Source organism: Lactuca sativa, chromosome 3, assembly GCF_002870075.4.
Source record: "Lactuca sativa cultivar Salinas chromosome 3, Lsat_Salinas_v11, whole genome shotgun sequence".
Taxonomy (NCBI): Eukaryota; Viridiplantae; Streptophyta; class Magnoliopsida; order Asterales; family Asteraceae; genus Lactuca; species Lactuca sativa.
Genome location: NC_056625.2, coordinates 199,628,941 through 199,773,119, shown reverse-complemented (window position 1 = coordinate 199,773,119; position 144,179 = coordinate 199,628,941).

Genomic DNA, 144,179 nt, shown 5'->3' with positions numbered 1-144,179 from the left:
GAAAACACTCTTTTACAAAAACATGACTTTTCATTATTTTTCTTTATGAAGTTTGTGCCATATGCTCAAAAAGGCTTTGGATGGCAGAGGGATAAAGCTCTTAAACGGGGTGATGGTGGTTTATGAAGTAGAAATTTAGAAATCTGCAACATATTTTTCATGGCAAAAATAACGAATTATGTGTCATTTTAATGACAAGGTAGAAAACTAAAAAAAATAGCATGGCACTTTCATGTAACTTATTTTTTATGGAATAAGTAGCAGAATTTCATTTTATTTTACCATTTGTGTGATGTGGGATTGATTGGTAGAAAGTTCAAAAAATATCATAGTGCTTTCGTCTTTCCCTATATGTAACTTGCTTTATATGACATAAATAACAATATACTTTTCATTTTTTTGACCATGTGTGTGTCACTGGAAGAAAGTTCAAAAATAGTACCGTACTTTCGTTTATTTGAGATATGAACTTACTTTTCATGGCTGAAATAACAACTTATTTTTCATATTTCAAACCAGATGTGGATAATTGGCTGAGAGCTCAAAATTTAGCAAGTTAATTCTTTAGCATCACGAGTTAAAAAAAAACAAATTAAGCTACGTGATGTTAGTACATTATTATCATCACTTGGTGTAAAATCTGTGTAATATACGGGTTGATTAAAAAAATTATATATCAAAGCGTAAATAATAAATGTTTATTAAAATAAAATTTTGAAATAATGAATGAAAAACATATTAATTGCAATTTATTATTATATTTATTAAATTTAATAGTTTACATATAGGAGTATACGTCTTATGTGGCTTTAATTTTAAAAATTGAAAAAATCTAGAAATTGACATGCGGATATTTTTTTATTTTAAAAATATTAGTAAATGACAAATATCAAAATTTATGAGAGATCGACATGTGACAAATTGATCTTTATTTATTATAGTAGATAAGTTTTGATATTTAACAAACGGTTTCTATCATATATGGTAGATTTTTTTTTACCAAAATGAAATCATTTTATTTAAGAGACATATATTCTAATCAATGAATATTTTTTTTTTCAACTTGTCACTTTTTCATTTAATTTGCCAAACATTATTTTATAGTTATTTTTCATTAATTTTTTTTCCAAATGTTATTTGATGAGTTTTTTTTTTATTTTATTAAATTCAGCATAATGTTTTAATGTAATAATTGCAATAAATGGATATCAATTTCACTAATAAACTTACCTTTTAATTTCAAAAATTCCAAAATTAAAGCTTTTTAGTTTCTTTTGTTTGTTTATTTAAATTATTTGTTTAAATTTAAAAGATAAAAGAACATTTATGTTATAATAACTCATTATTTTTCCTGTTTTCTTATTAATTCAAACTTCTCAAATATTTAGACTTTTATATTTAACTTTTTCTTTTTAAATTAACCTATTTAATACATGAGACTCACAACTAGTGTAATTATATTTTAAGATCAAATGTAACCTCTAAGTAAAATATTTAGTGATTTACGACGACTAACTTATATGGTAGTTTTATTTACCTAGTTTATTGCACTACATATTACCAAATATATTGCATTAATATGGAAAAAATAAACTACAATATATGCTAATGCACATCAGCAATCATATTTTTAATACTTAAAATACATGACGGATTAATATAATTTTAAAACACAAATAACATAGATATGATAGGTATATATAAGAACGTTTAGTAGTTTTTTTTTTCCATAAATTAATGAAAATTGATCAATCAAATACAAATATAAGCAACTTAGAGTAAATTTTGTTTACAAAAAGTTTTATATATATATATATATATATATATATATATATATATATATATATATATATATATATATATATATATATATATATATATATATATATGCATGATAATGAAAAAAGAGTTAGGGACTTTAGTATATATATATATATATATATATGCAAGATAATGAAAAAAGAGTTAGGGACTTTAGAAGATTTTTTAGCCCATTTTATCCTCATAATTAATGTGTTTTATGGTCTGATCTTATAAACGTAAGAATAGTATTTACCGAAATTAATTAATCATCGTTTAAAAATTATTCATCGTCGCCGCTTTGTGCAGACAAACGACTAGTGTGTGTGTGTGTGTATATATATATATATATATATATATGTATATATATATATATATATATATATATATATATATATAATTTAAGAGTAGGAAACCCTAATTGCTTTGCTTAAGGACGAAGCAAACCCCTAAACCTCCCATCCTTAAGCCCTTGGGCAAAAATTATAGGGCTTCTATAGAAGATTTTTGTCCAAGCCTCTTTAGGAGGGTTCTAGAGCTTCTTTCTTCAATTATCAATAAATTACAGAACAGTCCCTATACTTTTAATTAATTCAATTAATCCCAAAATTAATTCCAATTAATTTCTAATTAAATATTAATTAAGTAATATGATTTCCAATTAATATATTATTTACATAATACATTAATGAATCATTCATTTCAATATATTAAGCAAATCAATAAATTCTTGCTCTTTCTCAATTAATCATCATGTTTAGTTGCTAGTATGAAGGCAACCCAAAACAAATGTGAAATCCACATCCTATATCAAGGACCCAAGAACGAGAATATGATGAGTTTTTTAGATAAGATAGTGTATATACATATAGAAGTTTGCTTCACTTTGCCGTCTTTGATATTTTGCATGTATTTTGGGCAGTTTCATTTCCAATGCCATTTGTCATTGAAGTAGAAGCAAGTGGCCTCTTTGGGATCAGAGACAAGGGGAGCATCAAAACAAGATTTTCCTTTTGGTCCTTTGCTTGACGTCCCAACTTGAGACTTTCCCTTCCAGTTTTTCTTGAGAAGACCTTTCCTCTTTTTCTCTTTCCCTTGACCAATGGCTAGAACGGGAGCGCTAGCAGGAGTGGAGGCAACAATTTTTCGATTCATTCCTACCTCAACTGTTTGCAGGAGGTTATGCAATTGAGACAAAGTAGTTTCATTGTTGTTCAAATGATAGGTTAATATGAACTAATCATATCAACTTGTCAAGGAGTTCAACATTATGTCGATTGCCAACTCTTCATCAAAAATCACATTCAACTTGACAAGCTTGTCTACATTTCGTTGCATTCTCTGAACATCGCTGCTAACAGATTCTTCCTCTTTCATCTTGCTAACTATGATGGAATTTACCGCCTTATACTTTTCCTGACGAGCTCGCTTATGGTACTTCTCCATAAGGTCCTTCTTCATCTCGTACGACTAGTAATCCTCATAGTATCTATGCAATTCAGGAGTCATTGTGGCTACCATGATGCAAGTAACTTTTTTCGCATCATTATAGTGTTTTTTGTAGCCGACTATTTCTTCAGGAGTGGCCTTCTCTTCGTTGATCTCATCCAATGGTCTTTCAAGGACATACTCTTTGTCTTCGAAATGAAGGGCCATTTTTATGTTGCGCATCCAGTCATTGTAGTTTATTCCACCCAATTGCACCTTTGAGCAAATATTCAACAAGGAAAAGTTATGGTTGGAGGAGGAAGAACCAGAAGAATCATTTGGAGTAGACATTTGTAAAAGAAAGATGTTTTAGTTAGATAAGAATAATCCTCATTTTATCACCCAAAATGAAATATCAAGGCTAGGATCCAACTAAATCATTTACAATATAGAAAATGGATGTCATAATCTAATTGTAAATTATATAAAGGTAGGTAAATGACGATTTACCAATTTGACCATTGAAAAACAAATTTTGAGGAAAAGTAAGTTAAGTGAAATTCCTAGATCTTTTGAGACTCACTGAAGCTATTCAATGGCATGTTTAATCTCAGATTATGCTTTTCCATTTGTGACAGGGATACTGAGGATCACAAAAAAGGTGTGAATAACCATGCAAATTAGCTTGTCACTCTCGATGTCATTTATCATCTCATTTTAATGTCTTGTTAACCAAACACACTCCATTAAACAACGATAATTTTTGAGATGCTCGTTATTACTCTTTATAGTCATTATTGGTGTGTCGGTTAACCACACGCACTCTACTAACAACTATAAAGTATAATGTGCAATTTCATGAGTTAGCATACAAATTCACATTTTCCTAAAGTAACTAAGAGTGAGAGTTAAAATAAAACGTTTAGTTACTTTTAATAACATTATACTTCTTAATGAGAATTAATTGTCCTATCAAACCCGTTCAGTTAACGACCCTCCACCAATCAAGGAAGCGGTGGGTGAGAGTGGACACTCATTCAACTACCATTTTATAAGCAGTTTCCTTATACCCCCTTATAGACTGACTTTGTGAATGAGGTGTACTAGTGGTTCAACTTACTTAGTCTTACACGTATAGTAATAATTAAATGTTTAATTCTACATATAGTATAAGGTGTATTTTTTAAAACTTTTTCAAAAATACTAGTTTATATTTAAAATTTCGAAAATTAAACAATTAATTTAAAGTAAAAAAATATATTTGACATTAATTATTAAGTTCAATTATTATCCAAATTAATTACTTATACACTTAAAAATCAATCATATTAATCAACAAATAATTAATTTTTTAAGAGTTATCTCCTAACTTCTAGGCTTTTATTTTATCATGATATATTTAGTAAAATCGGATTTGGCAAAAAAAATATAGCAGATAAATATCACATATAAGCAGATTAGGCAGATAAGTTTCAAATAAACGCATCTGCACCGAGCTCACGTCGTGACCATCAATGCTAACGTCGTGAGTAATGACTTTTCAAAAAAATTAGTTTCTTTTGTTTTAATCAATTCACCAATGTGAAAATACATGAAAGAAAGTCATAGGCTTTGATACCGCTTATGGAAAACATACCTTACAAAACATTGCACTAATCGGAAACACAGTTAACAATTAAATGATTAGGGAACTTGCAACCTACAGATGATCAATGTCTTTCATGTAAAGGACACATACTATGAACTGTCATCCTACAAAACTTTTTGTATATGAAACCTAATTCATAAGGATGAAAACTTACCTTGATGATTGTTGTAGCAAACAATCTTGAATTCCTTCTTCATAGCTTTTGGTAACAAGCACCACAAATGGCGTGTCTTTGATGGTTCACACCTAACACAAGCTAGGAGGATATTTAGGATTGAGGGGAAAGAGGATTAGAATTTTGGCCTAACTCTTCTAAGGTATGAGTGGCCGAAAATCACAGCCCTAGGGGCCTTTATATAGTGCAGTCAGGAAATCTTAGATAAGCCCAAACCCAATATAATAATATTATCTTGAACAGGGTAATTATCGAGCTTCCTAATTATCCACAAAGGCTAATTCTAGAAACCCTAAAGGCTTATTAAAACCATCCATAATCTCAACAAGGGTTTTAGAGTGCCTCTATTTCAACTACTGAACAATTGCACTTCAGTCCCAACACTTATAATTAATTCTTTTAATCACTAAATTAATTCCAATTAATTTCTGATTAGATATTAATTAACTATTACTATTTATAATTAATATATTATTTCCACAATATATCAAAAAACTATTTATTTCAATTTATTAATCAAATAATAAATTATTCTCTCTCTCCAAAAATATCGTGTCCATTTCTAGGTTTGAGGGCAACCCAAAAGGATTGTGCTACTATCAATTCAAGTTTATACCAATTATAGTTTTGGGTTTAGACACTTAATCCAACAAAAAATATAGCTGCTAACTCTAAATCATGTGTAGGGTAGTTCGCGTAATGAGGATTCAACTACCTTGAAGCGTAAGCAATAATGTGACCCATCTACATGAGCACTGCTTCGAATAGTGAAATTGATGCATCACAATAAACAACACAATCCTCCATACCCTCAGGAAGAGTGAGAATCGGAGCCTCACACAATCTTTTCTTCAGAGTCTGATAAGCTGCATCGTGATAAGGCCCCCAATGAAAAGTAACATTCTTTGTCGTCAAGCGGGTCAATGACACAACAATCTTGGTGAAATCTTGAATGAACCTCTAATGTCCCAAATTTCGAGGCCAAAAATTTCATTTTAAAATTTAACATGTAATAAAGTGTGTTACTAAAACATTGTCATAGTACATTAATTATAAAACATAAGGTTATGTCTCAAAACAATATCATCGGAAACAAACAAAATCAGAGTACGATCCCAGAAAAATCCAGTGCGGAAACCATGTGTGTGATGCGCTGCTACACTGTTGACTCCTTCCCCTAGGACGAAGAGGTACCTGAAACCACAACTAAAACTGTAAGCACGAAGCTTAGTGAGTTCCCCCATCATACTACATAACATATAATATCATCAGTATCTTTCAACCGGTAACAGCCATCGGTATCTTTCAATCGGTAACAGCCATCAGTATCTTTCTACCGGTAATCATCATCGGTATCTTTCAATCGGTAATCCTCATTGGTATCTTTCAACCGGTACTGGGGACTATTTCACCCCCTACCGCTAGCATACAATAACAAGATATGAACATATAGTCAGGCATAACTGGGTACTGACCTACACTACGGTCCTAGAGACCGATGTCAGAGAAAATTAACTCCTACTACACACAACATATCATACATGCATATCTCATAACCAAGGAACATAACCAAGCCAAGATAATTATCACGAAGACAATAATCTACTAGATACTCCTTTTTGGTGGGCCGACATTGTGGCCTTAGACCCACCCCTACTGGAAGGTAACTCACCTTGAAAGGCTGGCTGCTGAAAAGCTGATCCGCAAATGTTTGACTGCTGCTCCGGTAATCCTCCGGCTATATTTCCATAAAACATTTAATCAGAAATTGATACTATTCCCAGGGTAAAATGACTATTTTACCCCTGACCGATTCCAAACCAAAGTCAAGTCAAAGTCAAAGTAAACTTCCAGTTGACCCGGCTCGCCGAGTTGGATTGCCAACTCGTCGAGTCCATATCCAGTTGATTGTCCTTACTCCCGTCTCTACTCGTCGAGTTAGGCATTGACTCGTCGAGTTCTCTTCCTAACTGATACTCAATGTTCCTTCATCCGACTCGCTGAGTTGTATGAACAACTCGTCGAGTTGATCTTCATCCGATGAACACTCTAGACTGTGACTCGTCGAGTTGTATGAACAACTCGTCGAGTTTGTTCTTGAGGCAAGAAGATTGCCTTGGACCCACCGAGTCAGGGAATTGACTCGCTGAGTCCCTCCATTGTTGAGTCTGGCTTTCGACTCACTGAGTCCACCTATGGCTCACTGCTCTACTCACATACTCGAATGGGGGAAAATCGGGGACTCGCGGCTCGACTTGCCGAGTCCGAAGAACAACTCACCGAGCCGTGCACATGTAACCTCTATACACTCGATTCTGATTAAATCCAGTGCTTTCCATTCATAGATCTGGGTTCCTAGGGCTCGATTAACACATAAAGTTTCCAACTTTATGTGTATATAATCATCAATGGGGATTTTAAGGCTCAAAGCACACTAAAAGCGATAGATTTAGGGCTTTCATGCAATATGGCCACATAAAGGTATTAGATCTAGGCTCCTGGAACTCGAACATAGCCAGATCTAGTGGCTATTCAACCCAATATGATCCCTATACTACTATCAAGCTTGGAAATGGTTCAGGGATAGCTTTAAATGGTGTTCTAATGGGGATCAAAGCATAGAAACAGAATAGATCTGAATTGTACCTCAATGAACTCTGGATTAGGTCCTAGATCCTTGCCCTTCACTTTCTCTTTTGATCTTTCCTTCCTTCTCTTCTTCAATCTTCAAGAAACAAGCACAAAACACTTCAAATCACAAGGAGAGGGTTAGGGCTCAGTATAGGATGCTCTGGGGGAGAAGGAGACTAGCTTAGGGTGCATAAGGGGGATTTAAATAGGGTGCAAACCCCTGAACTTAGGGTTTCCTCCAGTCTGGTGGACTCGCCGTGTCCAGAGTACGGACTCGCCGAGTCTCCAACTTAAACGTGCCCAATATCCCGTCCTTACTCGGCGAGTCTAGCCTACGACTCGTCGAGTCCAAGGATAAAAATGTAAATACTTAGATAAATCATACATACCAGGAACCAGGTGCTACAGAACCTCCGATAATAGCCCGCTAAAACAAGAAAACCCCGAATCTCAGAGGGCGTCCTCGGAACCTCCCACCGCATCACCGCCTCAATCTTGGTTGGGTCGACCCATATAGCATTTTGGTTGACCATGTTTCCCAAAAACTGCACCTCGTGCAACCAAAACTCACAATTGGAGAATTTGGAATAAAGCCTCTCCCTCCTCAAGGGCCTCCACCTTGCCCTGACGGTCATTGATGACCCTCAAAATGGATGGTGCGGGAACCACCACTGTGCTCCTATCAATCTAGGGCACTTAGCCTTCTTGTGGCCCTTCTGATTACAATGAAAGCAAATCAGTCCCGATACATGGGTACAATCCCTTCTCATTTGAACCATCTTTCCGCACCTATAGCATCCCGAACAACTAACTCGACATGCCCCATCATGTGCTTTCTCGCACTTGTTGCATTGGCTTCGGTCATGTTGGCCTCTAGATTGCGAGTCAAACACCTTGGGCTTCTTCTAGGAGCCCTCCACTAACTGAACATAAACTGACTTCTGCTTCTTAATAAGCTCCAAACAATTTCCCATTTCGGGGCCCTAGGAATCACTTCCTCAAATTTCTTGCAACTGGAGATACTCACAAACTCCTAGATGTTATCCCTCAACATGTCATGATATCTCGTCTTCTTAATCTCCTCGTCCGACACATACGATGGAACCAACAAAGCACTTTCTTGGAACTTGGTCATGATCTAAGCCACAGTCTCAACAGTCTGGCGAAGGTCCTGGAACTCCCTCGTTATTTGCTGCACCTCAATCGCCAGTGTAAACTTAACTCGAAACCACGACACAAAATCCTCCTTAGTCATGGTTGCCATGGCCGCATATCCTACATCATGACCAACCTTCTCCTACTAGTCATGAGCTCGGTCCCTCAAAGGCAAGATACGAACCCCACCTTCGACCCCTCGAGGCAGAAGCTCATTTGCTGAGCATTCTCCATGTTAGGTATCCATCGATAGCTAGCAATGAGGTCATTAACCCTAAAGAACTCTGAGCTCCACAAGCCTTGATCTCCCAAAAGGAGAGAGTTCCTGCCCATGACTGTTCCTCCACGATCTCGACTCGTAAGTCCTCCAAGCGCTCGTCCAGAAGTACAATTGCCAAACATCATGGGAGTAGCATCCTAGATACTATGAGTGATGTTAGTCATGATGAACTCATGCACTTGTTCGCCATTTGGTTCGACACCAGAGCCAAAACCAGAACCCGATCCAGAACCTCCTCCTCAAGTGGCCACCATACTAAAATACAAATATAAAATGGTTAGAAAAACATATACCCAAGGGATCTCTCTCACCACAAGCTCTTTAGAATTTTCAAGACAATCCTTGACTTGAGTGCAAATCTTATGCTTCTAGTAGTACGAGCCCAATACTACCTTCCACACTTGTCGGTACTTTCCTCATGGATCGTGCCAAATCCTCTAAGTCACTCTAGTAAGGAAAATCACACCACTCTATGATAACCAACATACTCAACCTGCTACAATGTTTCATAAGCTCTCATAGGAATCTTCATCTCACCAACTCCTACACTACAAGGAACTTCTACCAACACTATTGGTTGTCTTATGCATGTAAATTGTACAAAATACGGGATTAGATAGATAGTCGAACAATGATTCTACCCTAATCCCATGACCAAACAAGTAATAGGAAATAAGGTTCAATCAGTCATTATAAGGCTATATGATCCTAACCATATACAATTTTTAAATATACACTTAGCAATTAACTCTGTCAATATAGATTCCAACTAATTCATATATTCCAAGCCCTCCTAGGCTACACAATATCTTGCAAATTAGGTAATTCTATCATACGATCCCTAAAGGTATCCTTATCCCTACTCTAGCATGCAATTCACCTAACAACATATTAATCATAATACCTAGGTATGGGTATTTTGGGAGTCACTTACTTGAGCTCGTTTGATTGCACGCATCACACCCTGTTCTTTAAAAAAAAAAATATAATTTTAGAAAACATATTTTTTTTCAAAAGATTATAAATTCCTCAGCTTGAGTTCAAACACACCCGAGAGTATGCCCTAATCCCTCAAACCAAGGCTCTGATACCAACTTGTAATGTCCCAAAAATAGTGATAAAATTTTTCATTTTAATAATCATCAAAACCATACATCATGTGTCTCAAAACCATCATAATACAAATGTATCAAAAACATCAGAGTAAAGGGAAATCATTAGAGGATGATGTGCGATAACATGAGGCTCTTCCCTTTCGAACTGGAAATACCTTAAAATGTTAAACCATAAAACCGTAAGCATAAAGCTTAGTGAGTTTCCCAAATTACCACATACAATACATACATTACCATAGGCTACCTCCATGGTATTTCATACTATTACCATGGGCTACCCCCATGGTCTTCCCTTGCAGTGCCTTGGATACCCTAAGGTCTTACACACAAGTGTCATGGGTTACCCCATGGTCTTTCATATAAATTCCACGGGCTACCCCCGGGTTCTTCCATGAAGATATCAAAAATACAACTAGCATACTACAAAACACAATCCAGTGGGCTGGTATTTATGCCTTTGACCCACAAGTACAATGAGAAGACTCACCTCCTAGACGATAATCAACTGCAACTGCTCTAACTTCCGAAAATACAGAAGCCCTACACCACATATACAGTCACATAAGGTAAACCCTTAGCCAACCTTCCAAAACTAGGAGTTTGACCAAAAGTTAACTCAAGTAAAAAGTCAACGGTCAAAGTTAATTTCAAAAGATTGCCATATCGTGGTTACCTATGACCATGTTATATCCCACAAACGACAAAACATACGATAATTCCGCAGTCGCCATACTGTGTGTACTGGGTTCTTAACAGCTTAATGGGTTAAGCCATTTCCATTGATCCCAATAGCTCCAAAGCTCAGATCTGGTCCATCCTATGGTGTAGATGGATAAAGTTTCCAACTTTATCCCTTAAGACCCTCCAAGAGATCAAGATCTAAAACCCTAAGTCCAATAAAAGGAAAATCATGACATGGAATTAACCATTAAGCACTTAATCTCTAAAGTTCTTAGTCCATCAACTCTAGAAGAGTTTCTAACACCAAAACCAACCTAGAAGTTAGTGCTTTATAGGAATGCATGTCCAATGCATGTCATGAACTTATATTATGTCAAAATAAGAATTATGACCAAAAATATTTTGCATGGCTCAAAATCCAACCATACTTCAGATCCAAACCATCAACCACTCCAAATGTCCCAGAGATTCATAAAGTTGCAAACTTTATGGGATCTCACCATCCCAACTAACAAGAACAAGAAGAATATGGGACAAAATTAAAGATCTAGCGGCCTAACCACATAAAGGTGGAGTCTTGGACACTTATAGAGGTCTAGAAGTGTGCTAAGATGAGGAATAGAAACTTGCTTGTTGGATATTGGCTCACTTCTTCTTCTTTCTTCCTACATGGTCTTCCAAATGCATTAAAATAAGTTTCAATAATGGAGGAAAGGGATTAAGGTTTCTTCAAGGCTTAGGGGGGGTGATACATGCTGAAGATGGATAAACCCTAGCCTCCTCGTTCCTTTATATATGGTTCAGACTCGGAAAATCAGGGTTTAAGCCACCAGGTGGGGGCTACGCCGTGGCACCTAGACTACTGCACCATGGTGGATTAAATGAAGTCCGTATCCAAAAGTTCCTCACTACGTCGTGGTGGTGCCTCCACCATGTCATGGTAACTCTAAACATCCAAATTTAAATAAGTAAAATGTACCTCAGGATTCGGATGTGACACACCACTTTGTATTTTGTATACTTACCACACCACATTATTAAAATAATTTATTTTTATTTTTTTAGTCAAGTAAATAATTTTTTAATCAACTAAATTAAATAAAACTACAATGTATTCATTAAAATAAAAACATTACATAACTTAAAATAATAAAAACCCGCTAAAAACATACCTCAAAACAAAAATACCAAACATTAAAAAGTATTTATATTTTACTATATTCATTTTTTATGCTTTCTTCGACCACAATAATATCTCAAGATCCTTGTCCTTGTAATCTTCGACTTTCATTGTCAAAATTTCCAAATCATTATTTTTTTGTTTCACAAGTTGTGCTTGTTTGTAATTTTCTTTCGCTTGTTCCATGATCTTGATCTTCCATTCTTGGAGATTGACATATCGATAAAATTTGTTTAAAATGATCAATAGCAATACTCTCCAAATTCTTTGATGTAGAGTAGGAAGCCACTTTTTTCACTTTACTCATTCGAATGGGCTAACAAAGAGGTTTCGTCCGACTCATCGTTGATGTCAATAATTGTTCTTCTGTCTGATAGTTGTGATTGAGATTTTTTTAGTGCTTTGAGGCGGATGAAATCGATTCTTCATTGAGAAGCCATTACGACATTTTTTAAGGCATACCAAGCATTCACATACTGATATGTGTTGAATTATACATGCTTTTATAGTCATTTTATGGTATTTTTATAATTAAAATAGGAAAAAAGGTGTTTAATTCCTTTATATTTATATTTCTAGGTAAAAAGTTAATGTTGATGGAAACGAACGAAAATGGGCTAAAATGGAGCTAAATTGATGAGTTGGAGCACAATAGGAAAACTGCTTTGCTAGATTATAAATTGGATGATGGACTCCTCTGTAGTGTTTAGGCCTTATCTTTTAATTTTGAAACCCAATTGATGATTAAATATCTTCTAGAAAATAGATAAATTTTCCTACAACTCATGTGTGAGGGCCTTTTTGCTAATTCAAATTCTGTCTAGTCCAAAATTGGCCTTGAAGTCAGACCAATAAAGCTAGAGTTAAGAATGTAAAGGATTATGAAGATTCTAAATATTCTAAAGATATAAAGGCATATTTTAGAACAAAGTCATAGCTTTGAAGACTAAGAAAATATTTAATGAAGGATAACTCCAGAATTAATGAAGATTTCGAAGATATTTGTTGATATACGTAACTCGCACCACGCCAACTATTTCTCGCCGCAATTTGGGTCGGTTCTGAAAAACTATAAATTAATCACTAATTCTTTTTTTCTAAAGCAGATAATTATATAGTTGGGTAATTTCCAAATACCCTAGAGGAAAGAAAACAACCTAGAGAGGCAATTTTGAGAGTATAGAAAGCTATATCAGTCGGCAGGCCCGACAGGCTAATATAGATGTAAAAATCTAAAGATTAAGAGAAAAAATCATTAGGTTATTTGTCTGTTACTTTTATGTCTATAATTAGTCAACTGTTTGATTTCCTATATGTTCTATGATTTGGGATTAAACTCTTTACAATTATTTTTTATTTGTGAAAACCTAGTTTGTTTGATTGATTGATATTTGGTATATCGAAATTATTCAATTTATTATGTTTGCTCAATTAAAGATCCATGCATATTGATATTGATTTTGTTATATTTATGTAACTGAGTGTATGATTTATGATTATGTTCAGATTATGTCTCTTGAATCATATTGTTGATTAACTTGTCCAAGATGGAAAACTGAGTTAAGAGCATATGCAATGGTGACTAATGGAAAGCTATATCCCTAGGTTAAACATAATAAAGTTGATTAAATATTCATGATTGATCCAATAACTTGGACAATGTGAGAGGTTGCCACTAACCCTGTGACTGATCATACCTATTGAGTATTTCATAATATGAACGAATTGATCGAGTCTAGGGAACCTATCCTTGTTGATAGACAACTTAGAATCATATGAGTAATGACATCTTAATCAATTTAGGAATAGGTGGATAACTTACCAATATCAGTTAAAGGATATTAATTAATTGAAATATGAACGATTAAATACAAATATGATTACCTTCTGATTATTTTATCTATGCAGTTATCAATGGCTTTTATTTGATTAATTATTTATTTTCTTATTTTTTGCTAGTTTATTTTAGTGACTTTATTCCCCTTTTATTTCTTTCTTTTAAGATTGATTAATAAGAAGATACTGATGTATTAGTACACTATTATTCCCCATATGTTCGACACATTTACTTAATTAAGCTATACTATTACTAATTACTAATCAGACCCACTGCCTGGTGTAGATAGTTAGTTTGGTTTGTTAGAAATTATAAATATAAAACTAAATTTGTATTTCAATCCTATATCTTTTACACATTCAAAGTTTTTGGCGCCATTGTCCAAAGAATAGATTTTAAAGTATATTTTATAGACTATCATTTACACATCACATGTGGAAAAGGCTTTCTTGTTGATTACGACTCTTGGTATTGCTTACGCGTCGTAGAAAATACATTAAAATCATTTGCCGTACTTTTGTGCATATTATTCAAGTTGTTGTGAATTCCGTTGAATTTGGTAATTTTTAGTCTCATGTCGCGCCATTTGGAAGTTAGTTGGTCGATCATTCGATTTGATCGAGTCTTCGCTAGCCGTAATCTTAGCCTTAGCCAAAGTGGTTTCTTTTTTTTTTTCGGCCAATTTCACGCATCATTTGAAATGAGTTTTGATTTTTTGCCTATTCACTTAGCTTTTTGGGGTTTTTTGAATTGTGTTTCTAGTACTTCATCAGGAGAAGAAGGGTTAACTTATGGTTGAGATAGTGGTTACACGAAATAGGGTTGTTGCTAGATGAATGCATGTTGATGGAAATAATTTTGTGGTGGGAAAGGTTATTAGTAGAGTTGTAGTTTTGGTATAGGAGAGCCTTGGAGAAATTGTTTTTGTGGTATAGGATATCCTTGGAGTAAATTCTTGAAACTGCCTTTTGGTGAGTCAATGCTAGGAAATTGTCATGAGGTTGTGTCTAACATAAATGCCCTATTGAGATTTCGGGATCTGCCCTATTGAGATTTCGGGATCGGTATGTAGGTGGGATGTTTGTATTTTGTTCCATGGTCGGAAAGATGAAACAATATTTGAATATATGTTAGAAGAAGAAAAGAATGGTGTAAAAAATATGATACGAGTTAGTTAATTTAGAGGGTAAATTTTAATATTTTTTTTAATATACGCGTAGCCGTTGGATAACGGCTAGAAAGCCAAATGCATGTATCTCGATTTTCATTGGTCACTGCCCTCCGTCCTCAATACCACAAACTACCAGGGACCCGGGGTAGTGTGCACGAATTTGGCCACGATGTCATGTAAGCCATGAATTCGCTAGTAAGAGATATACCTATCTGTCTTAGGTGAGGAATACATTTTCAAACACTGAGGCTAACTAGCCTTCGGTGGTTGTTGAATTTTTTTATGATTTTTTTTGTCACATTTGGTTTTCTTATTTTTGGACCATTTTTGCCTTAAAGCTTACTAGAGTGGTGCCATGAATGTCTTCGTTTTTGGTTGTTACCTTTGTCATATTATCCTAATTTTCTCAACACAACAGAGTGGTGACAAACTCTAACCTTTTATTTTATTTAAAACATTTTTATTTATATTAAGAATATAAAATTTCATTAATTAAAATTCAAAATTACATAACTAGAAGTTTAGAAATTTTAAACATAACAATAAATGAATAGGAGTATAAATTACAATATATAATTTTCTCTAATTGTGGCTTATACTGAGAATCGCTTCAAGATCCTTCATAGATAGGTGACTCGTCCTGCATTAATATTTTCATTTCATTAATTCACTCCTTTTTACCTACACTTTCTTATTGGAAACACATATGGTTTTTCAAATTAGTATATAAGCCCGCAAATTCTAACCTTATATCTTTGTAAGACTTATGTATTACATGAAAAACTTATGTATTACATGAGTTTATTTAAAAGAAAAAGTAAATATAAAATTATAAACATTTGAGAAGTATAAATTTTTAAGAAAAGTAAGAAAATATTGAATTATAAAAATTAAAGTGTTTTTGTTTTCTCTTTTAAATTTAAACAAATACTCCCTCCGTCTCAATATTATTGTCCACAAACAAGAAACACACAGAATAAGAAAAATATTAATTACCATTAACTTTATATAATAAAATGACAATTTTGTCATTACTTTGCATTTAATGTTCCATTAAATGCTTATTTGGTTAAGTAATACTGATGAGTATTTTGGTAAAAATGTTATTTATTTTTAGAAGTGGACTATAATTTTGGGATAAACCAAAAATGAAAGATGGACTATAATTTTGGGACGAAGGGAGTAATTTAGATAAATAAATAAATAAAATTAATGCATATTTAATTTATTAGTTTTGAAATTAGAAGGAAACATCATTAATGAAATTGATATGCATTTATTATTGCATTTAAGCACTATTTAAAATTTAATAAAATGAGAAAACCATAAAATGACATGTGGAATAAAACTTAATTTAAAATAACCACAAATTACATGTGGCATAATAAATGAGAATGTGTCATGTGGAAAAAAGATCTTTATTTATTAGGGATGATTTCAAAAAAAGGATAGCAACTGACTAACTTTATGATATAGTTTTTTTTCTTTTGGATTTCTCCCTTCCCATTGGGGGAGTAGGTTGTAGAATTTTGAGTGTCTTATCATCTTTGTTGAGATCGAATCCAAAACGAGCATCCAATGTTGTTGTGTGGTTAGAGTTTTAGTTCTTTTTGAATAGTTTCCGTTATTTTCAACCATTACAAGAAGTTTACATTTCGAGCTATCTTTTACAATCTTCAAAAAATCTACAAACATGAAACTCTTCCCTTCCATTTTCCTTCTGGAATATGACATGTATATGGATAAAATGGTTGCCACGTTTTCACCACTTTCACTACTAGAAAATTGGGGCAATACCTACGGTACAATCCATAGGTATTTGGTAGGTATAGGACAATACCTACGGAATTGCTACGGAAAAGGCCTGCAACATAAATGCACATGGGAAATTTATACCTACGGATTTGCTACGGACTAGCTACGAAATTTTCCGTAGGTACTGTAACGACCCAATTTCAAGTCCCAAAAATTTCATTTTTAATTAATTGATATATAAAAACATTTATAAGAAAACACCAGCTAGTAATAACTTTTCATAAATCCACAACTCATGTCTGAAAACCATTCAAAAAATAAAACAATGTCAGAGTACAATCCCAAGAAACTCTATGCGGAAAATCAACATGTATGTATGTGTATGATGTGCCGCTACTACGCCAGCTCCTTCCCCTTCGCTGAAGAGGTACCTGAAATCAAAACTGTAAACTGTAAGCATGAAGCTTAGTGAGTTCCCCCATCGTACCACATACCATACAATCACATAACATACATACTGTTGGGCAATTTTGGGGTGCCCGACCTACCCGGTACGACCATTCTGGGGTGCCGACCTACCCGTACGACCATTCTGGGGTGCCGAACTACCCGTGTCAAGCCATTCTGGGGTGCTGACCTACCCGTCGGTCCTAACATCTGAACCTCGGGGACTATTCCACCCCCTACTGCTACTGTCACATATATCATAACATAAATATGCTATCAGACATATCCGGGGTGTCCGAACTACCCTTCGGTCGTAACAACTGAAGTTGGGGACTATTCCCTCCTACTACTGCTATCACATTTAGCATATCATCTCTGCATATAAACATATCAGGTAGTAGCAAACCTAGATGATATCACAAAGACAATCATCTAACATACAACTCCTACTGGTGGGCCGGCATTGTGGCCGTAGACCCACCTGGAAGGTAACTCACCTCGATCAAGTAGCTGCTGTCAAACTGTGTGGGAAGTCTCTGCCTGCTGCCGCTCCGAAAATCCTCCGGCTACATCCCCACAAAATACTCAATCAGAACTGATATCTACTCTTAGGGTAAAATGACTATTTTACCCTTAACCAAGTCCAAGTCAAAGACAACGTCGGTCAAAGTCAACATTCAGTTGAGCTGACTCGCCGTGTTGCCCTAGCAACTCGTCGAGTCCATGCTCCTCTAATCCGACCTAAACCCCGACTCCACTCGTCGAGTCTAGCAAGAACTCGACGAGTTCTCCTTCAATCATAACATCGGGACCATCTTCATCCGGCTCGTCGAGTTCCTTCATGAACTCGCCGAGTTCATCTCCAACAGAAGCACTCGTCCAGTCTATGACTCGCCGAGTTGTATGAACAACTCGTCGAGTCCATCTTCAGAGATTGGGAGATTGCTATGGACTCGCCGAGCCTGCTCATACCACTCGTCGAATCCCATGACTACCAGGTCCCTTTTCGTGTCTAACCCACTAAGGGACTTTTCTTCCTAACACTTACCCATTCACATAAAGGGTTTGGTGCACAATGGTCACCGATTCGTCGAGTGCCAAGAACAACTTGCCGAGTCCAATCTTGACCAATTCCATACAGTCGATTTAAATGAGATCTAACACACCAAAACCATAGATCTGGCCTCCTAATGTCCATTTTATACGTAAAGTTCCAAAGTTGATGCACATGCATGGGGTTTTTAGCTCAAAAATCTATATAAAGTGTCCTACAATGTGCATGGGGCTCTCATGGCCCTAAAGTTGGCACCTTTATTCCATGAGACCCCTCTTAAGGTCCAGATATGAAGTCAAAACCCACTCAACACTTCCAAATCCGAAATATGACTTAGAAATCGAAAGAGATCCCAAGTTAAAGATGAATAAACACATAAATGAGTCAAGACAGGGGCATTATACCTTAAAGCTGCTGAAAATGAAGTAAGATCCCTGGATCTACAGGCCCCAAGTCAAGTTCCAAGCTCCTTCCTTCCTTCCAAGCTTTACAACCACACAAGAACACCAAAAATGGCCTCAACAAAGCACAAACGGCTAGGGTTTCAATGAGAAGTGTTTTGGGGAGCATAAGGGACAATATGGCCGTCATAACATTGCTTAAATAGGGTGCAAACCCTTGGATTAGGGTTTTAGTCCGAACAGTACCTACTCGCCGAGTCCATCACTTAAGTCCTGCGTCCCCTACCGCTTTTACTCGCCGAGTCCCATACCGCTTCTACTCAGCGAGTTGGTCCTTCAACTCGCCGAGTCCAAGGCCAAAATGCAAAATATAAATAGCTAATGAAAGAAATACGTACCAAGAACCAGGTGCTACAAATCTCCCCCACTTATTTTAGACTTTGTCCTCGAAGTCTGCTGCTCGTTCCTGAAACAGCTCGGGGTAATGCTCCATCATCTCGTCCACCGGCTCCCTAGTCTATTCCGAGCCCTTTCGGTGCTGCCATTGCACCTTCACGAGCTCCACCCTCTTGTTCCTCAAATCCTTCGACTTTCGGTCGAGGATTGCCATAGGTCGCTCGATGTAATTCAGGCTGCAATGAACCTGAATGACCTCCAAGGGCACCACTGCCGAGTCGTCCGCCAGGCACTTTCGTAGTTGAGAAACATGGAAAATGCTGTGTATCTGACTGAGTTTGGCTGGAAAATCTAGCCTATACGCCACCTTGCCCACCCGGGCTATAACCCTGAACGGTCCAATGTACCTAGGGCCCAACTTGCCCCGTTTCCTAAATCAGATAATGCCTTTTCCATGGCGACACCTTCAGGAGAACCATATCCCCGACCTGGAACTCCAGGTTTGATCGGCGCTTATCGGCATAGGTTTTCTGCCAACTCTGAGCAGTTTGAAGCCTGCTCCGGACTTGCTGAATCTTCTCTGTCGTCTTGAGGACTACCTCAGTGCTCCCCGTTACCCTCTGGCCAACCTCGCCCCAACATATCGGGGTCCTGCACTTCCTCCCATATAGCATCTCGAAAGGGGGATGATCAATACTCGCATGATAATTATTATTATAGGAGAACTCTTCCAATGGAAGGTAGGTGTCCCAACTACCTCATAAGTCTAATACGCATGCTCGCAGCATATCCTCCAGGGATTGGATGGTCTGCTCGCTCTGAGCATCCGTCTGCGGGTGAAAGGCGGTGCTAAAATGCAGATGAGTACCCAGCTCGTCATGAAACTTCTTCTAAAACCTGGAAGTGAACCGAACATCCCTGTCTGAAATCACATAAACTGGCACATCGTGCCGTGCCACCACCTCCTGGTTATAAATGTCGACCAAATTCTCGGTCGAGATGCTCTCCTGGATCGGGATAAAATGGGCACTCTTGGTCAATCGATCGACGATGACCCAGATCGAATCCACTCCCGTGCGGTCCTGGGAAGCTTTGTGATAAAATCCATCGTGATGTCTTCCCATTTCCGCAGTGGAATATCCAACGGCTGCATCTTGCCGTGAGGTCTCTGATGCTCAGCCTTGACCTTCCTGCAGGTCAAGCACCTCTCCACGAACCATGACACATCCCGCTTCATGTAGGGACACCAATAATCCAGATGAAGATCGCTATACATCTTCGTCGCCCCGGGATGAATGGAGAACCGAGATTTGTGCGCCTCCTCCATCAAAACCTGGCGCACACCCCCGTTGTATGGCAGCCACACCCTACGGTCTAGTGTCAGTAATCCTCGATTGTCATAGTCAAAGGAGGAAACCTGCTGCACGATCCGCTCGCTCTTCCGATGTTCCTCCTTCATGGCCTCCTGTTGGGCCTCCCAAATCTGCTCCAACAGTGGAGTCACCACTTTCATCCTCAGGCAGATATCTCTGATCGGCGCTGCCTTGCGGCTAAGCGTGTCGGCCACCACATTGTCCTTACCCGGGTGTTAAAGGATCTCGCAATCGTAATCGTTTACCACGTCCATCCACCGACGCTACCTCATGTTTAGATTCGGTTGATCCATGAGGTACCTCAAACTCTTATGGTTCGTGTTGATGGTACAGCGAGCCCCATAGAGGTAATGATGCCAAATATTGAGGGCGAATACAACAGCCCCCAGCTCCAAATCATGCGTCGGGTAGTTCGCCTCGTGAGGCTTCAACTACCTCGACGAGTAGGCGATGACATGCCCTCTCTGCATCAATATTGCGCCCAAACCAAAGATGGACGCATCGCAGTACACAACAAAATCCTCCATGCTCTCTAGTAGGGCTAAGGTTGGTGCCTTGCACAATCTTTGCTCAATGTCTCAAACGCGGCTTGCTACTCAGGCCCCCAACGAAAGACCACGGCCTTCCTTGTTATCCTGGTCAGGGGTACAACTATCTTGGAGAAATTGTGGATGAATCTCCGATAGTAGCCAGCCAATCCTAGGAAACTCCGAATCTAAGATGGAGACCTCGGAACCTCCCACCTCATCACGACCTCCACTTTGGCCGGGTCCACCGAAATCCCGTTGTGGTTGACGAGATGCCCAAGGAACTGCACTTCGTGCAACCAGAACTCACACTTAGAGAACTTAGCATACAAGTTCTCCCTGCTCAAAGTCTCTAGAACCTCTTGCAGATGCTCCTCGTGCTCCTCCTGCGTCTTGGAGTAAACCAAGATGTCATCAAAAAACACTATCACAGACCGGTCTAACATCGGTCTACACACATGGTTCATGAGGTCCATGAACGCGGCAGGAGCATTGGTGAGCCCGAAGGGCATCACCACAAACTCGTAGTGGTCATAGCGCGTCCGAAACGCAGTCTTCTATACATCCTCCTCTCTGACCCTCATCTGATGGTATCCTGAACGTAGATCAATCTTGGAGAACCAAGATGCTCCCTGTAGCTGGTCAAAGAGGTCATCAATCATCGGGAGTGGGAAATGGTTCTTTACAGTTACCTTGTTTAACCGCCGATAATCTATACACATCCGATGCGACCTGTCCTTCTTCCTCACAAACAGAATCAGGGCTCCCCAGGGAGAACTACTCGGTCTAATGAATCCCTTGTCTAACAGCTCCTGCAGCTGTGTAGACAACTCCTGCATCTCAAAAGGAGCTAACCGATACGGTGGCTTGGCCATCGGAGCTGCACCAGGGACTAGGTCGATCTTGAACTCCACCTACCTCTCCAGAGGTATCCCAGGCAACTCCTCGGGGAATACATCCGTAAACTCTCGTACCACGGGCACATCGCCCACTGTCGCCTTACCCGCCTCCAGGGTGTCCATGACATAAGCGACATATCCTGCGCAACCCCGCTGAAGGTAACGCCTAGCTCTCACTGCTGAACATACCGCTGGTCCTTGCTGTGGCCTTTCGCCCTGAACTACCAACTCTCCCCCACTTGGGGTCCTGATCTGAACCAGCTGCTGTGAGCAATCTATCACTGCCCCATTGAGGCTCAACCAATCCATTCCTATAATCACCTTGTTCCCTCTCAACGGAATAGGAACCAGGGCTACCAGATAATGCTCCTCGAATAATCTCAACACGCAGTCTCGGAATACCATCGACACTTGCACCGATCGGTCGTCTGCAATCTCTACCTCTAAGGGGCAATCCAACATGCCCAAAGACTCAGGAAACTTCTTGCTAAGTGCAAGAGAGACAAATGATCGGGTAGCCTCCGAATCAAATAATAGTTGAACTAGGATACCGTTCACATGGAACGATCCTAAACAGAGCACATACATAACATATCAAAATCACAGCAGCGTATCATAAAGGCATAAAGATAAGAAATCATACCCGTCACCACATCGGGTGCAGTGCGTGCCTCCTCGATAGTCAATTAGAATGCCCGGATCCTCACCACTGGAGCCTCTGCCTTGCCTTGCTGGCCATCAGTGATCTGCAGGGTTGATGGAGCTGGCGCCTTCACTGGCGTTGATGCTGCTGTCAACTGGAGGCAGTTGGCCTTCTTGTGGCCCCTCTGGTTGCATTGGAAACATAGCAACTCAGACGTCTGAATAACCGGTGCAGGGGCAGTACAATCCTTGCTGAAGTGTCCTGTCTTGCCGCACTTGTAGCAGCCCGACGATCCTAGTCTACATGCCCCCTCATGTGGCCTGCCGCAATTCCTGCAGCGGCCCGGTCCTGACTGGCCTTTCGGCCTACCATCTGATCCCTTGGGTTTTTTCCCCGAAGCCCCAGTCGTCTGACCGTCCTCTATCTTCCTCTTCCGGACATGCTCCAGATTGAACTCGCTCTCCTTTGCCCTGGCAATCATGGAATCCAGGGTAGGGCACGCTGAAAAACTAACATGCTCTCGAATGTCGGCCCGCAGCATGTCGTGATAACAGGTCCTCCTCATATCCTCATCCCCTGCATACTGGGGCACCAACAATGCCCTCTCTCGGAACTTGGCGGTAATTTCCGCCACAGTCTCCGTAGTCTGTCTCATGTCCAAAAACTCCCTGGCCAGCTGTTGAAGCTCTACAACTGGCGCAAACTCTGCTCGGAACCGGGTCACAAAATCCAACCATGTCATATCCTCAACAGCTGAGGCTCCCAGGGGGTCACCAACCGACTTCCAATAATCCCTAGCCCTGTCCCTTAAACACCCTGCTACAAATCGTACCTTCGACCCCTCGGGGCAGAAGCTAGTCAGCTGCGCGGACTCAATGTCTGCAATCCATCGTCTGGTAGCAATGGGGTCCTTCACCCCATGGAAATCTGGTGTACCACTGCCCCTGAAGTCCTTAAAGGATAGCGTGCGGGATCCTGACTGGCCAGATGCCATGTCACTCCGGAACGCCCTAAGGCAATCCTCCATCAGCTCCACAATCCCTTCATTGATCGACCCAAAGATGACCGGGGTCGCATCAAGGATGCCTCTAGTGATCTCAGATGCGATGAACTTACGTAGTCTCTCATCCACTGGTTCGGAGCCTGAACTCAAACCCGGTCCCTCTCCTAAGCTGCCCACAACTGGCCTCTGTCGTAGTACCACCATTCTTCGTAACGTAATACCAACCATTAGTGATACTGATACATCTAGAGGGATTACACCCACTATAAGTTCCCTGGTCATGCCTCAACCTTCCTTAATTCGGGTACGGATCCTCTTCTTTCAGTAGTACGGGCCCATACTACCTTCCACATCTATCCGTACCTTCCTCAAGGACTGCCTTGACTCCACCAAGTCCCCTTTTATCACTGGTGATTCTCTACTATTCCCATTCTAGGCTTACCCTAGGGAAAATCTCTGACTCCACCTAAACCGATCCTCAGCTTCTGAAGGCCTCCTTGTAATGCCAATTAGCCATTACCTGACTACCAACACATGTGATGAGGCTCAGATAATCCTTCAAGTAAAAGACTCGTCCCTACAATGGTTAGACTCAAACGAGAGCTGCGCAATAGGGCCAAATCCAGAACTCTGAGATTATTCAACCCTGATCACATGTGACGTGACGTATTTACCTAATGGCTAACTCCCATCGCTTAGAGTCCCACAAAGCACAAAGCAAGCACCATTCGGACGCAGGAAAACTACTCAAGCAAATCTGTTCTCATAATGAGAAGCTGAACTAGCATATAATGCTGAGCTCATACTACTAGGTATAACCTAAACAGACTATCCTATTACTGTCTACTCAATACTAGCATGCAATTCTCATAAGCTGAAGCACATAAATCAGGCACATAAGGCATCATTCCTAGATCCTTAGTCCTATTCTAGCATGTTGTTCTACTAAAACTCATAAACATAAGATAACTTGTATGGGTACTATGGGGAATTACTTACATGAGCTTGGCCGGTTGCGCACATCACACACTTGTTCCTTCTCAAAACTCCTTTATCTTAGCTTTTAGAAAGTCATTTTTTTTGTAAAAATCTTTTAATCCCTTGGTTTGAGTCCAGACACCCCCGAAGGTGTGTCTGAATCCCTGAAACCAGGGCTCTGATACCAACTTGTAACGACCCAATTTTCAAGTCCCAAAATTTTATTTTTAATTAATTGATTTATAAAAACATTTATAAGAAAACACCAGCTAGTAATAACTTTTCATAAATCCACAACTCATGTCTGAAAACCATTCAAAAAATAAAACAATGTCATAGTACAATCCCAAGAAACTCTATGCGGAAAACCAACATGTGTGTGTGTATGATGTGCCGCTACCGCGCCAGCTCCTTCCCCTTCACTGAAGAGGTACCTGAAACCAAAACTGTAAACTGTAAGCACGAAGCTTAGTGAGTTCCCCTATCGTACCACATACCATACAATCACATAACATACATACTACCGGGTAATTCTAGGGTGCCCGACATACCCGGTATGTCCATTCTGGGGTGCCGACCTACCCGTACGACCATTTTGGGATGCCGACCTACCCGTGTCAAGCCATTCTTGGGTGCTGACCTACCCATGTCAACCCATTCTGGGGTGCTGACCTACCTATCGATCCTAACAACCGACCCTCGTGGACTATTCCACCCCTACTGCTATTGTCACATATATCATCACATAAACATACTATCAGACATATCTGGGGTGTCCGAACTACCCTTCGGTCCTAAGAACCGAACTTGGGGACTATTCCCCTCCTACTACTGCTATCACATTTAACATATCATGTCAACATATAAACATATCAGGTAGTAGCAAACCTAGATGATATCACAAAGACAATCATCTAACATATAACTCCTACTGGTGGGCCGACATTGTGCCCGTAGACCCACCGCTACTGGAAGGTAACTCACCTCGATCAAGTAGCTGCTGTCAAACTGTTTTGGAGGTCTCTGCCTGCTGCCGCTCCGGAAATCCTCCGGCTACAATCCCCACAAAATACTCAGTCAGAACTGATATCTACTCTTTGGGTAAAATGACTATTTTACCCTCAACCAAGTCCAAGTCAAAGACAATATCGGTCAAAGTCAACATTCAGTTGACCTGACTCGCCGAGTTGGCCTACCAACTCGTCGAGTCCATGCTCCTCTAATCTGACCCAAACCTCGACTCCACTCGATGAGTCTAGCAAGAACTCGACGTGTTCTCCTTCAATCATAACATCGAGACCATCTTCATCCGACTCGCTGAGTTCCTTCATGAACTCGCCAAGTTCATTTCCAACATAAGAACTTGTCCAGTCTACGACTCGCCGAGTTGTATGAACAACTCGTCGAGTCCATCTTCAGAGATTAGGAGATTGATATGGACTCGCTGAGGCTGCTCATACCACTCGTCGAGTCCCATGACTACCAGGTCCCTTTTCGTGTCTAACCCACTAAGGGACTTTTCTTCTTAACACTTACCCATTCACAGAAAGGGTTTGGTGCACATTGGTCACCCACTCGTCGAGTGCCAAGAGCAACTCACCGAGTCTAATCTTGACCAATTCCATACAGTCGATTTAAATGAGATTTAACACACCAAAACCATAGATCTGGCCTCCTAATGTCCATTTTGTACGTAAAGTTACAAACGTGATGCACATGCATGGGGTTTTTAGCTCAAAAATCCATATAAAGTGTCCTACAAATATGCATAGGGCTCTCATGGCCCTAAAATTGGCACCTTTATGCCATGAGACCCCTCTTAAGGTCCATATCTGAAGTCAAAACCCACTCAACACTTCCAAATCCGAAATATGACTTAGAAATCCAAAGAGATCCCAAGTTAAAGATGAATAAACACATAGATGAGTCAAGACAGGGGAATTATACCTTAAAGCTACTGAAAATGAAGTAAGATCCCTGGATCTACAGGCCCTAAGTCAAGTTCCAAGCTCCTTCCTTCCTTCCAAGCTTTACAACCACACAAGAACACCAAAAATGGCCTCACCAAAGCACAAACGACTAGGGTTTCAATGAGAAGTGTTTTGGGGAGCATAAGGGACAATATGGCCGTCATAACATTGCTTAAATAGCATGCAAACCCTCGGATTAGGGTTTTCGTCCGAACAGTACCTACTCGCCGAGTCCAGGACCCAACTCGCCGAGTCCATCACTTATGTCCCGTGTCCCATCCCGCTTCTACTCGGCGAGTTGGTCCTTCAACTCGCCGAGTCCAAGGCCAAAATGCAAAATATAAATAGCTAATGAAAGAAATACGTACCAAGAACCAGGTGTTACTGGTACAATACCTACGGAAAAGCTGCGGAAACAAATAGCTACAGAATACCTACGCGGCTTTTCTGTAGGTACAATACCTACAGAATACCTACAGAAACAAATAGCTACATAAAAGTTATGAAAACAAATAGCTACAGATTTCCTATGGATTACTGATGGGGTCCACTTTCACTAATATTGACATTATCACCTACATATTTCTTACGGTCCACATCACCGACGGATTTTCCGTAGGAATTCCGTCACTAATTACTTTTTAATTTTATTTTTTAAAAAACAGCAAAAAATTGTATTCCAATTTTGTATGTCCAATATATTGAAAAAACCATTACATGAAACTTATAATAATATTCAAATTCAACCACAAAACTAATAATGTTAGAATAAAACTAACAAACATCATCTAATATGTTAAAAACGTATCAAATACAAATACATTACTAAGAACATCGTCTAATAATACATTAAATGTGCCTAATAATACACATAATTTGGTGGATTACTTGGAAAATTACCGGGTAAGTTGAATCAATAAAGGCCGACAAGTGTTCGTTAAATTGAGTTTTGAATCAATGGCCGCCAACTGTTCCTGTTTCTACACGCCAAAATCAATGATCACAAAAATTACAAAATATAGCAATGTTGTAACATCCCGAATCCCAGGTATAATATTTAATTAATTTATATTAATGTTGTCAGAGCAACTCAACGAGTTGGAGTCCCTAACTCGTCGAGTAGAGGATTAAAAGGCCGCGTGATTTCTAGAGTCTACTCGACGAGTTGGAAGACCCCAACTCGATGAGTAGGAGCTGAGTGTGAAAACCCTAATTTTCAGGTTTGTGTCCTATTTAAAGGACCTTAAGCCTTCATTTCCGCCTCTTTTATCATCTTGAAACAATAAGAGAAACCCTAAACGAGTTGTAGTCATTGTGTGTGTGTATGAGAGAGAGAGAGAGAAAGACTAAGATTTTTGTGTTCTAGTGCATTTTTAAAAGGGATTGAAGAGAAAAAAGGCTTGGAACGAGAAGAAGCCTCTGGATCCGGTGTTCTTTTAGTGCTAGCAGCTTTTTGGAGGTAAAAAGCTATCACCTTGATTATTTTTTGGTTAGATCTCATCACTAGGTAGTTTATGGCCATTTACATCCTTTTCTTTGGGTCCTTAAGTTGTTTGAGCTTGCCATGGAGTTGAGACTTCAGATCTAGACAATATAAGGTCCCTTGGGCCTAAAGATTCAAGCTTTATCAAGCTATTGGACAACTTTCATACATTAAACCCTCTATAGAGCTTGTTTTGGTATTTTGAGCCCTAGATGCCATGCATGGACGTAAAGCTTGCAGCTTTACGTGATACTTCAACCTTAGAAGGCTAGATCTAGAGTATGAGGCTGTAGTTCTGTTTAAGAACGTCTGAATGAGAGAGTGGACTGAAGGGACTTGACGAGTTGGCTAGGGTTTTCCCCGATAGTCTGGACGCGTTGCAACTCGGCGAGCTGGTGAGACAACTTGGCTAGTTGAGTTGGACTTTCCTGATTTTTCAGAGAAATGAAGGAACTCGACAAGTTGCATAGATGCACTCGACGAGTTGGGTCAACATGGATTGTTGACTCGAGCGTTGACTTTCGTTGAATTTTAGGGTTTGTTCAAGACATGAGTTATGGAGACCATGGATGGGTAAAATAGTCTTTCACCCTTTCAGATAGTGAGAAAAGGGGTTAGCCTAACTTTCTAGAGTTTTAGTTATAAAGTGTTAATTAGATATGATTATATTATGTAGGCGGAGTCGAGACTGTTCGTGGGGTACTAGATCTACTTGCTTACTTACGAAGTAAGTTTCTCACTATACTTACCTGAGTGGTAATACTTTGTGACCGGAGGGTCTTATTTGAGTTATCGACCGGAGGGTCCTATGTGCTTATAATGAGTTATGTGATATTATGCATTTTGTCCTTGTGATATATGTTGTATTATATAGTGCCCTGCTGAGTTAGGACCGGAGGGTCCAAACCGAGTTGTGAGACTGAAGGGTCTTCACTGAGATACGACTAGAGGGTCGAACCCGAGTTGTGAGACCGGAGGGTCTTTACTGAGACACATGACCAAAGGGTCCACACCGAGCATGAGACCGGAGGGTCCTCACCGAGACGCATGACCGGAGGGTGCATGCTGAGCTATAGCCATGAGAGGCTTATTATTTGTGTATGTGGCATTTTTGGGGAACTCACTAAGCTTCGTGCTTATCGTGTTGTGTGATATGTGTTTCGGGTACTTCTCAGGATCACGAGAATGTGCTGTCTTGATTATACACACCTGTTCAAGATTATGTTTGAGGATTCTTGGATATTATCATTCATTTTGTTAATTTGAGTTTTTGACAACTGATACATTTGTGGTTTTTGAGAAATGTGATATTGAGTTTTATGTGATTTAAAAATGAAAATTTTGTTTGAAAATAGTGTTACAAGGGTACTTTCATTTATTTGTTTATTATAGCCATAATTAGAAACATTTTTGAAAGTCAGACGCTATAAGCAAGACAAAATGAAAGTAGGATGTTATAATAAGCGTGTTTATGAAAAGCTTGTTGTATCTTGCATTTAACCCAACAAATTATGAATCCATATATGGTAACAAGTAGATTTTATATGAAAAAATTATACAAAAGTACATTTTCTATATCTAGCATTAAACCTAACAGATAAATAACCATTTAGTAAAAAATGGCATACCTGCATGGTAACCAAGACATCCAACGACTCATTATCTTCAAAAACAGTACCGAAACGAAGCCATAACTATGAGGATACACTACCAATTTTTTGCACTTTTAATCTGCCCATGGATAATATTTTCACTCAGGTTCCTGTATAATGGAAATGATTCTCTTAATACCTAATGATTAGAACAATACATATCATAATCAAACACTAAAAAGATTGATTTAAGGTTTTTGTTTACTTGTTTCTTTTTTCAATATATATTGAATTGATCACTTGACACTCTAATAATCAGTTATCAAAATTCTCATTCATAGGCTAGACCAAGTTACACTTTACACCTTCCCATCATCAGTTAACATAGTGTTTACATGTGTGTTTTCAAAATGATTATAGAAACACAATTAATCACAACCAAATATCAAATGAGAATCCAAAGTATTTAAGATCTACACTTAAATCCTCATCAGTTTTACATATTTAATCTCCAAAAATGGAAATTACTTTCTAATTTAAGTAATAATTGACTGCTCAAACCTACTAAGAGTAACCAATTGTATATTTGATTATATGACTCTATTTAGGCAGATAATATGTAACATGAAAGGGAGAATGTGAGGTCTCATTTTCACAACCAAAAATTTTCATTTTTATTAAGATAAAACTTTCCAATTATTAATCCATTAAATAAGAAAACCATTTATTCTAAATTACATTTATTAAAAATCAGAGTATTCTAGAAACATGGAATCTTCAATGTTGCTGATGAGTGTGTACAGTCCCGCCTTCACCTTCCAACAATAATTGATGATACCTGAAACCATAAATAACCAGGTAAGCATAAATCTTAGTGAGTTCCCCCCAAAATACCACCATATAAACAGATCATATATACAATCAAACATGTCGGGTCCAGTCAAGCATCAGGTTGGAATACCCCAAGCCCAGGCAACCTCTGGGTCCAGTCATCCTCAGGATGGAATACCCCAGGTTGGAATGTCAATATACAACATGTCTAATCAGCCATCGGGTTGGAATACCCACGGTTTGTTGGCCTACCGCCTCAAGCCCACCATTCTTCCCGAGCCTCCGTGCCTACGTCTTACAGTCGGCCCGCACCAGGTATCTTGACCTACCGCATAAAGCAGGACCGCTTCAACCCAACCAAACATAATATGTCGACATATAAACAATCATGATCAAGTAGGCACATAATATAGGCAAAAAAAAAACAATACAAGTCACTACTACCTACTAATCCTCTCACAACATACAGTCCCACTACCAGCTAACCCCATAGAATGCGTAACCATAAGTAACCAGAAGTGAGATAGCCACCTGAACAAATGGTCATACTCTAGAGCCACAACCAAACAAGGAACAGGCAAGAGAGCCTAGACCAAGAGTTCTCAAGCTATCCTACATGACTACCGACAAGCCCTAAGGGAAATCCATAGATTGATAACAAGCAAGCACAAATAACATACAGTTCTGTAGGCTATTACCACAAAGCAACATACTCAATACCAGGAGACATATCTAACTGATCACTACATCATATCAACATACTCGATACTAGAACACAAATCTAATGGTTCACTACAGTATAACATCATACTCAATACTAGAACACAAGTCTAACAGATCACTACAGCATAACAACATACAAAATATCAACAATCCAAGGAATGCATGGACGTATATACTAAGAGGCGAGATAGTCACTCGGACAGGTGATCCTACTCTAGATCCACGACTAAACAAGGAAGAGGTAAGAGAGCTTAAATCAATACTCCCCAGTCTATCCTACATGAGTATATACAGTCCCTAGGGCATCCCTCTACTAGCAGATAACGAAAACTACTGGGCCGCCATTGTTGGTGGGTTTTGAGCACTATAACAATCCTATGGTGCACATACAACCCTGATGCTTTGGATCTAAGTTTTCTCAATTTATACATGCTATTTTCATATTATCCAAAGCATGAACCCTAACTAGCATACAATTTTGATATTTAGAACATTAAACAAGTTAGATGGATACCTCTTTGTTGTATCTTGTAGAACTTGGCCTCTCAAGAGCTTAGTAACTCAAATGTGATACCTCAAATAAGTCACAAACACCAAAAGCAAGATGAGGCTTATGAGAGAGAGGTTAGGAAGCACCAAAATAGGCTAGGGTTTCACCTTGGAAAATGATTGACCGATTTTAAGAAGGCTAGGGTTCAATTTATAGTGTGTAATGTTGGATTAGTGTCTAAGTCCATAACTATTTTGGTATGTACTTGACCCGATTGTGCATGGTCCTTTTGGGTTGCCTTCACCAAAGCAACTTGATTGGAGAAATAAATTGAGAAAGAGGTTATTATGATTTATTAATATGTTATAAGAATAATATATTAAAGGAGAAATCATATTTGTTTAATTAATATTGGTCAATAATTAATTAAGAATTAATTTTGTGATCAAGTGTAATTAATTAAACTAGAGGGGCTAAATTGTAATTATGTGATAGTTACAAAATATGGTAATGGTTCTCCTAAATATGGGTTGAACGAATTCAAGGAGATAAGGATCCTTGAAATCATCCAAAGGATAAAGGATAAGGGTTTTCAAGGCTTATCTTATGGTTACTTGGTGGGCAAGCAACTAGATAAGGATAAGGACTAAAACCCTAATCTCTACACCTATATAAAGACCCCTAAGGCTCATGAATTCGTCCATGCCTTCCCAAGACGTCCTAGAGACAAATTCAATACCTCCCCTCTCTCCTTATACCTTCTCCATTTGCTCTTGGTGTTTGTAAGCCATTAGAGGAGTGACACTTGTGACTCTAAGCCTTCCAAAGTCAATTCAAGGAGGAATTGGGATTGTTATTGCTACATAACAATCAAGGTAATACCTTAAACCCATTTATATGTTAATATCGATTTCCATATGCTAGAATTAGGGTTTATAGCCTTGGATAACTTGCATGTACAATTGAAAAACCTAGATCCAAGCATTAGGGTTTGTATGAGCACATAGTATGTCTTTTGACCAAAACCCATAAGTGGTATCAGAGCCTTGATTGGTTTCTATTGTATTGATGCTTGATGTAACTGAAAAACGTGTTTTGGCCTCATTGTTCGACCTGACTCGGCGAGTCACTCTTGGACTCGGCGAGTTCCAGAGGGTGACTCGGCGAGTCGGTGCGTCAGACAGAGGTATATCCGGGATTTCTTGTTGTTTTTGCTTATGGATAGTTACCTTATCATATAAGATCAATATAAATCCGATTTTATGATATATTTGACTATATTCTTGCTCTAATTGAAGATATTTATCAATTAATAAAATATTTGTTTCCTTATGTGATAATTGATTATTTAATTGGTAAATTGTTTTGCAAGAAATCATTAAATAAATCAAATATGGATAATTATGTGATTAATTGTTAATTTAGATTATTTGTTATTTTACCCTTACGTTATGAAATGTTTCATATTTTTCCCCTTTAGGTTTTATAGTTTAAATTTGAACCCAAAAGTTTTGTTGTTTTGAAATTTAAATAGTTAAAACCCTAATGTCTTGAAATGTTTCAAAACTTGCCCTCAAGTTTTGGAATTTAAAAGTTGATTAAAAGTTTAATTAGGAATGTTAAATTCTAAAACTCTAGTATTGTTTTTGTCACACCCCCGAACCAGACGGCGGAAACGTCCGAGGGCTGTTGTTACTTAATTGAATACCATAACATTGAATATATATGAAACATAACATCATTCGTCACCATGCATTAATATAGTACAACTGATAAAGTTTACACTGAGTACATTGTTTTAACATTACATTCCCAAAAATAAATTGTTCGATTCATAGATAAACAAACGGCAAGCCATCACTGAGTACATTTTCCTTTGGTTCACTTGTTACCTGAGAATACAAGTATTTTGAAAAACGTCAACATATGAAATGTTGGTGAGTTCATAAGCGGTATTTGAAAAGCAACGTTTTGTATTATTTTGAAAACCACCAGAAAATCCGATATTTTCTGAAAAGAGTTTCGGAAAAAGTTTGTGAAGATCCATAAGTATGCTTGTTTGTTTCTATAGTTGTAAAAAGTGTTCATTAAACTTGTGTACATTTCGAAACTGTATGTATTGTAAAACCCTAGGAAAACCCGATGTTTTCCTAACACTTTGAATTCCATGTAGTTGGTGTACCATCGCGGCGTGTGAAGTCATTGATTCCAGGCGACGTCGGATTATTGCGCATGGTGAATTGCTATAAACACGCGTTACACAAACGACCAGTTTACAACTATACTAACGATCCCGTAGGCGTCGTCCGTACTATTCACATAATCCAACCGCCCTGACTTCATGTAGTCCCACATCCAAAGAGAAGAGGGCACGAAGACCTCGATAACTCCGTTAGTCGGTTGGGGTTAAAAAAAAGAGTACAAAGGGCCCTTGACCCGATTCGCATTAGCATAACTGACTTTACTAGCAGTACCAAAGGACCCTTGGGGACCAATAGTATAATAGCCATTGAAAGTCCTTTTACGTTGTGTTGGATCATGTAAGACTCAACAACTTGTAAGGTTGAAGTCTTCGGGCCTAAAGATCAGGTCATTGGGCTAGCCAGGCCCAACAAACAAGATTTTACACTTTGGGGCCCAAAGATGGTGCATCGACGTCTGTGCACTCTCACGTGTGTATTGAATTCCCAAATGTTACTTGCATGAATCGAGTTATCGTCGTGTTAGTAGTTTCGGGTTGTTATTGATTCGAGACCGAATCAATTCGTTTAACAACGATTTTTGGTATTGTTATGTATTGTATTTCGTCGGTAGTCGCGGTGCCAATATTTGATCACGATGGGTGTATTGAATTAGCATTGAAAATTTTCTGTTTACAGCCCCTCTTTAATTTGTAAATTTACCTTTATCGACCCTTTAAATAAATAAATTTCCGGTTTAGTCCTTAAACCATTTTTCTTGTCATTTTAACACCAAAACTTATCGAAATTGATATTTTTCAGCATATTCTTAGTTGAAAACAGTTTTGTTCCCTGAAAATACAGTTTTCTCGGTTGTAACCCTTCTTTTTCGCAGTTTTTACAATTTTGGCCCAAATTGGAAATTTTTTGCAACTTTGGTCCTTTTTAATTTTGAAAAGCATTTTAAACCTTAGAAAAGGACTTGGAACACTAGTAGTCCACTGTTTTACAGAAAAACACATTTTTAGCCCTTCAAAACAGAAAATTTCGCATATTGGGCCCTATTGGGCCAAAAATGCCATTTTTAGCCCATTAAGCTTGAAATTTATATTTTTAAATACTCCAAAAGAATGTATTTCCAGAAAACACTTTATTGAAACTGTTTTGACTCATTTCACCCATCAAAATTTGTAATATGTCAGTTTGGGCCCTTTAACTTTATATTTTTAACATTTGATGTCCAAAAATTGAGTTTTTAGCCCAAAGAAGATGTTATTAAGCCACTTAGCTATTTTTCTTGGAATACTTTGTATGTAGAAATTTATTTGATGCTAGTATCATTTAACATAAAGTATATCTCGATTTTTAGGGGCTTATGACTAGATCTAACATCATGATCACACAAAAACACACATATAAGCATATAAATCATACAAGGCATACAAATACATATAGATCTACACATTTGCTTGTATTCCCCCCCACAAAACATATAAAACAGAAAAATAGGGAGTATGAAGCTCACCTTAGGGTGTAGTTTCGGTTTTTGAAGAAAAGATGGAAGAAAGCTTGGTGATTTTTGGCCTTAGCTCCCCTTGATGAAGATCTCGAGTTTATGGAGTTTTCTAGGACACAAGATTGTGATTTCATATGAGTTAAGAAGAGATTTTTGGATATAAGAAGAAGTCTAAGGTGTGGATCCAAGTTTCAACTTACCTAGATGATGATTTTTGGGAAGAATTCTCCTTGTAATGCTCTTGAATCTTCAAAATTTAGGAGAGGAATGGAGAGAGTTTCTTGAGAGAAAAGATTAGTGAAATGTTTGTGTGTGTGTGTGTTTGGGATTCAGCCGAGAGGGAGAGAGGGAAAAGAAGAGAGTGACTTTGACAAGATAGATGCTTGGAAGTATGAGTTGCACGCATGGAGACCCAACAAATAAAGGTGAGGTGGCAAGCCAAAGTCAACTCTTCCTTTTCCTTGGGCTTGGGCCGAGAATGGAGAGGGAAGAAAGGATTTTTGGGCTTTTTGCCCCTAAGCCCAATATTAGAGTTAGTTTGGGTGATTTTTGATCCCAAAAAAATATAATATGATTTTTTTTACACTTTGTTGGGCTAGTGTGAGTTATTCATGGTTCAAAACTCTTAATTTATTTCATTCTAGGCCCAATATGGCCCATAATGTAGAAATAAATTAATGTGGGTCCAATTGGAGCCCATTTAAGGGTTCTAAGCCCATGATAGTCAAATTGGAAGCTTATTGGGCCATTGAGTCCAATAAGGAAGTCCTAGTCCAAAAATGGACCTAAACAAGAGCTTCTAGGGTTTCCATTTGTTTATTGACTATTAGTAGTATTTGTATGGTGCACTTGTTTGAAAATTAGATGTCATGGAGTAAGCATCATACATGCTCTTTGAATTTTTGATTTCCACATTTAACTTGAGTGTATAGATTACATGACACAAAATTTCTAGTTGTGACAGTTTTGAAAAAGTTCAAATCACACCCTTATGGTTTTATTAATTAATTAAGGTGTATAATTAAAAGAAGTTTAATAAATCCATAAAAGTTTAGGTTTACAATTTAATTGAATTAAAAGTATAATTGTTAAATTGGACCACCTAGTATTTTGAAAGTATAAAATACACCCTATACTATATATAACATTAAAAGTCTAACATTATATATGTATGAGTAAAAGTCAGTCTTACCGTTAGTAGGCCTCATTCACGAAGCTGGTCTATAAGGGGTGTTTAAGGAAATTGCCTATAAAATGGCGATTGAATGGGTATCCACTCTTACCCACCGCACTCTTGACTAGTGGAGGGTCGTTAGCCGAACGGGTAGGATAGGACGAAAACCTTCCATTATAAGTATAATGAAGTATAAAAGTAACTTAATGTTTTTCATAAAATTCCCAATCATAGTTACTTAGGCAAAAGTGAATTGATGCAATTCCATGAAATTACACTTTGTGCCCTTGCGAAGACGTTAGTGGAGCGTGTGTGGTTTACCGGCACACTAAATGGTTCTAAGCAAAGGTAGCAAAGGGTGACTCAATGTTTGTCATAGTTCGGTGGAGCGTGTGTGGTTTATCGGAACATCAAATAGGTGACTGTAACATGTGAGGGCACCATGTAGTTTGCATGGTTATTCACACCCGCTTTGTGATCCTCAGCATCCCATTCACAAACAAGAGGGGCATATCAAGATTTAAACATGCCATTGAAAGTTCAATGAATCTCAAAGGATCTAGTAGTTTTCATAGATTTAAAACTTAAATTTCTTTTTCGTTTTTCGTGGTGGAAAATAGTGAATCGTCATTCACTTACCTTCAAATATTCTTCAATTAGGGTTACGGCATCCCTCTCCCGAGTTGTAGAATATTGTGTTGGGTCCTAGCCTTAGTATCTCATTTGGGTGATTTACTAAGGACTCAATCAATCAACTAACTTGAATTTGTTTTTCTCCCATTTTGTAGATGTCAAAGTTCGACAACTATGGTCTTCCCAAATTCCGTGGAACAAGCATTCCACATGAAGATGGTATTCCACAATTCAATCGAGGAACGAGAAATCATGCTTCACTTCCTCCTCCTCCTCCTATTGTTCTCCCCAACCCACAAGATCGAAGAATTGAAAGGTTCAATATCACTAAAGCCCTATTGGAAATGAAGCATGAAGATGGTAAACCCGTGTGTACCCACGTTCTAGGAATGAAATCACACATTGATAGGTTGATAATGTTGGGTGTGTCATTCCCAGATGAGTTGGCTATAAATTGGGTTTTGCAGTCACTTCCTGAATCATATAATGTGTTCAAAAGAAAGTATTATATGATGGATCATGACGACAACCTCATTGACCTAACTTACATGCTCATTGCTGCTAAATCAGAAATGATTTGGCGAAGCAATGGAGTGTATTTGTTGGGAAAGTCAACCAACCATGCTTCCGAGGACATTCTAGGAGAACCGACCTGCGTTTGCTGCCAAAAGAAAGGGCATTGGATACAAGTCTGCCCAAAGAGCCTGAAGAGTCCAGAAGATGGGAGAGTCAAAGAGTATGGCTGCGCTTCAGGTAAAATCCACTATCTAACTCCATTAAGTTCCTATTCATTAATTCTTAATACATAATGTGATAAGATTGCATTTGATTGTTTTACAGGATCGGTGAAAAGAAAGGAAGCTTGGTGAAAGAGCAAGATGAATCTAATCACAAGGAATGGATGTTCATCGCATGGACTTGAAGATTAGATTTTGAGCTTAGAAAGTTATGATAGAGTTGTTAGAAATTTTTTTCTTTTGAAATACATAGTTTTCAATGGATTTTGCATTGTAAGGACAAATGTTTTCCGCTGCTTTTATAAATAAAATAAATTTTCGTTTGACTTATTTATTTATTTGTTTATTTCCTTGCGATGAAATCATTATGAAAATTGTTGTTTGCATATTTCTACAACAAATGGATATGATTCTTATTTATGGTGTTTATGGAAAAGTCGAGAATTTACCAAATAGGGAGAGTTTCTCATCGCCCAAGTTTCAATTGAACAGAAACTTGGAATCATGCAACGTGGATGCACGATGAATGAGAAATTTCGTATTTGGAAAGTAGACTAATTCATTGACAAAGTGTCAAGTGAAGGACTAGATTCATGAAAATGATTGTGAGGAAATGCTTTCACTAAGAAAGATTTTAAGAAGATAGTGATTGTAAAATTGCATTCTCGAATTCAATTATGGTTACGGTATCCCTTTCCATAATTTGAATTGTGAGGTTTGGCAGTTGTTTAGACACACATATGAACTATCTAAGGCAAAGGTGTATATGTTCAAGAAGCCTTGATAAAAGATTATCAAAGCATTAATTATTAGAAACATGAACTTAAGAAATTCAATAAGTATTGATTTTTTTAGTTAAGATGATTATGAACACATGTCGAAGCTAGTGGGAGCATAAGTGTTATGTTTTATAATAATCATCATGATAGTGGGAGCATAAATGTTATGATTGTATGATTATTAAGGAACGTATTGCAAAGTTGGCAATATTAATTATAGAAAACAAGAGTTATACCTTGCAAAGTAGTAAGGGTTATAAAGTTGTTTTGCTATAATTAAGGGAGAGAATATTATGCTTCATTTCAAATCTAAAGGCTTAGGTTGAGAAATGTTAATAAATTTAGTCAAAGGTACATAGTGTGTTCTTAAAATTTCGATTATGATTACGACATTCCTCTTCACAATTCAAATTTTGAGAACATAGCAAATAAAACATTATGCGTCGTGTCCCATACGCTTCAGGTATAGGATCGGTTGCAAATGCTTTAATGTTTGAACATTCTAAAATTTCCAAATGTCTAGCGCATTTAGAGGGAAAAAGGACTAGAATCGGTTTTGACTAAAATGATTAAACAACTATCAAAGGACAATCCAAAGTTCGACGAGGATTGGTCGCTTGTGAGTAGTTGGAAGTATAGTATTGGAAAATATGGAAATGTTTCCATATTGGATGGATCATATCGACATCATTACGAATAGATAAGATTCTATTAAGAATGAGTTGTCATATGGAAAATATGGAAGCGTGTCCATATTGGGAATTGAATATTGAAAAATCTGTGACTAGATTAGAAACCTTTATGCAAAAGGATGTTTGAAAGAATCTACTTTGAGTGAGAAACATCATATCTAAGGAATTGTCTTGCAACAATCTCCGATAGAAGACTTTGTAATATCATTGGCAATAGTCTTTGTGACTTTGGTGCAATGACATTACGAAAGGATAAGTTGCATAGAACGTTAGAATCTAGCATATTCTATAAGTAGCAAGAATTTGATATTCTTTAACTTATGAAAAATGGATTTGGAGTTGTGAAATGAGAATGATTGGAAATGTGTTCAATTTGATCTATTTCACAAAGTGAGAACCATAGGTAAACATTGTGTGCATGCTAAGAGCATGGGACAAGTGTAATAATTCAAGTAAGAAGTTGATTACCCGAAACGACAAATAATGAGTAATCGATATGGTGATAAATAAAAGGGGTTTTATTTATACTCAAAGTTTTGAGGCCATATGGGATTAGTATTATTCTTGTGTTTCACTTTGCATGTTTTGACTTCCAGAATAATTGCGTTTATTAAGAATAATCGAATTATTCAAACGGGCCACAGTCGTTCATATGTTGGAAGTAGATATGAATGAAGACTATCGTGAATCGGTGTGTGGATTGTCTAAAGAGCATTAGACACAAGAAAATGTTTGCTGCAACGTTCATGAGTGCTTATGAATATGATTTGAGCATTGGATTAAACCCACGCTCACTTGGATCACTCCATGAGTTGTATCACGAGTGATTGGTGAGACAATAACATCTTATATTCTTGAAACCGAGATGTGTGAGTTGTATCTTGCGAATCGGTTGCACATTGATAATATGTAAACGCACTAGTAACTTGGTGTTATAAAACATATTGTTGTGTGTGATTTGGTTAGTGAGTGCAAGCAAGCATTGTATCAAAGTTTATCCGTTCCTTTTATTCAAAGTAGAATAAAAACGATATCTTTGGGCCCCTCGATGATTTAGTGATGACAAACGTAAATGCTCAGCCGGGCTAGGGCTAATTTGATTGGTTCAATTAGTCAGTCGTCATAAATCGGGAATCAAGATATAGTACAAAGAGAATAATTTGAAATCATATCTCATATGATATCTAGAATGGAGGAATATATGATCCCTTATCTAAGGACATGCGTATATGATATGATCAGAGTTGACAGCGGCTTTGGAAAGCTACGATTGCAGATCAGGATCTGAAGTCATACGCAGAATAGTTGTTAGACTTATCCAAGTAGGAGACTGTTGGATTAGTGTCTAAGTCCATAACTATTTTGGTATGTACTTGACTCGATTGTGCATGGTCCTTTTGGGTTGCCTTCACCAAAGCAACTTGATTGGAAAAATAAATTGAGAAAGAGGTTATTATGATTTATTAATATGTTATAATAATAATATATTAAAGGAGAAATCATATTTGTTTAATTAATATTGGTCAATAATTAATTAAGAATTAATTTTGTGATCAAGTGTAATTAATTAAACTAGAGGGGCTAAATTGTAATTATGTGATAGTTACAAAATATGATAATGGTTCTCCTAAATATGGGTTGAACGAATTCAAGGAGATAAGGATCCTTGAAATTGTCCAAAGGATAAAGGATAAGGGTTTTCAAGGCTTATCTTATGGTTACTTGGTGGGCAAGCAACTAGATAAGGATAAGGACTAAAACCCTAATCTCTACACCTATATAAAGACCCCTAAGGCTCATAAATTCATCCATACCTTCCCAAGAGGTCCTAGAGACGAATTCAATACCTCCCATCTCTCCTTATACCTTCTCCATTTGCTCTTGGTGTTTGTAAGCCATTAGAGGAGTGACACTTGTGACTCTAAGCCTTCCAAAGTCAATTCAAGGAGGAATTGGGATTGTTATTGCTACATAACAATCAAGGTAATACCTTAAACCCATTTATATGTTAATATCGATTTCCATATGCTAGAATTAGGGTTTATAGCCTTAGATAACTTGCATGTACAATTGAGAAACCTAGATCCAAGCATTAGGGTTTGTATGAGCACATAGGATGTCTTTTGACCAAAACCCATCATGTAATCCTTAGGGTTTCTTACATAAAATCCTAATTTACTTAAGCCTTTAAGTATTACAATAATCCATATGATAGGCTCTTTAGACTAACTCTTCATGGACTCTCACATAGATTTAGTCCATCCCTAGTCAACATAGATCATTAGCCCAAACTATAAGTATTACTGATTTACCTAATAAGTCCCTATAAATTTAATCAGTCTCTTTTGATCACTAAATTAATTCTTGATCAATACCAATTAAATAATATGATTTCACAATTAATATATTATTCTTATAATATATTAATAATTCAAAAATAACCTCTTTCTCGAATATCCATCCTATCAAATTGCTCCGATGAAGGCGACCCAAAAGGACCATGCTACTATCGGGTCAAGTACATACCAATTATAGTAATGGTCTTAGACACCTAATCCAACAGTCTCCCAATTGGATAAGTCTAATAACTATAATTGCCAGTGTAACTTCAAAATCCGATTAGCAATCGTAGCTCACAAAAGCCGCTGTCAAACTCTGACCTAGTCAATATTGCGTCCCTTAGATAAGGGATCATATATTCCTCCATTCTACAAGATATCGTATGGACTGAGACATGGATTATAATCATCCTCTCTGTCCATGTGTTGTTTCTTGATTTCCGACTTATGACGATTGACAATCAGACTACAGTTGAAACACATCAACTTAGTCCAGGCTTGGCCAAGCGCTTAAGGTGTCATCATTAAATCATTGAGGGGCCCATAGATATCGCTTTTATCCCACTTTGGGTAAAAGGAACGGATAAACTTCTACTCATGTGCTTGTACTATCTACTCACCAAATCACACACAACAAAGCGTTTTATAACATCAAGTTACTGATGCGTTTATGTACTATCAATACATAACTAATTTTTAAACAACAACTCATATGTCTCTATTTCAAAAATATAAGATATTATTATCTCACAATCACCCGTGATAAAATCCATGAAGTGATTCAAGTGAGCCTGGGTTTAATCCAATACTCAAATCTTATTTCAGGAGTACTCATGAACACTGCAGCAAACTTGTGCTACATCTAAACACTTAGACAATCTACAGTCAGATTCATGACAGTCTTTCCTTATTACTTACTTCCAACGTATAATTGACTGTGGATATTTGAATAACCTAGTTATCCGGGAAGTAAAACATGCAAAGTGAAACACAAGAATAATCTAGTTTAACATGGTCTTAAAACTTTTGAATATAAATAAAACACTTATTATTTAATCACCATATTGATTAGACCTTACTCATTGTATAATGTTACGAACAATCAACTTAATACTTGAATTAAAACAATAACCATCCCATACTCCAAGCATGCATCTTATATTTATCTATAGTCCTTCTATTGTGAAATAGATTAACTGAATACATTTTCAATGATGCTCATTTCACAATTTCAAATCCTTATCATAAGTGTAAGAATACCAAATTCTTACCACTACTAGAATGGGTTAGAGTCAAAACTTATATGCAATGATCCCTTTTGTAATGTCAATGTAGCAAAGTCACAAATACTTAGCTAATTGATAATACAAAGTATTCCAGTGGACATGAAGTCTTACTATGAAGCCCCAATTCTCAGGTATTGATTTATGTATGAATCTTTTTGGGTATTGGGTCTACTCGACGAGTTGGCCGCCCTACTCATCGAGTAGTAACGGGTTAGTTCGCATGTTTTAGCGATCTACTCGCCGAGTCCAAGAGCAGACTCAACGAGTAGGAGCTGGCAAAGGAAACCCTAGAGTTTGGGGCATTACACACTATTTAAAGGATCATTGGCCTCCCCCAGCCTCCCCTTTACTGCTTCTTGTCCCTCTCAAACCCTAAATCGAGTGTGTGTGTGTGTGTTATTTTGGTGTGTTCAAGCTTGGAGGAGGAGGTTTGGAGGAGGAAACACTTGGGGAAGCATGGAAATGAAGGCTAGGAACCTCGTGGGGAGCTAAGAGATTCATCAGTTGTCACTCTCTGGAAGGTATTAAGCTGCTTCTTTGGCTCATCTCTCTTTTAACATATTTTGGATGGGTTTTATGAAAGGCTTCTTATGTTGAGCTAAGATCTGAAGTTGTAACTTCAGATCTGGACTCCCTTTGGCCTTTAGATCCATAAAGTTTGCAGCCTTGCCTAGTATGATCCTTTCCTCAAGCCCGAGACTTCATTGCAAGCTTATTTTTGTCATTTAAGGGCCTTAAAGCTTTAAATGCACATAAAGTTTGCAACTTTACGTGATAATAAGGCCTGGGAAGGGTGGATCTGTAATCTAGAGCCTTTGCATGGCTTAAAAAGCATCTGTATGGATGAAGGATTGAAGGGACTCAACGAGTTGCATAGTCGACTCGACGAGTCATATGAAGATGGTCATGAACTCGACGAGTTGTATGAACAACCCGATGAGTCGGATAGGGTTTTCCCAGCCTTTGGACACGTATGAGCGCGACGAGTTGTAAGGTGGAAAACTCGCCGAGTTGGCCAAGGAGTTACGACCACTGACACTAGGAACTCGATGAGTCACTGAAGTGACTCGACGAAAGGACGAGTATTACAAGGAACTCGGCGAGTAGCTCAGGGTACTTGACGAGTTGAGGTTAACATGGACTGTTGACCTTGACAGTTGACTTTGACTTTGACCGTGAGTTAACTAGTTGAATTTTGGACGTGATTTTGGAAAGATTGGAAATTTACAAGTATGTTTTACAATGAATATAGGGGTTGGGGTTCGTGGCAGTAATCTAAGAGCTTGAGTTTATCTTCGAGTCAACAGTACGAGGTGAGTTAGCCTCACTATATCAACAAGGTCTAAGGCACCAAGGCCGGACCTTTATGGATTGTATTTGGATTATGGCATGTGATGCTTACTGATTTACATCCTAGTAGTTAGGATGGTGATATGCTATGCTTTAGCGACCTCTTAGGTCAATATCCTGGGTATAGGATTGTTGTTATGCTTTGCGATCTGTTAGATCGGTTCAACTGTTATTTACATACATGCTAGTATTATATGATATCTATGATGTTATGTTAGTGACCAGTTAGGTCTGTATCCCGGTTATTAGGATGTTGCTATGATTGGTGATTTGTAAGATTGGTTTGACTGTTATATGATATGAGCTAGCATATGATATTTATGTGCACATGTTTGTTTTATTGGGGGTTGGGTTTAGGCAGTCTTCCTTTGTTATTTAGGCCAACATACCCGGTGAGCGGTCCAGATAGGCTGTAGGCCCTACGAGGTGGTCCAGTCATGTCGAAGGCTCGGGAGTGGTCCAGATAGGCTGCATGCCCTGCGAGGCGGTCCAGTCAGGCTGAAGGCTCATTATGCATGTTGTTCTGTATTTTTTATTTGTTGTGGTTATAATTCTATGGCGTTTGTATTTTGGGGGAAACTCACTAGGCTTTCGAGCTTACAGTTTTAGTTAGTTGTTTCAGGTATATCAGGGGATCGCGGCAAGGCGAATGCATGATTGTACAACTCCTCATGATTTGTTTATGTTTCTGGGAAAAACTCTGATATTAGATATTTTGAAAACAAACTTTGTAATGATGAATGGTTTTTAAATGTTTGAAAAACTTTTAAATTGGCATGAAATTTTGGGTGTTACAAGTTGGTATCAAAGCCTTGGTTTGAGTGAATTAGAGTAACATTCGTGTGAATCCAATCTCAAATCAAGGAAAGGTTTTCAAAACGACTTCTAAAATACTTTTCAAAATAAGTAAAGGAGGATGCAGGGTGTATGAGCAGCCGGAGCCAGCAAGTGGGCCCCAGAATACCATACAGTTATTTGATTATGTGATATGTTAGAACAATATGCTAATACTAGGCTAGGGATCTTCAGGGATTGCATGATAGAATTTGTAACAGCCTGGAATTCCAGGTATCTTTATTGTTTTGATTTTTTTTGTGTTTTGAGAGGGGACTCGGCGAGTTGGAGCTCAGACTCGCCGAGTAGGGTCGCGATTCTGGACGCGGGATTCGTCTGGACTCGGCGAGTCCAGGATATGGACTCGGCGAGTCTGCGCTGTTTAATGAAACCCTAATTTCTCAGGTTTGGGACCTATTTAAAGGGCCTTATGGCCGTCATTTGTGCTCACCAGTCCCTTGAGTGAAACCCTAATCGAGTGTGAGCGTTTGGAGCATAGAAGGAGGCTATTATTGATCTTGGAGGTGTCATTTTGCAAGGAAAGAGGAAATCAGCTAAGGGGAAAGCAAGAGGAGCCATCTTCTGAGGATTTGGAGTCCAGAGCATCTCTATTGGGGTAATCTTTCGAGCTATTCTCTTCTATGTTGGTGTTTACATTGATTTAGGGTTTATTGAACCCTTTTGTGGCTAGATCTTGTGCTCCCTTGGACCCCTAAGAGATTTAGACCATAGATCTGGACCCCTAAAGGTCCAGAGTGTCCCTTTGCCCAAGCTCTTTGGGAATCAATGGAAGTTTTGGGTTGGAACCTTTATGCTTTAGATCAAAATGTTCATTATAAGCCATGGGGTGTGTTATGGACACCAAGATAGGGACTTTACGTGGTGAATCAGTCTTGAAAGGCTAGATCTATGAATTGATGGAACAGATCTGACCTTAGAAGCGAGTTTGAGTAATTGCATGGCATGGACTCGCCGAGTCCGATGAGCAGACTCGGCGAGTAGCTCGAAGATTGCCTTGGATCGGCCAGTGAGTGATCCAGTCGAGTCACGGGTTGACTCAGTGAGTCAGGACGAGTTAGAGAGGGTCGACAGGTGGTCTGAGTCGAGTTGGGACTCGCCGAGTTGTTCTTGAGACTCGGCGAGTTGAGTCGGGGTGGCCCCGCGACTCTCCCAGGTGGAACTCGTCGAGTCAGGGGAAGTACTCGACGAGTGAGAAGGGAATCCTATGGAGTTGGCGGATACGTCTAGACTCGCCGAGTTGCCCTTGTGCACTCGCCGAGTCCGGTCAAGTTGACCGTTGACCGTTGACCAGAGTTGACCTATGTTTGACTTCTTAGGGATAGTCAAACTTAGAAGATAAAATTGTTAATAAGAGATGTATGATGTTATAGGGAGATTGTAGCTCGGCGGATCGAGCACGAGTGACTTCGGGATTTGCTAGCTTTCGATATTTACGAGGTGAGTCTTCTCACTATACTATACCCGGAAGGGTTTGACTGTGTGACCGGAAGGTCGGATATGATATGTGATATATGTGCTATATGTGATAAGTTAATTGTTATACGTGCTATGTATGTCATGTGGGCCGGAAGGCATTATGTTATGGGTTGGAAGGCGTGTAATGTGGACCGTAAGGTTGGCGTGGGTAGGACCGGAAGGTTTACCCAGCAGGGACGGAAATCCCCTGAGACACATGGACCGGAAGGTCAGGGCCTGGAAAGGCGTATGTGCGTAAGTTGTATTTTGGGGAACTCACTAAGCATTTATGCTTACAGTTGTTGTGTGTGTGTTTCAGGTACTAGCGAGGACCGTGGGAAGGCGCCGGCGTGATCTGTACACACTGATAGATGTTTTGTGATCTTGGGATTCATATGATTTGTATTCTGACATGACACTTGGAATGTTATGCCTTGTTTTGAATGAAAACACTTTATTTTGAAATGAAAAATTTGTTTGAAAATTTACGTTGTTACAGAATTGCCTGAATACATGATGCCGTCTAGCCTAGGGTTTTTCCTTATATAATATTGACATCATTACTATAGTTACTTGTGTATGCATCACGACTGTACATAATTAAGATCTTATAGCTTGAGAATGTTTGATTTGGACGTTATGTTCTGCTCTTATAAATTATGGCTTGTGGTAGGGTCGGATGTTCGAAAGCCTATAGGGTCCAACGTTATGTATGCTAACCATACACTAATGCTGCAGGGTTGGTGGAAGTTTCATGAATGGGTGTGTTGTGTGAGGCCGGTAGGCGGGTTGTGATTCAGTTAGCCTTCCTCTAGGGGTGAGGATTGAGCGCTCGCTATGCTTATGTATATTGTTAGGGTGTTTTGGTGATACTTGAGACAAATATGGGTAGGTGTGGAAGGTAGTATGGGCCCATACTACTGAAAGCACAAGTCCCATACGCGTATCAAGGAAGTCACAACCCCTAGGGTTTAGTCTAGAGTTGGTTGCCAGTTATTATGTGGATTATCGGATATCTTGTACTGTGTTTCAGAATGGTGATGACGAGATGCTTCGAGACTGGATCCGGTTCAAGATCAAGATGAGGAGACGGAGTCCAGGAGGGGCCAACAACACCTGAGCCCGTGGTACAGATGGGTACAGAGGAGTTGGATTCCAGGATTCGAGAGATCCTACATGATGAGGTTGCTGCTGGGTTTCAGGCACAACTATCGGAGATGTTTGGGTCTATCAAGACCACCATGGTCGAGTATTTTGACGAGCGATACGTAGCCCTTGCAGAGACGACTACCGTAGCAGCTGCATCAGCTGTATCCGCAACAAGGGGAGGAGCCAGTAGGAGCATCCAGTACTGGGACTTCGATATTACGAAGCCCCCTACTTTTTATCGGATGCAGGATCCCATCAAGGCTATGAGGTGGATCTTAGATGTGGAGGGGTGTTTCTTTACCTGCTCGTGCCCTAAGGACCAGAAGGTCAGGTGTTCTCTGAACCTACTAGGTGCGGGGCCAAGGACTGGTCCAGATTGGCGACTGCGTCGTACAGTGATGATCAGAGAGCTGCTATTACTTGCAAGCATTTCAGGGATATGTTCCGCGCCCGATACATTCCGCAACGTTTATCGCAGGAGTTTTTGAGTTTGAGACAGGAGGCGGAGTCGGTTACGGAGATCACCCGCATGTTCACAGAGAGGGCAATGTTCTGCCCAAAGTTTTCTTTTAAGCCGACTCAGATGACCCGTTATCTGAGCATGCTCAGGAATGAAATCCATCAGTTTGTGTCTACCCAGCGATGTGATACTCTTTTAGAGTTTGAGGAGGCCACTAGGCGGCGTGAGTTGGAGATTGAGCTGCAGATGAGGGAGCATCAGCAGGCCCCAGAGTAGTTGCAGCCAACGCCTAAGCGGTCTAAGACCACTGATTGTATGCCTAGGGGTTAGTAGAGACGCACTTGTGGAAAGTGCGGCAAGAGTCATTCTGGAGGTTTTCGGATGGGTAGTGGATGCCACAAGTGTGCCAAGGAGGGGCACTATGCTAGGGATTGTCACCAGACAACCCCTGCATCGGATATGAGGATATGTTATCACTATCATCAGGTTGGTCACATGAAGACCAACTATCCACAGCTCGCCGCTAGGCCGGCGCAGGCTCTAGCATTGGCTGCATTGAGGATACCGGATGGGAGGCCAGTCAAGGCAGAGCCTCCGAAGGCTCAGGGGCGTGCCTTCCAGCTGACCGCAGAGGAGGCCAGGGCAGCACCAGATGTGGTTGTTGGTATGTTTCTCTCCTTTATGTCATTTATTATAATTGTATTATGCTTATCTGTTGTACATGTGATTAGCTACGTTCTTAGTAAACTTTTTTCCTGCTTTGGTTTTATTTGACTCGGGGGCGAGTCGGTCCTTCGTGTCTCAGTCGTTTAGTAGGGAGTTCAATATGTCAGTGGGAGAGTTAGAGTATCCGTTGTGAGTCTCTATCACCAATGAACATAGGGTTTCTGCTTCTTCAATCTACCGCGGGTATGAGTTGGAAATTTTCGGAGTGTCCTTTCCGAACCCCAAGTAGGGGAGGTGTGTGTGATTGTAGGCATGGATTGGATCGGTCGATTCGGTGCTATGATTGACTGTGAGGGCTAGCGAGTGGTAGATCGAACCCCAAGTGGGGGACCCCTAAAGGTCCAGAGTGTCCCTTGGACCCCTAAGAGATTTAGACCATAGATCTGGACCCCTAAAGGTCCAGAGTGTCCCTTTGCCCAAGCTCTTTGGGAATCAATGGAAGTTTTGGGTTGGAACCTTTATGCTTTAGATCAAAATGTTCATTATAAGCCATGGGGTGTGTTATGGACACCAAGATAGGGACTTTACGTGGTGAATCAGTCTTGAAAGGCTAGATCTATGAATTGATGGAACAGATCTGACCTTAGAAGCGAGTTTGAGTAATTGCATGGCATGGACTCGCCGAGTCCGATGAGCAGACTCGGCGAGTAGCTTGAAGATTGCCTTGGATCGGCCGGTGAGTGATCCAGTCGAGTCACGGGTTGACTCAGTGAGTCAGGACGAGTTAGAGAGGGTCGACAGGTGGTCTGAGTCGAGTTGGGACTCGCCGAGTTGTTCTTGAGACTCGGCGAGTTGAGTCGGGGTGGCCCCGCGACTCTCCCAGGTGGAACTCGTCGAGTCAGGGGAAGTACTCGACGAGTGAGAAGGGAATCCTATGGAGTTGGCGGATACGTCTAGACTCGCCGAGTTGCCCTTGTGCACTCGCCGAGTTCGGTCAAGTTGACCGTTGACCGTTGACCAGAGTTGACCTATGTTTGACTTCTTAGGGATAGTCAAACTTAGAAGATAAAAGTGTTAATAAGAGATGTATGATGTTATAGGGAGATTGTAGCTCGGCGGATCGAGCACGAGTGACTTCGGGATTTGCTATCTTTCGATATTTACGAGGTGAGTCTTCTCACTATACTATACCCGGAAGGGTTTGACTGTGTGACCGGAAGGTCGGATATGATATGTGATATATGTGCTATATATGATAAGTTAATTGTTATACGTGCTATGTATATCATGTGGGCCGGAAGGCATTATGTTATGGGCCGGAAGGCGTGTAATGTGGACCGTAAGGTTGGCGTGGGTAGGACCGGAAGGTTTACCCAGCAGGGATGGAAATCCCCTGAGACACATGGACCGGAAGGTCAGGGCCTGGAAAGGCGTATGTGCGTAAGTTGTATTTTGGGGAACTCACTAACCATTTATGCTTACAGTTGTTGTGTGTGTGTTTCAGGTACTAGCGAGGACCGTGGGAAGGCGCCGGCGTGATCTGTACACACTGATAGATGTTTTGTGATCTTGGGATTCATATGATTTGTATTCTGACATGACACTTGGAATGTTATGCCTTGTTTTGAATGAAAACACTTTATTTTGAAATGAAAAATTTGTTTGAAAATTTACGTTGTTACAAATTGGTATCAGAGCCTTGGTTTGAGGGATTCGGGTGCACCTTCGGGCGTAACTGAACTCAAACCGAGGATTTGAGGAAAACTTTTAAAATAAAGGCATAAACTTTTATAAATGATTTTGTGGTAAACAAGAAAGAAGCAGTGTGTACGATCAGTCAGCGCTCGAACGGTAAAGATCCCCAGAATACCTTACAATGTTATGTTAAGAGATAAGATATGATGTGAACTGTTATGCATGCTAGAAGACTAGGTATTCATGATAGGACTAGAGTGGCCTGATTTGTGATGCCTTAGTCTAGGGAAGTTTGCCGATATGAGATGCTTTGATAGCGTGCGGGTAGTTAGTGCATAACAAAAGTAGAGTACTCACTATCCGGGGTTTGGGGAGGAAGACTTGGGATGAATGTTGATGCGGTGTGGTCGGTAGTATTGGGCCCGTACTACCGAAGACACCGGGTCAGGGGGAAACCCAAGTAAGAATCCCTAGATATCGGAGACTGAGTAGGGTTGCGTTATCGAGTGCGATTATACTCGATGGAGTCTCTGATAGTTTTATGTTGTATTTCAGAGACATCATGGTTGGACCACGCCACAGACCGAGTACGAGCAGTGTGAGTGACGAGGAGATTCGTCAGATGATTCATGAGGAGGTGGCTGCAGCGATCCGGGCTGAAATTCCAGAGATGTTTGGGTCTATTAAGACCACCTTGATGGAGACTTTTGATGAGCGGTACGCCGCATTGACTGAGGCTGCAGCTACCGCAGCTGTGGCTGCTGCCAGGCCGCAGGGGGGTGACTCGTTGCTGTTTCGGGAGTTCAGCAACACGAAGCCACCTGAGTTTGATGGGATGCAGGATCTGATTGCTGCGATGAGGTGGATCGCTGATATTGAGGGGTGCTTCTACACTTGTTCATGTCCGGAGCATCTGAGGGTACGGTTCGCTTTGAACCAGCTCCGTCTGGGAGTGAAGGATTGGTGGAAGTTCGTGACGGCGAACTTCACTTTGGCAGAGATTTCAGCGGTGACATGGGAGAGGTTTACCTCTATGTTCAGAGACGAGTACGTTCCCCCGGTGGAGAGGGAACGATTGGTTCAGGAGTTCTTGACCCTCAAGCAGGGTACTGATTCGGTTACAGTGATCACGCGGAAGTTTCATGAGAGGGAGATGTTCTGCCCCGAGCAGGGGTCCACAGAGCAGGCTCGGATGAGCCGATACTTGGGTGTTTTGAGGAGGGATATCCGGGAGTTTGTGTCAAACTCCACCTATCATACCTTTGCTGAGCTTCAGGAGAATGCCAGGAAGCGCGAGATCGAGTTGGAGACCCAGGCCAGGGAGGAGGCCGAGTCTCAGCGGGTGGACCGGTGGCCGGCTCAGTCTCAGCCGACAGCCACGCGGACTAAGTCCGCCGATTCGAGGACGGGAGGTCCGAAGGGCCGCACTTGCGGAAAGTGCGGCAAGGGTCACGAGGGGACATGTCGATCTGGAGCTTGCTACAAGTGTGGCAAGGAGGGGCACATCGCTAGGGATTGCCCCAAGGGGTTTACGGTTTGCTTTCATTGCAACCAGACCGGCCATCGGAAGGCCGAGTGCCCTCATCTTCTTCAGGGATCTGCACCTACTGCCAGGGCTACTGAGACTCGACCGGTGACGGCCGAGGCCCCGAGGGCTCGTGGGAGAGCCTTTCAGCTAACTGCGGAGGAGGTCCGCCCTGCACCCGATGTTGTGGCAGGTATGCTTTATTTCATGTATTTATTTTGATGTCGAGATGTTATGCTTATGTTATGATATGCGTAGGTACTTTCCTTGTGAACTCTGTGCCTGCTTTAGTGCTATTTGACTCGGGTGCGAGTCGGTCTTTTGTATCTTTGGCCTTTAGTCAGCATATCAGCGTTGGTCGTGAGCCGTTGAGTTGGCCTCTGAGAGTTTCTATAGCTGACGAGAGGGTGATTTGTGCCATGGAGGTTCTCCAGGGATGTGTGTTAGAGATTTTCGGGGTCGAGTTTCCGATTGATCTGATTCCTATTGCGATGGGTGATGTCTGTGTCATTGTGGGCATGGACTGGTTGAGCCGATTCGACGCTGTCATCGACTGTGAGCATCAGCTGGTGACTATACGAGACCCTAGTGGGGGAGTTCTTTCAGTGTACGGCGAGGGTACCCGTTCAGGATCAGCTTTTTGTTCGGCCGCTAGGGCGAGGCAGTGTTTACAGCAGGGCTGTAAGGGTTTTGTGGTGTATGTGATGGATACACGGGAGGCTTCCGAGAGACCGAGATCAGTTGAGGAGGTCCCAGTGGTGCGTGAGTTCCTAGATGTTTTTCTCGAGGAACTGCCGGGAGTACCTCCTGTGAGGCAAGTGGAGTTTGGTATTGATTTGGTTCCGGGAGCCGCGCCTATTGCTAAGGTGCCTTATCATCTTGCACCTCTAGAGATGCAAGAGTTATCCTCACAGCTTCAGGAGTTGCTGGGGAAGGGATTCATTCGGCCGAGCAGCTCGCCGTGGGGAGCACCTATTATCTTCGTCAAGAAGAAGGATGGTTCACACCGGATGTGCATTGATTACCGGGAGTTGAACAAGTTGACGGTCAAGAACCGTTACCCGTTACCGAGGATCGACGATTTATTCGATCAGTTGCAGGGAGCATCTTGGTTTTCCAAGATCGATCTGAGGTCGGGGTATCATCAGGTGAGGGTACGGGATGAGGACGTCCAGAAGACAGCGTTTAGGACGCGATATGGGCATTATGAGTTTGTGGTGATGCCTTTTGGGCTCACCAATGCCCCGGCTGTGTTCATGGATCTCATGAACAGGGTATGCAAGCCGCTGCTGGATCGGTCGGTGATTGTATTCATCGATGATATTCTGGTGTATTCGAGATCTAGATAGCAGCATGAGGAGCATTTGAGGGAGGTCCTTGGGGTGTTGAGATCGGAGAAGCTTTATGCAAAGTTCTCCAAGTGTGATTTCTGGTTGCGGGAGGTCCAGTTCCTAGGACACCTCGTTAACCAGGAAGGGATTCTGGTCGATCCGGCCAAGGTTGAGGCGGTGATGAGTTGGGAAGTGCCGAAGTCACCATCTGAGATCAGGAGTTTCCTCGGGTTGGCAGGGTATTATCGGAGATTTATCAAGGATTTCTCCAAGATCACAGTACCGCTCACCAGTTTGACCCGGAAGGGTGTTGCATTCTCATGGGGTCCCGAGCAGCAGACCTCCTTTGAGACACTTCGCCAAAGGTTGTGCGAAGCCCCGATATTAGCTCTCCCGGAAGGGATGGAGGATTTTGTAGTGTATTGTGATGCATCGATTTTGGGGCTGGGTGCGGTGTTGATGCATAGGGGTCATGTGATAGCTTATGCGTCGAGGCAGCTGAAGCCTCATGAGACGAGATATCCCACGCATGATTTAGAGTTGGGGGCAGTAGTGTTCGCTCTCAAGATTTGGCGTCACTACTTGTATGGGGTTCGATGTACGATATACACGGACCATAAGAGCTTGAAGTATTTGATGGATCAGCCCAACCTAAATATGCGTCAGAGGAGGTGGTTGGATGTGGTCAAGGATTATGATTGTGAGATCCTGTACCACCCAGGCAAGGCTAATGTGGTAGCCGATGCGTTGAGCCGCAGGGTGGAGGGCACTCCACTGCGAGATGTATGTTTAAGATTGACCGTGATAGCTCCAGTATTGGATGCTATTCGTGGGGCACAGGCCGAGGTTTGGTTTCAGAGTTTGTTACGGATGGACGAGGGCTTATGACGTTTCAGGGTCGGATTTGGGTATCGTTTGTGGGTGGTACGCGTATTACTTTGATGGAAGAGGCTCATCGGTCGAAATTTTCGATCCATCCGGGGGCTACGAAGATGTATTTGGATTTGAGGAAAGAGTATTGGTGGCCCTGTATGAAAAGGGACGTCGCATGGTTCGTTGAGAGGTGCTTGACCTGCCGCAGGGTTAAGGCCGAGCACCAGAGACCGCATGGCAGGTTGCAGCCATTGGAGGTTCCCGAATGGAAGTGGGAACAGATCACTATGGATTTCATCACCAAATTGCCGAGGACTGCCAGAGGAGTTGATGCAATTTGGGTGATTGTGGATAGGTTGACGAAGAGCGCTCACTTCCTTGCCATCAGTGAGAGTTCTTCAGCGGAGAAGTTGGCGGAGTTATATGTGAGAGAAGTGGTATCTCGGCATGGGGTGCCGATCTCGATTTTTTCAGACCGTGATGTGCGCTTCACTTCCAGATTCTGGAAGAAATTTCATGAGGAGCTGGGTACTAAATTGCATTTTAGTACCGCATATCATCCCCAGACAGACGGCCAGAGCGAGCGGACGATTCAGACGCTGGAGGACATGCTTCGAGTGTGTGTGTTAGATTTCGGGGGTAGCTGGGATGCGTATTTACCCTTGGCAGAGTTTTCCTACAACAACAGCCATCATTCGAGCATTGGTATGCCACCCTTTGAGCTGTTGTATGGTAGGAGGTGTCGGACCCCCATTTGCTGGGGAGAGGTTGGGCAGAGAGTGATGGGCAGTACAGAGATCATGCTTCAGATGACCGAGCAGATTCAGCAGGTCAGACAAAGGTTATTGACCGCCCAGAGCCGACAGAAGAGTTATGCAGACAGACGCCGGTCCGAGCTTGAGTTTCAGGTCGGCGACTTCGTTCTCCTGAAGGTTTCTCCTTGGAAAGGAGTGATTCGATTCAGGAAGAGGGGCAAGTTGGGGCCCCAGTATATTGGGCCATTTCGTGTGATTGCAAGGGTAGGCCGGGTAGCCTATCGTTTGGAGTTGCCAGCCGAGTTGGGGCAGATCCACGACACTTTTCACGTGTCGTAGTTGAGGAAGTGTATAGCCGATGAGTCGGCAGTGGTTCCATTAGAGGATATTCATGTGGATGCGAGTCTGAATTATGCTGAGAGGCCTGTGGCCATCAGGGATCGGAAGATCAAGGTTCTGAGGAACAAGGAGGTACCTCTGGTGTTGGTTCAGTGGCAACACCGGAAGGGATCGGAGATGACCTGGGAGCCGGAGCGCGAGATGCGGGAGCAGCATCCGGAGCTATTTTCAGAGCGAGACTTTGAGGGCGAAGTCTAGTTCTAGTGGGGGAGAATTGTAACAGCCCGGAATTCCAGGTATCTTTATTGTTTTGATTTTTTTTTTTTTGTGTTTTGAGAGGGGACTCGGCGAGTTGGAGCTCAGACTCGCCGAGTAGGGTCGCGATTCTGGACGCGGGATTCGTCTGGACTCGGCGAGTCCAGGATATGGACTCGGGGAGTCTGCGCTGTTTAATGAAACCCTAATTTCTCAGGTTTGGGACCTATTTAAAGGGCCTTATGGCCGTCATTTGTGCTCACCAGTCCCTTGAGTGAAACCCTAATCGAGTGTGAGCGTTTGGAGCATAGAAGGAGGCTATTATTGATCTTGGAGGTGTCATTTTGCAAGGAAAGAGGAAATCAGCTAAGGGGAAAGCAAGAGGAGCCATCTTCTGAGGATTTGGAGTCCAGAGCATCTCTATTGGGGTAATCTTTCGAGCTATTCTCTTCTATGTTGGTGTTTACATTGATTTAGGGTTTATTGAACCCTTTTGTGGCTAGATCTTGTGCTCCCTTGGACCCCTAAGAGATTTAGACCATAGATCTGGACCCCTAAAGGTCCAGAGTGTCCCTTTGCCCAAGCTCTTTGGGAATCAATGGAAGTTTTGGGTTGGAACCTTTATGCTTTAGATCAAAATGTTCATTATAAGCCATGGGGTGTGTTATGGACACCAAGATAGGGACTTTACGTGGTGAATCAGTCTTGAAAGGCTAGATCTATGAATTGATGGAACAGATCTGACGTTAGAAGCGAGTTTGAGTAATTGCATGGCATGGACTCGCCGAGTCCGATGAGCAGACTCGGCGAGTAGCTTGAAGATTGCCTTGGATCGGCCAGTGAGTGATCCAGTCGAGTCACGGGTTGACTCAGTGAGTCAGGACGAGTTAGAGAGGGTCGACAGGTGGTCTGAGTCGAGTTGGGACTCGCCGAGTTGTTCTTGAGACTCGACGAGTTGAGTCGGGGTGGCCCCGCGACTCTCCCAGGTGGAACTCGTCGAGTCAGGGGAAGTACTCGACGAGTGAGAAGGGAATCCTATGGAGTTGGCGGATACGTCTAGACTTGCCGAGTTGCCCTTGTGCACTCGCCGAGTCCGGTCAAGTTGACCGTTGACCAGAGTTGACCTATGTTTGACTTCTTAGGGATAGTCAAACTTAGAAGATAAAATTGTTAATAAGAGATGTATGATGTTATAGGGAGATTGTAGCTCGGCGGATCGAGCACGAGTGACTTCGGGATTTGCTAGCTTTCGATATTTACGAGGTGAGTCTTCTCACTATACTATACCCGGAAGGGTTTGACTGTGTGACCGGAAGGTCGGATATGATATGTGATATATGTGCTATATGTGATAAGTTAATTGTTATACGTGCTATGTATGTCATGTGGGCCGGAAGGCATTATGTTATGGGTTGGAAGGCGTGTAATGTGGACCGTAAGGTTGGCGTGGGTAGGACCGGAAGGTTTACCCAGCAGGGACGGAAATCCCCTGAGACACATGGACCGGAAGGTCAGGGCCTGGAAAGGCGTATGTGCGTAAGTTGTATTTTGGGGAACTCACTAAGCATTTATGCTTACAGTTGTTGTGTGTGTGTTTCAGGTACTAGCGAGGACCGTGGGAAGGCGCCGGTGTGATCTGTACACACTGATAGATGTTTTGTGATCTTGGGATTCATATGATTTGTATTCTGACATGACACTTGGAATGTTATGCCTTGTTTTGAATGAAAACACTTTATTTTGAAATGAAAAATTTGTTTGAAAATTTACGTTGTTACAGAATTGCCTGAATACATGATGCCTGCTAGCCTAGGGTTTTTCCTTATATAATATTGACATCATTACTATAGTTACTTGTGTATGCATCACGACTGTACATAATTAAGATCTTATAGCTTGAGAATGTTTGATTTGGACGTTATGTTCTGCTCTTATAAATTATGGCTTGTGGTAGGGTCGGATGTTCGAAAGCCTATAGGGTCCAACGTTATGTATGCTAACCATACACTAATGCTGCAGGGTTGGTGGAAGTTTCATGAATGGGTGTGTTGTGTGAGGCCGGTAGGCGGGTTGTGATTCAGTTAGCCTTCCTCTAGGGGTGAGGATTGAGCGCTCGCTATGCTTATGTATATTGTTAGGGTGTTTTGGTGATACTTGAGACAAATATGGGTAGGTGTGGAAGGTAGTATGGGCCCATACTACTGAAAGCACAAGTCCCATACGCGTATCAAGGAAGTCACAACCCCTAGGGTTTAGTCTAGAGTTGGTTGCCAGTTATTATGTGGATTATCGGATATCTTGTACTGTGTTTCAGAATGGTGATGACGAGATGCTTCGAGACTGGATCCGGTTCAAGATCAAGATGAGGAGACGGAGTCCAGGAGGGGCCAACAACACCTGAGCCCGTGGTACAGATGGGTACAGAGGAGTTGGATTCCAGGATTCGAGAGATCCTACATGATGAGGTTGCTGCTGGGTTTCAGGCACAACTATCGGAGATGTTTGGGTCTATCAAGACCACCATGGTCGAGTATTTTGACGAGCGATACGTAGCCCTTGCAGAGACGACTACCGTAGCAGCTGCATCAGCTGTATCCGCAACAAGGGGAGGAGCCAGTAGGAGCATCCAGTACTGGGACTTCGATATTACGAAGCCCCCTACTTTTTATCGGATGCAGGATCCCATCAAGGCTATGAGGTGGATCTTAGATGTGGAGGGGTGTTTCTTTACCTGCTCGTGCCCTAAGGACCAGAAGGTCAGGTGTTCTCTGAACCTACTAGGTGCGGGGCCAAGGACTGGTCCAGATTGGCGACTGCGTCGTACAGTGATGATCAGAGAGCTGCTATTACTTGCAAGCATTTCAGGGATATGTTCCGCGCCCGATACATTCCGCAACGTTTATCGCAAGAGTTTTTGAGTTTGAGACAGGAGGCGGAGTCGGTTACGGAGATCACCCGCATGTTCACAGAGAGGGCAATGTTCTGCCCAAAGTTTTCTTTTAAGCCGACTCAGATGACCCGTTATCTGAGCATGCTCAGGAATGAAATCCATCAGTTTGTGTCTACCCAGCGATGTGATACTCTTTTAGAGCTTGAGGAGGCCACTAGGCGGCGTGAGTTGGAGATTGAGCTGCAGATGAGGGAGCATCAGCAGGCCCCAGAGTAGTTGCAGCCAACGCCTAAGCGGTCTAAGACCACTGATTGTATGCCTAGGGGTTAGTAGAGACGCACTTGTGGAAAGTGCGGCAAGAGTCATTCTGGAGGTTTTTGGATGGGTAGTGGATGCCACAAGTGTGCCAAGGAGGGGCACTATGCTAGGGATTGTCACCAGACAACCCCTGCATCGGATATGAGGATATGTTATCACTATCATCAGGTTGGTCACATGAAGACCAACTATCCACAGCTCGCCGCTAGGCCGGCGCAGGCTCTAGCATTGGCTGCATTGAGGATACCGGATGGGAGGCCAGTCAAGGCAGAGCCTCCGAAGGCTCAGGGGCGTGCCTTCCAGCTGACCGCAGAGGAGGCCAGGGCAGCACCAGATGTGGTTGTTGGTATGTTTCTCTCCTTTATGTCATTTATTATAATTGTATTATGCTTATCTGTTGTACATGTGATTAGCTACGTTCTTAGTAAACTTTTTTCCTGCTTTGGTTTTATTTGACTCGGGGGTGAGTCGGTCCTTCGTGTCTCAGTCGTTTAGTAGGGAGTTCAATATGTCAGTGGGAGAGTTAGAGTATCCGTTGTGAGTCTCTATCACCAATGAACATAGGGTTTCTGCTTCTTCAATCTACCGCGGGTATGAGTTGGAAATTTTCGGAGTGTCCTTTCCGAACCCCAAGTAGGGGAGGTGTGTGTGATTGTAGGCATGGATTGGATCGGTCGATTCGGTGCTATGATTGACTGTGAGGGCTAGCGAGTGGTAGATCGAACCCCAAGTGGGGGAGAACTGGTGGTATATTGTGAGGGAACCAGAGTGGGATCAGGTTTTTGTTCAGCTGCCCAGGCTGAGCAACTTATTCAGCACTGGTGTGTTGGTTATTTTGCGTATGTGGTGGATCCACAAGACAGGGATCAAACATCAGTTTCTGAGGTTCCGGTAGTAAGAGAGTTTGCAGACGTGTTTCCAGAGGATTTGCCAGGGATACCTCCGGAGAGGCAGGTTGAGTTTAGGATTGATTTGGTGCTTGGCGCGGCTCCTATCGCCAAGGCGTCATACAGGTTGGCACCACCAGAGATGCAGGATCTGTCGTCACAGCTACAGGAACTATTGGGCAAGCAATTCATACGACCTAGCAGTTCTCCATGGGGAGCACCGACCCTCTTCGTCAGGAAGAAGGACGGATTGTACCGGATGTGCATTGATTATAGGGAGTTGAACAAGTTGACGGTGAAGAACTGTTATCCACTCCCGAGGATAGATGATCTCTTTGATCAGTTACAGGGTGCATCTTGGTTCTCCAAGATTGATTTGCGGTCGGGGTATCATCAGGTCCGGGTTAGAGAGGGTGGACGTGGAGAAGACCGCGTTTCGAAATCGTTATGGTCATTACGAGTTCATGGTGATGTTGTTTGGGCTCACCAACGCGCCAGTAGTATTCATGGACCTGATGAATTGGGTCTGCAGACCGATGCTTGATCGCTCGGTCATTGTGTTCACAGATGACATCTTGGTGTATTCCTAGACCCAAGAGCAGCACGAGGAGCACCTCAGGGAGTTGTTAGGAGTTCTGACGCGAGAACGGTTTTTATGCCAAGTTCTCAAAGTGTGAGGTTTGGTTAAGAGAGGTCCAGTTCCTCGGACACCTCGTTAACCAGGTAGGGATTCTAGTCGACCCGGCTAAGATCGAGGTAGTCATGCAGTGGGAGGTGCCGAGATCTCCCTTGGAAATCAGGAGTTTTATGGGATTGGTAGGGTACTACCAGAGATTTATACGGGATTTCTCCAAGATTGCAGTACCCCTCACTTGTCTAATGAGGAAGGAGTGGATTTCCGGTGGGGCCCTGAGCAGCAGAGGGCGTTTGAAACCCTCCGTCAGCAGTTATGCAAGGCCCCAGTTTTGACACTCCTAGAGGGTGTAGAGGATTTTTTAGTATTCTGTGATGCATCCATCACAAGTTTGGGGGTAGTCCTCATGCAGAGAGGACGGGTGATAGCCTACGCATCGCTGCAGTTGAAGCCGCATGAGACGAGATACCCTACGCATGATTTAGAGTTAGGGGCGGTGGTTTTCGCTCTCAAGATATGGAGACATTACCTTTATGGGTTCTGTTGTACCATATACATGGATCACAAGAGCTTGAGACACATCATGGACCAGCCGAACCTGAACATGAGGCAGTGCAGGTGGCTGGATCTAGTCAAGGACTACGACAGCGAGATCCTTTACCATCCCGGTAAATTAATCGAATGTAGTGGCGGATGCTTTGAGCCGCAAGGCAGCTGGGTCTTCCACCCCACAGTGTGTATGAGAATATCGGTGGATTCTCCGCTTATGAGCTTGATCAGGGATGCTCAGGTTGAGGGCATACGACCGGAGAACTGGAAGTTGGAGAGGATCAAGGGTGACAACACTCGGATTGTGCATGATAGCTGGGGATTATTGACCCGATGTGGTCGGGTATGGGTTCCGATGTCTGGTGGGGTCAGAGAGACAGTCATGGAGGAGGCTCATAAGTCTCACTTCTCTATTCACCCAGGGGCCACCAAGATGTACCGAGACCTGAGTTTGAATTATTGGTGGACATGTATGAAGCGAGAAATCGCTTGGTATGTTAAGAGGTGTTTAACCTACTAGATGGGAAGGCCGAGCATCACAGGCCGCATGGTATGCTGTAACCTCTGGAGATTCCCATGTGGAAATGGGAGGAGATCACGATGGATTTCATTACAAACTACCGAGGACGGCAAAGGGGTTTGATGCTACATGGGTCATCGTAGATCGATTGACCAAGAGTGCCCATTTCTTGGCTATACGGAAGAGTTCCTTGGCTAAAAATTTGGCCGACATGTATGTTCGCGAGATTGCCGCTCGCCATGAGGTTCCGGTCTCTATTGTTTCTGACCTGGATGTTAGATTTACTTTTCATTTCTGGCAGAAGTTCCACGAGGAACTGGGTACACGGTTGCATTTTAGTAAATCATTCCATTTGCAGACCAACGGTCAAAGCAATCATACCATTCAGACCCTCGAGGATATGTTGAGTGCATGTGTCATTGACTTCTGTGGGAGTTGGGATTCCCTCCTGTCACTTGCATAGTTTGCCTACAACAACAGCTATCGATCCAACATTGGCACCCCACCTTTTGAGTTGTTGTATGGGCGGAGATGTCGCACCCCGGTTTGTTGGGGTGAGGTTGGACATAGGGTGCTGGGGCGGACGAAAATACTCTTGCAGATTACCGAGAAAATTCAGCAGATCAGGCAGCGATTGTAGACCGCCCAGAGTCGGCAGAATAGTTACACCGACAGACGATGATCTGAGTTAGAATTTCAGGTGAGTGATATGGTACTCCTGAAGGTCTCACCCTAGAAGGGTGTGATTCGCTTCAGGACGAGGGGGAAATTGGGTCCCCGTTACAATGGGTTGTTCAGGATCATCGCTAGGGTAGGCAAGGTGGCTTACAGGTTCGAGCTACCGGAGGAGCTTGGTCGGATCCACAACACTTTCCATGTTTCGCAGTTGCAAAAGTGCATTGTGGATCAGGAGGCAGTGGTGCCATTGGATGATATTCAGGTTGATGAGCGCCTAAATTATTTAGAGAGGCCTGTTGCCATTCTGGAGAGGAAGATTAAAGTTATGCGGAACAAGGAAATACCTTTGGTGAAGGTGCAGTGGGAGCATCGGAGGGGATCCGAGTGCACATGGGAGTCGGAAGCAGAGATGCGAGAGCATTACCCAGCGTATTTTACCCCAGCAGACTTCGAGGACGAAGTCTAGTTCAGGTGGGGGAGAATTGTGACTCCCCGATTATCAGGTATTGATTTATGTATGAATCTTTTTGGTTTTTGGTTCTACTCGATGAGTTGGTCTCCCTACTAGTCGAGTAGTAACGAGTTGGTTTACGTGTTTTAGTGATCTACTCACCGAGTCCAAGAGCGGACTCGACGAGTAGGAGCTGGCAGAGGAAACCCTAGATTCAGGGCATTTCACCCTATTTAAAGGATCATTGGCCTCCCCCAGCCTCCCCTTTACTGCTTCTTATCCCTCTCAAAACCTAAATCAAGTGTGTGTGTTCTTTTGGTGTGTTCAAGCTTGGGGGAGGAATTTTGGAGGAGGAAACACTTGGGGAAGCAAGGAAATCAAGGCTAGGAACCTCGTGGGGAGCTAAGAGATTCATCAGTTGTCACTTTATGGAAGGTATTAAGCTGCGTCTTTGGCTCATCACTCTTTTAACCTCTTCTGGATGGGTTTTATCAAAAGGCTTCTTATGTTGAGCTAAGATCTGAAGTTGTAACTTCTGATCTGGACTCCTTTTGGCCTCTAGATCCATAAGGTTATCAGCCTTGCCTAGTATGAGTCTTCCCTCAAGTGTGAGACTTCATTGCAAGCTTAGTTTTGTCATTTAAGGGCCTTAAAGCTTTACATGCACATAAAGTTTGCAACTTTACGTGATAATCAGGTATTGGAAGGTTGGATCTGTAATCTAGAGCCTTTGCATGGTTTAAAAACCATCTGTATAAATGAAGGATTGAAGGGACTCAGCGAGTCGCATAGTCGACTCGGCAAGTCATATGAAGATGGTCATGAACTCGACGAGTTGTATGAACAACCCGGCAAGTCCAATGAAGATATGCCTTGGGCTCGGTGAGTCCGTCGATGACTCGACGAGTTGGATAGGGTTTTCCCAACCTTTGGACACGTATGAGCGCGACGAGTTGTAAGGGGGAAAACTCGCCAAGTTGGCCAAGGAGTTACGACCACTGACACTAGGAACTCAACGAGTCACTCAAGTGACTCAATGAGCGGGCGAGTATTACAAGAAACTCGGCGAGTAGTTGAGGGTACTCGACGAGTTGAGGTCAACATGGACTGTTAACCTTGACAGTTGACTTTGACTTTGACCGTGAGTTAACCAGTTGACTTTTGGATGAGATTTATGAAAGATTGGAAATTTACAAGTATGGTTTACAATGAATATAGGGGTTCGGGTTCGTGGCAGTCATCCAAGAGCTTGAGTTTATCTTCGAGTCGACAGTACGAGGTGAGTTAGCCTCACTATATCAACAAGGTCTAAGGCACCAAGGCCGACCCTTTATGGATTGTATTTGGATTATTGCATGTTATGCTTACTGATTTACATCCTGGTAGTTAGGATGGTGATATCCTATGATTTAGTGACTTGTTAGGTCGATATCTTGCGTATAGGATTATTGTTATGCTTTGCGACCTGTTAGATCGGTTCAACTGTTATATACATACATGCTAGTGTTATATGATATCTATGTGCACATGATTGTCCTGGTTATATGATGATGTTATGTTAGTGACCAGTTAGGTCTGTATCCCGGTTATTAGGATGTTGCTATGATTGGTGATCTGTTAGATCGGTTTGAATGTTATATCTTATGAGCTAGCATCTGATATTTATGTGCACATATTTGTTTGATTGGGGGTTGGGTTGAGGCGGTCTTGATTGATGATGTAGGCCAATATACCCGGTGAGCGGTCTGGATAGGTTGTAGGCCCTGTGAGGCGGTCCGGTCATGCCAAAAGCTCCCAGGGTCCAGATAGGATGTAGGCCCTGCGAGGCGGTCCAGTCTGGCTGAAGGCTCATTATACATGTTGTTTTGTATTTGTTATATGTTGTGGTTATAATTGTATGGCATTGGTATTTTGGGGGAAACTCACTAGACTTTCGGGCTTACAATTTCAGTTTTTTGTTTCAGGTATATCAGGGGATCGCGACATGGCGAAGGCATAATCATACAACTCCTCATGATTTGTTTATGTTTCTGGGAAAAACTCTGATATTAGATATTTTGAAAACAAACTTTGTAATGATGAATGGTTTTGAAATGTTTGAAAAAGTTTTAAATTGGCATGAAATTTTGGGTGTTACACTCACATTCAAAGTACATTCCTTTTAACATCGTTCTTGCAAAAAAGTTTCTTATCTAACACATAGATTTTTAATATCCAAATCACATAATAGAAATAATTCTATAATTGCCATATGACTATCCATTCTAAATAGATTCCTATATGTTCAGAATTATATCAATATGGTCCATCCATTACTATATACTTCAACCTATTCACAAGAGACCAATCCTTAGCGAGCCTTCGATCGTCATTGACAGTTGTTTCACTAATTTAGTGATATCAAGTCCTATTCCTTTTTCCCTCTTAATGCCCTATGCATTTGGAAAATTAGGACATGTGAATACTATAACATATGCAATCGATCCTATACCCGAAGCATATGGGACACGATTCATAAAGACATGATACATTACCAGTCTCTCGCTGTAATATTTCCATATATAAAATTTCCAATGTTGAAACATTTCAATCTGTTATTCATATACACTCATAACCAAGTCTGATTAATACCTTAATCTAAACTTTTAGATTAGAAATAATGTATAAGTATCCTCTCCCTTAAATTTTACTATAGCAAAACAATTTTTCAAACTCTACAACTTTGCAAATTAAAACTTTGTTTCTTATAATTAGTATTGCTAAGTCGCAACATTTAACGTAATAATTCTGCTCCCACTAGCGTAATAATTACATCCTTTCCAGCATAACACTTATGCTCCCACTAGCTTTGACATGTACCCAAAAAACAGCTGGACTTCTAGAAATCAATACTTATTGACTTTCTTTCCAAAGTTCAAATTTGTTATACGAGATGCTTTGATAAGTCCTTATCCAAGCTCATACACATTTTATTAGAAAGCTCGTATGTGTGTCTAAACTATTTCAGAACTCAGAACAATAAATTCTGAATGTTCAAACTGTTTTCCATTTCTCACAATTTGAACTATGAAGAGGGATGTCGTAATCATATTCGAATTTGAGAACGCAATTAACACAACTGCTATCTCCTCAAAATCTACTTAGTGAAAGCGTTTCCTCACATTAATTTTCATGAAGTAGAGAGAAACCTATTGCCACTTAGATTTTATGATGTATGTGTTCCTATCCATGTGAATTTGTCATTCCCAACCATTACCATAAGACAACGTTTATGACGAATCAAAACTCATATGGACCGAACTTTCTTATCTTAATTTCTTGCCTTTCGATAGCACAATGGCCTACCATTGCTTCAAAGTTATTGAGCAGCTCACCCTTACGGGTCAATGTACTTTCATTGATTAATGTGCTTTGCCTTATGCAATCAAATGAGAACTCATAGAAATCACATGCATAGTTAACTGGCATGGCCACAGAAACAAGAATATGTCGACACGATATGTTACAAACCACAAGTCGTGTGCTAGTGATAAACAATAGGTTAGATCTGAATTAGTTCTTGAAACTATTCAAGATCATGAAGACTCCTACTGACCTCTTGAGATATAATATTCTCTTGTCAAGAAACATTTATTGACAAACAAATACTCAAAAGTTAGTGTGTATTCTTATCAAGAAGAACACTTCATACAATTGGTCTTAGTTAGACTTTTTTTTATTATCAAAAACATCACAACTACCAATCTCAAATGTGCGAGAGTAAGAAACATTTCTACTCCACATTTCATGAGGTGTTATAAACCTACTTGGAACATGTTACTCAAGGTATAACTTGGAGTAACTAGAGTATAACTCTATGAACCGATTATGGAATGAAGTACGACTCATCCTTTTGATTTTAACCATTTCAACAATTACCGATTCCTCTCCTTAGTCATATAAATGCACTAAGGTGTCCTTAGAGGATCAATTGTGATATGGTTCCATAATCATTAGGATGATCACAAAACACGATACTAAAGTACTCTCCTTTCCTTTCAGATTAGAGAAACTTTTATCTTTCAAACTAATTGATTCTTCTTATTCGTTCTGCTTATACTTTGAAACTTTTCAAGGTATTAGAATTATACTTAACCTTGTACGAAAAACCATATTTCCTGAGCCATTAGGAAATCACGACGAAAATTCTTTATCACTCTTGTGGTGGATCTGACTAGTACACATCAATGTGCACTTGATCCTTAAGTCTTTCACTTGAATCACATACATATGTGAATAAGGGCCTAGTCTTAATTTCCCAAAGATGATGATTCTCATTCATCACACAATAGAAGTCGCATGATTCCAAGTTTCTGACCAATTGAAACTTGGGTGATGGGTATCCTTCCTTATTTGGTAAACTATGACACTTTACCACAAATGATATAACTAAGAATCAAATCCATATTCAATATTGTTATTAATAGAAATATAAACACCAATTTTCACAAATGCCATTGCAAGGATATTATAAAATAAGACAAAAACAAAAGTTTTATTTATTTATAAAAATATGGAAAAACTTGTCCTTACAACGCAATTACAAATGAAAACTATGTTACTAAATAACCCTAAGCAATCTATCATAACTCCTAAAAAACGGCTCAAAAATCTGATCATCAAACCATGCAATCGAAATCCATCTCTTCGCGACTTGACTCGGCTCACCCTTCTTTTCAGCTTCCTTTCTTTTCTTTGATCCTACAAAACACCATAATGCAATCTTATGACATCATGTATTAAGAATCTACAAATAAGAACTTAATAGAGTTAGATAGTGGATTTACCTGAAGTAAAGTCATACTTGCGATCCTTCAGGTACCTATGACAGCTTCGCATCCACTGCCTATTCTCTTAGCAATAGAAACAAACAGACTCTCTCAGAATGGCACATGGATTATCTCAGACTCGACCTTTCTCTGATGATCAAACTTTTCGACAATAGCCGATTTGTCTCCCTTAGGAGAAGAAACCTTATCTGGACTATCACCTTTGCAATTGATAGGGTCCATGGAAATTTGTGATGCAGATATTCCATTCAAATTTGCTTGGCCTGTGTGCCAAATCATTGCTGATTCAACAACAATTAGCAAATATGTAAGATCGATAAGGGTCACGTCGTAATCTGTCATATAGTAGTATTTAACAAACTGACCATACGACTCAGGAAGTGATTGAAGAAGCAAATCAACATCCAACTATCTCAGAAAAACGACACCCAACATTCCCAGCCTGTCAATATGCAACTTCATCTCCAAGACGTGAGCACATACAAACTTTCCATCTTCGTGTTTGCTTGCCAACAGGGCTTGATTGACCTTGAACTTTTCAAGTCGGCGAACACGTGGGTCATGGAGAATAATTCGAGGAGGTGGAGGAAGTGAAGTATGATTTCAAGTTCCTTGAACAAAACGTGGAACATCATCTTCATGAGGAAAGCTTTTTCCAAAGGATTGAGGAAGACCATAGTTGTCAGAATTAGACATCTCTAAAAGGGATAAATTCAAGTTAGTTGATTTAATCCTTGATATAACACCCAAATGAAATATTAATGCGAGGACCCAACACAATAATTCACAATTCGGAAGAGGGATGCCGTAATCCAATTGTAAATTATTCTTCGGCAGGTAAATTACGATTTACCAATTCCACCATGAAAACGAAATTTTAAACAAATAAATTTTAGATGAAATTCCTAGATCTTTTGAGACTCATTGAACTTTTCAATGTAATGTTTTATCTCGATTATGCCATTCAAGTTTGTGACTGGATACTGAGGATCACAAATAAGGTGTGAATAACCATGCAAATTAGATTGGTACTCTCAAAGTCATTTATCACCTAATCAATGTGTCGGTTAACCACACATGCACCATAGATCTATGATAACCTACGAGCTACCCATTTCCATCCTTCATTAGACCCATATTAGGTTGTCGGTTAACCACACACGTTCTACTAACGACCAATAAGGTGCAATGTGCAATTTCATAGGTTAGCATCACATTCACAATATTCCTAAAGTAACTAAGATTGGGAAAAAATTTAGTTACTCTTTTATAATTATCATTATACTTGTAAATGAGAATTAATGTCCTATCCTACTCGTTCGACTAACGACCCACCACTAGTCAAGGAAGCGGTGGGTGAGACTGGACACCCATTCAATCATCATTTTATAGGCAATTTCCTAATACCCCCGTATAGGCTAGCTTCGTGAATGAGGCCTAATAGCAGTAAGACTAACTGTCTTTTACATACATACATACATACATACATACATACATATATATATATATATATATATATATATATGTATTAAGTTATTAATATTATAATAGTATAAGGGTTGAATTTAACACCTTTAAAACTCTAGGGGTTAGAATTAAATATTTCAAAATTAAGACTTTTTTATCAAATTTTTAAATTCCAAAACTTGAGGGCAAATTTTGAAACTTTTCAAAACTCTCTTGGATCAATTTGAAAACAATTAAATTAATCATATAAATAACTATATCACAAAATTGACCTAATCTAATTTCCTATAGCAAGATGATTTAAATCAAATTCTACAAATAATTATTTTTTTTCACAAAATCAAGTAATTATCTTAAAATTTTACCATCACCATCTAAATGGATAAGGATAATCATTACCTTATTAGAAAAATTGAATTTTATCAGTCAAAGTAGTTTGTGGTAATGATCCTAATCCAAATTTGGCCAAAAACTCGAAAATTCTGTCAACAGATGATCCAACTCGTTGAGTCAGGTAATGGACTCATCGAGTTGGCCCTACTCGCCATGTTCCTTCATAGGACTCGTCGAGTCCAGCAGTCAGAGGCCAAAGATAAAAGATTTTCAACTTTGCAAACAATACAACTTCATCAATATAACATAAAACACCCTAGGCTCGAATACCACTGATGGGTTTTGAGCACTATAACAATCGTATGGTGCACTTACAATCCTAATGCTTTGGATCTAAGTTTTCTCAAGTTATACATGCAATTTTCATATTATCCAAAGCATGAACCCTAACTAGCATACAATTTTGACATTTACAACATAAAACAAGTTAGATAAATACCTCTTTGTTATAGCTTGTAGAAATTGTCCTTTCAAGAGCTTAGTACCTCAAAAGTGATACCTCAAATAAGTCACAAACACCAAAAGAAAGAGGAGGCTTATGAGAGAGAGGTTAGGAATCACCAAAATTGGCTAGTGTTTTCACCTTGGAAAACGATTGGCCGATTTTGAGAAGGCTAGGGGTTCAATTTATAGTGGAATCTTTAGGGTTTCTTACATAAAACCCTAATTTACTTAAGCCTTTAAGTATTCCAATAATCCATATGATAGACCCTTTGGACTAACTCTTCATGGACTCTCACATACATTTAGTCCATCCCTAGTCAACATGGATCATTAGCCCAAACTATAAGTATTACTGATTTACTTGATCATTTCCTGTAAATTTAATCAGTCTCTTTTGATCACTAAATTAATTCCAAATTAAATCTTGATCAATACCAATTAAATAATATGATTTCACAATTAATATATTATTCTTATAATATATTAATAAATAAGAAATAACCCCTTTCTCAAATATCCATCCTATCAAATTGCTCCGGTGAAGGCAACCCAAAAGGACCATTTTACTATCGGGTCAAGTACATACCAATTATAGTTATGGTCTTAGACACCTAATCGAAAAATTGGTGCCTTCAACCCACGGGTACATTGAGACTAAACGCACCTCGATACATGTCTAGGTAACCACTATAGCAATGAAGAACTCTACCAACTTCAACTCACTTCTAATCACCTACATAAAGATAATTGAGTAAATACCCGATCACATGTTATAATCACTTGCAACAACGACTACCCCACATGAAATGAAAATTAGGGTTTCACATAAAATGACGATTAGAGGTAAGTAAAAACACTTAACCCATTAAGGACTTAATCAAATAAGGGTATGACTGATTAAGGTTTGACTTACTCATTCTCGTGTGAAATAATATCTAATCAATGGCCCAAAATAAGCGCTTGATCATTGTCCAAAATAGAGCTCCCCGATTCTAGGGTTTTTAACAAAAATTGATAACTAGGATTAGTGTTCCACACTTAACCCCTTAAGGACTTAATCCATTAAGTCTAATATTGCATTAATATAATTATAGAGCATTATTAAGTATTATTTTAAGTTTAATTAATAGTTTTAATGCGGGTCCCGACCAACTCCAAGACTTGGGTTTCTTGACATAGGGATTTCTAAACCCTAATTAGGGTTTCCAACTCCTAAGTTAGATAATTAGTTAATTATATATATATATATATATATATATATATATATATATATATATATATATATATATATATATATATATATATATATATATATATATATATATATATATATATATATGCTTATAAATCGGGCACCACCCATTGCCACCTCGGGCAGTGGTGGGCGGCGGTCGTTCATGGTGTCAGGAGGTGGAAACCACCATTGTTATGGTGGGATTTATAAGTTTTAAGGTTCAAACATACACATAAGCACATAACCACCAGAGATGGTGGCTAGTGGTGGCAGAACGGTGGCAACCACCACCTCACAGTGGTAGTGGTGGTGGTGGCGGGGGGGAGGGGGGTTTCCTTAATTTTCTGGCCAAGAGTTTCTCCTACAACATCACCACATAATACACACATATTTACACCATAAAACACACACACACAACCACCTTCCATGGTGGCTGGTGGTGGTAGGAGATGGTAGAAGGCGACAACCACCATGGTAGGTTTCTTCTTCATTTTCCGGCCATACTTCACCATCACGCAAACAGAAAAACAGCACCCACACACACACACGAAAAATTACATACAAACACAGCCACCCTTGCGGTGGCATGTGGTTCGTTGTCAACGACGGAGACAATGGGAGCAATGCCGGTTTTGGCTTGGTCGTTCACAACGGCGACAAGGGATTAGAAGCCTCCCTCTTCGGTCTTGATGGATCCTCCCAACAACCCTCATCGTCGCCGGCGGTAGGAGTAGCGGTGGTTCGGTGCAGTAGAGGGTGGATGGTGGCGGCGACTGGAATAAGGTGGCAGCAACTGTGATCTTTGGAGTTAGGGTCTGGAGAAGGCTTCACATGAAAGAATGAGAGGGAAGATGTGTCGGGTCTCAAGTCCTGATCATTCCCAAACTTAATTACTTTTATTCAATTTGGTCCCTCCTTCCCCAATCTTTTTTTAATTAAAATCCAATATTTACTCTATAGCACCTACTTCCAAGAATCTATTCAATACAAGTGCATATGTTACCATTTTGGAAGGGTTATGAGTGTATCTACACTCCTATATGATCGTGCAACCCTAATTGCTTTGGATCTAAGTTTTTCTCTATTGAACATACATATATGAGAACCAAAGCAATAACCCTAGATCTAGTATATACAATTTCGGAATTCACATATATGTTAGGGTTAGAAGATTACCTTACTTGTTATATTGTAATAACAAGAACAATTCTTGTTTGATCTTGACTTCTGAAAGCCTAGTGCCCCAAGTGTTGCACCACTAATGGAGTCATAAACACTCAACTCAAAGAATGGCTTGGAGAGAAGCTAGAAATCGGCCAGTGTTCTTCCAAAGACAAGAGTGGCCGAAAATCCATGCAAGAAGGTCTTTAAATAGCTGTGGTTGCTAGGGTTTTCAGTTGGAAACCCTAATTTCCATGCTTAGGCATTAGGAAGTCCATAGACCTCCATAATAGAAGCCTTGGACGAATTCTATAGGGCCTCTTATAGATTTTGTCCAGTCCTCCCATATGAGTCCATCAATCCAACTTTGCAACTATCAATAATTTGTAAAAAGAATCCCTCCATTATTAACCTCTTCTTTTAATCCCAAAATTAGTATTAAATTAATTTCTGATTAATTACTAATTAATAATATGATTTCCAAATAATATATTTATCTTATAATATATTAATAAAATCATTCTGAGTACCAATTTATCATTCTGATTAATTACTACTCTCTCTCACTCCACTAGTCATCCTATCATGTTGCATAAGTAAAGGCAACCCAAAAGGACCATGATACAAATCAAATCAAGTACATACCATTTATAGTTCTGGGCTTAGAGACCTTATCCAACAGTCTCCCAGTTGGATAATTCTAATAACTATTATTGCAAGTATGACTTCAGAATATGAGTAGCTATCTTAGCTTTCAAAAGCCGTTGTCGAACTCTGATCTTATCAGTAACATGTCCTTTAGATAAGTGATCAAATATTCCCCCGTTCTAAAAGATATCATATGGACATGAGACATGGATTATAATTATTCTCTTTGTCCATGTGTTGTTTCCCGACTTTCGATTTACGACAACTGACTCAAACTAAAATTGAACACATCATCTTAGTCCAGGCTTGGCCAAGCACTTAGGGTGCATCATTAAATCATCGAGGGCCCACATATATCGCTTTTATCATATTTAGGGTAAAAGAAACGAATAAACTTTGACTCATATTCTTGTACTATTTTCTCATCAAATCACTCACAACAATATGTTTTATCAATGCACAACCGACTCGTAAACAACAACTATATGTCTTCATTTCCAGAATATAAGATATTATTGTCTCACAATCACTCGTGATAAAATCCATGAAGTGATTCAAATGAGCGTGGGTTTAATCCAATACTCAAATTCTTATTTCAGGAGTACTCCTGAGCACTGCAACAACCATTTGCTATGTCTAAGCACTTAGACAATCTACATTCGGATTCATGACAGTCTTAATTCACTATTTACTTCCAAAGTATGATCGACTATGGATATTTGAAAAATCTTATTATTCGGGAAGTAAAACATGCGAAGTGAAACATAAGAATAACCTAATCCAATATGGTCTCAAAACTTTCGAATATAAATAAAACACTTATTATTTAATCACCACATTGATTAGACCTTATTCATTGTTTATTGTTTCGACCAATCAACACAATACTTGAATTAAAACAATAGTAATCCCATGCTAAACGCATGGACACTATGTTTATCTACGGTCCTTCCTTGGTGAAATAGATTAATTGAACGCATTTCCAATGATGTTCTTTTCATAATTTCCTAATCCTTATGAGTGTAAGAATATAAAATTCTTGCCACTAATAGAATGTGCTAGAATCTAACCTTTCATGTAATGATCCTTTTATAATTTCAAGGCTCCAAAGTCACAGAGACTTGGCTAATGATATTACAAAGCATTCGATTTGAGATTGTTACAAGATAATTCCCCATAAATGAAGTCTCACATTCAAGGTACATTCCGTGAATATCCTTCTTGCATAAAAGTTTGTAACTTACACATAGATTCTTAATATCCAACTCCCATTATGAAAACATTTCCATAATTGCCATATGACAATCATTCTTAATAAAATCCATCAATTACTATACTTCCAACTGTCCACAAGCAACCAATCTTTGGTAAACCTTAGATTGTCCTTTGACAATTGTTTTACAACTTTAGTCATATCTGGTTCCAGTCCTTTTTCCCTCTTAATGCACTAGGCATTTGGAAAAATCAGAACATGCGAATATTATAGCGTATGCAATGGATCCTATACTCGAACCATATGCGATACGATTCATAATGTCTTACATAAAGACATGATACTTAACCAATCTCTTGCTAAAATATTCTCATATATAGAATTTCCTATGTTGAACCATTTCAACATGATATTCATATATGACGATGACTAAGTTTGATTGAAAATTTCAGTCAAAGCTTTTAGATTCGAAATGAAGTATAAATGCCCTCTCCTATAAGCCTTACTATAACAATTTCCAAATTATGCAACTTTGCAAATTTAGAACTTTGTTTCCTATAAATAGCATTGCTAACTTGCAACACTTAACATAATAATTATGCTCCCACTAGCATAAAAATTACATTCTTACTATCATAATAATTACGCTCCCACTAGCATAAAAATTACATTCTTACTACCAAAGTTCAGATTTCTAATACACGGTGCTTCGATAAGTTTTTATCTAGACTTCTGAAGCTCATAAACCATTCATTAGACAACTTATGTGTGTGTCTAAACCCTTTCTGAGCTTATAGCAATAAGTCCTAAAAACAGATGTCGTAATCATACACGAATTTAAGAACACAATTATCACAACTGCTAACTTTAATACTTTTAAATCTACTAGTGAAAGTGTTTCCTCACAATCATTTTCATGAAGTAGAGAGAAACATATTTCCACTTAGATTTTAAGGTGTATGTGTTCCTATCCATGTGAATTTCTCATTTCCAACCACTATCATAAGAAAAGGTTTATGACAAATCCAACCTCATATGGACTGAACTTGCTTAATCTCAATTTCTTGCCATTCGGAAGCGCAAGGGCCTATTATTGCTTCCAGGTTATTGAGTAGCTCACCCATACATATCAATGTACTTTCACTGATCAAGGTGCTTTGCCTTTATACAATCAAATGAGAACTTATAGAACTCACATGCATAGTCAACCTAACTGGAATAGGCACAAAAATGAGAATATGTCAACATGATAGGTTGTTAACCTCAGGTCGTGTGCTACTGATTACAAAAAGGTTTATTCTTGTTTAGTTCTTGAAACTATTCAAGAAAACTTTAGACTCCCACTAACCTCTTGAGATATAAGATTCTCTGTTAAGGAACATTCCTTAACAAACAAATATTCAAGAGTTAGTATGGGTTCTTATCAAGAAACACTTCATATAATTGGTCTTAATTGGTCTTTGTTTTAGCCAAAACATAACAACTACAAATTTCAAATGTGAAAGAGTAAGAAACATTTCTACTCCGCATTTCATGAAGTGTTATAAACCTACTTAGAACATGTCACTCAAGGCGCAACTTGGAGTAACTAGAGTATGACTCTAAGACTCGATTTTGGAAGAATGTATGACTCATCATCTTGATTTAACCATTTTAAAAATTCCTAATTCCTCTTCCCAGTCATGTAAATGTACTATGGTATACTTAGAGGATCAATTGTGACATGGTTCCATAATCATTAGGATGATCATAAAACACGATACCAAAGTACTCTCCTTTCCATTCAGATTGGAGAAACTTTTATCTTTCTGCCCAATTTTATTCTTCTTATTAATTTGGCTATACATTGAAACTTTTTAATGTATTAGAATTACACTTAAACATGTAAGCATAACCATATTTGTTGAACTATCAGTAAATCAGGATGAGTAGAATTATTGTCCTTTGTGGTGGATCTGACTCGTCCACATCAATGTGTACTAGATCCTTTAGTCATTCACTTGACTCACATACTTATGTAGACAAGGAATCAGTCTCAATTTCCCAAGTATCAAGATTCTCATACATCACACAATTCAAATCATATGATTCCAAGTTTCTATCCAATTGAAACTGGGGCGATGAAAATCTTTCCTCATTTGGTAAATTATGACGCTACCACAAACGATATATCTAAGAATCAAATCCATTTCAACAATGCTAACAATAGAAATATAAACACCAATTTTCATAAATGCCATTGCAAGGAAACGTAAAATAATATAAAATCAAATTTTATTTTATTGATAAAGTGCGGAAAAACTTGTGCTTACAAAGCATATACAAATGAAAACTATGTTTCTAAATATTTCTAAGCAATTTATCATAAGTCCTAAGCAATAGTTCAAAAATCTGATCCTCGAACCATGTGATCGAAATCCATCTCTTCACAATCAGATTCAAGTTGATCTTCTTTTATGCTTCCTTCTTTCTATTTAATCCTACAAAACATCAAAATGCAATCTTATCAAATCATGTATTAAGAATCTATAAATAGGAACTTAATAGAGTTAGATAGTGGATATACCTAAAGTAGAGTCATATAATTTGACTTTACCATCCTGGTGATCTTTCAGGTAGATATGATAGCTTCACATCCAATGCCATTCTCTTGGCAATAGAAACAAGTGAACTATTTTGGGATGGTACATGCGACTATCTCAGAAGCAGCCTTTCTTTTTCTACCGGGAAGAGAAAACTTTTCTGGACTTCGAATGTTGCCACTGTTAATGTCCATGGAACTTTGGGATGAGGAAGACCATAGTTGTCAGAACCATACATCTACAAAGGGAGAAATTGAACTTAGTTGGTTTAAGTCCTTAATATAACACCCAAATGAAACATTAAGGCTAGGACCCAACACAATAATTCACAATTCGGAAGAGGGATGTCGTAAACCAATTGCAAATTATTTGAAGGTAGGTAAATAAAGATTTACCAATTCCACCACGAGAACAAAATTTTAAATGAATTAGATTTTAGATGAAACTCCTAGATCCTTTGAGATACATTGAACTTTTCAATGGCATGTTTAATCTAGATTACGCCCTTCAAGTTTTTGAATGGGATACCTAGGATCACAAACAATGTATGAATAACCATGCAAATTAGTTGGTACTCTTGATGTCATTTATTATCATTGCCATCCCTCATTTTTCCCATATTAGTGTGCCTGTTAACCACACATGCCACCAACAACCAATAAGGTGGAATGTGCAATTTCATGGGTTAGCATCAAACTCACATTTTTCCTAAAGTAACTAAGATTGGGAATTTATAAAAGTGTTTAGTTACTTTATAAATCATTATACTTTAAATAAGAATTTAATGTCCTATCCTACCCATTCGGCTAACGACCCTCCACTGGTCAAGGGTACGGTGGGTAAGAATGGATACCCAATGATGGTCATTTTACAGGCCGCGTCCTTAAATACCCCTTATAGACCAGCTTCGTGAATGAGGCCTACTAAGGGTAAGACTGACTCTTTTACTTATACATATACACACACACACACACATATATATATATATAATTAAACTTGTAATCTTATATAGTATAAGGGTGTATTTTATACATTTAAAATACTAAGTGGTTAAATCCTTTAATAAATTAAACTTTTAATTCAATTAAATTTAAACCATATTATGGAAATATTAATTCTCTTTTAATTAAACACGTAGTTAATCTTACTAATATAATCCTTGAGGGTGTATTTTAAACTATTCAAAATACCAAGGATCTAAATTTAAGATTTACAAATTAAAGCTATTTAATCAAATTTTAAAATATAAAACCAAAGGGTTCACTTTTGAAACTTTTCAAAATACTAAGTTAAATATTTGAATAAAAATAATATTATATTATCCAATTATAACCAAATCTTCAAATTTGATAAGTATATCATATTACCAGTTAGAAAAATCGATTTTAGGCAATAAAAACAAGTTATGTTAATTATCCAAATCAAATTTCGATCAGAAAATTGAAATTTTAGGTAACATACGAGTCAAATCGTCGAGTTGGGCTCTGAGCTCATCGAGTTCACCCAAGTCATCGAGTTCGACTTTGAACTCGTCAAGTTCACTGGTCAGACAACATATTTGGATTTTATTTAGCTTTGAACAATTGACTATTGCATCAATTCAATTGAAAAGCATCCTAGGCTCTAATACCACTGATGGATTATGAGCATATCTACATTCCTAAGTGATAATGCAACCCTAATTGCTTTGGATCTAAGTTTTTCTCTATTGAACATACAAATATGAAAACCAAAGCAATAACCCTAGATTTAGTATATACAATTTCGGAATTCACACACACATACACACACACACACACACACATATATATATATATATATATATATTAGGGTTAGAAGATTACCGCACTTGTTATATTGTAATAATAAGAATAATCATTGTTTGATCTTGACTTCTGAAAGCCTAGTCCCCAAGTGTTGTACCTCTAATGGAGTCATAAACACTCAATGCAAAGAAAGGCTTGGAGAGATGCTAGAAATCGGCCAGGGTTTTTCCAAAGACAAGACTGGCGGAAAATCCAAGTAAAAAGGTTTTCATCCACTCTTGCTTAGGCCTTAAGCAGTCCATGGAACTCCACAATAGAAGCCTTTGATGAATTATATAGGGCATCCTCTAGATTTCGTCCAGTCCTCGCATAGGAGTTCATCAACCCAACTTTGCAACTATCAACGATTTTCTAAAACAACCCCTCAATTATTAACAAGTTCCTTTAATCGCAAAATTAATATTAAATTAATTTTTGATTAATTACTAATTAATAATATGATTTCCAAATAATATATTAATCTTATAATATATTAATAAAATCATTATGAGTAGCAATTTATTATTCATATATTAAATCCTACACTCTTTCTCTTTCTCTCTCTTTTCTCTCTCTCTCTCTCCACTAGTCATCATATCAAGTTGCATGAGTGAAGGCAACCTAAAAGGACCATGCTACAAATCAAATCATGTACATACCATTTATATTTATGGGCTTAAACACCTAATCCAACAATTTTAACCCTCAATATCCAAAAAGGATAACTTTTAACACCCCCAAGGTGTATACCCTGCTGATTTAATATGACTTTAGGGCTAAAATAGAATAAAATAAAATATATCTCGGGTTTTAGGGTTTATTATTTATTTATCTATTTATCTTATTTATTTACTTATCTTATTTTATTTATTTCATTTTAAACGGAATGTTACAATTTTCCCCCACTTAAATTAGATTTCGTCCTCGAAATCAGCTCTCACTTCTACTTCAAGATGCACTCCCTTGTAACAACCAAGATGAACGAACATCCGTAGAATTAATCGGTCTTCGATCTTCTTGACCAAAAGCCAACGCTTTAATCCAACACCAAATGGGCATCACTGCAATTAAAACTAACTGATCTGATATTAAATTGAACCACACTCTTTCTCTGCTCTGACAGCCCAACTGAGCTATCCACTATCAACATTGGGGATCACGCCCGATCAGGCGTAACCGACAAGAAAACCCTCAACCTGAGCTCCTAACATCTTTGGTCCTAATCACAAGCATGCCTTAAAAATGCTATCATAACTAAGACAACTACAAACCGAAAGGAAATCCAACAGATGATAGTGATCTAGTCGCGAAACTCGAAGATTTAGTAGTTGTGCAAAAATCTAGAACTTAGAGAAATCCGACTGAGAAATGAATCTTGACATAAGGTCTTCTTGCTGTGTGGTTCCACCCTCTCCTACTTGAATTAGGCCAGAATCTGAGAGCTTCGTGGCCCTTCGATACTCAGACTAACTCGGACTCTATTACTTGATCCTAACCACTAGTATCCACATAGATAGCAGAATCTGGAGCCACACGACATTCACAACTTCCAATACACATACAATCAAGGACAAAGATAATTAATCCATGCATAACAAGAGATCAGTTAAAACAAAGCTAAATAAGATAATTCCATTTAATTGATCATCCAAAATTTCAACTCAACCTTGAAACATTAAAAGAAATGATAGATAAATACTAATACTACCACAATTACTAAATAGAGGAACTTCTAACTCAAATCAAGGTCCTCGGGACCCTAACGGTACCCTGATGACCATCGGTTAACTACCAAGCTAAGGGCATAGGATCCATCACCTCACTGAGAAAAAGTACAATGTGCTCTAATGTGGCCTTCCTGACGGGAATGAAAACAAGCATGCACACTCTGCCTGCAGTCTCTTCCAAAATGACCCTCCTCGACACACCGACCACATGTAACTGATATGTGCCTCCCTCCACCTGATCCTGAACTCTAGCTGGCGGACTTGAAGCACTTTGCTGCCTCACCTGGGTCTCTATCTGAATCTCCTACCTCCTCACGACATCTAAAGCTCAGCGAGAGAACCATAATGTTGGATGGACACGAACTGTTGAATATCTATCTTGAGCATGCTCAAATATCGAGTCATCTGAGCCTGCTCTAAAGCAACGAACTCAGGACTGAACATATCCCTCTCAGCGAACATCTTGGTGATCTCCATCACCGAATCGTTCGTTTGTCTTAGATCCAGGTACTCCTAGTCCAGTCTCTCCCTCTCTACCAAGTGAACATACCTCGCACAAAACATCTCCGAGAACTGTTCCCAAGTCATCACAACCCTCTACTTAGGAGTATAAGAACTAGTCACTAGTCTCCACCAATCCATTGTCCCCAACCTGAGAAGGTTCAGGGTGCACTTGACCTTCTGGTCATCTAGACAAGAACATGTGAAGAAACAACCCTCTACATCAGATAGCCGTCTCATAGCCATAATCGGGTCTGAGACCCCATCATACTCTCGGGGATTCATACGATCGATGTCCCAATATTGGAAATTTCTCTCTCCTCGAGACTTAATGACAGCAACAACCGCGGTGGCTCAGTAACAACAATCTTAGAAAATGTAACATATTGGTCATCAAACTACTCCATCATAACAGCCTTGACAGATTCATCCATGTCTGTTCTCTACACCTGGACAAAAGAAACAACTTCCTCATGAATGATCTCCTCACATGGTCCCCAGTCAATGTTGGCCCATCCTGGCCATCTACTCATGATCCTGATTCGGATCTAATAGCAAATCATCTCGTAATCGCCATACTGAAAATAAACCAAGGATATATCAAATAGAATGCATATAAAACCAGGGAGCCAATTCCCAACAAAACCCAAGGGTTTGTGACTTCCCTGATACACGTACGGGTCCTATGCTTCCAGTAGTACGGACCCGTACTACCTTCCACACCTACCCATATTTTTCTCAGAAGATCATCACAACAACCTTAACAATACCCGCAAAATACATGCACACTCTATCCTCTCATCCTAGAGAAAGGCTAGACATTACACAACTGGTCGACAGACCCCACAAAACTTGACCATGAAACTTCCACCAACCTTGCAACACTCGTGTATGCTAATCATACATAACGTTGGACCCTATAAACACTCGAATACCTAATTCTTCCCTAAGCCCTTCATCAAACAACAACAGGAAATAAGGCTAAACCAAACATTCTCAAGCTATAGAATATTAGTTATGTACAACTATGCTGCATACACTAAGCAAGTACACTAATGATGTCAATTTCATACAATAAGAACCCTACGGTATCAGGCATCATATAATCAGACAATTCCTAAAGATCTATAGCCTAACACTAGCATGCTTTTTTAACAAATCATGTATCAGCAAGATCAAAACTTAGCAAATATAACAAGTATGGGTATTTTGGGATCCACACTCCTATTTGGGGTCTGGCTGACTGTAAACATCGCATCCTCATGAAAGTCAAGGTTAAGTCAAGGTCCATATTCCCGATCCCAAACCAAGAATCAAACAAGAACATGATAATGGACCGAGCCCATCTCCTTAACCCATCTCTTTTTATTATAATTTATTTTACAAAAACATATTTCAAAAACTGTCGGATCCTAGTTTAAGATTGGATTCACACAAGTGTTCCTCCAGTTCACTGAAACCAGGGCTCTGATACCAACTTGGGACGTCCCATTTTCTCAACCAAAATGTAACGTCCCAAATTTCACGTCTAAAAATTTCGTTTTTAAAACATTACTTTAGGAAACATTAACAATTAAAACATTGATTAGTTAAACAATTTCACATCGACACCCAAGTTTAAAATCCATAACAGATAAACATTCAAAATATCAGAGGATCAATCCCAGGTAAAACACATAATTGCGGAACCAAGGAGTGCGTGTGTGATGAGCCGCTACCGCGCCTGCTCCTTTCCCTTAGCCGAGGAAGTACCTGAAACAATATCTGAAAACCGTAAGCACAAAGCTTAGTGAGTTCCCCTAACCTAAAACATACCATGCAAACACATAACACAAATACTGCCAGGCTATTATGGGGCGCCTGACTACCCGATACGGCCATTCTGGGGCGCCGACTACTCGTGCGGCCATTCTGGGGTGCCGTCCTACCCGTGTCAAGCCATTCTGGGGTGCTGACTACCCTTCGGTCCTGACAACCGATCCCCGGGGACTAGTTCCCTCCCACTACCTCTATCGCATATAACATATCAAGCCATCATGCAAACACATCATCATATACTGTCAGACATTTCTGGGGTGTCTGCACAACCCTTCGGTCCTAACAACCGATCTCTATACTGTGACATAGAACAGATCATCCTAGCACATAACATACCAGGTAGTAGCAGACCAAAATGATATCACAAAGACAATCTTCTAACAACAACTCCTACTGGTGGGCCGGCATTGTGGCCGTAGACCCACCGCTACTGCAAGGTAACTCACCTCGAAAAGGCTGCTGGTATGTGTGGGAAATGACTGTCTACTGCTGCTGCTGCTACTCCGGACGTTCCTCGACTATAATTCCCACAAAACGATCATTCAAACACCGCTAGATGTTCTTAGGGTAAAATGACCCTTTTACCCCTTACCAAGCCAAGTCCAGGTCAAAGTCAACTTCCATTTGACTGGACTCGCCGAGTCCGCGAGAAACTCGCCGAGTCCATCCCTCACTGATCCGGTCCCACTCACCAGGTCCCTCTCCCCACTCACTGAGTCACCCTTGACTCGCTACTCGGGACTATGGGGCCGACTCGAGTCCCAACTCACCGAGTTCCTCGAGCAACTCGCCGAGTTCCTCAAGCAGATCCCTGCTTGCTTTCAATCCACACCAGAACACCCCATACGAGGGTTTGGCATTTCGGACTGCGTTACACAGTTAATTCCGTGCATAGGTACGAATGGTTGAGCCTTCAATGCTTAAACCCATCGTGATCTGTGGATGTTCATATGACTCGCCGAGTTTGAGGAACTACTCGGCGAGCTCCAGGCAATCTTCATAGGACTCGCCGAGTTGTTCTTCAAACTCGCCGAGTCGACGACCATCTTCATAGAACTCGCCGAGTTCCACTTTGGGACTCGCCGAGTCCTTCGACCCATTCCCTGAATAGGCCAGATCTGGGACATGCAACACTTCAAAACCACAGATCCAAGGTCCTAGGGCCCATTTACCACGTAAAGTTGCAAACTTTACGTGCATGCATGACCCTATGAGCTCAAACATGCAATTCCAAGCTCTTTAAGAGGTCGTATACTCAATGGGGACCTCAATCACCTCAACCACAAAGACCTTATGCTACTAGGATGACCAAAAGGTCCAAACCCGAAGTCCTTGCATAACATTAACCATAAACACATAGAGATTTAGGTTCTTAGGGCTTAAAACCTCTTTTTAGGGACAAAAAGAGGACTCAATGAACTAAAGATCAAGGTAGGAACTTTTCTACCTGAATAGAAGCCCTTCATAGAGTAGATTCCGGATCTTCTTCCCTTCTTGCACTCTTCAACCTTCTCCTTCTTCTCCCAAGCTCCAAACCACCTTCAAAATGCTAAAAATCACCGACAAGGACACAAAAGGGGCTAGGGTTTCGTTCTACAGATCTCTGGGAGTGCTAGGGGAAATGGAGGCTGGGTTAGATAGTTTAAATAGGGTGCAAACACCCAGGTTAGGGTTTAAGTCCAGACAGGGTCTACTCGCCGAGACCCTCGGACCTACTCGCCGAGTAGACCGAGTAGATCCCGCGTCTAGTCCCGCTTCTACTCGGCGAGTTAGTCCTTCAACTCGTCGAGTCCAAGGTTAATCATGCAATATAAGGAGATATAATAACCAAGAATACATACCAGGAACCAAGTGCGACAAATCTCCCCCACTTATTTTAGACTTCGTCCTCGAAGTCTGCTGCTCGATCCTGAAACAACTCAGGATAATGCTCCATCATCTCGTCCACCGGCTCCCAAGTCCATTCCAAACCCTTGCGGTGCTGCCATTGCACCTTCACTAGCTCCACCCTCTTGTTCCTCAAATCCTTCGACTTCCTGTCGAGGATTACGACTGGGCGCTCAATGTAGTTCAGGCTATCATCAACCTGAATATCCTCTAGAGGCACTACTGCTGAATCGTCCACTAGGCACTTCTGCAACTGAGAAACATCGAACGTGCTGTGGATCTGGCTGAGCTCGATTGACAGATCCAGTTTATACGCTACCTTGCCCACCCGGGCTACAACCCTAAATGGTCCGATGAATCTCGAGCCCAACTTGCCCCACTTCCTGAATCAAATGACGCCTTTCCAAGGCGACACCTTCAGGAGAACCATATCCCCGACTTGGAACTCCAAGTCGGATCGACGCTTGTCGGCGTAACTCTTCTGTCGACTCTGAGCAGTGTGAAGCCTGCTCCGAACCTGCTGGATCCTCTCGGTCGTCTTGAGCACCACTTCGGTGCTCCCCATTACTCTCTGGCCAACTTCACCCCAGCATATCAGGGGTCCTGCACCTCCGTCCATACAACATCTCGAATGGAGGGCGGTCGATACTCGCCTGGTAGCTGTTGTTGTAGGAGAACTCGGCCAAGGGAAGATAGGTATCCCAACTACCACCAAAGTCTAACACGTACGCCCGCAAAATATCCTCCAAGGTCTGGATGGTCTGCTCGCTCTGACCATCCGTCTGCGGGTGAAAGGAGGTGCTAAAATGCAAACGAGTGCCCAACTCGTCATGAAATCTCTTCCAAAATCTGGAAGTAAAACGCACATCCCTGTCCGAGATAACCGATACTGGCACCCTGTGCCGCGCCACGATCTCCCTGATATAGATGTTAGCCAACTTCTCGGCCGATATGCTCTCCTGAATCGGGATAAAGTGCGCACTATTGGTCCATCGATCCACGATGACCCAAATCAAAACCACTCCACATGCGGTCCTGGGAAGTTTCGTGATAAAATCCATCGTGATATCTTCCCATTTCCACAGTGGAATACCCAACGGCTGCATCTTGCCATACGGTCTCTAATGTTCGGCCTTGACCTTCCTGCAAGTCAAGCACCGCTCAACGTACCATGCCACATCCCACTTCATGCAAGGCCACCAATAATCTAGACGAGATCCCTATATATCTTCGTCGCCCTGGGATGAATAGAGAATCGGGACTTGTACGCCTCCTCCATCAAAATCCGGGGCACACCTCTGTGATACGGCACCCACACCCTACGGTGTAGTGTCAATAGTCCTCGGCTATCATAATCGAAGGAGGAAACCTGACCCACCACACGCTCGCTCTTCCGATGCTCCTCCTTGATAGCCTCCTGTTGAGCCTCCCGAATTCTCTCCAACAGGGGAGTCACCACGGTCATCCTCATGCATGCGTCCCTGATCGGCGCCGCCTTGCGGCTAAGCGCATCGGCCACCACATTGGCCTTCCCCAAGTGGTAGAGGATCTCGCAATCATAATCCTTCTCCACGTCCAACCACCGACGCTGCCTCATGTTCAGATTCAGCTGATCCATGAGGTACCTCAAACTCTTGTGGTCCGTGTAAATGGTACATCGAACCCCGTAGAGGTAATGTCGCCAAATCTTGAGGGAAAAAACCACCGCCCCCAACTCCAAATCATGCGTCAGGTAGTTCGCCTCGTGAGGCTTGAGCTGCCTCGAGGCGTAGGCAATGACATGCCCCCTCTGCATCAATACCGCGCCCAACCCTGAAATGGACGCGTCACAATAAACCACAAAATCCTCTACGCCCTCTAGTAGGGCTAAGATCGGCGCCTTGCACAATCTCTGTCTTAGTGTCTCAAATGCAGCATGCTGCTCGGGTCCCCACCGTAAGACCGCGACTTTCTTCGTCAGCCACGTCAGGGGTACGACTATCTTGGAGAAATCCTGAATAAACCTCCGATAGTAGCCTGCTAATCCCAGGAAACTCCGAATTTCAGATGGAGTCTTTGGAACCTCCCATCTCATCACGGCCTCGACCTTGGCCGGATCGACCAGAATCCCGTTCGGGTTGACGAGGTGTCCGAGAAATTGCACCTCGCGCAACCAAAACTCACACTTGGAGAACTTGGCATACAAGCTCTCCCTCCTTAGGGTCTCCAACACCTCTCTCAGATGCTCCTCATGCTCCTCCTGGGTCTTGGAATAAACCAAGATGTCATCGATAAAGACTATCACAGACCGATCCAGCACTAGTCTGCATACGCGGTTCATTAGGTCCATGAACACGGCAGGAGCATTGGTGAGCCCAAACGACATCACCAAGAACTCATAGTGGCCATAGCGCGTCCGAAACGCGGTCTTCGGCGCATCCTCCTCCCTGACCCTCATCTGATGGTATCCCGAACGCAAATCGATCTTGGAAAACCAAGACACTCCCTGAAGCTGGTCAAAGAGATCATCAATCCTCGGGAGTGGGTAACGGTTCTTCACCGTTACCTTATTCAGCTCCCGGTAATCTATACACATCCGATGCGACCCGTCCTTCTTTTTCACAAACAGAATCGGGGCTCCCCAAGGTGAACTGCTGGGACGAATAAATCCCTTGTCTAGCAGCTCCTGTAGCTGCGTAGACAACTCCTGCATCTCGGGAGGAGCCAACCAATACGGTGCCTTGTCTATCGGAGCCGCACCAGGAACGAGGTCAATCCTGAACTCCACCTGTCGTTCCGGAGGTATCCGAGGAAGCTCCTCCGGGAAAACATCTGCAAAGTCTCGAACCACCGGAACCTCGCTCACTGTCGCCTTACCCACCTCCCAGGTATCCATCACATACGCGACATATCCTGCGCATCCCTGCTGAAGATAGCGCTTATCCCTTGCTGCTAAACATATAGTGGGTCCGCAAGGTGGCCTCTCGCCATGAATCACTAACTCTCCCCCACCTGGGGTCCTGACTCGCACAAGCTGCTGCGCGCAATCTATCACTGCCCCCATTAGGGCTCAACCAATCCATGCCTATAATCACCTTGTTCCCACGCAGCGGAATGGGAACCAAATCTACCAAGTAGCGCTCCTCAAACAAACGCAGCACGCAATCTCGAAATACCATCGATGCTCGCACCGATCGATTATCAGCAATCTCTACCTCCAAAGGGCAATCTAACTCGCCCGATGACTCATGAAACTTCTTACGAAGCGCAAGGGAAACAAATGATCGGGACGCACCCGAGTCGAACAACACCTGAACTGGAATGCCGTTCACATGGAACGATCCTAATGCATACATATACATATAGAGCACATATCAATAACATAGCATCATAAAAATAAAATAGAGGGAAAGAATCATACCGGTCACCACATCGGGTGCGGCGCGTGCGTCCTCGGTAGTCACCTGAAATGCACGGCTCCTCACCACTGGAGCCTCTGCCTTGCCTTGCCGGCCATCCGTGATCCGCAGGGTCGCTGTAGCTGGCGCCTTCACTGGCGCTGAAACTGTCAACTGGGGGCAATTGGCCTTCTTGTGGCCCCTCTGGTTGCAGTGGAAACACAGCAACTCGGATATCTGAATAACTGCTGCCGGAGCAGTGCAATCCCTGCTGAAGTGCCCAGACTTGCCGCACTTGTAGCAGCCTGATGATCCCAACCTGCACGCCCCCTCGTGCGGCCTGCCGCATTTCCTGCAGCTGCTCGGTCCTGACTAGCCCTTCGGCCTCCCATCTGATCCCTTGGGCTTCTTCCCCAAAGCCCCTCCTGTCTGTACCTCCTCTGACTTCCGTTTCCGGATGTGCTCCAAATCTATCTCCCTCTCCCTTTCCCTGGAAATCATAGAGTGTAGGGTGGGGCAAGCTGAAAACCTGACGTGCTCACAGATATCAGCCCGGAGCATGTCATGGTAGCGGGTCCTCCTCATGTCCTCATCGCCCGCATACTAGGGCACCAGCAATGCCCTCTCCCGTAACTTGGCGGTGATCTCCACCACAGTCTCCATCGTCTGTCTCATGTCTAGGAACTCCCTGGCCAGTTTCTGAAGCTCGACAGTCGGCGCAAACTCCGCCCTGAATCTGGTCACAAAGTCCAACCAGGTCATAGCCTCGATAGCGGGGGATCCCAACGAGTCACCCACTGACTCCCACCAATCACGAGCTCGGTCTCGCAAGCACCCTATTGCATACCTCACCTTCGACCCCTCGGGGCAGAAGCTAGTCAACTGTGCAGACTCGATGTCTGCAATCCATCGCCTGGCAGCAATGGGGTCTTTCACCCCGTGGAAATTTGGCGCACCACTGCCCCTGAAGTCCTTAAAGGACAGTGTGCGAGGACCCGACTGGCTAGATGCCATGTCGCTCCTGAACGCCCTGAGGCGATCCTCCATCAACTCGATGATCCCTTCCTTGATCGACCCGAAGATAATGGGAGTCGACTCAAGGATACCCCTGGTGATCTCTAACACGATGAACTCGCGTAGTCCCTCATCTACCTGCTCGGAGGCTGATCCCGAACCTGACCCCTCTCCTGAACCGCCATCTATCGGCCTCGATTAAAGTACCACCATTCTGCAATACATAATAACACACATTAGTGATACTGATACTTTTGAGGGATCACAACTACTTACAAGTTCCCTGGTCTTATCTTTGGCCTTCCTTGGTTCGAGTACAGATCCTCTGCTTTCAGTAGTACGGGCCCGTACTACCTTCCACATCTATCCGTACCTTCTTCAAGGACTGCCTTGACTCCACCAGATCCCTTCCACTACGGCTGATTACTATTATACTCATCCTAGGCTTGCCCTAGGAAAATCTCAGACTCCACCTTACCAGGTCCTCAGCTGATGAAGGCCTCTTAGTAGTGCCAATTAAACATTACCTAAACACCATCACATGTGGTGAGGTTCAGATAATCCTTCGAGTAACAGGCTCACCCCTACAACGGTTAGACTCAAATGAGAGCTGCGCAATAGGGCCAAATCCAACACTCTAAGATTATTCAACCTTGTTCAGATGTGACTGTTGGATAAGGTGTCTAAGTCCATAACTTATTTGGTACATACTTGACCCGACCCGGCATGGTCCATTTGGGTTGCACTTCACCCAAACGATTTATGGATAATTTTATGAGAATTGTATACTTACGATTTATTAATATAGTATAAGTTATAATATATTAATATGAAGTCATGTTATTTAATTAGTTTTAGTCTTAAATTAATTATGAATTAATTTAGAGATTAAAAAGAAGACTGATTAAATTATGGGCTCTTATATTTTTATATAGTGTGGGCTAATACTCATTTGTTAATGGGCTAAGCTAATATGGAAGTCCATGGATGATCCATGGAGTTTTTAACCCATGGATCCTTGGAAAGGAAAAGAAATGGGTTATTAGGGTTTCACCCTAACCATGCACACTATATAAAGAAGCATATGATGCAAGAAATGTGACACTAGTTGTGTGAGACTTAGTGGTGGCCGATTCCACAAGAAAGTATACTACTCTCTCAAAGTTTTCCAAGTGTTTGTGGTGATTTGTGATTCCATTTGAGGCATTCACACTATTGGTGCTTGGCTCTCAAACTCCAAACAATCAACCATCATCAAAAGGTATGTATTTCTACTAGTACTTTTATGATTCATAATCCTTATGTTATGCTAGTTAGGAAGAAACCTTGGAAATTATTATTTGCATGTATTTTAGAAGAAAACATAGATCCAAGGTTTATTAGGGTTGCATGCACACTTAGGAAGTGTTATATTGCTCAAAACCCAATAGTGACGTGACGTATTCACTTAATGGCTAACTCCCACCACTCAGAGTCCCACAAAGCACAAAGCAAGCAGCATTCGAACCAAGGGAACAATTGTTGGATAAGGTGTCTAAGTCCATAACTATTTCTGGTTAGTACTTGACCCAACCCGGCATGGTCCATTTGGGTTACATGGCACCATGCAATTGGATAGACTAAATGAGAGGAATAACACTTGGAGACTATTAATATATTATAAGTTCTAATATATTAATAATATTATTTGATTAGTTTGATCAAAGAATTAATTTGGAATTAATTAAGTGATCAAAAGATAACTAATTAACTATATGGGTTGATTATGTAAATCATTCATATCTTGTATAGTGGGCTAAGAGGCTCCATGGATTATCAAGTTAGGTTCTACCCATAGGATGCTCCATGGGAGTTACAAACCCATGGGTCATGGAAATGAAGAGTCATGACACATTAGGGTTTACATGGTGTAACCCTAGATGTGTCAACACTATATAAAGATCCCATTCTCCACCAAAATCGGCTACACATAAGAAACTAGAGGGCTAGGCCGATTTCAAGAAGTGTGTATTCTCTCAAAAGTCTTTCCAAGAGCATTTGGTGTTGTGTGAAGCATTTGAGGCATCACACTTGGGGTGCTAGGCTCACAAGGTTTCAAGGAACATAAGCAACAACAAGGTAAGTTATTCTATCTTTCATTCAAGTTAGAAATTGTTCCCCATGTATGCTAGATAGGAATATAACCTTGGAATTCAACTTTGCATGATAATTAGACAAACATAGATCCAAGGTTATTAGGGTTGCATGTACACTTAGGAAGTGTTAGAATGCTCAAAACCCATCAGTGGTATCAGAGCCTAGGCTTGTTTGTTTGTTATTTGTGCTTAAAAGTTGAAAAAAGTCGAAAAACTTGTTGTCTGCCTGCTGAACTCGCCGAGTCCATGGGGAGACTCGCTGAGTTCACTTGTATCTTCAACCTACTCGCCGAGTAGGTTCATGCACTCGGCGAGTAAGAGCCACAGAGTGCAGATTTTCGACTTTAGTTGCTGGAAATGGACTAGAAACATTACCCTAAACTGTTTTGGTACTTGAAAACTTGTTTTAGATGGTGTAATGTCTTTGCTAATCCATTTACAACAACTAGTTATCAAAATTACAAAAGTTTTAAGTGTAATTTTGATTCATGAAAGTGTTCATATTTATGTTCTTGATCTTATGATGTTTAGATGATCATAGGAATTATTTGTAACCTATGTGGTAGTTTAATTCTTGATCATAATGTGTTTTAATGGAGTCCATAACTTGTCCTCAAGTTATGGAAAACCAAAAGTCACTTGATTTAAAACCATTAAAAGAACACAAGAGTTAGAAAAATGAAGAGTCTTCATTTTTATTACTCTAATAAACTCATAAGTTACAAGAAATGAAAAGTTTTGAAAGTTTACAAAACTTGCCCTCAAGTTTTGGAACAAGTAAAGTCATGCTAAAAACTTTAGTTCCAACCCTTAGAATTTTAAAAGTTAAAATTCAACCGTTATACTTATATTATTATGATTTAATAATTATATATATATGTATAAGAACAAAGTCGTCTTACCGCTAGTACGCCTCATTCACGAAGCCGGTCTATAAGGTGGGTATAAGGTTGTTGCCTATAAAATGACAACTTAATGGGCGTCCACTCTCACCCACCGCTTGCTTGACCGGTGCAGGGTCGTTAGCCCAACGGGTAAGACAAGGACTTATAAATTATCATTAAAAGTATGATGAATATTATAAAGTAACTAAATATTTTATAAAATTCCCAATCTTAGTTACTTTAGGAAAAATGTGAATAAGGTGCTAATCCATGAAATTACACTTTACACTTTGTTTAAGTCGTTGGTGGAGCGTGTGTGGTTAACCGGCACACTAACTTGGAGTTAACAAGGTAGTTAAAGGGTGACGTAAGGTTTATTATAGTATCGGTGGAGCGTTTGTGGTTTACCGGCACATCGATTGAGTGATAAACTTTAAGGGTACCAAGTGATTTGCATGGTTACTTCACACCTCGTTTTGTGATCCTCGGTATCCCAGTCACAAAACTTGGAGGGCACACTCGAGATTGAAACATGCCTTTGAAAAGTTCATTGAATCTCAAAGAATCTAGGAATTTCTAAGAACCAATCAAAAACCTAATATTTAATATTTCGGTTTTCGTGGTGGAAATTGGTGAATCGTCATTCACCTACCTTTCAAATATGTTATAGCTTGGATTACGGCATACCTCTTCTAAGTCATAATATATTGTGATTGGATCCTAGCCTTAATATTACATTTGGGTATTTTATTAAGGACTCTCTTAATATCTAAACTAATATTGTCCTTTCCTTTCAGATGTCTTCAAACAATGCTGCTTCTGGCTCTAACCCTAATGGCTCCTTTACCCTTATGAACTTGTGTGGGAAAGTCACTTTGGATGGATCCAACTTCAATGAGTGGATCAGAAACATCAGGATGATTACCCGCTACTAGGACAAAGAATATGTCCTTGACAAGGAACTTAAGGAGATTGATGATACCACTGCAACTCCTCAGGAGATCGCTAACTTTCAGGCACATGAAAGGGATGCTACGAAAGTGGCATGCATCATGATGGCCACAATGACAGCAGAACTCCAAAAGTCTTATGAGGATTTCTACCCTTATGAAATGCACCAAGATCTGATGGAAAGATACCATCAAAGTGCATGACAAGAGAGGTATGAAATCATCTGCTCCATGATAACAACCATGATGAAGAACGGGGAATCCGTCACGAGCCACATGCAGAAAATGCAAAGGTATGTGGATCGATTGCTGAAGCTTAATGTGAACTTCCCTGAGGAGCTTGCAATAGATATCATTTTGCACTCCCTACCATCGTGCTATGATCAATTCCGCATGACATATCACATGAATAAGGAAGAGGTCACACTCAGCAAACATCAGGGACTTCACAAGACCGCAGAAACAGGTCTTAAGGGGAAGTCGGTTGTTAACACTCCTACTCCAAACTCTACTCCGGTTTTGGCAATCGGGAAAAGTCGAGGGAAGAAGAGAAAGAGCTCTTGTAAGGGTACCAAGGCTCGGACCCTTGATGGCTCTTCTTCAATTGGAACCAATAAAGGTTTCGTCACTCCTTCTTCTGACCCAAAATAGGCTGAATGCTTCTATTTCCATGAAAAATCACATTGGAAGCGGAACTGCCCAAAATACCAGCAAGATGTGAAGGATGGGAAAGTTAAACCCAACCATGCAGGTATTTACACTATCATTTCTACTAACTCACCCCATTCTAAATCTTGGGTCCTTGATACCGATTGTGGTATTCATATTTTTTGTGACTTGCAGGGACTAAGAAGAAGTGAGAATGTGGAGCAAGGAAGAATAAACTTAATCATGGGGAATAGGAAAGCTTTACCTGTCACCAAGATTAAAGTTTATACTTTATCGCTAACTAGTGGGTTTAGTTTAGATTTGAATAAGTGTTGTTATTCGCTAGAAATGGCAAGAAATATTATTTCCTTTCATGCATTGTATAAACAAGGTTTCACCTTCTCATTTGATAATGAAGTTGGTTCGATTAACGCTTTCTTTAATAATGTTCTTTATTTTAAAGCATTACCTTGTGATGGCGTGTATGAAACAGTATCTATGGTTGATAACTTAGGAAATAATGTATTGTGTATTGATTTTGTTAATAATAACTTGGATAAAGCATCATTATGGCATTGCCGTCTTGGACATATAAGCAAGAAACGCATAGGCCAACTCCAAAAGGATGGAGTCTTGGAGTCATTTGACCTAAAGTCAGATGATAGTTGCGAATCATGCTTACTTGGAAAAATGACAAAGTCACCCTTCACAGTCTCGTGTGAGAGGGGTGAAGGTTTGTTGGACCTTGTACACATGGATGTGTGTGGACCATTCAAACATGCCACAAGGGATGCTAATTGTTATTATTTGACTTTTACTGATGACTACAGTAGATATGGATATGTCTACTTGATCAAGCATAAGTCAGAGACTTTCGAAAGGTTTAAGGAATTTAAACAGGAAGTCGAGAATCAATTGGGCAGGAACATTAAAATGCTTCGATCCGATCGTGGTGGTGAGTATCTTAGTTCAGAGTTCCTTGACTATCTAAGGGAATGTGGGATAGTCTCACAATTGACACCTCCCAGGACACCACAGTTGAATTGTGTGGCTAAGAGGCGTAATCGAACCTTGTTGGATATGGTTCGTTCCATGATGAGTCGAGCTTCGCTACCAATCTCATTTTGGGGGTATGCCTTAGAGACTGCCGCCCATATCCTTAATCTAGTCCCTACAAAGAAAGTTGCCAAAACTCCTCATGAGATATGGACTGGTAAAGTACCCAAATTAGACCACATCAAGATTTGGGGTTGCGAGGCTTTCGTGAGAGGCGAGACTCATGATAAGCTCGAACCCCGAAGCGAGAGGTGTATTTTCATCGGCTACCCACAACAATCCTTTGGTTACCTCTTCTACAGACCTAGTGAAAATGTGGTCTTTGTAGCTAGGAGGGCTTTCTTTAGAGAGAGAGAGTTCATAAGCCAAGGAAACAGTGCGAGGCAAGTTGCTCTTGAAGAAATTCAAGAGTCAAGCGGTGAAGGAACTTCAAACCCTAGCACTCAACTTGAGGAGGAAACTCCTGTTGAGCCAATTGACAAGTCTGTACCTCTGAGGCGTTCCACAAGGGTTAGGAATGCTCCTGAGCATTACTATGGATTCCATATTACTGCAGAAGGAGATACACTTATCAGTGATGAGACACTGATAGGTCTGGATGAACCTAACAGTTACGCGGAAGCCATGGCAGGCCCTGAGTCAGCCAAGTGGAAAGAGGTAATGGACAGCGAAATACAGTCCATGTATGACAATCAAGTTTGGAACTTGGTTGAGAGTGTACCAGGTCGTAAGACAGTAGGGTGCAAATGGGTCTTCAAGAAGAAGACTGACATGGATGGTAAAGTACACACTCATAAGGCTAGATTGGTTGCAAAGGGCTTTTCTCAAATTCCTGGAGTGGACTATAATGAGACCTTTTCTCTAGTAGCCAAGATTAAGTCTATTCGGGTTCTGTTAGCCATAGCTGCATTTCATGACTATGAAATGTGGCAAATGGATGTCAAAACCGCTTTCCTTAATGGAAAGTTGGCTGAAGATGTTTACATGAGTCAGCCATAAGGTTTTGTCAGCAACGAGTACCCTAATAGAGTGTGTAAGCTTCAGAAATCCATTTATGGATTGAAGCAAGCACCTCGTAGATGGAATATTTGCTTTGATGAAAAGGTCAAGGAATTTGGCTTTTCTAGGAGTGAAGATGAGTCTTGCGTGTATGAAAAGGCTAGTGGGAGTATAGTTAGCTTTTTGGTATTGTATGTGGATGACATACTACTCATAGGAAATGACATCCCAACTCTGCAGGAAGTTAAGTCCTGGCTTGGGAAGTGTTTCTCTATGAAGGACCTAGGAGAAGCTGCCTATATTCTAGGGATAAGGATCTTGAGAGATCGCATAAATGAGCACCTACTTGGATAAGGTGTTGAAGAGATTCAGCATGCAGGACTCCAAGAAAGGAGAGTTACCCATCCGGAGTAACACCAGATTGAGTAAGACACAAAGCCCTAGCACTGAGGCTGAGATAGCAGAAATGAGTCGAATACCTTATGCTTCGGCTGTAGGATCGATCATGTATGCTATGACGTGTACTCGACCTGATGTAGCCTTTTCCCTGAGCATGGTTAGCAGGTATCAGGCGAACCCTGGGAAGGCACACTGGACTGCGGTAAAGAATATCCTCAAGTACCTACGGAGGACTAAGGACTGGGTCCTTACCCTCGGTGGGAGTGATGACTTGAGAGTTGTAGGGTATAGTGATGCTAGCTTCCAAACTGATAGGGATGATTTCCGCTCTCAGTCGGGCTAGGTCTTTACCCTAAATGGAGGAGCAATTTCTTGGAAGAGTTCCAAGCAAGAGACAGTGGCTGATTCAACTTGTGAATCAGAGTATATTGCAGCTAGCGAGGCGGCAAATGAGGCGATATGGCTGAAGAACTTCATTGGAGACCTTGGAGTTGTACCGGCTATTAAAGAGCCAATGGAAATTTCCTGTGATAGTGATAGTGCTGTTGCCTTAGCCAAAGAACCAAGGGATCACGGGAGATCCAGACACATCGACAGAAAATACCATTTTAATAGACATCGAATAGAAGAAGGACTCCTTGTGGCAAAGAGGGTATCATCGGATGAGAACCCAACAGATCCCCTCACGAAGGGACTGACTCGGGTTAAGCATCTCCAGCATGCTCGGAGCATAGGGCTGAAGGATGATATTAGATTTAGTAGTTAGATAACCTCGAAATTTGTAAAGTGTAATTTACATTAGATGATGAATAAAAGGTGTTTTATTTATGAGTAAAGTGTTTCTATCTCTTGTCGATCGTTTACTATATTTCTTTTGCATGTTTTGACTTCCAGAATAATTTTGTTTGGTATAACATATTATTCAAACCTCCACAGTCGGTCATATGTCGGAAGTAGGTATGAATCAAGACTGTCATGATTGGTTGCAGAGGTCTAAGGTGTTGGACAAGGCTACAAGAATCATGAGTGCTCATAAGTTCTGAGCATTGGACTCAACCCACGCTCACTGGAATCACTTCATGGAATTCTATCTCAAGTGATCGTGAGACGGTAATATCATATAAGTCTTCAAACCTAGAGATATGATTTGTTACTTACAAGTTGGTTATGCATTGATTGTATGAAAATGCATTGGTAACTCGATGTTATAAAACGTGCTTTTGTGTATAATTCAATGAGTGGTAGAACAAACATAGGAGTCGAAGTTTATTTGTTTCTTCTTGGATTAGAAGCTGATATATGGGCCCCTCGATGATTTTGTTTTGACCTATGTACCGGGCCCGGTCAGAACTAAGTTGATGTGTTCAATTAAGTTCTTTGTCAAACAAATTGAAAATCGGGAAACAAACTGCTGGACAATAAGACATTGTTCCATGTATTTGTCCGGCTGATATCTAGAACAGAGGATTATATGATCACTTATCTTAAATGGCGTATCAACATCTTCTCATTTCCGAGAGACCTTGAAAGAGCTACGATTGCCGGTCGGTTCCTGAAGTGCTGGAGTTATAGTTATTAAACTTATCCAAGTGAGAGACTGTTGGATAAGGTGTCTAAGTCCATAACTATTTCTGGTTAGTACTTGACCCGACCCGGCATGGTCCATTTGGGTTGCATGGCACCATGCAATTGGATAGACTAAATGAGAGGAATAACACTTGGAGATTATTAATATATTATATGTTCTAATATATTAATATTATTATTTGATTAGTTTGATCAAAGAATTAATTTGGAATTAATTAAGTGATCAAAAGATAACTAATTAAATATATGGGTTGATTATGTAAATCATTCATATCTTGTATAGTGGGCTAAGAGGCTCCATGGATTATCAAGTTGGGTTCTACCCATAGGATGCTCCATGGGAGTTACAAACCCATGGGTCATGGAAATGAAGAGTCATGACACATTAGGGTTTACATGGTGTAACCCTAGATGTGTCAACACTATATAAAGATCGCATTCTCCACCAAAATCGGCTACACATAAGAAACTAGAGGGCTAGGCTAATTTTAAGAAGTGTGTATTCTCTCAAAAGTCTTTCCAAGAGCATTTGGTGTTGTGTGAAGCATTTGAGGCATCACACTTGGGGTGCTAGGCTCACAAGTTTTCAAGGAACATAAGCAACAACAAGGTAAGTTATTCTATCTTTCATTCAAGTTAGAAATTGTTCCCCATGTATGCTAGATAGGAATATAACCTTGGAATTCAACTTTGCATGATAATTAGACAAACATAGATCCAAGGTTATTAGGGTTTCATGTACACTTAGGAAGTGTTAGAATGCTCAAAACCCATCAACAATCTCATTCAACTCTATCGGCTTACAGGTACTGTACCATCATGCAATGCTAAGCTCATACCGTCAAGCATAACCTAATCAGGATATCCTACTTGCTGTCTACTCAATACTAGAATGCAATTCTCATACAAATGAGACACATAAAGCAGGAACATAAGGCATCACTCCTAGATCCTTAGTCCTATTCTAGCATGTTGTTCTACAAAAGCTGATAAACATAACATAAACTTGTATGGGTACTTTGGGGAATACTTACTTGAGCTCGGCCGGTCGCGCACATCACACACTTTGTTCCTTCTCAAAACTCTTTTCTTAATTTTTAGAAAACATTTTCTTTTAGAAAATATGTTAATCCCTCGATTTGAGTTCAGACACCCCCCGAAGGTGTGTCCGAATCCCTAAAACCAGGGCTCTGATACCAATTGTAACGTCCCAAATTTCACGTCTAAAAATTTCGTTTTTAAAACATTGCTTTAGGAAACATTAACAATTAAAACATTGATTAGTTAAACCAATTCACATCGACAACCAAGTTTAAAATCCATAACAGATAAACATTCAAAATATCAGAGTATCAATCCCAGGTAAAACACATAATTACGGAACCAAGGAGTGCATGTGTGATGAGCCGCTACAGCGCTTGCTCCTTTCCCTTAGCTGAGGAAGTACCTGAAACAATATCTGAAAACCGTAAGCACAAAGCTTACTGAGTTCCCCCAACCTAGCACATACCATGCAAACACATAACACAAATACTGCCAGGCTATTCTGGGGCGCCTGACTACCCGGTACGGCCATTCTGAGGCGCCGACTACCTGTGCGGCCATTCTGGGGTGCCGTCCTACCCGTGTCAAGCCATTTTGGGGTGCTGACTACCTGTCGGTCCTGACAACCGATCCCCGGGGACTAGTCCCCTCTCACTACCTCTATCGCATATAACATATCAAGCCAGCATGCAAACACATCATAATATACTGTCGGACATTTCTGGGGTGTCTGCATAACCCTTCGGTCCTAACAACCGATCTCTATACTATCACATAAAACAGATCATGCTAGCACATAACATACCAGGTAGTAGCAAACCAAAATGATATCACAAAGACAATCTTCTAACAACAACTCCTACTGGTGGGCCGGCATTGTGGCCGTAGACCCACCGCTACTGGAAGGTAACTCACCTCGAAAAGGCTGCTGGTCTGTGTGGGAAATGACTGTCTACTGCTGCTGCTGCTGCTACTATGGACGTTCACCGGCTATAATTCCCACAAAACGATCAGTCAAACACCGCTAGATGTTCTTAGGGTAAAATGACCCCTTTTACCCCTTACCAAGCCAAACCTGTAACGTCCCAAATTTCACGTCTAAAAATTTCGTTTTTAAAACATTACTTTAGGAAACATTAACAATTAAAACATTGATTAGTTAAACCAATTCACATCGACAACCAAGTTTAAAATCCATAACAGATAAACATTCAAAATATCAGAGTATCAATCCCAGGTAAAACACATAATTACGGAACCAAGGAGTGCGTGTGTGATGAGCCGCTACCGCGCCTGCTCCTTTCCCTTAGCTGAGGAAGTACCTAAAACAATATCTGAAAACCGTAAGCACAAAGCTTAGTGAGTTCCCTCAACCTACCACATACCATGAAAACACATAACACAAATACTCCCAGGCTATTTTGGGGCGCCTGACTACCCGGTACGGCCATTCTGGGGCACCGACTACCCGTGCGGCCATTCTGGGGTGCTGTCCTACCCGTGTCAAGCCATTCTGGGGTGCTGAATACCCATCGGTCCTGACAACCGATCCTCGGGGACTAGTCCCCTCCCACTACCTCTATCGCATATAACATATCAAGCCAGCATGCAAACACATCATCATATATTGTCAGACATTTCTGGGGTGTCTACACAACCCTTCGGTCCTAACAACCGATCTCTATACTGTCACATAGAACAGATCATGCTAGCACATAACATACCAGGTAGTAGCAAACTAAAATGATATCACAAAGACAATCTTCTAACAACAACTCCTACTGGTGGGCCGACATTGTGGCCGTAGACCCACCGCTACTGGAAGGTAACTCACCTCGAAAAGGCTGCTGGTCTGTGTGGGAAATGACTATCTACTGCTGCTTCTCCGGACGTCCCCCGGCTATAATTCCCACAAAACGATCAGTCAAACACCGCTAGATGTTCTTAGGGTAAAATGACCCCTTTTACCCCTTACCAAGCCAAGTCCAGGTCAAAGTCAACTTCCAGTTGACTGGACTCGCCGAGTCCGCGAGCAACTCGCCGAGTCCATCCCTCACTGATCCGGTCCCACTCACCAGGTCCCTCTCCCCACTCACTGAGTCACCCTTGACTCGCTACCTGGGACTATGGGGCCGACTCGAGTCCCAACTCGCCGAGTTCCTCGAGCAGATCCCTGCTCGCTTTCAATCCACACCAGAACACCCCATACGAGGGTTTGGCGTTTCGGGACTACGTTACACAATTAATTCCGCGCACAGGTACAAAGGGTTGAGCCTTCGATGCTTAAACCCCTCGTGATGTGTGGATGTTCATATGACTCGCCGAGTTTGAGGAACTACTCGGCGAGCTCCAGGTAATCTTCATTGGACTCACCGAGTTGTTCTTCAAACTCGCCGAGTCGACGACCATCTTCATAGAACTCGCCGAGTTCCACTTTGGGACTCGCCGAGTCCTTCGACCCATTCCCTGAGTAGGCCAGATCTGGGACATGCAACACTTCAAAACCACAGATCCAAGGTCCTAGGGCTCATTTACCACGTAAAGTTGCAAACTTTACGTGCATGCATGACCCTATGAGCTCAAACATGCAATTCCAAGCTCTTTAAGAGGTCCTATACTCAGTGGGGACCTCAATCACCTCAACCACATAGACTTTATGCTACTAGGATGACCAAAAGGTCCAAACCCGAAGTCCTTGCAGAACATTAACCATAGACACATAGAGATTTAGGTTCTTAGGGCTTAAAACCTCTTTTTAGGGACAAAAAGAGGACTCAATGAACTAAAGATCAAGGTAGGAACTTTTCTACCTGAATAGAAGCCCTTCACAGAGTAGATTCCGGATCTTCTTCCCTTCTTGCACTCTTCAACCTTCTCCTTCTTCTCCTAAGCTCCAAACCACCTTCGAAATGCTAAAAATCACCCACAAGGACACAAAAGGGGCTAGGGTTTCGTTCTATAGATCTCTGGGAGTGCTAGGGGAAATGGAGGCTGGGTTAGATCGTTTAAATAGAGTGCAAACACCCGGGTTAGGGTTTAAGTCCAGACAGGGTCTACTCGCCGAGTCCCTCGGACCTACTCACCGAGTAGACCGAGTAGATCCCGCGTCTAGTCCCGCTTCTACTCGGCGAGTTAGTCCTTCAACTCGCTGAGTCCAAGGTTAATCATGCAATATAAGGAGATTTAATAACCAAGAATACATACCAGCAACCATGTGCTACACAAAAATTTTCATTTTTATTAAGATATAACTTCCCAATTTATTATTCCATTAACTAATAACACCATTTATTCTGAATTGCATTTAATAAAAATCAAAGTATTGTAGAAACGCAAAACCTTCAATGTTGTTGATGAGTGTGTACAGTCCCGCCTTCGCCTTCCAACAATAACTGATGATATCTGAAATCATAAACAACTGGTTAAGCATAAAGCTTACTGAGTTTCCCCTAAAATACCACCATATAAATAGATCACATATATAATCAAACCTGTCATGTCAAGTCAACCATCGGGTTGGAATACCCCAGGTGTCACACCCCAAAACCAAGAACGGCAGAAACGTTCTGGGGTGGAGGATGTCATGTAAAGTATCACAACACATTATAACAGTAAATAAGCAAACAACATCATCCATTGCATTAAATATATAATTTTAATACAAGTGTGTTCTGTATAGATATAGACACCAAAAAGTAAATCAAAATAATAAGATGAGTCTTGGATGCGCTCCGTCTTCTCAAAAGCTGGCCTCGGTACCTGTTTACTGACGACCTGAGAATACAAGTTATTTTGAAAGAGTTTATCAGCATTAAGCTGGTGAGTTCATAAGTATTTTAGTGTCGGTGTTTGTATCAAAACGTTTGAACGTGGTTTTAAACATGAGTTTGTAAACATTAGTGATAAAAGTATGTGAATGTTTGTAAGTGTTTGTAAAAGTTTGAATCTCTCAGAAAAACCTATATTTTCTATTAAAAGTAGCCTTCTACCAAGATGTAATTGTTATGTACGTTCGTTTATCGTAAAAGTGTGTAATTTTCCCAAGTGTGACTATCATTATCAAAATATAGTTTGTACATTAATGTTTAAGTGAAATGATCACTAAATGTATATAACGGATAAATTACTGTAGTACTGTAGTGTTGTATTATAGGAACTACTGCTGTACTAACTACCTTAAACCGGATTTATATTAAGGTATCATGTGATTAATTGTACCATACTATCGACTGGGTAAACAATGACAAATGTAGGTCGTAAAAAGAAATGACGTTTGGCACCCGCAGACCTACAGGTCCGGCTATAGCTAGCAGCAAGGTGTAGGATAGTCAATCTAGTATAGATCTATACGCAAACTCATGCTCTCCCTCCAAGAGAGTCTGGCTACAACTCGGGCCATGAAATTTAAGGCATTCTCCGATACAGTGGATCACAATTCTGTCAATGTATATATGTATATGTAATGTATTGTTACTCGTTCTAGTATAGTTGTATATGTTCTCTTTCTAGTATAGTTGTATATGTTCTCTTTTGTGACAACCCGAAATTTCCATTTGTACGAACAATATCTATTCAATAGAAGTCAGTCCAATTTCAGTGATTTTCAGACTTTTCCGAACAAGTTAGTGTACATTAGGGTTTACACTTTAGGAGATATCAGGAGAGTGGATGCTCCTGGGTTTGTGAAATTTGAACATTTCAAGTTTCATAATGTTACAGCCCAAGTTCGAGAATAAAAATATTTTCTGTCAAAATATTTCAGGACTATAAATAGTTTTCTGAATTAAATTAATTCATTATTCACAATTCCAGCTAGAGAAAAGCCATTTTCTCTCTGACAGATCTTCGGGTTTTTATCACAGATTGTGAGTAACTCTTTCTAGTAGTTTTAGAATACATATTAGATGCTTAAAACATGATTTAGATGGCTAAATCATTGGATCTAGGAGTTTACTCCCCAAGGTGTTCTTGGGCGGTAAACTCCCGAAACAAAGCCAAAACTGACATTGGTGCTAGGATAAGGCCTTAGAACATTAGGTATACATGTTAGGGACATGAAAACACACACAAAACCACCCAAGATTGGGAGTTTACGGCCCAGAACTCTCTTAGGCCGTAAACTCCATTTCCTAGCCCTAAATGGTGATTTGAGGACTTAAGGACTTTAAGGCTTGCATCTAGGTTATTTTCCCAAGTAGCTTCAGGTATTAAACACATCAAATGACACAAATGAAAGTGGGTTTACGGCCCAGAACTCTCCTAGGCCGTAAACTCCATGTAAATGATCACAAAGGGTGTTTTCATGACACCTAAGGCCCTAGACCTTTACAAGAAATTGTACCCACTAAATGGAAGGACCAAACCACACCAAAATCACTTAAACAAGTGAGTTTACGGCCAAGACTTGGTTCTTGGTCCGTAAACTCCTAAAAAGGGCACTAAGTGGTGCCTAATGCCTTCATATGTTAGGAATAAAAGTCTAGAACACATCCCACTAGTACAAGAGGCTTGAAAGTAACCAAGGAATCACCCCAAGGGAGTTTACGGCCGTAAACTCCAAGGGGAAATGTCCTTAAGGCCGTAAACTCCTATTTGGAGTAATTCTAGACCTTAAACCCTTCCAAGAACATAGCCACTAGGTTAGAATAATTCTAGAAAGCATATGGGACTTCAAAACACACCAAACACACATGTTTGGGAGTTTACGGCCGTAAACTCAAGAGTTTACAACCGTAAACTCCATGTGTGATGGTTTAAGGAGAGTAAACACTCTTGTAGGGTCCTTTGGGAACCCTAAACTCAAGTACCATGTCCCACAATAGCTTAGATGAAGTCCTTACGGCTTAAAACACTTATATAAAGTGTTATCCATGTCTAGGATGTCTTAAACATTATCAATTAGTCTTTTGTGTCTAATTGAGTGCATATATGTGTGATTATATGTTCATTAGGATCGTAGTGTGTGCACAAGTCCTCGCTTGACACCTAGCAATCCGATACCATTTAGTTCATTCCAATCACCAACTACAGGTGAGTTCATACCCCTAATCAATGTTTTAAAGGATTTTAAATGCTTTAATGGGGGGGGGATACAAGTAGAAAACAATAAGTTATTAAATCAATTTTATGTATTTTATAAATGTGTTTTCACTCAATAGATTTCACATATTTCAAAAGGAGTCACATGAAATGGTTTTCTATCTTAAAATACTTGGATAACAGAAGTATTAGTTTTGAAATGTATAATGACTTCAAGTCACCTTAAATTATTGTTCAAAACTCCTATATATCTTGCAAAACCAGTATATTTTACCTTTTTGAATCAAACTATACTTATACGTATATGTTCATTTATATGTTAGAGATTATAGTTTTCATCCTTCGTTCAGTTTCCCGCACCCTGGCATTGCGAGGGTGCATAAACCTACTTGGACAACCACATACTTTCCAGTTAGCTATCATAGGGATAGTCAGAAGATATCAAACAAGAGTCAGTTCATTCATGAGTCTATACTAATGCCTTACATGATACATGAGTACATGTACTTAGGATTATATGATACATGAATATGTTTACATATACTTACCTGTTACATGAACACACTTACATGAATACCATACAGGGACACTTCTTCATAGGTGCATTATCCTGTATTTACTTACCTTGGATACTTGAACTTAGATCTAAGAGGATGATTTATTAGTATTTACTGTGTAAATTGTCTTTCCTATCCCCGTACAATGGGATGTTTCGGCGGGACTTACCATTCCGAATCTCACTGATTAGCACCGGTGGTCGATGACATCTACGGATGTCTAAGGTAGTCACTTGATTAGTAGTCAGTGACGAGACTAACTATCCCTCTGTCCACTGTTGCAACAGTGGGTGAGATGTGAATCTTCGGAGGATCATTAGGTTGACGATCTGCATCAAGAGATCGATACAAGGACTAACCCTCCTTCCATCCTGCTGCTGCTATAGAGGATGAGGGGACACTCTTCGGATGTTCCATAGGGTCTATCTTTCGCTTCAGCGATGTCGTGTTTGTCCTGGTAATCCAAGACAATAACACTTACATGATTATATTTTCCCGGTTTACTTTATTTTGTGATTACTTTCACATAAACGAGGAGTTAGACTAAGTGCTCTAGTACTAGTCAATAGAAAGGAAAAACTATCATTTTACATACAAAACATTCGAGTCTTGGTAGAAGACTACACTTCATTCATACAAAACATTCGAGTCTTGGTAGAAGACTACACTTCATACATACAAAACATCCGTGTCTTGGTAAAAGACGACACTTCATTCATACAAACATTCGACTCTTGGTAGAAGACTACACTTCATACATACAAAACATTCATGTCTTGGTAGAAGACGACACTTCATACATACAAAACATTCGAGTCTTGGTAGAAGACTACATATCATACTTATAGAAAATAAGGGTTTTTCTAGGGATTTCATACTTACCTCAACATTTTCACTTAAAGGTTTACATGGCATTCATAGCAGATTTTCACAAACAAAGCAATGACACTTTTATACTTATGAACTCACCAGCTTTAAAGTTGATACTCTCTTTGAAAATAACTTGTGTTCTCAGGTCGCCAGTAGATAGGTACGGAGGACAGGTTTTGAGAAGACGGAGCAGTCAAGTCTCGTCTTTTATTTTGATTGTATATTTTTGGTGTCTTATTACAATGAAAGAACACACATGTATAAAAATTTACTTATAATGCAATGGACGATGTTGTTGCTTGTTTATTATATTACACTGTTGTGATAATGTACATGACGTCCTCCACCCCTGAACGTTTCTGCCGTTCGTGGTTTTGGGGTGTGACATCTTTCTAGAATAGTTGTATATGTTCTCTTTCTAGTATAGTTGTATATGTTCTTTCTCTAGTATAGTTGTATATGTTCTCTTCTCCTAGTATAGTTGTATATGTACTCATAGTAATGTGATGTATATGTTCTCATAGTAATAAGTATTGACTCATGAATGAACTGACTCATTGATCTAGCAATAGTATAAGTATGATCCTGTGCTACCCCGATGGTAGCTTACTAATGATGTAACTAGTACGCATGAATATGGAAGCACTTTTATGTCTATATATGTACACATGATATATAATCAATATTGAAACGACCTTCGGACGACTACCAGATATCCCACCAGACCACATCCAAATCGAGGAAAAGGAAACAGGGCGGATGGCCTTCCTAAGCCTTTTAAACATTGCTTATATAACTATACATATACGGGCACGCAATTTATTATAAGTATAACAAAGTTTAAGTAAAAGTATTTGATAAGTAAAAGAGTTTGTAAAGCAGTTTGATAAACAATTTGAACGGAAATAAAAACATTGGTTTTGTAGTTATTAATCACAAGTGATTGTTACAATTACTACAATTATTCAACTTGTATTCCCCCCCCCCCCCATAAAAGCATTTACAACATTTAAAAGTATTTCAAAGGTTAATTAAAGGGGTATGAACTCACTTGTGGTGAGTGGATTGGATTGAAGTGTCGGATATTGTGCTAGGTGGCAAACGGAGACTTGTACATACGCACGAGCCTAGTTATCATATAATGAACATATATATATATATATATATATATATATATATATAACTAATTAGCCAAATAATAACTAATAAATTAAGTTGGGACACTCTAGAACATGAAAACACTTTGTATAAGTGTTATAAGTCCTCAGGGTTGCATCTAAGTTGTTGTGGAACAAGGCTCAAGGGGTTTAGAGTTCCAAAAGACCTTATGCATGTGTTTACTCTTCATTAAACCCCACACAAGGAGTTTACGGTTGTAAACCCTTGAGTTTATGGTCGTAATCTCCCAAACTTAATGATATTATGTGTTTTGAAGTGTTACTTGATTCCTAGAAGCAATTCTACTTGGTGGTTAAATCCTTGGACTAGTTTAGGGCATTAAGACACTCCTTTTAGGAGTTTTCGGCCCTAAGGCCATTACCTTTTGAGTTTACTGCCGTAAACTCATATGGAAGTGGGTATTTTTATGTTTTCAAGTCCCATGCTCATCTAGGATAGGTTCTAGACAATTATCTAAGGCTAGTGAAGGCATTAGGCACACTTTGGTACCCTTCCTTGATGTTCACGGCCCAAGAACCATTTCCCTTAGAGATTACAGCTGTAATATCTCATGGGGATGGGTTTTTGATGTTTTAAGGTCCACAAATTAACTAGGAATAATTAGAGGCTATTGTCCAAGGCTTTAGGAGTGATTAAGGAACTCTTTGGCCTTTGAATTTGGAGTTCACGGTCCAAGAACTTCTTGGGCCGTGAACACCTAAATCTTACTGTTCTTGAATCATTTCTAGTCTTAGATACACCTACATATAAGCCTAAGATAGTTACTTAACAAGGGGAAAGGACTAGGTAGCATTTAAGACTCATATAAGAGTTTACTCTCCAAGAACGTTCTTGGGCGGTAAACTCTCGAATCTTGCAGTTTTGCTATGTAATCTATGTTATTAAACACATTATAAGCCATATAACACAACTAGAGAGAGGTACTCACGATTTGGGATGAAAACCCGAAGATCTGAGAGAGAGAAAATGGCTTTTCTCTAGTTGGAAATGTAACTAATGAAATAATTTGGTTAAGAATCATATATATAGTCCTGGGATTTTTGGCAGAAAATATTTTTATTCAAGAAATGAACTCTAATATCATAAGGTTTTGAAATACCCGAGTTGCACAAACCCATGTGCGTCCACTCTCCTAATATCTCCTTAAATGTAAATCCTGAAATACTCAAACTTATTCGGAAAAGTCTGAAATTCATTGCAACTGATCTAACTTCTATTGACTTGATAATGTTCATACAGAATGGAAATTTCGGGTTGTCAAATCATCCCCTCCTTAGAAGGAATTTCGTCCCGAAATTAGAATTTAAGCAATTAAGTAGTTACAGATAACTAAGTAAAAAGACGAGGATATTTCAGTTTCATCTGATCCTCACGCTCCCAAGTGAATTATGGTCCTCGCTTGGCGTTCCAGCGAACCTTCACTATCAGGATACGGCTTTGTTTCCTCTGCTTGACCTCACGGTCCATGATCTCTACTGGTTCTTCCACGAAGTTGAGGCTCTCGTTGTTCTCGATCTCATCGAGTGGGATTACAAGAGTCTCGTCGGACAAACACTTTTTCAACTTAGATACGTGGAACGTAGAATGTATGTTACGAAGTTCGTCGGGTAGATTGAGTTTGTAAGCTACAGGGCCGATTCTTGCGAGAATATCGAAAGGCACTATGTACCTCGGATTAAGCTTCCTACGCTTACCAAAGCGTATCAAGCCCTTCCAGGGTGAGACTTTGAGAAGGACTCGGTCTCCCACCTGGAATTCCAAAGGTTTTCTTCGCTTATCAGCGTAGCTCTTCTGTCGGTCTCTAGAGGCTTTCAATCGTTCATGGATCTGAACGATCTTCTCTATCATTTCCCAAATGATTTCTGGGCCTGTGAGAGTACTGTCAGAAACTTGCCCCCTAGCTAATTGGGTATCACCCACTTCAGCCCAGCACATAGGGGATCTGCACTTTCGGCCATAGAGGGCTTCAAATGGAGCAACCTTGATTCTCGTGTGATAACTGTTATTGTAGGAAAACTCGACAAGGGGTAAATGAGTATCCCATGCCTTTCCAAAGTTAATCACACAGGCTCTCAACATATCTTCCAGTGTTTGGATGGTCCTCTAACTTTTTCCATCGGTCTATGGATGGTAGGCTGTGCTCATGTCCAGCCTTGTTCCCAGGGAATGTTGTAGCGATTGCCAGAATCTTGAGGTGAAACTACTATCTCTATCGGAGATAATGGACATAGGTACACCATGTAGTCGTACGATCTCCCTAATGTATGTTCTCGTAAGCTTCTCCATCTTGTCAGTTTCTTTGATAGGCAGGAAGTGTGCAGACTTGGTCAATCTATCGACGATGACCCATATGGTTTCAAGTCCACCCGTTGTCTTGGGCAAGATGGTTATGAAATCCATAGTGATCCACTCCCACTTCCATTCTGGAATCCCTGGTTGTTGTAATAAACCGGACGGCTTCTGGTAGTCGACCTTAACCTTTGCGCAAGTAAGGCATTTACTTATGAAGGTAGCAATCTCTGCTTTCATATTAGGCCACCAGTATAGCTTTTTAAGATCCAGATACATCTTATCTGAACCTGGGTGGACGGAATACCGAGTGTTGTGCGCCTCGGTCATGACCAAGTCTCGGAAACCACCGTGCTTGAGTGTCCAGATCCGGTTCATGAAGTATAAGGCTCCGCCACCCTAGGATTCTAAATTTTTATCCATTCCTCTGAGGGATTCACTCGTCACATTTTTAGGTTTCATGGCTTCAAGCTGAGCCGCCTGAATTTGCTTAGACAAGTGTGAATGGATAGTCATTGTCAACGACTTGACTCTTCGACCAGAATATTCCTTCCGACTTAGGGCGTCTGCTACTACATTGGCTTTACCCAGATGATAACGAATTTCACATTCGTAGTCACTGAGTAGCTCGACCCACCGTCGTTGTCTCATGTTGAGCTCCTTCTGATCGAATATGTGTTGTAAACTCTTGTGGTCGGTAAAGATAGTGCTTTTCGTTCCGTACAAGTAATGTCTCCAGATCTTCAGAGCAAACACCACTGCTCCTAGCTCAAGATCGTGGGTAGTGTAGTTAATTTTGTGTGTCTTCAACTGTCTCGAGGCGTAGGCGATGACCTTACCTCGCTGCATCAGAACACACCCGATCCCCTTATTCGATGCATCGCAATAGACTACGAAGTCTTCTATTCCTTCGGGGAGGGATAGTATTGGTGCGGTGCATAAGGCTCGCTTGAGCGTTTGGAACGCTCTCTCCTATTTCTCTTCCCAGTCGAAGGCCACGCCTTTCTGGGTCAGTGTTGTAAGAGGTTTCGCAATACGGGAGAAGTTCTGTATGAACCTGCGGTAGTAGCCAGCGAGACCTAGAAATTGATGAATTTCAGTAGGAGTCTTCGGTGCTAACCAGTTCTCGATGGCCTTAATTTTGGATGGGTCCACGTGGATTCCCTCTTCGCTTACCACGTGTCCTAAGAATTCGACTCTTCGGATCCAAAATTCACATTTAGAGAATTTTGCATAGAGCTTCTCCGTTCGTAAAGTTCTTAGAACTTGTCGCAGATGATCGCCATGCTCTTCCTTACTTCGGGAGTAGATAAGGATGTCATCAATGAATACAATGATGAACTGATCCAAGTAAGGTTGGCATACTCTATTCATCAGATCCATGAAGACTGAGGGCGCATTGGTCAATCCGAATGGCATCACCACGAACTCGTAGTGTCCGTAACGAGTTCGGAAGGCTGTCTTTCGAACATCCTCCTCTAGCACTCGTAATTGGTGATATCCGGATCTTAGATCAATTTTGGAAAAGTAGTTCGCCCCTTGCAGTTGGTCAAATAGATCGTCTATGCGAGGCAGAGGGTAACGATTCTTGACCGTTAGTTTGTTGAGTTCTCTGTAGTCGATACACATACGGAATGATCCGTGTTTCATCTTAATGAACAAGACCGGTGCTCCCCAAGGTGAGAAACTTGGTCTTATAAAGCCCTTGCTGAGCAGTTCGTTAAGTTGACCAGATAGTTCCTGCATCTCTGCTGGTGCTAATCGGTAGGGCGACTTGGCTACTGGGGTAGCTCCTGGGACTAAGTCGATTATGAACTCGGCCTGTCGTTGCGGAGGTAATCCTGGTAGCTCTTCTGGGAAGATATCGGGAAAGTCGCTCACTACTGGAATGTTCTTTAGTTCCTTCGTTTCAAGGCTCGTATCGACGACGTGAGCAAGGAATGCATGGTATTCTTTACATAGATACTTCTGTGCTTGAATACTTGATATAATACGAAGACTCACACCGGGTTTGTCGCCGTAGACGATAAGAGTTTCGTTAGACGGGAGGTTTAGACGGACTGCTTTCTCGTAGCACATGATGTCGGCGCGATGAAGACTTAACAAATCCATGCTGATGATAATGTCGAAGCTTTTAATCGAGACCGGCATAAGGTCGATTAGGAATGAATGGTTATCTAGAGTTAGGGTACAACCTAAGTATATGCTATTCGTGCTTTCTGTTTTTCCATTAGCCATTTCTACTATGAATTGTTCTTTAAGTGTATGAGGTTGTTGTTTAAGCATGCGAGCAAATTTATGATTTATGAAGCTTCGCTCCGCTCCACTATCGAATAGAATGCATGCATTGGAGTTATCGAGGAGGAACGTACCAGTCACCACCGTCGGGTCAGCAACTGCTTCCCCATGGCCTATCGCTAGTACCCTCCCTGCTCCGCCTGCATTCTTTGCTTTAGGGCAGTCCCTCTTATAGTGGCCTGCTTCACCACATCCATAGCAGGTCAGGCTCGCGCCAGAGCCGGGGACTTGGGTGATCGGCCTCGCCGGGGATGTACAGAAACGGATGGTGTGTCCTTTCCTGTTGCAGTTAGAGCACTGCATTTCACGGCAGTGGCCGTTGTGGTGGAAGTTGCATTTGTTGCACTTAGGCAAACTTCCAGCATAGTGCCTCACCGGAATAGTAGCAGTAGCAGGGGTTATTGCGGCATGCACAACCATAACTTGCTGCTTTTTGGCAGCTCGCTGTTTCTTCTTCTCTTCCCAGAACCTTCGCTTAGTGTCAGCGGGTTTGGAGGGTTCTGAGATGGCTAGGGTTGTTGTTGCCGCTAGGGTTTTGACTCCATGGTCAATGAGTCGCTGTGCCGGTCGCTTGGCACTGTCGAAGGTAGCAGGGTTTGATGATAGGACATTCCCCTGATACGGAGGCACTAGCCCCCATATGTACCTCTCGATCTTTTTCCCTTCAGTGGGAACCATATTGGGGCAGAGGGCCACCAGTTCGTTGAACCTGGTGGTATATGAGACTACATCGGAGCCCTTCATGGATAGGCTCCATAGCTCCTGCTCCAATTTCTGGATTTCGCCCCTCGGGCAGTATTCCTCTATCATGAGGTCCTTCATGGTTTCCCAACCCATGTCGTTCGCCACCACGAGAGTTACCGCTTTAACGTGGCCGTTCCACCACATCAGGGCTCTTCTTTCAAAGGTGCATGCGGCATATTTGAATTTGCTCGCAGCAGGGCATGAACAAATTTCAAAGACTGATTCAGTCTTCTCGAACCATTGCGAGAGGGCAATGACTCCACCGGTTCCATGAGAGGACTTCGGCTTGCAGTTGGTGAAATCCTTGTAGGAGCACTCTCTCGAGCGCACATGGATTTCAACAGGAATTGAGTTAACAGGGGTTCCACCTCTGCTGGCATCAGTAGAGTGATACTGAGCCATGGTAGTTGCCACTGATGCAGCTACGACAACATTCAGGGCTGCAGTATCGATGATCGGAGGAGGAGGAGGTGGTGGAGGTGCAGGGTTATTCCTGGGAGATTTGCGAGGAGGCATCATTCCGCTATAAGTTTATAAAGATAAACAAAGTGGTAAGAATCAATTGTAAGTAGGGTGAGAGTGACACATGGACTAACTAACCATAGCCCAACAGTTGAATAAGTGTTTGAGATAACAACAAAGAAGATTAGTAGGAAAACACAAGTGTACAGATTTTTCCCACAGATTAGGTAGTTATCAATAATACTGGTATTACCGATGTAATAAGTTTCAAGGAAAATCGACCTAACAGTAGGTCTTACATCATACCATACGAAAAGTTTGACAGTTACTAGATTCCTAATTAGAGTACTGAAAGTTAGGAATATTTTACAGACAAGTGCTACTTAGAGCATAGATACTAAAGGCTATTCCTTAACCAAAAGACAATGATGTACTAGACATCTTTTAACGGCGATGGGAATTCCTCGGGCGAACCCTGAGGTCTGCCACTTGGCGAACCACCTCTTGAAGGTGTCGCTCATGAGCCCTCTGACGGGCTCGAAGTTCCATGACTTCAGCTCGGGAGGCAGCCAGCTGTTGCGGCAGGGTTTCATTGGTTCTCCTGGTCCGTTCTATAACACCCCGGATTCCCAAGTATTATTTTATTCTTTATTTTTGGGTGATTGTGAGGAGACTCGGCGAGTTGGAGTCCAAACTCGCCGAGTAGGACCACGGTTTGGTACGCGGGTTCGCGTCTGGACTTGGCGAGTCCAAAAGTGGACTCGGAGAGTCCATGCTGTTTAATGAAACCCTAATTTCCAGGGTTTGAGACCTATTTAAAAGGGCTTATGGCTGTCATTTGCGGCGACCAACCGCAGATAGAAACCCTAAAGAGATTTTCAGCGTTTTGGGAGAGAGAAAAGGCCATTGTTGACCTTTGAAGCTTTGTTTGGCAAGGCAAAGGAGATTCTAGCTAGGAGGAGGCAAGGGAGGTGGACATCCTTCGATTTTGGAGCTCATAGCATCATCTTGGAGGTATATATTGGCTTCATTTTCTATTGTCATGATAAACATGGGGGTTAGGGTTTCTTGGCCCCTTTGTTGGTTAGATTTGATGTCCATTTCGTCCCTATTTGTGATGAGGCTTGGGATGAGATCCATAGAGGTCCAGAGAAGCTTTATTCCTTAAGCTTTATGAGGATTCATGGGAGTTTTGACCTAGAGTTATGAGATATGGGGCTAAAACATCATCTAGGAGCAAATAGTTGTTGTTTGAGCACCAAGGTTTGGACTTTACGTGATTATCATGCCTGGGGAGGCCAGATCTATGATTGTATGGAACAGATCTGACCTCAGGAGTGAGTTTGAGTTATGCATGGCATGGACTCACCGAGTCTGAAGAACAGACTCGGCGAGTAGCATGAAGTTTTCCTGTAACCACTCAGTGAGTGGTCTTGTCGAGTTGAGGGGTCGACTCAATGAGTCAGGGAGAGTTAGGGGGGACTGAGTCAAGCCGGAACTCGCCGAGTTGTCCTTGAGACTCGGCGAGTTGAGTCGTGGTGGCCCCGCGATTTATGCCAGGTGAAACTCGTTGAGTCAGAGAAATACTCGACGTGTCAAGAGAGGATCCAAGGGAGTCAGTGGACACGTATAGACTCGCCGAGTCGCTCTAGTGCACTCGCCGAGTCTGGTCAAAGTTGACCGTTGACTATTGTTGACTTTTAGGGTTTGGTCAGCGATGTGGCCTTTTGGCCAAGAGAGGGGTAAAATGGTCTTTTACCCTTAAGAGGGTGCCAAGAGAGGGTTCATTCTAGTCTCGAGAGTTATATTCATGAGAGTATTTGCCTTATGTGTTAGGCGGTGGCGAGTTCGAGATTCAAGTGTGGGGATATCTGCTTTCTGCTTGCCAGGTGAGTCTTCTCACTATACTTTACCTTGAGTAGGTAACCAGAGTTATGTGAAAGAGTATTTGTATGCTATGTATGTTATACGTTGTACTGCATTATTTCTATGTGATTTATGATGTGCATGTTTACAGACTTAGAACCGGAAGGTTCACAGAGTTAGAACCAGAGGGTTCATAGAGTAGGGTCCACGGACGGCACCGGCTCGATTGAATTTTGGGGAACTCACTAAGCTTCGTGCTTATAGTGTTTTGTGTTATGTGTTTCAGGTTTCTCTCAGAATCACGGGACGGCACCGGCTCGATTGTACACACCAGAGAAAGAGTCATGTTTTGAGGATCCTGGTTTATTAAGCAAGTGAAAATGGAGTTATGTTTTTGTAACTCGATTATGAATGGAATTTTAAGAAAAGTGTTTTTAAGAATTAACGATAATTTTTAAATGAAAAATTGTTTTGAAATTTACGGTGTTACACGTTCCATGTCTTCTTCAAGACGGCGGATGCGGACTGTGTTGACACTATAGTTGGCATCAATCTCCATGACCCGGTTGATGGCTGCTCGACCTTGCTCAACATTACGAGCTATTCTGCGGATAATGACGGGCAGAGCTCGGTTAGCAGAACCACCTTCGCTGACATTGTAAAAGCTTTGGTCCCCAAAGTATGGTAAGGGTTGACCCTGTTCGTCACTCCAGCGATTCAAGTTGGTTGCCCACAAGGGAGTGGGACCTGGGAAAGCTGGTCGAGGGTTGTTGTTCGGGGCCTAACCTACTGGCGGTAGGTTGTTGACTTCAGGCTCAGAGTCAGGTCCATCAAAAAAGCCTTCTGCGAGGTGATCATCTAGAGGGATTGGATGCTCATCTTCGAGCTCTTCTTCGATCCACCCTGCGTTGCCTTCATTTGGGAAGTACGGGTCGCCATGATGGAATCTAGCCATTTTAAATCTACGCGAGAAGAGAGGTATAAGAATATAGTATATAAGTAGCTTGTAGTAGCACAAAATACACCTATAGTATTTTAAGTTTAGGTTCTACTGATCTCCTTGTGGTATTGTTGGTAAGTTTTTAGAGTTGTTAACATATCACAACCATTCTAGGGCATATGCTACTCACTCCTCAGACCAGCATAGTTGATCAGGCTATGCCATTCGCAGGACCGACCATACATCCTTGAGCTCACTTGTGATATTTAATAATCGTAATACTTTTGTTCTTGTCATTGTGACACTGATTTTAGTATGAATGCAGACTAGTATACTTATTTAAATATTTTAATATTTAAAGTATAAACTCTTGGTCAGAGTGTTTTAATCCTAAATGGGTTTATAGTTAGTATATCTTTTATGGGTTGATATACTCAATTCACTATAAACAATGCTCTGATACCAATCTGTCACACCCGAAAACCAAGAACGGCGGAAACGTTCTGGGGCGGAGGACGTCATGTAAAGTATCACAACACAGTATAACAGTAAATAAGCAAACAACATCATCCATTGCATTAAATATATAATTTTAATACAAGTGTGTTCTGTACAGATATAGACACCAAAAAGTAAATCAAAATAATAAGATGAGTCTTGGATGCGCTCCATCTTCTCAAAAGCTGGCCTCGGTACCTGTCTACTGACGACCTGAGAATACAAGTTATTTTGAAAGAGTTTATCAGCATTAAGCTGGTGAGTTCAAAAGTATTTTAGTGTCGGTGTTTGTATCAAAACGTTGGAACGTGGTTTTAAACATGAGTTTGTAAACATTGGTGATAAAAGTATGTGAATGTTTGTAAGTGTTTGTAAACGTTTCAATCTCTCAGAAAAACCTATATTTTCTATTAAAAGTAGCCTTCTACCAAGGCGTAACTGTTATGTATGTTCGTTTATCGTAAAAGTGTGTAATTTTCCCAAGTGTGACTATCATTATCAAAATATAGTTTGTACATTAATGTTTAAGTGAAATGATCACTTAATGTATATAACGGATAAATTACTATAGTAATGTAGTGTTGTATTATAGGAACTACTGATGTACTAACTACCTTAAACCGGATTTATATTAAGGTATCATGTGATAAATTGTACCATACTATCGACTGGGTAAACAACGACAAATGTAGGTCGTAAAAAGAAATGGCGTTTGGCACCCGCAGACCTGCAGGTCCGGCTGTAGCTAGCAGCAAGGTGTAGGATAGTCAATCCAGTATAGATCTATATGCAAACTCTCGCTCTCCCTCCAAGAGACTCTAGCTACATCTCGGGCCATGACATTTAAGGCATGCTCCGATACAGTGGATCACAATTCTGTCAATGTATATATGTATATGTAATATATTATTACTCGTTCTAGTATAGTTGTATATGTTCTCTTTCTAGTATAGTTGTATATGTTCTCTTTCTAGTATAGTTGTATATGTTCTTCCTCTAGTATAGTTGTATATGTTCTTCTCCTAGTATAGTTGTATATGTACTCATAGTAATGTGATGTATATGTTCTCATAGTAATAAGTATTGACTCATGAATGAACTGACTCATTGATCTAGCAATGGTATAAGTATGATCCTGTGCTACCCCGATGGTAGCTTACTAATGATGTAACTAGTACGCATGAATATGGAAGAACTTTTATGTTTATATATGTACACATGATATATAATCAATATCGAAACGACCTTCGGACGACTACCCGATATCCCACCAAACGACATCCAAATCGAGGAAAAGGAAACAGGGCGGGCGGCCTTCCTAAGCCTTTTAAACATTTCTTATATAACAATACATATACGGGCATGCAATTTATTAAGTATAACAAAGTTTAAGTAAAAGTATTTGATAAGTAAAAGAGTTTGTAAAGCAGTTTGAAGTAAAACATTTTGATAAACAATTTGAACGGAAATAAAATCATTGGTTTTGTAGTTATTAATCACATGTGATTGATATAATAACTATAATTATTCAACTTGTATTCCCCCCCCCCCCCATAAAATCATTTAAAACATTTAAAAGTATTTCAAAGTTTAATTAAAGGGGTATGAACTCACTTGTGGTGAGTGGATTGGATTGAAGTGTCGGATACTGTGCTAGGTGGCAAACGGAGACTTGTACACACGCACAAGCCTAGTTATCATATAATGAACATATATATAACTAATTAGTCAAATAATAACTAATAAATTAATTTGGGACACTCTAGAACATGAAAACACTTTGTATAAGTGTTATAAGTCCTAAGGGTTGCATCTAAGTTATCGTGGGACAAGGCTAAAGGGGTTTAGGGTTCCAAAAGACCTTATACATATGATGACTCTTCATTAAACCCCACACAAGGAGTTTATGGTCGTAAACCCTTGACTTTACGGCCGTAAGCTCCCAAACTTAATGATATTATGTGTTTTGAAGTGTTACTTGATTCCTAGAAGCAATTCTACTTGGTGGTTAAATCCTTGGACTAGTTTAGGGCATTAAGACACTCCTTTTAGGAGTTTTCGGCCCTAAGGCCATTTCCTTTTGAGTTTACTGCCGTAAAATCATATGGAAGTGGGTATTTTTATGTTTTCAAGTCCCATACTCATCTAGGATAGCTTCTAGACAATTATCTAAGGCTAGTGAAGGAATTAGGTACACTTTGGTACCCTTCCTTGATGTTCACAGCCCAAGAACCATTTCCCTTAGAGATTACAGCCGTAATCTCTCATGGGGATGGGTTTTTGATGTTTTAAGGTCCACAAATTAACTAGGAATAATTAGAGGCTATTTTCCAAGGCTTTAGGAGTGATTAAGGCACTCTTTGGCCTTTGAATTTGGAGTTCACGGTCCAAGAACTTCTTGGGCCGTGAACACCTAAATCTTGGTGTTCTTGAATGATTTCTAGTCTTAAATACACCTACATATAAGCCTAAGATAGTTACTTAACAAGGGGAAAGGACTAGGTAGCATTTAAGACTCATATAAGAGTTTACTCTCCAAGAACGTTCTTGGGCGGTAAACTCTCGAATCTTGCAGTTTTGCTATGTAATCTATGTTATTAAACACATTATAAGCCATATAACACAACTAGAGAGAGGTACTCACGATTTGGGATGAAAACCCGAAGATCCGAGAGAGAGAAAATGGCTTTTCTCTAGTTGGAAATGTAACTAATGAAATAATTTGGTTAAGAATCATATATATAGTCCTGCGATTTTTGGCAAAAAATATTTTTATTCAAGAAATGAACTCTAATATCATAAGGTTTTGAAATACCCAAGTTGCACAAACCCATGTGCGTCCACTCTCCTGATATCTCCTTAAATGTAAACCCTGAAATACTCAAACTTATTCGGAAATGTCTGAAATTCACTGCAACTGATCTAACTTCTATTGACTTGATAATGTTCGTACAGAATGGAAATTTCGGGTTGTCACACTAGGCCCAGTCAACCTCCAGGGGTAGTCATCCTCGGGATGGAATACCCTAGGTTGGAATGCTAGTATAAAACAAGTCCAATTAGCTATCGGGCTGGAATACCCAGGGTTTGTTGGCATACCGCCTCAACCCCACCGCTCTTTCCGAGCCTCCATGACTATGGCTTACAGTCGGCCCGCACTGGGTATCTTGGCCTACCGCACAAAGTAGGACTGCCTCAACCCAACCAAAAACAATATGTCGACGTATAAACAATCATGATAAAGTAAGCACATAATAAAGGCAAACAACAATCATACAGCTCGCTACTGCTTACTAATCCTCTCACAACATAGAGTCCCACAACCAGCTAACCCACATAGAATGCGTAAAAATAAGTAATCAGAGGTGAGATAGCCACCCGAACAGATGCTCCTACTCTAGAGCCACAACCATACAAGGAACAAACAAGAGAGCCTAGGCCAACAGTTCTTAGGCAATCCTACATGACCACTGATAGTCCTTAAGGGCACTCCATAGATGATAACTAGCAAGCACAAATAACATACAGTTCTAGAGGTTATTACCACAAAGTAACATACTCAATACCAGGAGATAGAGCTAACTGATCACAACAGCATGGCATCATACGTAATACCAGAACACGGATCTAACAGATCACTAGTGTCACACCCTTAAACCAAGGATGGTGCAAACGTCCAGGGGTGGAGGACTTCATGTATAGTATCACAACAACGAGTACAATAGTGCTCAAAGTAAACACAACCAATCATAAATATAATCCGAAAAGAATTACATGGTTTCAAGTGTTACATATTTCAATGATTGATTACAACATGATATAAAAATAGTTGTTCAATGTCGTAGCGTACCATGCTCAAAAGCTTGTGATTTCCTGATTTCGTTGATTCGCTGAGAATACAAGTAGTTTTGAAAAAATGTCAACAATTAAGGTGGTGAGTTCATAGGCTTTTTGGACGAAGAGTTTGGAAACCGATCTTTATAATGAGTTGTGTGTTACCAAGAAAAATCCAGTATTTTCCTTACAAAAGTGATGTGTAGTCTTAAATCTCAAAACAAAAATGTACAAGTATTTTCCATGCTTAAAATAAATCATGCAAGTTCAAACCGACATAAACTCGTTTAGTTGAATGATAAACCCGATACTTTGAAATGTATCCCTTTTCTGTAAACCCGACACTTTATCGTTGTACCCCACTTAATGAATAAACCCGACAATATATAGTTGCAGCCCACTTAATTAATAAACCCGACACTTTATTGTTGTACCCCACTTAATGAATAAACCGGCACTTTATAGTTGTACCCCACTAAATGAATAAACCGACACTTTATAGTTGTACCACACTTATGACTAAACCTATTGTAATGAGTTCAAAAAGTAAATGGATAATAAACTATACCTATTATAGTTTTAAAAAAAAGTTTGTAATGTAGTGAACATAACTATGCCTATGACAGTTTATCAAATGTTTGTAAGGATAGAAATCCTTTTGTTTCCGTGTAATACCTATTTCCAAGGTAAAACGACTTGTAATATAACCAATATGTATTTATATATAATAATACACATCATGCTCAGCAAGTTACAAGGTGTAAATGAGTTAATAACAATTTGCTAGTTTTATCCTTTCTATTCCTATTCTTGGAATAATTATAGAAAATTCATACGGAGTCGAAAACTAAATCCGTAAATTCTGAGAGTTCTTAAAACGTGTCTTTTTTAACCATAATTTTTATCATGATTTTTGGAAGTCTGTAACTTGTGTTAAAATGTCCATATTCACATATTGGTCCGGATTTGTTCTTGAAATGATAGGCTGTTTTGTAAAAATCACCATAAATTGTAGGAAAATTGTATGAAGATGTGCAAGTAGTCATTTTAAAGGTATAAATCTGAGCTATTTGCATTTTATACATTTTTTAAAACTAAAATGTTTAAATTGACCAAAACAGTTCGTGAATGGAGTTAAACTTTCTTGATGACAGCTGTTGGAAAAGTTTAGTTGTATTCTTGGTGTTTTAACTTGTATTCCCTCCCCCCCCCCCCCCCCCCCCTTAAAACTTAAGAAAACATGAAAAGATAGGGGTATTAACTCACCTTATATGATTTCAGTAGATGGATGATGGAGAAACGTAGTGTTCCACTCAAGAACACTAAGAAGATGTCTTGAAGGTTCGAAGATCAAAAATAGAAGGAAAGCCTTGGAAAATTCCTTGGAAATCTCGAAATTGAGAGAGAAGGGTTGAGAGAAAAGTGTTGGATCTTTTGGTGGGAATGAGAGAAAATGAGTGAAGTGAGGAGAGAGGGTGAGTTTTCCCAGCTCTTAGAACGTGAGAATGGATGGAGATTGATGGAAAAGTATAAGGATGTGACTAGGTATGGTGAGGAGGGGTGTGGGTTGGTCATAGAGTGGGTATGGGAGGTTGCTTGTGTCATAAACTAAAGAAAAGTCAACACTCCACCTCTTGCTCTTCCCCCACTCTTCTTGGATAAGTTTTATCCCCAAAACGTGATTAATTAATAAATATAGGGTCTTATATGTTAAAATAAAGTTTTGGGTGAAAATCCCGTGTTAAAATGATGAAAAACGGGCTTAAAATGAAGTCGTAGTCGAAAACCAGGAAAAATGGGTGTTCCTGCGAAGCCCTTCGGATTTGGCCTTAGAGGCTTCAGACTTCGGGTCCTGAGGCTTCGGGCTTCGGATCTGAGGCTGAGGCTTCGGATCTTCGGGTCTGAGGCTTTGGATCTTCGGGTCTGAGGCTGAGTGCTTCGGATCTGAGGCAGTGGCTTTGGATCTTCCGGTTTGAGGTTTCGTGCTTCGGATCTGAGGCTGAGGCTTCGGATCTCCGGGTCTGAGGCTTAGGCTTCAGATCTGAGTTTGAGGCTTCGGATCTTCGGGTCTGTGGCTCAAACTTCGAATCTTCAGATCTAAGGCTTTGTGCTTCAGATCCTTGAGCCTATTTTTCTCGTTTTTACCCTGTTTCAAGCCGTTTTTGACCCGGTTAAAGGTCGGGATGGCCCGAAAGACTATAATAAGTTAAAGGAACTTTTGAGAGAGATTTGGGAGAGATTTCACATACTTGGAGAGATTTTAAATACAGAGAGATAGAGTGAAAGAGATTGGGAGAGGCTTCTTTTGTGACCTGTTTGAGTGCTTGGTTCCGCAACACAAGGTTCGTAAGCCCCGATAAGCCATGTTTAAGGATCTTACACACTCCCGATGAGTATGCAAAACTGTTTTATCGGTTTGGTTCAGTACTTACCACGGTTTTAGGTTAAGGAAATCTGGATACACGAACTTTTCAATTAATGATTTCTCATTAGAATAGCAAGTGGTATAGTAATTTCCTAACGTAAGCCCTAGTACACAAGGGTTAACTGAGTCCACCGGCTTGACTTGTTGACTTTATTTGACTTTGACTTGACCAGAATTTGACGGTTGACACATCATCCCCCCGTTAGAGGGAATTTCGTCTGGAAATTAGCACTTGGCACGGGACTTCAAGAGTTTAGGAAGAGATGTGGGTATTTTTGTTTCATTTGATCCTCGCTTTCCCAGGTGAATCCGGTCCTCACATAGCATTCCAACGAACCTTCATGATGGGAATACGACTTTGTTTCGTTCTTTTGAATCTCCCGATCCTTGATTTCAACTGGTTCTTCCACGAAGTGGAGACTCTCATTAACTTCAATTTTGTTGAGTGGTATCACGAGAGTCTCATCGGACAGACACTTCTTTATGTTCAATACGTGAAAGGTAGGATGTACTTGATTTAGTTCTTGTGGTAATCGGAGTTTGTACGCCATTGGGCAAATCCCGGCAAGGATTTTGAATGGTCAGATGTACCGTGGGTTTAGTTTCCCACGCTTTACCAGAGTCAGTCGCCCAAGCTATTAACATGTCGCCCAAGGTTTGAACAGTCCCTTCTGTTCTGCCCGTCGGTTTGCTGGTGGTAGGCCATACTCAGTTCTAGCCTATTTCCATATAAGGGTTGCCAAAGTTGCAAAATGAATCTAATATCTCTGTTAGAGATAATGGATATTGACAGATCATGCGGTCATAAAATCTCTTTGATGTATGTTCTAGTTGATTTTTCCATCTTGGTGGTTCCTTTGATTGGTAGAAAGTGCACGGATTTGGTCAATCTATTAACAATTACCCAAAGGGTATCGAGACTACCCTTTGACTTGGATAATTTGGTTGTGAAGTTCTATAACGCCCGTAGATCCAGGCTAGTTAATTTAGAGATAATAGGGGTCGAAAACGACTTTTCGAGGAAAGATTATTTAGAATAAATAAACTTAACCAAGTTGTATTATATGTCACAAGGTTTCCGTGCATATAAAGAACGCCGAAATCTGAGTTATAACGAAGAAGTTATGACCCGTCGAAGTTTCGTGACGGAACCGGCACGACACCGGGAAGCGTAAATAGTGAATTTACGATAGAGCGAGATTTAGCCTTAGCAATCTAAACGAAATGCGTAGAGTATGTTAAACTAAGAACATCGATAAAACAATGCCCAAATCTAACTTCGTATGAAGAAGTTATGATTTTTCGAAGTTTCGGATTAGCAGTGTACAGCCCGAAATTTGAATATTAGATCGAGTGATTTTTAGCCGACACGAACTAAACAAGAATCGAAGATCTCGATAAGAGAAGCGTAACGAGAAAAAGATGGGCGAAAATGGACATCGGATGAAGAAGTTATGAGGATTTAACGGACCAATCCTGTCCCGGCCTGTTAATAATATAAGAATTAAAATCAAGTCAAAATTAGCCGACGAAGTATAAACGAAAGTTGTAGAGTACATTCCCATCTTCGCGTGGATATAAAGAACGTCGAAAACAGAGGTCGTACGCAAAAGTTACGAATTTTTAAAAGTTGAAGCATGAAATTACGAGACCTGATGAAGGATCGATGACGTGGCGCGTTCTGAACCGTCCATCGCTGAAGAAAGCCTCGCTTCGGATCTTGACACGTCGCCCTTCGCTTTACACCCCGCGTCCGAGTTTGGTACGCCCAGCGTACCTCGGTTCTTATCCATCCGAGTCCGAAGTGCGAGCCAGCTGGTGCGAGCTGGCAACCCTATCCGAACTACGCCTAGCGTAGTTGCTGAACGCGCAGCGTAGTGCGAGCTGCTGAGCGCCTATAAAAGGCTGCGAAGATTTCCGAGTTTTTCACAACATTTCCTTTCTCTCTCTAGCCTATTTTGAGCCCCCAAAACCCTAGATAAAATCCCTAGCTCCCGAGGGAAGCCCCGAGGCTCCCCAAGTCCCGAGAAAAAGGAGTCTTTCGGTTTCGAAACGCTGCTCTAATTAAGTTCCGGATTTCGATAAAATTCGTTGTAAGTGAGCTACGCTTACGCAATTTTTAATATAGCTTTCAAATAATTATAGGAATGTTATTAGGTCCTTAAAATAATTGTTTGGGCTATTATTATGAGTTATATTGAGTGTTATTTAACGCTTATATAATAATAATAATAATAATAGTCAGACTATTAATTTGTTGCGGTTATCGTTAGACTAAACCCTAGTGGTATTGGTACTAGGTTTTATCGAAGGAAATTGTTTTTAGAGTATCGAAGAGCTGTCCGAGTGCTGAGTCACCACCTTTCAGGTGAGTGCATGGTCCCCTTCAACTTACACATAGATATGAAGTATTTACTACGTGCTATGTGTGCATATTGTCTATTTACTTGCTGTCTATGCTCGAGGAAAGATTTTATACATGTTTTAAATGATTTAAACTATATACGTATTTTATATCTACGAAAATGTTGGGGTAAAACACGGGTAGATATAATAAATGAAATATGAGTTGGATGATGAGTTGAGAGGTGATATAGACCATGAGGTATGGGTGAGAGGTGTACGATGTGAGAAGCCTTTTTCCCAAACGATGTCCCCGTCATTCAGCAGAGTATGGATGACAACCACGGACTATTCTAGACAGTCTAGTGGAACACTAGCAGGCTCACAACCTGTAGGTGTTGTGAACGATGTGTTCACCCGGTGTACTCTAAACCTAGGTGATCATGCAGACTTGATGCCTAAACCCTGATGATCATGCAAACTTGATGCCTAAACCCTGGTGATCATGCAGACTTGATACCTAAACCCTGGTGATCATGCAGACTTGATACCTAAACCTTGGTGATCATGCAGACTTGATGCCTAAACCCTGACAACTATGCAGACTTAGTGCCCGTTGTGTAAACCGTGGCAACGATGGACTTTGTGCCGAATCCTTAGGAATGTATGAACGAGGAACGGTTGATTCTTAGGGTAGACCCTTAAGAATAGAGAATATAATGGGGATGGGTAATGGGGTTTAATTGCTTGATTGTTTAAAACTAATAATTATATTATTGTGGGTTGAAAACCCTATGTACTCACCAGGTTTCCCAACCTGACCCACTCAGTTTATTTATATCACAGGTGTTGATATGAAGTCACATTACACTGAGAGATTTAAAGAGATGTATATCACTAGTGTAAATAAATGTAAGTTCTGTTTATGCTTATGTTTCTGTATTAACGATGACATCCCAAACGTTTTAAAATGAATAAAATACGTTTCTTCGAAAATGTTTTGATAACGTATTTATCGTATTTTGCTGGAAACAAATTCCGCAACATTTTTATAAAAAGAAGTACTCTGATGTTTACAAAGCATAAACAAAATCGGTCTTTTCTGGCCGTTAAAAATGGGGATGTCACAAGTTCATGGCTATCCGCTTCCAATTCCTTTCGATTATCATTGGTTGTTTGTAGGAAACTCGAAGACTTCTGTTGTTCTACCTTGACCTTGGAACAAGTCCGACACTTGCCCATATGTGTAGCGATGTCAGCTTTCCTATTCGTCCACTGATATTTTTTTTTGAGGTCCAGATACATTTTGTCTGAGCCTGGATGAAGGGAGTAGCGAGTTTTCATGTGCTTCGTTCGTGACATTATTTCTTAATCCAACAACCTCGAGCGTTGCAATAGGGCCTGTTGTAGTGTTTCTCATTTGATTAGATCGGTAGGGAACATACGGGTTTGGTTTATATGACTAGACTTATTCGGATGATAGGGCGTTCACTTGCACTCCTGGGTAACCTTGTCTCGAAGTTTGCGGTAGGACTCGTACCTAGTCCATCTATCATTAACTTGCACATATAGGTCGTATGTATTTAAGGTTGGCAAGACAGTTGGATGAGTGACTCTGCCCCAAGTCCACAGCCAGACGAGGAACAGGAAATAGGGTGGAAGCACACATCCAATGTCCGTAGAATCTTAATTATACATTATCCTCGCGTATACACGTAATAGTGGTAGACTAACCGTATTTGTACCAAGCTTCTGTGCTTCAACCTTATTTGTTGCGTTGGTGACATTCCCGAAGGGTCTTTTGGAGTTACTTGTGGTAAGGTTTCGGAAGGTATGATACTCCTCTAGTGAGTGTTTTGGGGTTTTCACAGGGAGAGATGACCCGGAGGTCCGTGTTGGATGTTTTTATAGGAAACAAAGGTTTCGATGTTTGGTGGGTTGGGTGAAGGGTCCTTTCGTAGCCGTTAAATCGGGAAGATGAGGACTATACCAATCGAAATTGAATGGTGACAACAGCATCTCTTTAGGTAAAACATGTGTTAAGCTGTATTCGTAAGAAGCGCTCATTAGAGTGATAAAGTATCTCGTGTTTCTTTTCGGTGTGTTCTGTTTTGTTCGATGTTATTGTTACTATAGATGATTTATCCCACATTGTCTAGCACTGGTAGTGAGTGTGTTCTGATAGCTAGTAATGACACTTGATATCATGATCCTTGGCGGTCACTCTATTATCGAGCGGTATATGTACGTCGTATGTAAATTTGGTATTGGTGAAATCGTCGTGTGGGTGGCTCTACCCTAATCCTACTGCTAGACATGGAACAGGATGTCAAAACGGAATTATTCGCTTTATGTCTTTCGTATTTTGATTATAATTAACCCCGATGTATGTACAAAGTCATCACAGCTTACAAGTAATGATTTTAAGGTCATATATGAGTGTCTTTGATTTGATTTAAACGAGAGAGTATTTTAACTACTTTTTGAAAGATGGTGATTTTAGCAAGCATACGGAATTCACTACAAACATATGGTACTTAAACGTTTTTTTCATTGGAAACATTACAAAAGTCCTAATAGGCTTCCACTGGTTTAGTTGTCACACTCCTCGTGCTCCTCCGTTATTCTTCTCAGTTGGACAGTCTTTCTTGAAGTGTCCCATTTCACGACATAGGGAGCATACTGGACTTACACCAGTATTGGTGGTTGAAGTGATGCGCTGGGTTGGGGTCCTGCAGAAGCGGACGGTATGCCCTTTCTTGTTGCAGTTGATCCAACGTGGAATCCGGCAAGCTCCTGTGTGATGGTAGTTACACTTGTTACACTTTGGAAGTGTTCCCATATATTTCCTGTTTGATGCTTGAGCGATAGATGTTGTGGCTGATGTCGAGGCATGTGTTGTGACTGCTGTCGTAATTGTAGGGGTGGCCATGGGTTGCTGTCTTTTAGCGAGTCTTTGAGATTGGTTGCACTCCTTTTTGTTCCAAAACTTTCACTTCTTGTTCGTAGGTTTGTGGCCTAATGCATTTTCGTTGGTAGACGCCCGCTGGTGTTCTTGATTGTTAATGCGGTTAGTATTTCTGACACCATCTCTATGCCTATTGGCATGGTTAGCATTGAGCTGCGCCATGACGGCTGCCATGGCTGTCGTGACTGTAGCTTGAAAAGTAGTAGAGTCTATCTGTAGGGTCGGCGCCTTGCTAGTTGGTTGGTTGCCTCTTGGTGAAGACATAGCTTTGTTTCATGATGAAAAACGACTTCGTGAGTGGAGATAATTATCTCAAGTGCATTCTTACGATTTATATTCACATATATAAATTTTTGCACACTGCTGTACTATTCTCAATTTTTCTACTAATGTTCCTGAGACGGAGTTATGGTAGTGGGTAGAAGTAGGTTTCGTACAGGCGTTAAGCTTTACTCATCTTAGGATCATGATTGTCCACACACACTTAACTGAGGAGTTTTGGTGGGATCCGGTGTATTAGTGCTCGTATGATCGCACCCTATAGGTCTATGAAGAAGGCATCCCTCAACCTTAATGTTTAAGGGAGAGACAGTAATGAGTTTTTAGAATGGCTATACGTCGCGAGTTTTCTAACTAAGTTTATCTTAGTTCAATTTGTAACGTATTTTGTTTGTTTTATGGTGTTCTGAAAACAATTCATAACGAGGTTCTATATATGATAAACTCATGTGTTTTAGTAGTTCTGTATCCAAGTGAAAGCTTGTAATTTGACCCAAGCTAGGTCCTTATTATGACCAATTGATGTATGCTTAGTTATATAATTAAGACTAAATAGACTTTCGAGTCTGTTAGGTATGTCCTAAGCCCATCTTGTTAATATGATTCTAGTAATTAAGGTTTAATTTTGACCTCAATGCAGGTCTACCTCACATCCATGCAAGGAAAAGTTTTTAATAGCAACTAGATCTCTCGATTAGTATGACCGCTTAAATCGCAGTGTCGTGCTACCCCTAGAATAGAGTAGCACCAACGCATACTCATGAACTTAATTTATAAGGTCTCTTGAGCGGTATGAACTCACTTACAAATATCCGTCCCTTATGATGCCTGAGGCAAAGTCGATGCACCTTGCAGCTTTGCCAATCGACGCTTGGCTGCAATCATCCTCTCTTTGAATGCCATGTGTCTACCCTGTTACTCTCTTACCTCTTCTCGAGCAGCGATAAGGTCCTAAAAAGAGAGTTGGTCTCTGAAATAGTAGTCTCTTTCCGAGTCTTGGGTACGTGAGATGGTAGGGTCTGTAGTAGCGCGCAGTTTTCGAACTCGGTTTGCAGTCTCCCTGTTTTAATCCCCGAGGTTCGCGATCTGCTGTGTCTTCGCCGGGAGGGCTCTGTCAGTCGGTCCCCCGTGGCTGAGGTCATAGCATCCTCGTTGGTCTTAACATGGTGATTGTTGTCATTGATGTCGACTTCAACCCTCGATCACTGTTGCCCAACGGGGCACAGATTCGATGTAGTCGAAACGGTTCGCGGGAACCCTGGCTATGCGTGGAGGGTTGATTACCTCCGATTCCACTTCTGATTCTTCTCATAACCATCCACCATTTCTCTGGTTGGGAAAGTAGGGGTCGTCTGGTAAGTAGGATCTTGCTATGTTATACGTGCGAGAATAGGAGTGGAAGAGATAGTTAATAGGCGTCTAACTCTATAATTAATTACTTATAAGGGGTGATCCTTATCAGTCATGTCTATAATTACATAGTGCATACCAGTTATACATAATCTGAGATAGAATAGATCTTCGAATAAATGACTCTACTCTAAATCCACAACCAAACAAGGAACAGGAAGTAGAGCAATAGTCATAGATTCTGAGTCTATGATATCTTCAATTATGTATAACCTTGACGTATGCACTCAGTCGTTAAAGACCTACTAATAGGGGTCTTTAGTTTTCACATAAGTTGGGTATTGTATTACAAAATACTCCTATAGTATTTTAATCTTTGACTTATGCTTTTTCAATGTTTCTTTGTAGATAGAATTGGTAAGTTTTTAGGCTTGTTGCAACGCCACAACCATTCCCGGGCATATGCTAATCACTTCTGGGTTAGACATAGTTGATCAGGCTATGTCCTTCCCAGACCTGACTATACATCCCCCAATCCTACTTGTGCCATTCAACAATCATTACTTTTGTTTTGTTCTAGAATGATGCTGACCTTAGTATGTATGCATGCATGTATACTTTTAACAAGAAACTATTTATTTCCAAAACTATAGTTATTTGAAAAATGTTAAATCAGTGACCTTAGTCCCAATGCATTTATATTTTGTATATCTTATGTGGTTCGATATACTTAGTTCACTATAAACAATGCTCTGATACCAATCTGTCACACCCCCAAACTAAGGATGGCGGAAACGTATGGGGTGGAGGACTTCATCTATAGTATCACAACAACGAGTATAATAGTGCTCAAAGTAAACACAACTAATCATAAACATAATCCAAAAAGAATTACAAGGTTTCAAGTGTTACATATTTCAATGATTGATTACAACATGATATAAAAATAGCTGTTCAATGTCGTAGCTTACCATCCTCAAAAGCTTGTGATTTCCTCATTTTGTTGATTCCCTGAGAATACAAGTAGTTTTGAAAAAGTCTCAACAATTAAGTTGGTGAGTTCATAAGATTTTTGGACGAAGAGTTTGGAAACCGATCTTTATAATGAGTTGTCTGTTACCAAGAAAAATCCAATATTTTCCTTACAAAATTGATGTGTAGTCTTAAATGTCAAAACCAAAATTTACAAGTATTTTCCATGCTTAAAATAAATCATGCAAGTTCAAACCAACATAAACTCGTTTAGTTGAATGAAAAACCCGATACTTTGAAATGTATCCCTTTTTGTGTAAACCCGATACTATGTACTCGTACTCCATTTATATGAATAACTTGGCACTTTATAGTTGTACCCCCACTTAATGAATAAACCCAACACTTTATAGTTGTACCCCACTTAATTAATAAACCCGGCACTTTATAGTTGTACCCCACTTAATGAATAAACAGGCACTTTATAGTTGTACCCCACTTAATGAATAAACCGGCATTTTATAGTTGTACCCCACTTATGACTAAACCTTTTGTAATGAGTTCGAAAAGTAAATGGATAATAAGCTATACCTATTAAAGTTTTAAAAAAAAGTTTGTAATGTAGTGAACATAACTATGCCTATGACAGTTTATCAAATGTTTGTAAGGTTAGAAATCCTTTTGTTTCTGTGTAATACCTATTTCCAAGGTAAAACGACTTGTAATATAACCAGCATGTATTTATATATAATAATACACACCATGCTCAGCAAGTTACAAGGTGTAAATAAGTTAATAACAATTTCCTAGTTTTATCCTTTCTGTTCCTGTTCTTGGAATAATTATAGAAAATTTATACGGAGTCGAAAACTGAATCCGTAAATTCTGAGAGTTCATAAAACGTGTCTAGTTTATCCATAATTTTTATCATGATTTTTGGAATTCTTTAACTTGTGTTAAAATGTCCATATTCACAGATTGGTCCAGATTTGTTCTTGAAATGATAGGCTGTTTTGTAAAAATCACCATAAATCGTTGGAAAATCGTATGAAGATGTGCAAGTAGTCATTTTAAAGGTATAAACCTGAACTATTTTCATTTTATATAGTTTTGAAAACTAAAATGTTTAAGTTGATCAAAACAGTTCGTGAATGGAGTTAAACTTTCTTGATGAAAGCTGTTGGAAAAGTTTAGTTGTGTTCTTGGTGTTTTAACTTGTATTCCCCCCCCCCCCCCCCCCCCCCCTTAAAACTTAAGAAAACATGAAAAGATAGGGGTATGAACTCACCTTATAAGATTTTAGTAGATGGATGATGGAGAAAGGTAGTGTTCCACTCAAGAACTCTAAGAAGATGTCTTGAAGGTTCGAAGATCAAAAGTAGAAGGAAAGCCTAGGAAAATTCCATGGAAATCTTGAAATTGAAAGAGAAGAGTTGAGAGAAAAGTGTTTGATCTTTTGGTGGGAATGAGAGAAAATATGTGAAGTGAGGAGAGAGGGTGAGTTTTCCCAGCTCTTGGAACGTCAGAATGGATGGATATTGATGGAAAAGTACAAGGATGTGACTAGGTATGGTGGGGAGGGGTGTGGGTTGGTCATAGAGTGGGTATGGGAGGTTGCTTGTGTCATAAACTAAAGAAAAGTCAACACTCCACCTCTTGCACTTCGCCCACTCTTCTTGGATAAGTTTTATCCCCAAAATGTGATTAATTAATAAATATAGGGCCTTATATGTTAAAATAATGTTTTGGGTGAAAATCCTGTGTTAAAATGATGAAAAACGGGCTTAAAATGAAGTCGTAGTCGAAAACCGGGAAAAATGGGTGTTCCTACAAAGCCCTTCGGATTTGGCCCTAGAAGCTTCGGACTTCGGGTCCTGAGGTTTCGGGCTTCGGATCTGAGGCTGAGGCTTCGGATCTTCGGGTCTGAGGATTCGTGCTTCAGATCTGAGGTTGAGGCTTCGGATCTTCGGGTCGGAGGCTTCGTGCTTCGGATCTGAGGTAGAAGCTTCGGATCTTCCGGTCTGAGGCTTCGTGCTTCGGATCTGAGGCTGAGGCTTCAGATCTTCGGGTCTGAGGCTCAGGCTTCAGATCTGAGGTTGAGGCTTCGGATCTTCGGGTCTGAGGCTCAGGCTTCGGATCTTCGGATCTGAAGCTTTGTGCTTCGGATCCTTGAGCCTATTTTTCTCGTTTTTACCCTGTTTCAAGCCGTTTTTGACCCGGTTAAGGGTCGGGATGGCCCGAAAGACTATAATAAGTTAAAGGAACTTTTGAGGGATATTTGGGAGAGATTTCACATACTTGGAGAGATTTTAAAAACAGAGAGATAGAGTGAAAGAGATTGGGAGAGGCTTCTTTTGTGACATGTTTGAGTGCTTGGCTCCGCAACACAAGGTTCGTAAGCCCCGATAAGCCATGTTTAAGGATCTTACACACTCCCGATGAGTATGGAACACTGTTTTATTGGTTTGGTTTATTACTTACCACGGTTTAGGTTAAGGAAATCTGGATACACGAACTTTTCAATTGATGATTTCTCATTAGAATAACGAGTGGTATAGTAATTTCCTAACGTAAGCCCTAGTACACAAGGGTTAACTGAGTCCACCGGCTTGACTTGTTGACTTTATTTGTCTTTGACTTGACCAGAATTTGACGCTTGTCACAACTACAGCATAGTAACATACTAAATATCAACAATCCAAGGAATGGATGGCCGTATATACTCAATGGTGAGATTGTCACTCAGACAAGTGATCCTACTCTAGATCCACATCCAAACAAGGAACATGTAAAAGAGCTTAGATCAAGAGTCCACGGTCTATCCTACATGACTATATACAGTCCCTAGGGCAACCCTTCACTAGCAGATAACCAAAACTAGTGGGTCGGCATTGGTGCCTTTGAACCACGAGTACAGTGAGGCTAAACTCACCTCAATATACATGTAGGTAACCACTCTAACAACAAATAAATCTACCAACTTCAGCTCACTTTTAATCACCTACGGGAGGATACTTGAGTAAATACCCGATCTCAGGTTATAGTCACTTGCAACAACGACTACCCCACATGAAATGATGATTAGGGATTCACATAAAATGACGATTAGGGTTAAGTAAGAACACTTAAACCATTAAGGACTTAACCACTTAAAGGTATGACTGATTAAGGTTTGACTTAGTCATTCTCGTGTGAGTATTCCAATCAATGACCCAAAATACATGCCTGATCATTGTCCAAAATAGAGCTCCCCAATTCTTGGGTTTTTCACATAAAATGATAACTAGGGTTAGTGTTCCACACTTAACCCCTTAAGTACTTAATCCATTAAGTCTGATATTCCATTAACTTAATTATGACAACCTGAAATTTCCATTCTGAACAAACCATATCAAGCCAATAGAAGTAGAGCAGTTACAGTGAAAATTCAGACTTCTAGTATAAGTTTGGCAGTTTTCAGGATTTTACACTTAAGGAGATATTAGGAGAGTGGATGCACTAGGGTTTTGTGCAATACTGTCATTCCAATACTCTAGTCCATTAGAGTTCGTTCCAGGAATAAAAAGATTTTCTGCCAAAAATATCTCAGGACTATAAATAGAATTATGAACCAAATTGGTTCATTTGTTGAATTCCATTTAGAGAAAAGTCAAAATTCTCTCTCACGGATCTTCGGGTTTTTATACCAAATTGTGAGTACTTCGATCTAGTTATGTTATATAGCTTAGATTGTGTTTAGAAACACAAATTACATATCAAATCTGTGAGATTCGGGAGTTTACCGCCCAAGAACATTCTTGGGGAGTAAACTCCAAAAAGTGGCTTAAATGCTACCTAGTCCTTTCCCCGTGACTTGTAACCACCTTAGACTTGTATGCTAGTGTGTATACGACTAGAAAACATCGAAATCGGATTAATAACCCAAGATTTGGGAGTTTACCGCCCAAGAACACTTGGGGAGTAAACTCCATTTTAAGGTCCTAAAGGGTTCCAATGACCCTCAAAGCTTTAGAACTCGAACTAGAAGCCTTCATTTCATGTTTAGGACACCAAAACCATTTCAAAACAATGAGGAAAGTGAGTTCACGGCCAAGGAACTTCTTGGGCCGTGAACTCCATGTTAAGTGCCTAAAGTGCCCTAAATGCCTTCATTGAACCAATAGACTAGCATAGCACATTACCTTGATGTGTCTAAGACCCAAATCAATCAAAATACCAACACCTAGGGGTGTTCACGGCCATAAACACATGGCCAATTGGTTCATGGGCCGAAAACTCTAAATAGGGGTGTTTTGATGCCACAAACACTACCTAAGGCTTAGACTTGATTTTAGACATGTACCCTAAAGTGTTTAAAGCCTAGAAAACATAAGGAATCACAAGTATTGAGGAGTTTACGGCCAAGAGTAGTTTGGCCGTAAACACCTATAAAGGGGTCAAATGACACCCTAACTCCTTCCTTATGACTAGAACCCAACATAGATCATTACCTAGAAATGTTTGAGACTTGAAAACACCATAAAAACCCTCCCAAGGGAGTTTACGGCTGTAAACTCCAAGGGAATATGGTCTCTGGGCCGTAAACTCCCCAAAAGAGTTAATATGGCACCCCAAACACTTGTTATACCCTTGAAACAATTCACCACATGAGTTGTATAATTGGTAGACACCATTTAGGGACTTGGTTGAGAGTTTACGGCCAGGAGTTTACTCCCCTGGGCCGTAAACTCCAAAGAACATTGTCATTAGACCTTAAACTCCCATTAGGGGCATTGCACTCCTTTGTTGCAACCCATTAGCCTCCTAGCACTTGACCACAAGTGTTTTCCTCGCGTTTAAATGTTTATACTTGTATAATTAGTGTTTTAATCACTAATTATTTATATACATATGCTTTCATATGAAATTAGGATCATTGTGTGTGTCTAAGTCTTCACATGACACCAAGCACTTGTCCGATCCTTCCGTACGATAACAGTCCGTTCAATTCCAGTCACTTACTGCAGGTGAGTTCATACCCCTTAACTAATGTTTTAAACTATTTTTAAATGTATTATGGGGGGATACAAGTAGAATCATGCTACTTATTATATCAATCACATGTGATTAATAAGTAGAATTATGCTAGTTATTACATCAATCACATGTGATTAATATACAACATTCAAATGATTTGGCTACTCATTAGCCGTTTTACCAAACAGTTTCCTTCAAATGATTTTTATAAAAATTTTATATGTTTTAAACTCCTTATTACACTGTACATCTTACTCTGTATATTACATTTCAAACTGATTTACAATTGTGTTTCAAACAAATGTTTCTTTATACTTAAACTGTTTTATCAAACTTATGCCTTCAAACTGTTTTATAGATTGACATCAAGTCGATCTTTTCTTAAAATAATCTTTATGTTCAAATGTTTTACAAAACTTAGTTATGCTTTTATATTATAAATTGCATGCCTCCATCTGTATAGTTATATAAGAAATATTTAAAAGACTTAGGAAGGTTATCCACCCTATTTCCTTTTCGCGCTTGAGATGTGGTCTGGTGGGATATCGGGTACTCGTCCGAAAGTCGTTTAAATATTAGTTATATATCATGTGTACATGTATAGTCATAAAAAGTGCTTCCAGTTCATCTCATACCCTTGGGTAGCAAGGGTATACATCCATGTTCATACGTACCAGTTAGATTACTAGTAAACTACCATATGGGTAGTTTAGGAAGATACTAAAACAATTACTAGAACGCGATATCATACAATGAGTCAGTTCATTCATGAGTCAATACTTTCTAGAACATTACAGTACATTACATATACAAATATACTTAAAAGAGAACATATACAACTATACTAGAATGATTACATTACTATACTTGCTAGCTAGAGAGCACGTACATTACAGCTAGAACAGTTCATTACATTATATATACAAGAATACGTTAACAATTGTGATCCACTGTATCGGAGCATGCCATAAATGTCATGGCCCGAGTTGTAGCCGTAATTCTCTTGGAGGGAGAGCGTGAGTTTGCGTATAGATCTATACTGGATTGACAATCCTACACCTTGTTGCTAGCTACAGCCGGACCTGCAGGTCTGCGGGTGCCAAACGTCATTCCGTTATTACGACCATTCGTATGTCGTTGTTACTAGTCGATAGTATGGTGCAATTTATCACATGATGCCTTAATATAAATCCGGTTTAAGGTACTTAGTACAGCAGTAGTTCTCATAGAGCTACGTTTTAGTACCACATTAATTTTCCCTGTACATATATTTAGTGATCTTTTCACTTAAACTATAAATGTAAAAACTATATTTTGTTAATAATGGTTACATTTAGGAAAATTACACACTTTTACAAGAAACGAACATTTAGAACAGTCAAGTCTTGGTAGAAGACTACATTGAGAACAATTAGGTCTTGGTAGAAGACACACTTTATATAATAGTAGGAATCATAGGGATTTCTAGGGTTTTTCAAACGTTTACAGTTGTTTTACAAACATTTTCATACTTACAGTTCACTTACAAACATTTTCATCCTTACAGTTCATAAACTTACAAATTCTTACATACAAATTAAGACACTAAATACTTATGATCTCACCAGCTTCAAAGCTGATACTCACTTTCAAAATTACTTGTATCCTCAGGTCATCATAGACAGGTACCGATGCAAGGAGAAAGGAAGATGGAGCTTGTTCAAGACTCATCTTTCATTTTGATATATGCTTTAGTGTTTATCAAAATTTGACAGAACACATATGTATAATAATTATATTATTAATGAAATGGATGATGTTGTTGCTTGTTTACTACTTTACATTGTTGTGATATTATACATGACGTCCTCCGCCCCAGAACGTTTCCGCCGTTCTTGGTTTTGGGGTGTGACATTAATTGTAGAGAATTATTAAGTATTATTTTAAGTTTAATTAATAGTTTTAATAAGGGTCCCGACCAACTCCAAGACTAGAGTTTCTTGACGTTAGGATTTTCTAACTCCTAAGTTAGATAATTAGTTAATTATATATATATATATATATATATATATATATATATATATATATGTGTGTGTGTGTGTGTGTGTGTGTGTGTGTGTGTTTATAAATCGGGCACCATCCACGACCACCTCAGGCAGTGGTGGTCGACAGTAGTTCATGGCGGCAGGAGGCGGAAACCACCATTGTTATGGCGGGAGTTATAAGTTTTTAGGTCGAAACACACACACACACATAAGCACACAAGCACCGGAGATGATGGCTAGTGGTGGCAGAACGGTGTAAGCCACCATCTCACGGTGGTGGTGGGAGGGGGTTTCCTTAATTATCTGGCCGAGAATTGTTCCTACAACATTACTCCATAATACACATGCATATTTACACCATAAAACACACACACAACCACCTCCCATGGTAGTTGGTGGTGCAGGAGATGGTAGCAGGCGACAACCACCATGGTTAGCTGCCATGCTGGGTTTCTTCTACGTTTTCTAGCCATACTTCACCATCATGCAAACAGAAAACAACACCCACATACACATGCAAAATTACATTCAAACATAACCACCCTTGCGGTGGCAGGTGGCGGTAACAAAACAGCAAAGCATAACGAAGAAGGAGAGGAGAAAGGTTTGTGCATCTTCAACCGAGAACAACAGCAGTGACAACCGCAGTTTCATTTTTCCTGCCTCCCTAACATAATGGTTTCATCTCGCGGTTCGTTGTTGTCGACAACGGCAGCGGGAGTAGCGACGGTGTCGGATTGGCGGTTCACAACGGTGAAACGGGGTTGGAAGCCTCCCTCTTCAGTCTTCACGGATCCTCCCAAGAACCCTCGTCGTCTCCGACGGTAGGGACATTGGTGGTTCGACGCATCAGAAGGTGGATGGTGGCGCAGACTGGAATATGGTGGTGGCGGCTGAGATCTTTAGGGTTAGGGTTTGGGGAAGGCTTCACATGAAAGAATGAGAGGGAAGATGCGTCGGGTCTTAAGTCCCGGTCATTCCTAAACTTAATTCCTTTTATTAAGTTTTGGTCCCTCCTTCCCCAATTTTTTTCAATTCAAATCCAATATTTACTCTATAGCCCTTACTTCCATGAATCTATTCAATACAAGTCCATATGTTACCGTTTTAACCCTCAATATCCAAAAAGATAACTTTTAACTCCCCTAAGGCGTATACCCCGCCAATTTAATACAACTTTAGGGATAAAATAGAAAAATTTTAAATATAATAAAATATATCTCGGGGGTTTAGGGTTTATTATTTATTTATCTATTTATCTTATTTATTTACTTATTTTATTTTATTTTATTTTTTTCATTTTAAACGGAATGTTACAAAGAACATAAAAAACAGAATGATGAAACATGGTGGAGGACGCTAGGAGGGTGAGGCGACTAGGGCATTGGCAGATGGAGGCGACTACACAAAGGACGACAGAGTTGCCGAAGAAAACTACGGTAGAAGGAGGTACTAGTCGGACGGTGACTGAATATGGTGGAGGGTTGTAGATCAACTATTGCATAAAACCGCCTTCATGGTGAGTTGTGGTTGGTAAGGGTCGGCTAGGTCAGAGAGGGAGATGAAGGGAACAAGATGAAATATATCGAAGAGAGTGTGTATGTACCTTACTCCGTTGTGATTGATCGGTGTGACAGAGGAAACGAAGGAGCTGAGAGATCGGATTGCAATTTTTTTTATAAAAAACTAGGGTTTTACCTTTGTTAGAAAAGAAATCAAGCAAGAGGGTAATGGAGATTTGATATTAGACCGCAATATAGGAAGGGAAGATGCGTCGGGGAGGGACCACTGGTGGTCGGCAAAATGGAGAAGAAGGAGGGGATATTCGCAAGGAGGAGAGGAGGAGGCATTCATAGGTGCTCGTCTTTTTATTTTTGTTCTAATAGTTTTAGGGAGGAGGTTCACATTGCGTATAAAAAAAATCAAGGACCCGCCCCGTCAATTTAGGATCCAATTTGAGATTTTCCTTGAACATACGTGCCTATGACTTCATTTCTCAGGAAATCTGCGCGGAAGATCCTGAATTTGAGACGTTCTACACCAAAAATATTCTCTTAAACGAAGGTATTCGTGCTTGGATGGCGGCTCAATATCACCCACTGCTACCAAATCACACCCCCCTCCCCCAAGTTAAACTAGTACTTGTTGTTGCAACAGGATCCGTTGCACCAGGTGATAAAGCGTGGGTGTTTTGTATCCATTGAGTAAAAAGCAGGAGTAAGATTCGAACTCGGGCTTCATCTAGGATAACACAAGCAACTTACCAACAGGTCGGGTATGCCACTTCCATAATCATTTGATCTCCTATTAATTTTATAAACTTCTTTAAACAAAAAATGTTTGGTATAGGATTCAAACTTAGATCTTATACAAGACTAACCAAAGTATTTACCATCTGGCCAGGATTACCTCACCTGATTTTACTTTGTCTACTATTACTTTTTTGTACTTCCTATTTTTGTATTGTTATTATTATTATTATTATTATTATTATTATTATTATTATTATTATTTATTATTATTATTATTATTATTATTATTTTGGATCGTTTTTTTACATATTCATATACATACACATACACACATGCGTATACATACACAATCATATATAAACGTACACATACATATACATACATACACATATATACATACATACATAGGCATTCCAATGTTAAACCATAAAATGAATAATAGATCTTGATGGTGTACACCACTTTATGAACAGTATTAATAGATATAAATAGGTGAAAGTATAGATAATCATGTATGTATGTATGTTTATATATATATATATATATATATATATATATATATATATATGTATACGTATCAAAAACCAGAAATATTAATAGGCATTAAAATGTGAAACCATGAAACGAGGAATGGATTCCAAAGGTTCATACGCCTTTATGAAAAATATTAATAGCTATAAGTCAGTGAGAATATAGATAATAATGTATAATAGAGGTGTGAAACAAACTAAGCGGAAAAAACGACGTTTGGTGCCCGAAAATACGAAAATAAGGAAACAAGAATAATTCGTAGGTAATCACCTACGGATTGGTGATGGAATTCTGACCGAAAGTTTTTTCTCTAGCTAATCCGTAGGTAATTACCAACAGATTATAAACCATGAAACGAACAATAGATCCCGAAGGTGCACACGCGTCTATGAAGGATATTAATATCTATAAGTTTCTGAAAGTATAGATAATCATGTATAATACAGGTGTGAAAAAATGGAGCCGAAATAACGATGCTCGGGTCTCAAAAAATAGCAAATAAGAAATATATGTAGCTAATACATAGGTAATTACTTAAGGATTAATAACGGAATTTTCTTATTTTCGGTTTTCTGAGCCTCGAGTGTCATTTTTTTCGTTTCGTTTTTCTCACACCACTATTATACATGATTATCTATACTTTCACCAACTTATAGCTATTAATATCTTTCATAAAGTCGTGTGCACCTTCAGGATCCATTACTCGTTTCATTGTTTAACATTGTAATTTGTATTAATACTTGTGATTTTTGATACACGTACATATACACACATACACACATACATACAAATAGACACATAGACATACACATACACATACACATGGAAATGCACACATACACATAACTATGCATACACACAAACATATATATATATATATATATATATACACACACACATGTACATATACACATACAAAAACATATACATACGTATATATACATACATACACATATATACACATACAAATGTACATATTTCTCCTTATTATCATAATTTTTCATTATTTATACATTAAACGTATATTATTTCACTTTATTGATGTATTAAACGTAGTTTTTTTCATTAATCGTTTGTGTGTTAAAGACATTCGCTAATCAGTAGTCATTCCGTAGGTAACTACCTATAAAATACCTATGGATTTACTTATGTTGCTATTCCGTAGCTATCTCGTTACTAAATTAGGGCATCCTATTCCATAGGTAGTTACCTACAGAAAATCTCGGTAGCTACTTTATGTAGGAAAACACCTTATTTTTTAATAGTGTTTTGCATTGGTTAGTCAAGTTGTTATACAAATTGTTAAATTGTGTAACAAGTTTGTTGATATCATTTTAATTCATTTAAGTTTGGTCTTTGCTTCAATATTCTCCTCAGTTTATTTCTTTGTGGAAACAAGTCATAACGTGTCTCAAAAAAAACATTTTCCTTTTTGGTCCTTGTCGACCACTAGGTCCCCCGATACGAGCCAATACGATTTCTTCTTCCACCCCCATGCTTTAGAAGTAGCATTTCCATTTCTTTTTGGAGATTCGGCCCTCGCTTTGTTTTTTTTTGTGTGGTTGATGTTGGGTTCGAGTAACCAAAACGCTTTCGGCGAAGGGGTTGAAGCTATAAGAAAACAGTTGTCACATTTTCCCTACTTTTCAATTGGTTAGTCAAGTTATTATACAAATTGTTAAATTGTGTAACAAATTTCTTTATATTATTCTAATTTGTTTAACTATGGTCTTTGCTTCCTGAAAGTAATTCTGCGCTCACTTGTTAAAGTGATGATTCGTAATTCGAATATCGCTTCATTTCTAGCAACTGTCTTTTTCCGTCGACGTAAACTAGTATTATTATCACTAACTTTTAGTTTAATATTTATTGAGACTAATTATTAGTCTAGATTTATCATTAACTCAAAGTCTACTTTCATGATCTATCAAGTAAGGAACAACCAAGTAGGATTACATTGGATGTAGGGTCTGTTTGGTTTACGAAGTTTACTATTTGGAAACCTCACTTTAAACACCTCTCTAAATCACAGCTTAGACATCATCTCCGTAAGTAGATCAATTAGTGTAATGACTTGGAATCACTGATAAATCTTGTTCATAGATTGATAATAACGATAATGAATTTAAACATAAGTTACACTTAAAGCGTAATAGGTGTAGCTCAACTTACAGTGTTTCTAGCACAAACTTAGAACTCCAATGTCAGAACTTCGTCACTGAATCTTTTTTTTTCTAAAACGATTCTTGTAGCGCTTCAGCGCTCACCTTATTATACAAAAACTACAGCAAGAGAAGTCGCATCACGAAGGACCGAAGTGCTTGGGACAAGAAGAGAAAGACTCTTGAATCAAGAGAATGGTGCAAGAAATATGAGAGCCTAGAGCATCTTATTTATAGCAACTGAATTTTAAAAAACCATACTCTATAGTTACATAAATGACCTTATAGTTATTTAAACAACTAAACACCCCTTTATAATATTATATTAAATATATGTAACAATATCTGTACTAAAGTAATATCGAAAGTACTCAACATTGGTCTTATAACGACTGAATCATTGATACCTTTCTAATGATATATACATATGTATGTATATGTATATGTATATGTATATATGATTTATACTTTATTTTAATAAGTAAGTATGCTATTATAAACTATAACTCGTTCATACAAACTCCGTTTTTGACGTTTTTTATATCCATGCGTAGCTATTGACGAGATCTACAACTTTCGTTTAGACTTCGTCGGCTAATTTTGACTTTATTTTTCGTCCATATTTTTATAAAATTAAAGGATTTTGCTTAAATCATAACTCTCTCGTTAGGACTCCGTTTTTGACATTTTTTTCTCAAAATTCTTATTTTAAAGAGTACTACAAATTTCTTTTTGGTGACATTAGCTAAAAAATCAACCATTCTTTTTGTAGCTTTTTACGTCGCATATTCATTATGCGGGACTAACTTTCGTATCTTATAAAAATCATATCTAATTCATATGGAGACGAATTTCTACGAAATTTATATTTTCGGGATCAGGAAGACGTGTAGTTTCGGCTAATTTTTCATATTTTATTATATTATAATAATCATGAAACACATAAATACTCATATAATTCTTCTTTATTACGTCAAATAAGTTACAGTTGTTGACCCTAACTATTACTTTGTTTATGATTATTTATCATAGATAATCTTCTATAAAAAAATCAATTTTAACACTTATTATATCTTAATTGACTAGCCCAAATCTACGGGTGTTACAGTTATCTCCCCTTAGGAAGATTGCGTCCTGGAATCATCAACAAAACAGGGCTTGTATAATGACTCTGTATGATTCCTTTCCATCCTAGGTGGTAATTGTAATTCTTATGTCCTTTCAAATGAGTATCTAACTCTACGACTCCTTAGCTGCTGGCGGTGCACAATCTTGCACCCACTCTTTATCCTCAGAGTTAATCGTAGACTTCGAGTTACAAACTCGGACCTTATTGAAGACTCCTACTTATTCTTAAACATACTTAACTTAATATAAGGTCTTTACTTCAATTACCGTAATAGACTGATATGACATGTTCTAATGACCTCTTGTCGTTTGATGTAACGCTTAGACTCATATCTTTTTGTTTTAGATTCCAGAATGGAAGATACATTCCTTCATGTTCTAATGTTATATAATGACATTCTTATCATGTAGCACTTCTAGCTACAAGCTTCTTACTTTAATCGCGATTGCAATACTTCTGTTGATGGCTTTGATTATCTATTACCCCAATCTTCTGTCTTAAGTTAGATGCTACATCGAACTTGGTTCTTTGAACCACGTAACATATTTATCTTAGTCGGACTCGATTTGATGTGACCACTAGGTTCGAAATATCAATCATCTTCTTGGTTATTACCAAAACGATGGTAACGACATACATGAACAAAACAAAGTCAATTAATAGCGGCTTGGTAACCTTGTGACTTCCCCTGATCCAAGTGTAAGTCATGTGCT